This window comes from Thalassophryne amazonica, chromosome 10 (assembly GCF_902500255.1).
Source record: "Thalassophryne amazonica chromosome 10, fThaAma1.1, whole genome shotgun sequence".
In the NCBI taxonomy this organism is placed as follows: domain Eukaryota; kingdom Metazoa; phylum Chordata; class Actinopteri; order Batrachoidiformes; family Batrachoididae; genus Thalassophryne; species Thalassophryne amazonica.
Window position 1 is genome coordinate 70723967 of NC_047112.1, and position 144179 is coordinate 70868145.

General features: G+C 41.2%; 3 protein-coding genes and 1 long non-coding RNA gene across 5 annotated transcripts in view; 3 read left to right on the top strand and 1 right to left on the bottom strand.

Moving 5' to 3' along the window:
* Positions 1–45038: 45038 nt before the first annotated feature.
* On the bottom strand, positions 45039–46491 carry foxq2 (forkhead box Q2). Its single transcript, XM_034179188.1, has 2 exons — positions 46027–46491; positions 45039–45407 (listed from the first exon to the last, which is right to left on the bottom strand). The coding sequence occupies exons 1-2, from the start codon at positions 46489–46491 to the stop codon at positions 45039–45041; spliced, it is 834 nt and encodes a 277-aa protein (XP_034035079.1).
* A 7504-nt stretch (positions 46492–53995) lies between these two features.
* Positions 53996–111003, top strand: pias4a (protein inhibitor of activated STAT, 4a). Of its 2 annotated transcripts, none has more exons than XM_034180229.1 (11): positions 53996–54054; positions 61214–61598; positions 61745–61829; positions 61932–61973; positions 62188–62278; positions 74393–74521; positions 88724–88829; positions 88980–89053; positions 98968–99128; positions 109058–109209; positions 109533–111003. In XM_034180229.1, the coding sequence occupies exons 1-11, from the start codon at positions 54028–54030 to the stop codon at positions 109805–109807; spliced, it is 1527 nt and encodes a 508-aa protein (XP_034036120.1). In that variant the 5' UTR covers positions 53996–54027; the 3' UTR covers positions 109808–111003. The 2 variants fall into 2 exon arrangements, with proteins under 2 accessions (XP_034036120.1, XP_034036121.1); XM_034180230.1 differs by lacking the exon at positions 53996–54054 and adding an exon at positions 56982–57000.
* Positions 111004–124541: 13538 nt separating this feature from the next.
* Positions 124542–143133, top strand: LOC117518130 (dual specificity mitogen-activated protein kinase kinase 2-like). Its single transcript, XM_034179189.1, is given in 8 exon segments — positions 124542–124945; positions 134247–134311; positions 134314–134456; positions 134804–134950; positions 138718–138795; positions 140659–140710; positions 142159–142282; positions 142737–143133. Coding segments are annotated over 8 exon segments (1095 nt in total). The 5' UTR covers positions 124542–124856.
* Positions 143134–143930: 797 nt separating this feature from the next.
* Positions 143931–144179, top strand: part of LOC117518954 — a 3206-nt gene continuing 2957 nt past the window's right edge. The window contains exon 1 of the long non-coding RNA XR_004563124.1: positions 143931–143962. This is a non-coding gene — a long non-coding RNA (uncharacterized LOC117518954). The remainder of the gene's footprint in view (positions 143963–144179) is intronic.

Here is a 144179-nt window from a genome sequence, read left to right on the forward strand (position 1 = left end):
CTAAAAACATTCTGGACTCACACACCATTCCAACTCATTATAAAAACTTTGCAGAATTTATCACCATCCTGAGCTACCTATTTTATAAACACAACCCAATCTAGAGCCCATGGATCTCCATGGACAATACACTAGTGTATATATAATATACTAAATAACAGGTATGCAATAAATATTATAAATACTGGAATGTGCAACTGAAGGTACCAATTAGTGCAAGCACTTAAAATGTGAACATGTACACAATATGGGGGGAGGGGGTGGAGGTGTTTGTCGAGGGGAGGGGGCTACTGAGAGTTCAGGAGTTTTATTGCAGCGGGGAAGAAGCTTTTGAAGAACCTGGATGTTCTGCCATGAATGCTCTGATAACGTATGCCTGAAGGCAGAAGAGTCCGTGGTTGGGATGTGTGGAGTTTGCAATGATTTTTGTGGCTTCTGACAGGTAGCGGTTGTGGGCAGTGTCCTTGATGGGAGTGTGGGGAGTCCCAGTGACCTTCTCAGCAGCTCTCATCGCTCTCTGTAGGGTCTGACGGTCCATTTAGAGGAAAGGGCCTTAAATTAGACCTTGACTTCTGACATTGACATTTGGCCTATCCTAACCAAAATTAAATCACTTATGCCCACCTGCCGGCTTTAACAGAGAGATATTTTGCTAACATTCACTCACATACAAACATAATGACTTTACATTGTGACCAAGGCAATCACAAGAGCGTACACCTTCAGCAGTGTCACTAATGATCATATTATTCCATTAATATTACTAGAGTACTAGCCTTGTTTCGGTTTCTGAATTCTTTTTCAGATATTTTTCACAGAACGTTGGTTATCTCTGTTATGCACAATTTGTAATTGCCTTTTGGCACTTGGTTTCCACCTGATAACTGGAAGACAAACAGGCATAAAATTGGAACCTCCATCCAATTTTGGTGGTGTAGGTAAATCCACAACAGAAAAATGAGAAAAATGAGAGGCACTTTTGATTGAGATATAATGCAAAATGTACACCAAATGGGCTTTTCAATATTAAATTCAAACATCCACAAAATCTACAATCTGGATCAGATCCTGATGAATCTTTGTTAGTTGATAAAGGACCTCATCTTACATACAACTCTCAAATATGAAAGGAATTTGATCTTTTTTGAGAGTTCTGAATTGCTGAAACTTTGTTCAATGCTAAAGATAGGGATTTTTCCAATTTTGCAAGACTTTTCCTGACTTTGACCTATGACCTTGAAAATTGAATCAGTTCTTGAGCATCAGGATATGAATCTTCAGTTAAAAAATAAATAAATAAATCATAATGATATATGAAAATTTGTGGGTTACAGGCTGTGGTGAGAACATAGCCTCCTCCAACTTTGTTGGTGGAGGCAAATATTGAAAGCAATCATTAGTTACAACCTTATTAACCCATATCAGCTCTCTTTACTAGATGGTGCAAAACACATGGAATCATTCTGCAAAATGTATTTTCAGATATATTTCTGCAGACGGCATCGTCAGCTTTCAAATGGCAGCAAACAGAAATGTGTTAAAGCAAACTTCACTGATATATTTATGTCCCGTATGTAAATACAGAGGCCTGTAAATGTGGTAAAAACAATGTGGGGGCATTGTTTCTGAAGGTTGCTTAACCCAACTGCAGGTAATGGAAAGCAGTTACAGCACTAGTCTGTAAACACCCCTGAGAGGAACCTATACCTCAGTAAAAACTCAGCTGTAAATAATGTATTGAATGCAAACTTAAGGTCCACGGGGAGATCTGGATAGGCTCATTACTCTTTTAGTTTGCCGGCCTTTTAGGTAGTCCACAAAGCCCTCTGCAATCGACTCCAGATGCGTTCTCTCTGTTTTGATTTAAAGATGCTTTTACCTGCGGATACTGTTATGGATACAAGTATTGTTTTTTTTATTTTCTACACATCGCCCTGAGGTTTGAAGACTGTTAACTCGTGCACCCACCCACATGCTCCATGCCCTGTGAAGGTTGGTGTGTGTTGAGGTGAATACGTGGCCTACGTCCCCGTCTGGATCTATTGATCTCGAAGCAGGATGTCAAACATTTTAACGCTGATCTTGGCCTTGTTATTGCCTCGCACATCCGGGTTGTTAATGCATTAAAAATCATTTGTGGCTACCTTTCCAAACTTATCTCAGCCTACTGCCCTCAGCAACACAAGAATACCCCTCCATCGTAACACTCACTCCACTCACGCCCCCCCTTCCTGACCCTGTCCTCCCATCCCTCTGTCTCAATCAATCTTTACGACACCCGGTTGCATCCCTCTAATGTTTCCGGACTTGGCCGTATCCCCGTTCAAAAATTCTTAATTAAGCCCATTCTGTATGTTTACCGTTGGGTAAATTACAATCTGACAGGGCTAATAAAACATCATTGGCGAGAGGAGGCAGAGAGGAGCACATGCTATGATCCTACCTCTGTCACTCGTCTCCATTGCCACCTCAGCTTATCTCCCTCCATCCCCACCTCTTCATATCTGCAAATTTTCTACCTCACAGGGTTTGAGGTGAGTGGGGGTTGGACTTGTTTGGCACCATTTGGCCAGTGTGTTATATTCGTCACTGCCAACGTGGCGATCTGTGTTAAAGGCTCGCACATCGTTACCATGACATATCTCGGTAACACCATCTGACCCTTTGCCTCTCGTCTTTGATTATTAAAATTCATGAACCAGCCTTCCAGCATGTCCTCTCATCCAGATATGAGTCATATATCTATGTTCACATCAGCATCTTTCCTAATTTACGTATCGACTCGTGCAGTGTTCTCACACTCTGCGATCCATAGCCCATGTAGTGTTTTCATTATATCTCTATTTCTGTACAATTTGGTCTGCTCGCTTAAGGAGTTCAATTTTGTCGTGTTTTATGTTAAAGCATGATGGAGAGGGAGAATACACCACAAATATCTTTCAAAACGATGGTATTCTTCATATTAGAATACAAACATACTAGAATACACCTTGAGAAACAGAGGGCATGACACAATCATATCACGTGCCACATAATGAATCATAAAGATAAAATAAATATAATCTAACCTAAATACTTAAAGCCAACAGATATGCTTTCAAAACGAGGTAGATCTAACAAAATACAGCTTAAGATATCTCATGCTAATATGATTAATTAAAGGTAAGGCATGTCAAACTAAAATCAAACTATAGAGCTGAGCTAGTCCAGAGCATATACAGTATCAGCGTTATCCAGTAAGATCACAGACTTTGTGGTTGCTTTACAAACTATTATCTTGTAAAAATATATCACTTTTATTTGTTATACTTGTGTGATTGACCACTGTGTGTTTCTGCAGAAGCATCACCTCTGAATATTTTACTGTCAACTGTGGCACACCACATGGATCCATTCTTGGGCCTTTACTGCTTTCCCTTTACACAGCGTGTCTTGCTGTACAGCATATTGATTAATACAGCAACCCAAAAGAGATACTTACTCAAAAAGTATTCACAGGGCTTCACATTTTCCATATTTTGTTATGTTACAGTCTTATTCCAAAATGGATGAAATATTTTTTTTTCCTCAAACTTCTAAACACAATAGCTCACAATAACAATGTGAAAAATGTTCTTTTTTTATTATTTTTGGAAATTTGCTAAAAATAAAAAAAAACTAAGAAATCACATGCACGTAAGTATTCACAGCTTTTGCCATGAAGCTCATGTACTCCATCATAATGACATGATGGATGGCCGAGGCCCTGCATCCCAGGCTGCTAGATGACCCTCTGCCAATGACTGTGCAGTCATCTGAGTAATGCACTTTGTTTTGAAGCTATTCTGGTTTTTCTGTTTCTTGTTTCTGCACCTTTGTTGGGGTTCGGGCTTTGCTTTCCCCTTTCCTTGTGTGTCTTGTCATTTTCCCTCCCTTTTGTGCCATGTTTGTATCAGTCTGTCTCTGTGTTGCTGTGTGGTGACTCTGTGTTGCCTCCTCCGCCCTGCCCATCTGATCCTCTGCAGCTGCTGTGTCTGCTCACCTGCAACCAATCTGCAATCAAGCCACTGCAGGATTTAACAGAGGTTCAGACATCCAGACACTGCCAGATCTTTCAGTACCAGTACCCACTGTGGTCATGACATCTAGGCCTCATCTCAGGGCAGGTGATGGTCTAGTGGTTAAGCGTTGGGCTTGAGACCAGAGGATCCTCAGTTCAAATCCCAGCCTGACCTGAAAATTACTAAGGGCCCTTGGGCAAGGTCCTTAATCCCCTAGTTTCTCCCGGTGTGTAGTGGGCGCCTTGCATGGCAGCAGCCTGACATCAGCGTGAATGTGAGGCATTGATGTGTAAAGTGCTTTGAGCGTCTGATGCAGATGGAAAAGCGCTATATGAATGCAGTCCATTTACCATTTCACCATTCATCTCTGAAGATTTTTCATGTTTTGTATTTTTGATGTTTGTCTTCCTGAAACTTCTGTTTACCTGCTCTCTCTGTGCTCTCTGTGATCAGCCACACCCGGGCCGCCCATATTCGACTCCTCTGCTTGCCCTGCCCAGCTGTTCTTGTCCTCTGCTATCAGACCTCTCCAGCCATGCCTGCCTGTATATCACCAAAAATAAACTGTAAAATCCATTCTCTGTCTCCAGGTTGTGTCTGCACTTTGGGCCCTATCTGTCAGTTCCTGGGTCAACAACCCTGGAAAGAAACTTTGTAAAAACTTGTAACTGTTAGAATGGCATAAGCAGTGGGTCACCCCTCTGAGTCTGGTCTGCTGAAAGTTTCTTCCTCAACATTATCAGAGGCAGTTTATTTTGAATTTACTCCATTTTGAATTAAATTGAATTTACTCCATTTAGGAATAAGGCTGTAACATAACAACCCAGTCTCACAGCAAGTCGTGATTCAGCAGCACGAAATATACATTAATCTATTGGTTCATGATATTGTGACAAAAAGCGCCTCATTTTCATCACAGCAGCACGAATTCATTCTAATTCATTCCGTGATGGCTGCACGAAATTAAAAGTGAAGTGGGGGAGGGGGGATCGGGGGTGGTTATGGATAGGGTGGGGGCGAAGGAGTAGGATTAGGTTATGGTTAAGGTTAGGGTCGGGGGTAGGAGTAGGGTTAGTAATAGTGTGTTAAAAAAAAAAACCCTGTCACAAAAATTTGACATATTTTGTCACGGGAGCATGAAAAAAAAAGTGAGACTGGGCTGAACATAACAAAATGTGGAAAAAGTGAAGTGGTGTTTATACTGCTCAGATGCATTGTATGCATTTTGCTTGAAAACTAAAGAAAAAAAAGAAGAATTAGTGTTTGCTTCCTTATTCATTGTCTAGTGGTTGTTCTGTCCATACATCCACAACAACTGGTGTAAGAACACAGCGACAGCAGCCGCTGTTCCCAGACCCGGAATATCTGACTGTTATATGCCAACCGTTTTTTCTTCCTTAGGAGTTTACTGGAGTCTTGCTAACTGCTGTTTACATTCCACCGGATGCTAATGCTAGCTTGGCCCTTGGACTTTTACACAGCAGCATCATCCTGCAGCTGAACCTTGACGCAGGAAAGAGCTCCAGAGAACATCACTGGGTGCCCTCTGCCCACACTGGGGAACCTTCATGGTTCTTACTGTCTCAAGAGAGCCAACACCATCCTAAAGGACTCATCCCACCCTGGACACTCTCTGTTTGAGCTGCTGCCATCAGACAGACAGTACAGGACCATTAAAGCAAGAACAAATAGACTGAAAATCAGTTTCTACCCAACTTCTGTTGGACCTTTGAATGCCACTGGAACCAAACAGCCAGGTCACATGACACACTTAGAATGAGGGAAATATTTGTTTATGTGCAATATCCACTGCCACTGAAATATCAACAGTTTTGTACATACATACTTTTCTCTTTTTTATTTGCAACTACGTACTTATATATTTTTTTGTCTTACATAGGATGTGTGGAAATGACAACTTGACCAGCTAGGGAACATTGACTGTTTTTATGCTCCTACGCTTCTATTGGTCTATTGGTAAAAATACATTGGTGGTAGAAGGTCCAGTCTAGGTACATAAACTGCAATGCACATATACCACATTTTCCAGAGTATAGTATGTCGCACCTGCCAAAAAATGGCTCATGAAGAAGGAAAAAACATATATAGGTCACTCTGAAGTATAGGCCATACCTTTTGTCTGCATTATCAGCTCTTTCTTTCTTTCTTTATTTATTTATTTATTTGGTGTATTGTTGTTCTGTACTTTTTATTGTTGATATTTATTCTTCCATAAATGGAGTTTACTTTCTTTAGTGCACTGATTCCTGTGAAACCCCAGCTAAACAGTTGTTAATTATTATTATTAGGAATAATGAACTTGTGATTTTTTTTTCCTTTTTTAAAGTTTGTTTGTTTGTTTGTTTGTTTGTTTGCTTGCTTGCATATTTATTTATTGTAGATCAGTTGCACCAGGGTATATATCACGGGAACCTAGCAAAAAACTAGCAAAAATAAATAAAAACAAAAATGTAAATGAAATGTGACTTATACTCTGAAAAATACAATACGCTGACACCTTACGCCAACAGTACTGAGAGAATCCCCCATTCCCCATTTTATGAAGCCATAAGTCATTTAGTAGCATTGTTACAGTCTCAGCCTGCATTCACTTAATTGTGAGCAAATGTGAGAAAATGGTCCCATAAAGTTTCTGAAGCAAGACAACAGTTGGGTCATGTTGCTGTGTAGAGTGAACTGAGGGCTCGACTGGACTTGATGACTTTGTTCTTACCTCACAAAGTTAAATGTTCTAGTGAGCAGTCTTACAAGAACCTTTCACCAACTTTAGGACTTATACAAGAGTTTGAAGACACAGAAGCAGCAGTGAAAGAGGCTTAACTGAATTATAACCTTAAACTCGAACAAATATAAGACGCCTTCACAGTTACAACATGTAAGCTGTGATACTTTTATTCCTCTATGGTTCTGCTGTATGATGTGTTATGTTTGACAAATATACTTCAATATACTTTTATTTTAGCCGTTATATAAAACAAATAATGAATGTTTTTACATTCTTTCAATGGTACGAATATTTCATGAGGTGAAAGCTGAAACATACCATTGAACTTATAAACATTCATTATTTGTATAATATTTAACTATCCTGTGCACTACATTCCCATATATACATATGTTTATCTATATATTGTATTTTCTCTTCATATTAAACTTTCTTCTTATCTTATGTTGTACATAGAGATTTTCAGCTGTACCTGAAATGATCATAATACAGTTTGTCAAAAAAAGGTACTTTTGCAAATGTTGAAAGGACGGTTCAAACATATTTTTTTTTAAGTTGGAGTCACTTTTTGAGCGCGTGTGTCTTCGCTGTGAGTGAACTCTACGTTAGCGTATTGTGCTACATCACCTGAAAGGTGCAAAGCCCGGTGGGATCTTACGCTTGGGTGAACATATACAGCTCATCAGAGGTGTAACAAATCCATTCCTGACTGCCAGAACCATTCAGAGAGTTACTGTGCCTTGAACAACACGTCTTTAGGTTTCCACACCTTACAAGTGATGTGCGTCTGACACACGGGCTCCAGTCAGGCCGGATCAAATGTGGCCTGACGCAGACATGCCTGAATTTTGAGAGTTTTGAAGAGAATGTGTCTGACCGCATGTGTGTGCATGCGTCTGTTCCTGTGTGAAGTGTTTGTGTCTTGGTGGCGTCTTTAGAGTGGTTAATCAGAGGAGAGGGTGAGGAGCGTGTCAGCGTGTCAACCCGGCTCTGGTGAAGAGTCCTCAAGTCCTCTTCCTCTGTGTGTTGACACCTCTTAACCTTAGTCTATCATCTCTCACACTCACACACTCCATTTGTATTGACACTCGCTACCCTGCAGCTCTCCAAAGACCCAAGAAGAATCCACTGAACTGGATGTGCGTGTGAGGAGATCCTTACACCTGCGAAGGAGACGGGATTAAATAATGACAAGACCTGCAAAGCAGCAAGAGGAGATGGATTTGGCACTTATTTGGTGTGTTTTTTTTCTTGCACTGTAAAACTTGGTAAGTTAGACCAGCTCGATACACCATGTTGTCCACCCTGATACAAAGCAGCGCATAGAGCAGCACAAGTGTCACTGCCAGTTTCCAACAAACTCAGTTGTCATTTTCATGTCCAGCAGCTCCCACGTTTATTAAATAAGCAGTTGCACCCAATTGCATTCATTTGTGTGTCCATAGGCGTGTTGGTCTTAACATGAGGTGTGGTCAGGTGCAGTGTTGTTGCTTTGGTATGATGTGGCAGCAGTAAGCGACTGCACCACAGTCCATGAAAAACTCCTGGACTAAAGTCGAATGCACAATATTTCTACTATTTAAATGGAACAATTTCAGATACATCACATACAGGCAGATTAATGACGTTCTCAGGAGGACTATTCTCAAGAAAAAAAATGCATATTAAAATGTACACGAAAGCACAGCACAAAAATGTGTACAGTCCATCTGGAAAGTATTTACAGCACTTCAGATTATCCACATTTTGTTAGGTTACAGCTTTATTCCAAAATGAAGCAAACTCATTTTTTCTTTCAAACTTCTACTCACATCACCCCATAATTTCAATTTAATTTTTCATTCAATTTTTCAATTTATTTTCATTTATATAGAGCTAAATCACAACAGAGTTACCTCAAGGCGCTTCACACAAGTAAGGTCGAACCTTACCAACCCCCAGAGCAGCAGTGGTAAGGAAAAATTCCCTCTGAGGAAGAAACCTCAAGCAGACCAGACTCAAAGGGGTGACCCTCTGCTTGGGCCATGCTACAGACATAAATTACAGAAACAATTCACAAAACGATGCTGTTGGTGCACAGGACAGGAGGGTCTCCAGCACAAATGCCACACCCATCTCTGGATGGAGCTGCACCTTAAACAGACAGAAAAAACAGAATCAGGCATCAGAAAGACAAGAAATACTGTATAATTTGCCACATTAATCAACAAGAAAAACAGGAAATACTAAGGTGATCTCCGTCCACTAGCCCTAAACTTCACTAAAAGACCAAGAATTTAGGAAAGTTGAGGCCGCGGCCCGCTCCGTTTACTAATAAGATGAATTTAAAGAGTAAAATGCGTACAACTATACTATGCCAGTATGCTAGCCATACAAAAGGGAAAATAAATGTGTCTTAAGTCTGGACTTCAAAGTCTCCACAGAATCTGACTGTTTTATTTATGCAGGGAGATCATTCCACAGAACAGGGACACGATAAGAGAAAGCTCTATGACCCGCAGACTTTTTATTCATCCTAGGGACCCAAAGTAGTCCTGCACCCTGAGAACGCAAAGCTCAGGCCGGTACGTAAGGTTTAATTAGGTCAGCTAGGTAGGGAGGTGCCAGTCCATGAACAATTTTATAGACTAGTAGCAGAACCCTAAAATATGATCTCAAAGTCTGGCTGCAGCATTTTGAGCCAGTTGGAGAGCCCTAATGCTGGACTGCGGTAAACCAGAAAATAGAACACTGCAGTAATCCAAGCAAGAAGAGATAAATGCATGGATCAGGGTCTCTGCATCAGCCATAGACAGGATTTCACAGGTGGAAGAAAGCAGTCCTTGTAATATTTCTAATGTGGAGGTCAAAGGACAATGTAGGATCAAAAATTACCCCAAGGTTCCTCACTTTGACAGTGTGATGTATGACACACGAGCCTAAGCTAAGCATTAACTGGTCAAATTGATGCCGATGTCTCACTGGACCAAGAACCATCATTTCAGTCTTTTCAGAGTTTAAAAGTAGGAAGTTTCTAGACATCAAACTTCTCACTGATGCAAGGCAATCTTCTAAGGATTTTATGTGGATGAGATGACCAGCAGTTATCAGCATGTATAACTAAGTATCATCAACATAGCAATGAAAGGTTATCTCAAAGTGCCGCAATATGTGCCCTAGGGGTGCTATATAAAGGGAGAAAAGCAGGGGGCCTAAGACGGACCCCTGTAGAACTCCAAGTTTCATGTCACTATGGTTAGAGGTAGTGTTACTGTACAAAACAAAGTGAGAAAGACTGGTCAAGTATGACGTCAGCCATGCAAGGGCACTCCCAGTAATCCCAAAATGATTTTCCAGCCTATCAAGTAGAATATGATGATCCACGGTATCAAATGCAGCACTGAGATCAAACAGCACAAGAACCATAGTGGTGTCCGAATCCATCGCAAGCATTAGATCATTCACCACTTTAGTGAGAGCTGTCTCTGTGGAATGATATTTTCTCAAAGCAGATTGCAGTGGCTCAAAGAGATTATTCTCAGTAAGACAGTCCACAAGCTGCCGTGCCACCACTTTTTCCAGAATTTTAGAGCAAAATGATAGCAGCCAATAGTTTTTCAATATACTAGAGTCAAGATTAGGTTTCTTAAGTAAAGGTTTAATTACTGCAGATTTGAAATATTTAGGAACAGATCCAGAAGTTAAAGAAAGATTAATCATTTCCAGCACAGTTGGCCCAAGAGTGGGCCACAGGTCTTTAAACACTTTTGTTTGTTAATGACAACATGAGCAAAGTTTTTTGGAATTTTTGCAAATTTAATAAAAATAAACCACATGTCCATAAGTATTCACAGTCTTTGTTGTTGCACCTTTGGCAGCGATTACATCCTCAAGTCTTCTTGAATATGATGCCACAAGCTTGGTGCACCTATCTTTGGGCAGTTTGGCCCATTCCTCTTTGCAGCAACTATCAAGCTCCATCAGGTTGGATGGGGAGTGGCAGTGCACAGCCATTTTCAGATCTCTCCAAAGATGTTCAATCGGTTTCAGATCTGTGCTCTGGCTGGGCCACTCAAGGACATTCCCAGAGTTGTCCAGAAGCCACTCCTTTGATATCTTGGCTGTGTGCTTCGGGTCATTGTCCTGCTGAAAGATGAAACGTCGCCCCAGTCTGAGGTCAAGAGCGCTCTGGAGCAGGTTTTCATCCAGGATGTCTCTGTACATTGCTGCAGGGGCGTCGGACTGGGGGGCAAAGGGTACTATGTACCCAGGGCCCAGAGCATGGGGGGGCACAAAAAACTGTCATTAAATATATTTTTGTGTTGCATGTTATTAATGTCCATACAATTCATGTTGTAAAAGAATATAATTAGAATGAATGTATAAATGTTGCAAAACATAATTCTGCTTTAACAATAATATTGAAAGATCTCTGAGGGCCCTTCCACCCCTGCACAGTTGTACAATGGTTTAGTCCAGGCGCACAGTCGGCAAGCTGCCCCATACATACACACACACACACACACACACATCCCAAACGGGATCTCACAGAAAGACGAGGTGTTTAGTAGTGCTGAAACAACTAATCGATTTAATCTATTATTAAAATAGCTGTCAACTAATTGAGTCATCAATTAGTTGTTAAATAACTTTGTTTTACCGTAAATGTTTCGTTTCTTCCATATAAATCAACCGTTTCTGCAGCACGGCTTTGCTTTGAACCTTGAACCAATCGAAGCAGTGATTCACAGATCGAAGCAGTGATTCGCAGATCGAAGCAGTGATTCGATCTGGTGCTTTGTTGATTCAGTGTTTTATTTCGCTTAATCTTAATTTTTCCCCACTAAAACCCCAAAGAGCATATGTCTGTGAGTAATATTTACCTTTTTATGTTAATATGACCTGTTATGGTCTTCTGAAACAGTTGATAGATGTACGAGGGTTGTCCGTAAAGTATAGGTCCTTTTTATTTTTTTCAAAAACTATATGGATTTCATTCATATGTTTTTACGTCAGACATGCTTGAACCCTCGTGCGCATGCGTGAGTTTTTCCACGCCTGTCGGTGACGTCATTCGCCTGTGAGCACTCCTTGTGGGAGGAGTCGTCCAGCCCCTCGTCGGAATTCCTTTGTCTGAGAAGTTGCTGAGAGACTGGCGCTTTGTTTGATCAAAATTTTTTCTAAACCTGTGAGACACATCGAAGTGGACACGGTTCAAAAAATTAAGCTGGTTTTCAGTGAAACTTTTAACAGCTGATGAGAGATTTTGAGGTGATTCTGTCGCTTTAAGGACTTTTCACGGTGCGAGACGTCGCGCAGCGCTCTCAGGCAGCGTCATCAGCCTGTTTCAAGCTGAAAACCTCCACATTTCAGGCTGTATTGATCCAGGACGTCGTGAGAGAACAGAGATGTTTCAGAAGAAGTCGGTTTCAGCATTTTATCCGGATATTCCACTGTTAAAGGAGATTTTTTTAATGTGGGGACGAAGCCGACGCGGCGCGGCGGCACAGGAAAAACACCTCCGTGTTGATAACCATTTGTTAAAATCCAGTTGGCTTTTGATGGCTTTCAGTGGAGTGAGTATATGAGAAATTGTTTATCAGCTGGAGATGTTCCAACTTGTCCTTAAGGTTTCCAACAGAGGTGTTTTTCCTGTGACGGAGCGTCGCGGCGGCTGCGAGCCGACGCTGCAATCCGCCCGCACGTCTTTCATTAAAAACATCTCCTTTAACAGTGGAATATCCGGATAAAATGCTGAAACCGACTTCTTCTGAAACTTCTCTGTTCTCTCACGACGTCCTGGATCAATAGAGCCTGAAATGTGGAGGTTTTAAGCTTGAAACAGGCTGATGACGCTGCCTGAGAGCGCTGCGCGACGTCTCGCACCGTGAAAAGTCCTTAAAGCGACAGAATCACCTCAAAATCTCTCATCAGCTGTTAAAATTTTCACTGAAGACCAGCTTAATTTTTCGAACCATGTCCACTTCGATGTGTCTCACAGGTTTAGAAAAACTTTTGATCAAACAAAGCGCCAGTCTCTCAGCAACTTCTCAGACAAAGGAATTCCGACGAGGGGCTGGACGACTCCTCCCACAAGGAGTGCTCACAGGCGAATGACATCACTGACAGGCGTGGAAAAACTCACGCATGCGCACGAGGGTTCAAGTATGTCTGAGGTAAAAACATATGAATGAAATCCATATAGTTTTTGAAAAAAATAAAAAGGACCTATACTTTACGGACAGACCTCGTATATTATAACAAAAACTGGACCGATGCTAATGCGTTAGCATGTCTATGGCGTTTTCAATGTTAAAGTTAGCATTAAGCTGTTGCAGCTGTCAGCACATTTGTTTTCTGTATAATAATTCATGGCTCAGCATTTGTTGTCGTAAAAGAGTCAAATGTATTACAAATTGTAATATTTTATTCATTTATTTTTATTTATATATCAATAATAATAATAGAAACAACAACAATAATAGTAATAATAATAACTAATAATGCCACAATACAGTTTTAGAGAAAAAGACTGTTGTGGGCTGGGGTGTTTGGCTGGCTTGGTTTTTGTTTTCTGTTTCTCCCACCAGGTGGTATGCATTCAGGACTGAGTGGCTGAGCATCAGGACCTCACCCTGAACACCTGAGGCTTGTTATCACGTGCAGGTCATCAGGGCTCACAGCTGTGGTGTATTTTGTCTTAATCAGAGATTGCTGCATTTAAACCTTGAATGCACAGTGTGTGATTGCCAGAGACTCGACCTTGTGAGCAGACGTGTGAGATCGACGTCAGGAGAACAATCTCACCATCACGGACGCAGAGACCGCTCCAGGTTTGACGCCACAGTCTGTGAAGGAGGACTGGGTGAGGTCTCACGCTCTTCAGTACACTTCCTGAGGTAATTTGGTTTTGCTGACTTTTATGAAGTAATGACAGTGGATTTGGTGTCCCTCACACCTTGTGTTAGTGAGCTGTCACGTTATGCTAATTGTCTAATCAGCTTCTGCTGCAGTGGAGATTTGAACTGTGTTGTTCCGTGCCTGCAGGGTCAGAAGCTGATGTATAGATTTAAGCCAGGAAGTGTTTGCTGATTGCGTGCACCTTTGAGTTGTGTCTCTCTGTGTGGAGTTGGACTCACCTCATGTTTTCTTTCTTCACAGACTTGGTTTGTCGCGGCCACCTGGGGGGTGTCGGCGGGGTCCCTGGGTCCGAACTGCTGTGGCTCCGGACCGTTTGCGCTGCTGAGAGCGTGCCGTGTTTTCACCTCACCAGACCGCGGACTGTTTAGTTGTTTAGCATCACTACACTGTTATGTTTATTAAATTCTGTTATCTTTTGAATCGTGCTCTGCTTATTTTATGCTGGCTCCTTTCAAACGCTGGGTCGGTGCTCCGACCGCGTCCGAAACATAACAAAGACAAAAGGAATCTGATAAAACAAAACAGAAAAGATTAAACCAACTAATAATGAACATAAATAAATATAGAAATAATGGTTTCCTGTGAACATCTAGTGATTCTTAAACCTCCACTTCATCCCTGTTTTATTAAGTTTAATGGCAATTTGTTTCGGTCAAACCACATCTAAGCTGTGTTTTTACACAAGAAAAAAATAAAATGCAGTAAACTGCACATTTGTGTCTTTTTTCATGAAAATATCTTATTAAATATAACATATTACACTTTAGACAGGCCTTTAAAATACTTTTGTGGACTCTTGCTGTAATATGTTGTCAGTGGTTGAGATAGTTGGCATATAAAAATGCTCATAATCGGGTGAAGCCTGATAGAAATCTCTCTGTGGTGTGTCAGTGATGTATGTATGTGCAAAATAAAACAAAACACTACTCCAGGTATGTTTTTGACGAGAATATAACATAACTTTGTTACAAGCTCAAACGTTGATGTTGTGTGACAAAAGGGCTTTTAATAATAACTCAAAGAAATAATGGCAAAACTCACATGTAAGTAAAAAAAACAAACAAAATGATTAATCGAAAAAACTGATTAGTAAAATAATCGTTAGTTGCAGCCCTAGTGTTTAGGCTGAAATAAAATATGTCTTTCCTAAAAAATGAAAGTACGGATTTCAAAAAAGAAGAGAAAAAAGGACAGGGAAAGAAAACTAAATGAGGGAAAGCAGCTGCTAACCAAATTCTTTGAAAAGAGAGGTGAGCTTGAAAGCCAGCTATATTGAATTGGGGGGTCTGGGGGACCAAATTGCACCATTTTCTAGAAAAATGGTGCAATTTGGTGCATCCTGTGCATTTTAACAGATGGGAATGCACCCCAGGTCCCCCAGACCGCCCAACTCAATATTGCTCCCCCAACTTTAAAAAGGGTTCTGACTCCCAGGTGTGATCTAAGGTATACATGATTTAGACCTGGTTTGACTACGCATTAGAAATTTGGTGTTTGCGTTAATAAAAAAGAACATAACAGTGGGGGGGGTCTTCAATATGGCTAGTACCTAGGGCCCAGAATTTGGTGCTACGCCCCTGCATTGCTGCATTCATCGTTCCCTCAATCCTGACTAGTCTCCCAGTTCCTACTGCTGAAAAATATCGCCACAGCATGATGTTGCCACCACCATGCTTCACTGTAGGGATGGTGCCTGGTTTCCTGGTTTTTTGTCTCAGCCTCTCATCCACTTCAAGCTGCAGGAACCTTGGATAAGCAGTGGCCCAATGGAACTCAGGGCCCACACAGGACTTACTGCTGCTTTCTCATTTAGCGGCGATGCACTCTACCACCTGTGCCAGTCCTCACACAGAACCCCTTCTTTACACAAATGCTTATAACCCATCCTGTTTTCTTCACCCGCGTCTTCGTTAAACCAAAAAACAGTTAATCACATTTAATGACCTTCCAGAGTAAAAGCTCAGTGTGTATCAGACATTTTGACATGTAGAAAAAAAAAATATTAAGAGTTCCAATAAGGTGACTGTCCAGCTCAGTTGTTGTTCAGGTTCTCCATGATCCAAAATGTCATTGTTTCAGCCCCTGGCTGCATTTGTATGTTAAAATATTACTTCTTCAGTACTTTATTATTCCAATTCAAGTTAATTTATCACAAACTTCCAAGTTCATTTTGTTTCAAACAATTTTATTCAAAACATGTGTTGCTGGTTTAATTATTTGCATTAACTGAACTTAAATGGTTTGAGGTAATTGGACTCTTAAATATGTTTTGAATTAAATTTTCACATTTTACATTATGTGAGATGGATGGATGGATGGATGGATGGATGGATGGATGGATGGATGGATGGATGGATGGATGGATGGATGGATGGATGGCAGTCTTGACAGAAAACGCCAGCTCCTTTCCACTAATGTGTCAATTTCTAAACAAATCTCTTCTGCTTTGTGACCTCACACCAGGAAGCATATGGGCTTGTGTCCAGCACTATCACTGGCCAGCGTAAATGGGGTCAGGAGCTGCAAGGTCAAAGGTGACAGAGCAGTGGGTCTTGTTAAAATATCTTTTAGCCTCCTTGAGGGATATTATGTAATGGCTCTGGGAATAGCAGAGGTTCCGGTGTGACTGTTTGGTGCTGGAGATGAAGTGATCTATGTGTTCTGCTTCATGCCAGATGTATATTCATTACCTTAAAAAAAAAAAAAAAAAAAAATCAGAATAGGGTCAACAGAGGTCAGATTTAAGAGGACACATTTATGCGTTTTTGTAAAGTGCGTCCATTTTGATCTGGGAGGATGCAGCTGCCAGAATCTATCACCTTATACAACACCTTTGAGGATTATCTACTTTTCCTTTGTGCCGCTAATTAAAACCATCAAATCTTATTTCTAATTTTTTTAAAGTAGCACTGACCGACCTAGGGCAATTTTTGAAAAGTCTGGGTTAGGTTGATCAATATATTGGAGAGATTTGAATATCGAGTAAGTTCGTTGTCTTCAGTCTTAATTTTTAATATGGTGATAATAAGTATATTAATTTTCATAAGTTTCATTCAATAGCCTGGGAATATGAGCGATGGCGGCCCATTTTTTGCACAGCGACTATGCATCTCTCTCCTCTCTGCTTCCATTGATCTCTGGCGTGTTCTCTCTGCCTTACTCTCAATTTGTCCTCCAACCTCTCTCTCTTCGCCTTCCCTCTTTCCTTCCCCTCACAACATTACACTGTAAAATTCATCCTTGTTCCCCGCTTCAGCAAGCTAACTGTGCACACCACTTTTTATCAGTCCAGAACTGTTAAATTAATAAATTGATATTGATGAGCTATCAGCCGAGAGGATAAATTATTTGGGAGCAGAAGGCTGGGGTCACATGACTTTTAGTACCCACAATTCTGTAATTATTCCCCGTGAGAACAACAACAGTGTGGTGCATCTCTTCCCCCCCAGAAATGAACAAACAGACACAAAAGTAATCATATGAACACCTATAAATATGCCTACATACAGGATAATGCTGGAGCAATGGGCAAACTGATCATCATTCCTGCATCATAACCATCATGATGGGAGATATAAACTTCCTGAAAATTGCATTTTATCATCGTATGTTACACATAACGTAATGGTGTGCATCGCACACTGAATGCAAATTATGCATTATTGACCCTGGCATGGCCTTGAGCACAGAGCGGACTACCTGCTGAAGCACAACGTGAACCTCATGCAGCTGCTCTGCTAACAAATGCAAATAAGAGGTGCAAACTGGGAGCGAGGTGAGCGCTGCGGATCATAGCGGTAGTGAGCACGTCGACTGCCAATCATGGAAGTGCTCTTGCTGCCCTCCGGGCAACACTGACCTTTCGACCCTGGCCATGGCCTAAATGTCAGAGGTCACCAACTAGGGTCAGAAGTGATCACTAGAGACCCTGGCCAGGGATGTGTCACCATGGCAACACTCCATCTTCCTATAGGAGCAGAGATGGGGGTGCTGTACATTCTCTATGCTGTTCTGAAATTATGCTTACTATACATGCTTCACCTTTGTTTTCTTACTGGTACTCAAGCTGCACTGGCTTTGTTGTTGTTGGATCGAAGATCAGCATCAGTACCATCAGCCTCGTACCACTAAAGTCCACAGTGAGTCCACTGCTTACTGTGTAAGACCCAAAATAACTTGGGTAAACTACCTATGGGAATTTTATTAAGTAACACCAGCCAAACTGGAATGAGTTTGAGTTGCATTTCAAAATAAAAGCACAGCATATGGATTCTATTGTGGTCTTCTTATTTGGGGTATTTTTTGTGTGGATTTGAAAAGCAATAAATTTAATATAGTAAAACAGTGTATTTTAATGGATTAAATTTACTGGCAGGGGTGGTGAGTGGCCAAGTGGTTAGTTTGCTTGTTTCCAGTGCAGACATTTCCAGTTGAATGCAGAGTTGGATCAGGATCAAATCAACATGTAGATCTGCTGGGAATAAAAAAACAAAACAAAAAAACAGAGAAGCCAACGGGCCTTACTGAAACACATTCTGCAGTGACTACATTTGGTCACACTTCAAACAGTGTTAAACCAGCTCCATTATAGTGTTAAATCAACTGTAACAACTATGGTAGAGTTGATTTAACACTATTTGGAATGACACCAAATGCACTCCTGCAGAATCTATTTTACTCTGCAAAATTTAATGTGAATTGAGGAAATATTTCTCATGAACGAATGAGTTGACCTGATATCATTGACAAGTAGAGAATTTTCTGAAGGGTTATGAGAAGTTGGAACCCAGGCTGATAAAAAGTGGGGAATCACATGGGAACAATGTGAAAATATGTTGAGGACAAAAAAAAAGCAAGGGAGGGGAAATGCACACGTTTAAAAAGTGTGTGTGTGGGGGGGGGGGGGCACATTTTACCTGCTATGATGGCAGGGGTCAAAGTGTGGAACAGAAAAAGGAGCAAATTAAGAAAAAAAGACAAAGGAACAGTATTATCTTGGTACTTCTATTGGCTGATGACTGCCAATCGTGGAATACTGATCATTTCAGCAGCAGTCTAGTTCTTCGTTTACACAAAAATAAGTCACGTCCACGTGTTTTGATGCAGATTTGGAAACATTCACTTGCGCCTTCCGACATCTAGCGGTGGGATCTATCCCTGCAGGCTCTGACAGAGGGGGATAAAGAGGCGCTGCGTTCGTCTCCCGGGATGCTGCGGGTCGATTCCACGTCCCACCATATGTCTGAACACAGCTGTCAATCAACAGGTCAGCCACACCCCCCCCCCCCCCCCCCCCTCCCACACACACACACACACACACACACACACACACACACACACACACACACACACACACACACACACACACACACACAGGTGTGTGTGGGTGAGAGGGGGGTCAAACACCCAACCTCAGGGATGACAGATGCAGATATATTTTTTAAAAAAGGTAATAGAACGTTGCTTCAAAGATAGTAACGGTGGACTGGGAGGTAAATTATTGTTAACAGTAATCTGCAGAAAGGCGCCTCGCATTCCGATCGATTGACGATTATGGAGCCTTTGAAGCGGAGGTAAAACCAGACCATTGTTCCTGGTGGGACACGAGCAGAAACCAGCAGCTGCTTTAAACACCACTTTACCTCCGCGCAATCAGCCTTTAATAGAGTCGCAATTTGGGCCCCTCCAACCTTTAGGACAATTCAGTCATTCCCGCAGCACTTTCAAAAAAAAAAAAAAAAAAAAAAAAAAAGGAGAGACTTTAGAAAAGAACAAGAAGAAAAAAATTAAATCAACCAAATATTTACTGTAAAACCGGGGGAGGCAGGGGGAAAAGCACAGGATTCCAATTTAATTCTTCAAGCAACCTGTTTCATATTAAATATGTCTGTGTGTTCTACTTCCTTTATTTCCTTAATTTATATTGTTTATTCAACTCTTTAAAAATACTCATAAAATACTTTATTTATTTATTTTAGATCTAAGTCTAAGACAAAATGAATCAAATGATTTTTAGCAAATTGTAAACGAAAATCAGTATTTGATGTCAACAAATGATAGAAACCATGGAAATCTGTTCAGTGGAAGTGAGATTTTAAAAACACTGATATTAGTAACAGATCATTTGTTCCTCTGGGTTGACTTTAGAGCAGCAACATTTTTTTTCTTGGAGCTACTGAGACACCCCCTCCCCCCCTAAAAAAAACCCTATAAAAAACATTAGTGATTCATCCCAAATATTAATTAATTTATTTAGTTGTTTATTTATTTGGCATGCATTAGCTTTAAAGCGCTTTATATTGAACTCTGTTGTCATTTGCTACTACAACTTTCTTTAAAATGTGAACTTCTAATTTTGACAACCTCAGAGCAGACAAAACCTGTGATCTTCGTCATCCCCTGAATGGTATCTTGGACCCCAAGTTGAGAACCAGGTCTTTAGAGCACTTCAAGTGTGCGACAACCAGACAAGTTAACACAACTTAAACAGTTTGAGAAAACTCAAGCCAACTAAGTCAAATAATTCAAGCATCAATAATTGTATTGACTAAGTAAAATAGGTTTGCCTGATTATTACACTGTAAAAAACAAGGATTCACTGATTCCACCTGACTCAGTCAAGTCTTCTTGTTACTTTGACAAAAATGTGTAAAGCATCAAGCATCACTGTTGAAAACTTGACACAACTTAAATTAGTCGGAGGAAAAGACAAAAGAGTCAAGTGCAGTCAACAAATCTTTATTTACAATATGTTTAACTTAGATATATAAAGTGAAGAGTAATAGCTCCATTTTCTGTCTTGAGCTTAATATTTTCAAGTATGTAGATATTTTAAAAAAATCAAATTTTGGATGTAAAATTTGAAGTCCATTTGTTGACAAACCAAATGTCAGTAGATTGATCGCTGACATTTTCTCTATGTCAAAAAGCTTAAAATTACGAGGATATTATGCACATTTAAGTTGATTTAACACTAATAAAACAAGCAGCTGAAGACACTTGTATACAACCAGCTTTTAGCTGGACATTTTGTTTTTATGTTGTTTTATGCTGTTTTTTTTATTTTTGCTATGTTTCTTATAGTTTATTATTTTATTTTTACTGTTTCCTGTGAAGCACTTTGATTTTTATCTGTAATAAGTGCTATATAAATAAATCTTAGTTACTTGCTTATTAAGTTATTATTGAGTTATCATCATCATCATCATCATCATCATTTGCAAAATTTTCTCCCTCAGAATTTACAAAAGAAATTAAGCAAAATGTTTACTTTAATTACAACAGTTAGGACCAGAACTTTAATAACCACATGGCCTGTGTGTGTGTGTGTGTGTAATTTTGATTATGGAGAAACTGTGGACAGCTGACATTTGCCGTTTGGTATGTTTGTGTATTTTGGGTCAAGGATGAATGTCGCCAAAATGGAAAGTCGATAGGACTAATATTTTGGGAGAAAATAGGAATATTATCTTACAACAGTGAACAATGGACGTTGATAATTAAATTCTGAACTCACACGTCATTCCAGCAGGGAGCACTAAAGCAGATATATTAAAAGCTAAGTGGCCTCTGTGTACTTGTATGCATGTGTGCGTGATTTTATTTAGTAAGTTCAATGTAAGTACATAATATAATTGTAAATACATTAAAATAGATGGATGAGACAAGAAAGTGAAAACACTTATTTCCATTGTGGTCCATTTAAAAATCAAATGACAAAATAGAAGTAATAACAAAATAAAATAATAATAATAATGATGGTAGTAGTAGTAATAATAAAAATAATAATAATAGTGTGTATAGGATAACAAGAACCAAATAATTTATAAATATATTAAGACAGCAAATTAACATTAAAAAATACATAATTAACAGGAAATAAAAGGGTTGAGTTATTCTTCTAAAAACTGTTGAGGTCTAAGGTTCTAAAAACATTCTGGACTCACACACCATTCCAACTCATGACAGAAACTTTGCATAATTTATTACCACCCTTGAAAAATGTCAGCTACCTATTTTAGAAATGCTACCCAATCTAGAGCCCGTGGATCCCCACGGACAACGTGCTAGTGATTTATTTAATTTCATTACGTTTGTCACTCGTGTCCATGGTGCTGCAACTCCAGTCATTCAAAGTATTATAAATAACTCTAACAAATAATGACCTCAATTTATATTTATTTTTCAAATTTTTATGTAATTTTATCTTGCAGGACTTGTATATTGTCTTTTCTGAACTGTTGTATGTTAATTGTTGAGTGAAGAAAATAAGATATGTGCATGTTAAAAGGGGGCGCCAGCTTTGGAATGCTGCATTAAATGTTCTGTATAAAACACGACCATAATGTTTCTTCGCCATCTCAGCAGGGCTGATCTTCTTAGCTCACTCTCTGCTAATCAGGAACAAATCTTTGCGCCTTAATCTACGGCCCCCTGCACTCTTTCGCCCATCTCATTAGATTAACAAAATGACATGCACATATGAACACACACACACACACACACACACACACACACACACACACACACACACACACACACACACACACACACACACACACACACACACACACACACACACACACACACACACAGAGCTCATGACCTCAATCTGGTTTTCCTTTACATGTAGGCATTTGTGTTACTGCTCTTAACAAATGTAATTTAAAATTATTATATGTGCAGGATGGCACAACAGCCAAACCCAAATTTGTTATACAGTATAAACAACTGCATTGCTGTGTGTGTCTGTGCATTATGCACACTCGTGCTTGTATGCCTGCATGTGTGTACGTGTGTGTGCAGCAAACATATGCAACCAAATTAAAGCCTTAAAGCTGGTGAATTGAAGAGGATTTGATGCCGAGAACAATTCATGGGAATTAAGCAAATTAGGTCTCCAATTAGCTGTTAAAATTTAATAGGAAGATTTAGAGAGCAAACATTAATTAGATGGATTTGTCGTTGCTCTGATGAAAACAGGCAGAAAAGAAGAACTCACACTTGCTTTAGCTTCATCCTTTTGACACAATTCAGGTCAAATAATCTCTGATTCAGATAGTCAATCATTTGTAAATACAAAGCTCAAATGAGGTGAGACAAACAAACTTCAGAAAAGTCAATGTATGTTCTAATCCTGGAGCACTGTTGATGTAAATACCAACCTTTGCAAGTCAGACAGGAATTTCACTATTGATGTCTGAAGAGCACCGATAAAACCGACTGCATCCTCATATCATATATGAGCCGTCTCACAGCTGAGATGTTCTTCCTGTTCAGGACACACTTTGGAATATTAAGGTGTTCCAAAAGTTTTCTGTCACGTCCCAGTTTGGAAGCCAAATAAAATCTAATATCTAATAATATTACTTCAGCCAAGGCTGAAGTAACCATATGAAGTATCTGCTCTGCATTTTTATTTTCACTCTTGTGCTGGTGAACAAATGTAAAATTCAAGTTACAATATGTGAAAATTGACAGTTTTTTCACACACACACACACACACACACACACACACACAAATACAAGATTCTTTTCACATTGACAAAAAATTTCGGGGCAAGTCAAACTGAATCAAATATTCTACAACCCCTGGCAAAAATTATGGAATCACCGGCCTCAGAGGATGTTCATTCAGTTGTTTAATTTTGTAGAAAAAAAGCAGATCACAGACATGACACAAAACTAAAGTCATTTCAAATGGCAACTTTCTGGCTTTAAGAAATCAGGAAAAAAAATTGTGACAGTCAGTAACGGTTACTTTTTTAGACCAAGCAGAGGGAAAAAAATATGGAATCACTCAATTCTGAGGAAAAAATTATGGAATCATGAAAAACAAAAGAACGCTCCAACACATCACTAGTATTTTGTTGCACCACCTCTGGCTTTTATAACAGCTTGCAGTCTCTGAGGCATGGACTTAATGAGTGACAAACAGTACTCTTCATCAATCTGGCTCCAACTTTCTCTGATTGCTGTTGCCAGATCAGCTTTGCAGGTTGGTGCCTTGTCACGGACCATTTTCTTCAACTTCCACCAAAGATTTTCAATTGGATTAAGATCCAGACTATTTGCAGGCCATGACATTGACCCTATGTGTCTTTTTGCAAGGAATGTTTTCACAGTTTTTGCTCTATGGCAAGATGCATTATCATCTTGAAAAATGATTTCATCATCCCCAAACATCCTTTCAATTGATGGGATAAGAAAAGTGTCCAAAATATCAACATAAACTTGTGCATTTATTGATGATGTAATGACAGCCATCTCCCCAGTGCCTTTACCTGACATGCAGCCCCATATCATCAATGACTGTGGAAATTTACATGTTCTCTTCAGGCAGTCATCTTTATAAATCTCATTGGAACGGCACCAAACAAAAGTTCCAGCATCATCACCTTGCCCAATGCAGATTCGAGATTTATCACTGAATATGACTTTCATCCAGTCATCCACAGTCCACGATTGCTTTTCCTTAGCCCATTGTAACCTTGTTTTTTTCTGTTTAGGTGTTAATGATGGCTTTCGTTTAGCTTTTCTGTATGTAAATCCCATTTCCTTTAGGCGGTTTCTTACAGTTCGGTCACAGACATTGACTCCAGTTTCCACCCATTCGTTCCTCATTTGTTTTGTTGTGCATTTTCGATTTTTGAAACATATTGCTTTAAGTTTTCTGTCTTGACGCTTTGATGTCTTCCTTGGTCTACCAGTATGTTTGCCTTTAACAACCTTCCCATGTTGTTTGTATTTGGTCCAGAGTTTAGACACAGCTGACTGTGAACAACCAACATCTTTTGCAACACTGTGTGATGATTTATCCTCTTTTAAGAGTTTGATAATCCTCTCCTTTGTTTCAATTGACATCTCTCGTGTTGGAGCCATGATTCATGTCAGTCCACTTGGTGCAACAGCTCTCCAAGGTGTGATCACTCCTTTTTAGATGCAGACTAACGAGCAGATCTGATTTGATGCAGGTGTTAGTTTTGGGGATGAAAATTTACAGGGTGATTCCATAATTTATTCCTCAGAACTGAGTGAGGCCATATTTTTTTTCCCTCTGCTTGGTCTAAAAAAGTAACCGTTACTGACTGCCACAATTTTTTTTCTTGATTTCTTATAGTGTTTCTTAAAGCCAGAAAGTTGCCATTTGAAATTACTTTAGTTTTGTGTTATGTCTGTGATCTGCTTTTTTTCTACAAAATTAAACAACTGAATGAACATCCTCCGAGTGTTGTGTGGGCCGCTGAAGAGGAGGTACTGCTGGCCCACCACCACCAGAGGGCGCCCTGTCTGGAGTGCGGGCTCCAGGCACCAGAGGGCGCTGCCGCCTCACAGGAGCAGCCGGGGTGACAGCTGTCACTTATCGCCTATGACAGCTGTCATCAATCATCTGATCAGCAGTGGTATATCAGCAAGACGACATCTCCACCTCTTTGCCGAGATATCGCTCTACCTAGGAGGTAAAGTGCTCAGCCGACTGTGTTGTCTTTTTGACATTAACACTTTGTTACTTTTGTGCGTTAAATAGCAGACATTCTTCCGACGAGAGGTGGAGGTGGTTTTCCCGCCATACGGGTTGCTGGGTGCAAACGCACCCACCTTTAACTGTTTTTGTTCCTCGCCAGCAGTACCAGATCCGACACGCGGAGGCAGTGGCCACCTGGGAGTTCGGGACTTGGCGGCTCCGGTATTCCCGGGGTTCGGTGGCGGAGGAAATCGTGTGGTTCCGGTTCTGCTTTGGACAGACGTCTCTTATCTTCGAGCCTGCCCACGTGACACATTTTGTGAATTGACTTCTTTGTCTATTGTTGTAATCTGTTGTGTTTGTTGTGCTTATTCACAACAGTAAAGTGTTGTTATTTGACTTCCTCCATTGTCCGTTCATTTGCGCCCCCTGTTGTGGGTCCGTGTTCCTACACTTTCCCAACAGGATATCTCGGCCAGCGTCATGGACTCCGAGGGGCGTCACCCGGCTGTTGAACGACCAATGGGAGAGCAGGGAGCGCAGGCGTCTGCAGGAGACGTGATTGGTGAGCTGCAGCACATTCTCACCGCCTTTACGGCTCGGTTGGATCAAATGACTGAGCAAAACATCCTCCTGAACCGCAGGGTGGAGGCTGTCTCCGCACAGATGGCGGCGAGCGCTCAGGGCGCTGCTGCAGCTCGTCCTCCTGCCGACCCTGTGCAGAATATGAACGTTCCAGTGGTGGTTCAACAACCCCTCCCACCATCCCCTGAAGCATACATAAGCCCTCCTGAGCCGTACGGAGGTTGTGTGGAGACGTGCGCGGACTTTCTTATGCAGTGTTCGCTCGTCTTCGCACAACGTCCCGTCATGTACGCGTCAGATGCTAGTAAAATAGCTTATGTGATTGCTCTGCTTCGGGGTAAAGCACGCGCCTGGGCTACGGCGCTCTGGGAACAGAACTCACGGTTGTTATCAGCATACACTGGGTTTGTGGGGGAGTTCAGAACAGTGTTTGATCACCCTAACAGAGGAGAGACCGCTTCAACCGTGCTGCTGTCAATGAGACAGGGACGCGAGAGCGCAGCCGCTTATGCAGTCAACTTCCGCATCGCGGCTGCGAGGTCCGGCTGGAATAACGTTGCGCTCCGCGCCGCCTTCATAAACGGACTGTAGTTGGTTCTGAAGGAGCAGCTGGTAGCTAAGGAGGAACCGCGGGATTTAGATGGGCTTATCGATCTCGTTATACGGTTAGACAATCGGTTGGAGGAACGCCGTCGGGAGCGAGGCGAAGGACGTGACCGGATACGCGCCGCCCCTCTCCCTTCCGGGTTCGAAAAGGGGCCGCCCTCCCCACGCTCCACAGCCGCAGCGCTTTGTGGGGCAACAGCTCTCCCTGCTGACGTTGTTAGGGAAACGCACAGGGCCAAAATGGGGAGGCTGAACCGTGGAGAGTGTTTTCTCTGCAGCTCAACTGAGCACACACAGAGAAACTGCCCCAAACGGCCAAAACGACAACACTCGCCCTTAGAGACTGGGCTAAGGGGGGGTCAAAACATTCAAGTGAGACACACACAAATTGCCACACGACTCCCAGTCACAATCCTGAGCGGGGATTTAACCCTTCAAGCCCGAGCATTGGTGGACACGGGGTCAGAAGGGAATCTGCTAGACAGCAGATGGGCAAGGGAGGTAGGGCTCCCTCTGGTGGCGCTTCCTTCGCCGTTGCAGGTGCGGGCACTAGATGGCACCCTCCTCCCTTTACTCACACACAAGACACAACCAGTAACTCTGGTGGTGTCTGGAAACCACCGGGAGGAGATTGAGTTTTTTGTAACTCCTTCTACCTCCCGCGTGATTTTGGGCATCCCATGGATGTTGAAGCACAATCCCCGGATTGATTGGCCGTCTGGGGTGGTGGTTCAGTGGAGCGAAACCTGCCATCGGGGGTGTTTAGGATCCTCGGTTCCTCCCGGTTCACAGGCTAAGGAGGTGGTCAAAGTCCCTCCCAATCTGACGGCAGTGCCGGTTGAGTACCACGATCTTGCTGACGTCTTCAGTAAGGATCTGGCACTCACCCTTCCCCCGCACCGTCCGTACGATTGTGCCATTGATTTGGTTCCAGGCTCTGAGTTCCCGTCCAGCAGGCTGTACAACCTCTCACGACCTGAGCGTGAATCAATGGAGACCTACATCCGGGACTCATTAGCTGCCGGGCTGATCCGGAACTCCACCTCCCCGATGGGGGCAGGTTTCTTTTTTGTGGGCAAGAAAGATGGCGGACTTCGTCCATGTATTGATTACAGGGGGCTGAATGAGATTACGGTTCGCAACCGATACCCGTTACCATTGTTAGATTCCGTGTTCACCCCCCTGCATGGAGCCAAAATCTTTACTAAGCTGGATCTTAGAAATGCGTATCACCTGGTTCGGATCCGGAAGGGAGACGAATGGAAGACGGCATTTAACACCCCATTAGGTCACTTTGAGTACCTGGTCATGCCGTTCGGCCTCACCAATGCCCCCGCGACGTTCCAAGCCTTGGTTAACGACGTCTTGCGGGACTTCCTGCACCGATTCGTCTTCGTATATCTGGACGATATTCTCATCTTTTCTCCGGATCCTGAGACCCATGTCCAGGATGTACGTCAGGTCCTGCAGCGGTTGTTAGAGAACCGACTGTTTGTGAAGGGCGAGAAGTGCGAGTTTCACCGCACGTCTTTGTCCTTCCTGGGGTTTATCATCTCCTCTAACTCCGTTGCCCCTGATCCGGCCAAGGTTGTGGCGGTGAGAGACTGGCCCCAACCAACAAGCCGTAGGAAGCTGCAACAGTTCCTCGGCTTCGCTAATTTCTATAGGAGGTTCATTAAGGGCTACAGTCAGGTAGTTAGCCCCCTGACAGCCCTGACCTCTCCAAAAGTCACCTTCACCTGGTCAGATCGGTGCGAAGCCGCGTTCAAGGAGTTGAAACAACGGTTCTCTACTGCGCCAGTTTTGGTGCAGCCCGACCCTAGCCACCAGTTCATGGTTGAAGTGGACGCCTCTGACTCAGGGATAGGAGCCATGCTGTCCCAGAGCGGAGAGACCGATAAGGTACTTCACCCGTGTGCCTACTTTTCACGCAGGTTGACCCCGGCTGAACGGAACTATGACGTCGGCAATCGAGAACTCCTTGCGGTGAAAGAGGCTCTTGAAGAGTGGAGACATCTGTTGGAGGGAACGTCCGTGCCATTCACGGTTTTCACTCACCACCGGAACCTGGAGTATATCAGGACCGCCAAGCGGCTGAACCCCAGGCAAGCCCGCTGGTCACTGTTCTTCGGCCATTTTGACTTCCGGATCACCTACCGCCCCGGGACCAAAAACCAGAGATCGGATGCCTTGTCCCGGGTGCATGAAGACGAAGTCAAAACGGAGTTGTCGGATCCACCGGAACCTATCATCCCGGAGTCCGCTATCGTGGCCACCCTCACCTGGGACGTAGAGAAAACCGTCCGGGAGGCCCTGGCACGGAGCCCGGATCCCGGAACTGGGCCAAAGAACAAACTTTACGTCCCACCAGAGGCCAGGGCTGCAGTCCTGGACTTCTGTCACGGCTCCAAGTTCTCCTGTCATCCAGGGGTGCGTAGGACCGTGGCAGTTGTCCGGCAGCGCTTCTGGTGGGTGTCCCTGGAGGCCGACGTCCGAGATTATATCCAGGCCTGCACCACCTGCGCCAGGGGCAAGGCTGACCACCGCAGGGCATCGGGACTGCTCCAGCCGCTGCCTGTGCCTCATCGCCCCTGGTCCCACATCGGCCTGGATTTTGTCACGGGCCTCCCGCCGTCCCAGGGCAACACCACCATCCTCACGATAGTGGACGGATTCTCCAAGGCGGCCCACTTCGTGGCCCTCCCGAAGCTCCCGACTGCCCAGGAGACAGCGGACCTCCTGGTCCACCACGTCGTCCGGCTGCATGGGATTCCAACAGACATCGTCTCCGACCGCGGTCCCCAGTTCTCCTCGCAAGTCTGGAGGAGCTTCTGCCGGGAACTGGGGGCCACGGTGAGTCTCTCGTCCGGGTATCATCCTCAGACCAACGGGCAAGCAGAACGGGTCAATCAGGAGGTGGAACAGGCCCTGCGCTGCGTGACGGCCGCGCACCCGGCGGCCTGGAGTACCCATTTGGCCTGGATCGAGTATGCCCATAACAGCCAGGTGTCTTCAACCACCGGCCTCTCCCCTTTTGAGGTGTGTCTGGGGTATCAGCCCCCGTTGTTTCCGGTGGTTGAGGGAGAGGTCGGTGTGCCCTCGGTCCAGGCCCACCTGCGGAAGTGCCGTCGGGTGTGGCGCGCCGCCCGTTCTGCTTTGCTAAAGGCCCGGACGAGGGCAAAAGCCCATGCAGACCGTCGGCGGACCCCGGCCCCTGCGTATCGGCCAGGGCAGGAGGTGTGGTTGTCCACAAAGGACATTCCCCTGAAAGTAGACTCCCCTAAACTACAGGACCGTTACATCGGTCCCTTCAGAATCCTTAAGGTCATCAGTCCAGCCGCAGTGAGGCTTCAGCTTCCGGCCTCACTGCGGATCCATCCTGTTTTCCATGTGTCCCGGATAAAGCCGCATCACACCTCACCCCTCTGTGCTCCGGGTCCGGCGCCGCCTCCTGCCCGGATCATCGATGGCGAGCCGGCTTGGACTGTGCGCCGGCTCTTGGATGTCCGTAGGATGGGCCGGGGATTCCAGTATTTGGTGGACTGGGAGGGGTACGGACCCGAAGAACGCTCCTGGTTGAAGAGGAGCTTCATCCTGGACCCGGCCCTCCTGGCCGATTTCTACCGCCGACACCCGGACAAGCCTGGTCGGGCGCCAGGAGGCGCCCGTTGAGGGGGGGGTCCTGTTGTGTGGGCCGCTGAAGAGGAGGTACTGCTGGCCCACCACCACCAGAGGGCGCCCTGTCTGAAGTGCGGGCTCCAGGCACCAGAGGGCGCTGCCGCCTCACAGGAGCAGCCGGGGTAACAGCTGTCACTTATCGCCTACGACAGCTGTCACCAATCATCTGATCAGCAGTGGTATATCAGCAAGACGACATCTCCACCTCTTTGCCGAGATATCGCTCTACCTAGGAGGTAAAGTGCTCAGCCGACTGTGTTGTCTTTTTGACATTAACACTTTGTTACTTTTGTGCGTTAAATAGCAGACATTCTTCCGACAAGAGGTGGAGGTGGTTTTCCCGCCATACGGGTTGCTGGGTGCAAACGCACCCACATTTAACTGTTTTTGTTCCTCGCCAGCAGTACCAGATCCGACACGCGGAGGCAGTGGCCACCTGGGAGTTCGGGACTTGGCGGCTCCGGTATTCCCGGGGTTCGGTGGCGGAGGAAATCGTGTGGTTCCGGTTCTGCTTTGGACAGATGTCTCTTATCTTCGAGCCTGCCCACGTGACACATTTTGTGAATTGACTTCTTTGTCTATTGTTGTAATCTGTTGTGTTTGTTGTGCTTATTCACAACAGTAAAGTGTTGTTATTTGACTTCCTCCATTGTCCGTTCATTTGCGCCCCCTGTTGTGGGTCCGTGTTCCTACACTTTCCCAACACCGAGGCCGGTGATTCCATAATTTTTGCCAGGGGTTGTAATTGTTAGACAAGTATCACATGGTTAACATTTCTTCCTCAGTTAAAGAAAAACAAATAAAACAAGCAGCTCAATTTTGGTTGTTGTTCCTAAATCATTTTCATTAACTGTTACCTAAGTTTGTTCATATTCACATGGCCCACCTTCCACAACCTAAAAGACACTGAAAAAAGAAAATAGTTGAACCATCTTAACAGAATTGTTTCAATGTGTAACACCTGAATGAATCAAGTTCTTTGAAATTAAGTTAATAAGTTAGCTAACTTAATTTCAAAGAACTTAATTCATTCAGGTGTTACACATTGAAACAATTCTGTTAAGATGGTTCAACTATTTTCTTTTTTCAGTGTAATATGTATATGTCATGGACATTTCCTCTTGCTTGCCTCTACTGGTGGTTGGCTCTCACTGCGGTATTGTATCACTTCCTGTTCCGGAGCACAGCAGTGTTTTTCTGTATCTGTTAGCTGTTTAATCTGCGCAGTTAGATTGATCTAGTTATCTAGATTACGATTTGTTTCCCAGTGTAATCTTTACGTGCCTTAACTAAAGCACTCCTTCTGCTGAATCACCTCTAAATTATTTACACATTATTCACTTTGCGTGTTTTTAGGAATCCGCTAGCTTAACGTAGCTACTAGCTCTTAGCCGATTTAGCATGGCGGCTTCTCCTGTCTCTCCCGCACTTTTCTGCTCTGGGTGTGAAATGTTTAGTTATTCCTCGGCCTCCTTTAGCAATAACGGTACTTGTAATAAGTGTAGCTTATTCGTAGCTTTGGAGGCCAGGCTGGGCGAATTGGAGACTCGGCTCCGCACCGTGGAAAATTCTACAGCTAGCCAGGCCCCTGTAGTCGGTGCGGACCAAGGTAGCTTAGCCGCCGTTAGTTACCCCCTGGCAGATCCCGAGCAGCCGGGAAAGCAGGCTGACTGGGTGACTGTGAGGAAGCGTAGCCCTAAACAGAAGCCCCGTGTACACCGCCAACCCGTTCACATCTCTAACCGTTTTTCCCCACTCGACGACACACCCGCCGAGGATCAAACTCTGGTTATTGACGACTCTGTTTTGAGAAATGTGAAGTTAGCGACACCAGCAACCATAGTCAATTGTCTTCCGGGGGCCAGAGCAGGCGACATTGAAGGAAATTTGAAACTGCTGGCTAAGGCTAAGCGTAAATTTGGTAAGATTGTAATTCACGTCGGCAGTAATGACACCCGGTTACGCCAATCGGAGGTCACTAAAATTAACATTAAATCGGTGTGTAACTTTGCAAAAACAATGTCGGACTCTGTAGTTTTCTCTGGGCCCCTCCCCAATCGGACCGGGAGTGACATGTTTAGCCGCGTGTTCTCCTTGAATTGCTGGCTGTCTGAGTGGTGTCCAAAAAATGAGGTGGGCTTCATAGATAATTGGCAAAGCTTCTGGGGAAAACCTGGTCTTGTTAGGAGAGACGGCATCCATCCCACTTTGGATGGAGCAGCTCTCATTTCTAGAAATCTGGCCAATTTTCTTAAATCCTCCAAACCGTGACTATCCAGGGTTGGGACCAGGAAGCAGAGTTGTAGTCTTACACACCTCTCTGCAGCTTCTCTCCCCCTGCCATCCCCTCATTACCCCATCCCCGTAGAGACGGTGCCTGCTCCCAGACTACCAATAACCAGCAAAAATCTATTTAAGCATAAAAATTCAAAAAGAAAAAATAATATAGCACCTTCAACTGCACCACAGACTAAAACAGTTAAATGTGGTCTATTAAACATTAGGTCTCTCTCTTCTAAGTCCCTGTTGGTAAATGATATAATAATTGATCAACATATTGATTTATTCTGCCTAACAGAAACCTGGTTACAGCAGGATGAATATGTTAGTTTAAATGAGTCAACACCCCCGAGTCACACTAACTGTCAGAATGCTTGTAGCACGGGCCGGGGCGGAGGATTAGCAGCAATCTTCCATTCCAGCTTATTAATTAATCAAAAACCCAGACAGAGCTTTAATTCATTTGAAAGCTTGTCTCTTAGTCTTGTCCATCCAAATTGGAAGTCCCAAAAACCAGTTTTATTTGTTATTATCTGTCGTCCACCTGGTCGTTACTGTGAGTTTCTCTGTGAATTTTCAGACCTTTTGTCTGACTTAGTGCTTAGCTCAGATAAGATAATTATAGTGGGCGATTTTAACATCCACACAGATGCTGAGAATGACAGCCTCAACACTGCATTTAATCTATTATTAGACTCTATTGGCTTTGCTCAAAAAGTAAATGAGTCCACCCACCACTTTAATCATATCTTAGATCTTGTTCTGACTTATGGTATGGAAATAGAAGACTTAACAGTATTCCCTGAAAACTCCCTTCTGTCTGATCATTTCTTAATAACATTTACATTTACTCTGATGGACTACCCAGCAGTGGGGAATAAGTTTCATTACACTAGAAGTCTTTCAGAAAGCGCTGTAACTAGGTTTAAGGATATGATTCCTTCTTTATGTTCTCTAATGCCATATACCAACACAGTGCAGAGTAGCTACCTAAACTCTGTAAGGGAGATAGAGTATCTCGTCAATAGTTTTACATCCTCATTGAAGACAACTTTGGATGCTGTAGCTCCTCTGAAAAAGAGAGCTTTAAATCAGAAGTGTCTGACTTCGTGGTATAACTCACAAACTCGTAGCTTAAAGCAGATAACCCGTAAGTTGGAGAGGAAATGGCGTCTCACTAATTTAGAAGCTCTTCACTTAGCCTGGAAAAAGAGTCTGTTGCTCTATAAAAAAGCCCTCCGTAAAGCTAGGACATCTTTCTACTCATCACTAATTGAAGAAAATAAGAACAACCCCAGGTTTCTTTTCAGCACTGTAGCCAGGCTGACAAAGAGTCAGAGCTCTATTGAGCTGAGTATTCCATTAACTTTAACTAGTAATGACTTCATGACTTTCTTTGCTAACAAATTTTAACTATTAGAGAAAAAATTACTCATAACCATCCCAAAGACGTATCGTTATCTTTGGCTGCTTTCAGTGATGCCGGTATTTGGTTAGACTCTTTCTCTCCGATTGTTCTGTCTGAGTTATTTTCATTAGTTACTTCATCCAAACCATCAACATGTTTATTAGACCCCATTCCTACCAGGCTGCTCAAGGAAGCCCTACCATTATTTAATGCTTCGATCTTAAATATGATCAATCTATCTTTGTTAGTTGGCTATGTACCACAGGCTTTTAAGGTGGCAGTAATTAAACCATTACTTAAAAAGCCATCACTTGACCCAGCTATCTTAGCTAATTATAGGCCAATCTCCAACCTTCCTTTTCTCTCAAAAATTCTTGAAAGGGTAGTTGTAAAACAGCTAACTGATCATCTGCAGAGGAATGGTCTATTTGAAGAGTTTCAGTCAGGTTTTAGAATTCATCATAGTACAGAAACAGCATTAGTGAAGGTTACAAATGATCTTCTTATGGCCTCGGACAGTGGACTCATCTCTGTGCTTGTTCTGTTAGACCTCAGTGCTGCTTTTGATACTGTTGACCATAAAATTTTATTACAGAGATTAGAGCATGCCATAGGTATTAAAGGCACTGCGCTGCGGTGGTTTGAATCATATTTGTCTAATAGATTACAATTTGTTCATGTAAATGGGGAATCTTCTTCACAGACTAAAGTTAATTATGGAGTTCCACAAGGTTCTGTGCTAGGACCAATTTTATTCACTTTATACATGCTTCCCTTAGGCAGTATTATTAGACGGTATTGCTTAAATTTTCATTGTTATGCAGATGATACCCAGCTTTATCTATCCATGAAGCCAGAGGACACACACCAATTAGCTAAACTGCAGGATTGTCTTACAGACATAAAGACATGGATGACCTCTAATTTCCTGCTTTTAAACTCAGATAAAACTGAAGTTATTGTACTTGGCCCCACAAATCTTAGAAACATGGTGTCTAACCAGATCCTTACTCTGGATGGCATTACCCTGACCTCTAGTAATACTGTGAGAAATCGTGGAGTCATTTTTGATCAGGATATGTCATTCAAAGCGCATATTAAACAAATATGTAGGACTGCTTTTTTGCATTTACGCAATATCTCTAAAATCAGAAAGGTCTTGTCTCAGAGTGATGCTGAAAAACTAATTCATGCATTTATTTCCTCTAGGCTGGACTATTGTAATTCATTATTATCAGGTTGTCCTAAAAGTTCCCTAAAAAGCCTTCAGTTAATTCAAAATGCTGCAGCTAGAGTACTGACGGGGACTAGAAGGAGAGAGCATATCTCACCCATATTGGCCTCTCTTCATTGGCTTCCTGTTAATTCTAGAATAGAATTTAAAATTCTTCTTCTTACTTATAAGGTTTTGAATAATCAGGTCCCATCTTATCTTAGGGACCTCGTAGTACCATATCACCCCAATAGAGCGCTTCGCTCTCAGACTGCAGGCTTACTTGTAGTTCCTAGGGTTTGTAAGAGTAGAATGGGAGGCAGAGCCTTCAGCTTTCAGGCTCCTCTCCTGTGGAACCAGCTCCCAATTCAGATCAGGGAGACAGACACCCTCTCTACTTTTAAGATTAGGCTTAAAACTTTCCTTTTTGCTAAATCTTATAGTTAGGGCTGGATCAGGTGACCCTGAACCATCCCTTAGTTATGCTGCTATAGACGTAGACTGCTGGGCGGTTCCCATGATGCACTGTTTCTTTCTCTTTTTGCTCTGTATGCACCACTCTGCATTTAATCATTAGTGATCGATCTCTGCTCCCCTCCACAGCATGTCTTTTTCCTGGTTCTCTCCCTCAGCCCCAACCAGTCCCAGCAGAAGACTGCCCCTCCCTGAGCCTGGTTCTGCTGGAGGTTTCTTCCTGTTAAAAGGGAGTTTTTCCTTCCCACTGTAGCCAAGTGCTTGCTCACAGGGGGTCGTTTTGACCGTTGGGGTTTTACATAATTATTGTATGACCTTGCCTTACAATATAAAGTGCCTTGGGGCAACTGTTTGTTGTGATTTGGCGCTATATAAAAAAAATTGATTGATTGATTGATTGATTGATGAATGAGTGAAGCTCATCAGCATCTCACCATGTCATTTAGGTCCTTCAGACTTTATTTTGAGTAAATGCTTCAGGGGAGCATTAGCATGGCAAAAACCTTTCAGTTTCTGGGGGGCTCCGGCTCCCCAACCCCCCTGCCTTTTTAAGAATTTTTCTTTATTTGCCTCTTACATGCCTGGAAAAGCTCCTCGCCATCAAACCATGTCCTTTAGGTCCTTCAGACTTTTTTCAGTAAAATGGTTCTTGGGAGCATGAGCATGACTAAAACCTTTCAGCTTCTGGAGGGGCTCTGCCCCCCATACCCCCACCTTTTTAAGCATTTTTCTTTTTTTGCTTTTCAGCTAACCCCCAATTACATTAATTAATTAATTAACCCCCTGCCACTTTAAGCATTTTTTTAATGTAGATATAAATTAATATTCAAAGTTTTCATCTAGTTGACACTAGGGCTGTACAATATGTTCAAGTGATCATATCTCAATATTGTCATTTAAATATTGTCAAGACCAGGCACTTAAGTGGCTCTGATCTCTCTCTCTCTCTCTCTTTTTTTTTTTTTTAAAGATATTTATGTGTACCTTAGTAAACACTAGTAGAGTTCCACCTTAGATTTGGAATGTATAATAGAAGATATACCTTACTGAATTTTCATATCAATATGATATACGATATGCAACCCAGTCTCACGGCAAGTTGTGATTCAGCAGCATGAAATATACATTAATCTATTGGTTTGTGATATTGTGACGGAAAGCGCCTCATTTTCGTCACGGCAGCACAAATTCATTCTAATTCATTCCGTGATGACTGCACAAAATTAAAAGTGAAGCGGGGGTGGGGGGTGGGGGGGGTGGTAGGAGTAGGGTTAGTAATAGTAAAAACAAAAAAAAAAAAAAACCCAGTCATGAAAATTTGACTCATTTCGTCACGGGAGCACAAAAAAAAAAAACAACATGAGACTGGGCTGACGATATAACTATGATTTGACACAAGTGCAGCAACAGTGAAAATTAAACATTCTTAAACAAAACAGTAATAATACCACACTCATTTTGTACTCATCATAAGGTTAGGATACTGTGCCCTCCAAAAGTAGTGGAACACTTGGAATTTCACACATTTAATTTGTTTATGCCATTTTAATTACAAGAAAGACAAAAACATAAAGAATAAAAATTTCTAAAATTATCTTCCTCAAACTCAAACTGAAAGCAAATCTCTAAAACTTGATAAAACCTGCAAATAATAATCAGTTTTATTGCCAGTTTTCTTTAGACAAGTCAGGGGATGGAAACATGAACATTTCCAAGTCACTGAATATATCTTGGACTTTATTTACATCGTGTGAAGAAATACAAAAGTTTCTTTCACCAAAACATCAAATCTAGGCTTTCATCTCAAATGTACTTTCTGTCAAATTGTAGCTGAACTTTCAGGTCTTCTTTTAACCAGATCGACACATAAATTGGTTTATGTTAATATTTCAGGTAAAGTGCAGCAGCTTTTTAAAACATTTTTCAGCTTTATTTCATCACTGAAAATCTTAAAATCACTTTGCTTACAAATTAAAACATAATGTCACATTGTCAACGTCCACTTCAGTGTTTATTAGGAAGTAAGAGTGTAAAACTTCCATAATGTTAGTATAGAGTATGTGTGTGTGTGTGTGTGTGTGGGGGGGGGGGGGGGGGGGGGGGGGGTCTAAACTCTTTCTTTTCATGGTGAAGGCCCGTGCAGGCCCAGGTGGACCCCATCTCGTGCCTGCACGCTGGGCCATGGCCAGTAGAGTCTGGTTGCCAAACAGGCTAGAGGGTGTGCCGGTGCAGGGCAACACCAACAGGATGTTCTATGGGGATATGCCAGCACGGGGTAGTAAGGGGCACTCTGCGTAAGGTGGTGCTGTCCTATCACTCTACGCGCCCTCCGTCGCGCTCGTCGGCAGTGGTAGTCCCCATTGGAAAAGTCGTGAAAATTTGCTGGGTGAACAGCCCAGAAGTGGCCTTTGCCGTTGTCACTGCGGCCTGCTTTGATGAAGCAATCATTCAGGGACAAGTTGTGACGCACGCTGTTCCTCCAGTTTTTGTCCTGTTGGAATAGGAATAGGTTAGAAATCTGGTCATTAAACACATGACATTCCAAAGAGCCGAATAGGAACCTCTCCCCCAATCCTCCCCCTTCCTTGAAAATGAACACGGGTAAGCGTTAAGCAGGCTACTGCTGATCCTCCTAAGGATGTCACCTTGTCCTGTTGTTGGCAAGATGTGCAATATGATCTCTGTGAGGCACAACACCCTGAGTTACCTTTTCAGCACGTCAAACCTGCGGTCTACACTAATCCACTCGGCTGTGCACATTCTGTTGTTGCACCTGGTAGAGGTAGAGATGGTTTGCAGCCTAGCAACAGGATTACTTTATTGGGTTGGAGCCATGATTCATGTCAGTCCACTTGGTGCAACAGCTCTCCAAGGTGTGATCACTCCTTTTTAGATGCAGACTAACGAGCAGATCTGATTTGATGCAGGTGTTAGTTTTGGGGATGAAAATTTACAGGGTGATTCCATAATTTATTCCTCAGAACTGAGTGAGGCCATATTTTTTTCCCTCTGCTTGGTCTAAAAAGTAACCGTTACTGACTGCCACAATTTTTTTTCTTGATTTCTTACAGTGTTTCTTAAAGCCAGAAAGTTGCCATTTGAAATGACTTTAGTTTTGTGTCATGTCTGTGATCTGCTTTTTTTCTACAAAATTAAACAACTGAATGAACATCCTCCGAGGCCGGTGATTCCATAATTTTTGCCAGGGGTTGTAATTGTTAGACGAGTATCACATGGTTAACATTTCTTCCTCAGTTAAAGAAAAACAAATAAAACAAGCAGCTCAATTTTGGTTGTTGTTCCTAAATAATTTTCATTAACTGTTACCTAAGCTTGTTCATATTCACATGGCCCACCTTCCACAACCTAAAAGACACTGAAAAAAGAAAATAGTTGAACTGTTATATGGCTGGGGGGGCCTGGCTGCCGGTTTGTTTCTGTTTTTTGGTTTTCCTCCCAGGTGGCGTGCGTTTGGGACTGAGTGGCTGTGTTGCTGAGGCTGTCAGGACCTCACCCTGATCACCTGCGACTCGTCAGGACTCACAGCTGAGGTGCATCTGGATGGATTGGAACATGTTGGCATTTAAGACTGGAGTGCACAGTGTGTATTTGCCAGAGACTCGACCTTGTGACCAGACGGGTGAGATCGTCATCTTGGGAGCCATCTCATCAGCAGCGGATGCTGAGAACGTCCAGGTTTGATGCACAGTCTGTGAAAGAGGAGGGGGTGAGGTCTCACGCTCGTCAGCACACTTCCTGAGGTACGTTAGATTTTGTGACTAACAGTTATACAGTCAGTAAATGTGGTGTCCCTCACACCTTATTGTATTGAGCTGTATGTTAGTCATGTATCAGCTTTCACTGCAGTGGAGTTTTGTGAACTGATTGTTCCATGCCTGCAGGTTGGGAAGCTGATCAGTAATCAAGCCAGGAAGTGTTTGCTGTTTGTACACCTTTAAGTGTTCTGTGTGTAGAGTGTGGACTCACATAATGGTTCCTTCTTTCACAGACTCGGTTGTTGCGGCCACCTGGGGGGTGTCGGCGGGGTCCTTGGGTCCGAAACAACTTCTGGCTCCGGATCGTTAGCGCTGCTGGGAGCGCACCACGCCAGGCCGCACCTTTTGTTGTTATATTATCACTGTTATGTATTAAATTCAGTTAGCCTTTGTACCGTGCTCTGCTTATTTCATACTGGGTCCTTCAAACGCTGGTCGGTTCTCCGAGCTGCGTCCGACACATAACATGAACCATCTTAACAGAATTGTTTCAATGTGTAACACCTGAATGAATCAAGTTCTTTGAAATTAAGTTAATAAGTTAGCTAACTTAATTTCAAAGAACTTAATTCATTCAGGTGTTACACATTGAAACAATTCTGTTAAGATGGTTCAACTATTTTCTTTTTTCAGTGTAATATGTATATGTCATGGACATGAATGAGTGAAGCTCATCAGCATCTCACCATGTCATTGAGGTCCTTCAGACTTTATTTTGAGTAAATGCTTCAGGGGAGCATTAGCATGGCAAAAACCTTTCAGTTTCTGGGGGGCTCCGGCTCACCAACCCCCCTGCCTTTTTAAGAATTTTTCTTTATTTGCCTCTTACATGCCTGGAAAAGCTCCTCACCATCAAACCATGTCCTTTAGGTCCTTCAGACTTTTTTCAGTAAAATGGTTCTTGGGAGCATGAGCATGACTAAAACCTTTCAGCTTCTGGAGGGGCTCTGCCCCCCATACCCCCACCTTTTTAAGCATTTTTCTTTTTTTGCTTTTCAGCTAACCCCCAATTACATTAATTAATTAATTAACCCCCTGCCACTTTAAGCATTTTTTTAATGTAGATATAAATTAATATTCAAAGTTTTCATCTAGTTGACACTAGGGCTGTACAATATGTTCAAGTGATCATATCTCAATATTGTCATTTAAATATTGTCAAGACCAGGCACTTAAGTGGCTCTGATCTCTCTCTTTCTCTCTCTTTTTTTTTTTTTAAGATATTTATGTGTACCTTAGTAAACACTAGTAGAGTTCCACCTTAGATTTGGAATGTATAATAGAAGATATACCTTACTGAATTTTCATATCAATATGATATACGATATGCAACCCAGTCTCACGGCAAGTTGTGATTCAGCAGCATGAAATATACATTAATCTATTGGTTTGTGATATTGTGACGGAAAGCGCCTCATTTTCGTCACGGCAGCACAAATTCATTCTAATTCATTCCGTGATGACTGCACGAAATTAAAAGTGAAGCGGGGGGGGGGGGGGGGGGGGGAGATCGGGGGTGGTAGGAGTAGGGTTAGTAATAGTAAAAAAAAAACAAAAAAAAAACCCAGTCATGAAAATTTGACTCATTTCGTCACGGGAGCACAAAAAAAAAAACCAACATGAGACTGGGCTGACGATATAACTATGATTTGACACAAGTGCAGCAACAGTGAAAATTAAACATTCTTAAACAAAACAGTAATAATACCACACTCATTTTGTACTCATCATAAGGTTAGGATACTGTGCCCTCCAAAAGTAGTGGAACACTTGGAATTTCACACATTTAATTTGTTTATGCCATTTTAATTACAAGAAAGACAAAAACATAAAGAATAAAAATTTCTAAAATTATCTTCCTCAAACTCAAACTGAAAGCAAATCTCTAAAACTTGATAAAACCTGCAAATAATAATCAGTTTTATTGCCAGTTTTCTTTAGACAAGTCAGGGGATGGAAACATGAACATTTCCAAGTCACTGAATATATCTTGGACTTTATTTACATCAAGTGTGAAGAAATACAAAAGTTTCTTTCACCAAAACATCAAATCTAGGCTTTCATCTCAAATGTACTTTCTGTCAAATTGTAGCTGAACTTTCAGGTCTTCTTTTAAAGAAAATCCTCCTCTACACCACTTCATCAGGAAGCTGGATTTTATATTTTTAATTAATTTATATCAAGTTGTACAGATTTGCTTTCAGTGTGAGTTAAGGAAGATAATTTTAGGGAAAAAAATGTATTTGAAATGGAATAAACAAATTGAAATGTGTGAAATACCAAGTGTTCCAATACTTTTGAGGGCAATTGAGAAACACTGAGGAGCAGCATCTTACATCTCATATACCTTTTTTAGAATTTTTAGAGTGGAATCATGCAAATGGTGATACAACATCAAATTTGGCACAAATAATCCATATACATTAACGCTTTTAAAAAAACTGATTGGTTACTTGAATTTTCAATAGGCAGCCAGATAGGGGTCAACTGAAGAATTACACATAGAAAACTACACCACATTATTTGCCTGATCATAAAGATTCCAAAAAGGTTGTTATGGAGTTATGAGGTAAAAGCAGCAAGAATGGTGACAAAGGTCAGTTTCAGTTTGTACGGGGGTCAAAAGTTAAATTTAGCTCCAGCTGTATTTGTGCTGAGTTTGATGCTTGTATCACCATTTGAAGGATTGTTTCAGTTATCTGCTGCACTAATAAGCCAACATCAATAGGCCACCCGAATTAAAGGAGAAATGCTGCTTTTAACAACCTTGCAACCTCATTTCTGTCATAAAATATGGTTGTTTACTAACCAATATAAGTTTGGTGTGATTAGAAGTCCATAGTTCAAAAGATGTGTTCAGTTCAAATCTGGAGCAAACATTTTTCTTCTTCTACTAAGGTGGGTTAGAACTTTTTTGTGGTACACAGTGCCAACTACTGGACAGGAGGAACCTAGCAGTCAGTGTGACTCACTAATTTCAAAATGTAGCTCTTTCAACCAGACCTGTGATGCTGTGACTTGTTAATCATCTGCGTCCAATCAGATTTCAGGGGAGTCCAGTGAAACCCTGGCCTCCGTTCTAGCTCCACCCATGCGAGAAAGTGGAACATTTCCTGTTTTACTGTGGATTTGAAATTTGGCACTTCCTGTTTAGGATGCCCTGTACCATGAGCAAGCTTCACACTGCTGCAAGATGCTTTGCTCGTATTAAGGCAGTGCTTTTATTTGTATATTGCAATTTTTTTTCAAATTTTTATCTGTTGTTTTATTTGCAAGAGACCACAATGGAGATAAGTCTAGTTACCTCCGCCAAGGAGGTTATGTTTTCGGTCGCGTTTGTTTGTTTGTCTGTCTGTCAGCAGGATAACTCAAAACGTTTTGAACGGATTTTGATGAAATTTTGTGGAGTAATTGGAAATGACAAGAGGAACAAGTGATTACATTTTAGTGGTGATCCGGATCACGATCTGGATCCCGATGCTAACGCGTTAGCATGTCTATGGCTTTTTCAATGTTAAAAGTTAGCATTAAGCAATTGCAGCTGTCATCACTTTCAGGTGCATTTGTTTTCAAATTGTAATATTTCTTAAATTTAGTTTTGTTGAAATTTTGTGGAGTGGTTGGAAATGACAAGAGGAACAAGTGATTAAATTTTAGTGGTGATCCGGATCACGATCCGGATCCTGATGCTAACGCGTTAGCATGTCTATGGCATTTTCAATGTTAAAAGTTAGCATTAAGCAGTTGCAGCTGTCATCACGTTTGGGTGCATTTGTTTTCAAATTGTAATATTTCTTAAATTTAATTTTGTTTATATATTAATAATCTAATGATTATTATATACAATTTTAGAGAAAGAGACAAAAAGAAATAGATCACTGTGCCAAGGAGGGAATCTCTTTAGGGTCAGTGACCCTATGGCCTTGTTTAGAGAAGTGTTTCATAAATGTTAAAAAATTCATATATTTGTAGTTTAGTTGAATAATAACTTGAATTTTGTCTCTTATTTGTTTTTATCTATAAGCACATGCAATATCAATATCAGTGCTCAGATTACAGTAGCTTCTGGGAAAGGTGCAAGTTGCAATAAACTGTGATGCCAAGCGCTAAGGATACATGCTATCCAGTCACAGCAGATGAAACTTTTTTTTACTACTGAGCAAACATCATTGTTAGACTTTTTAGGTTCAATGATTCCACGGCGTGTAGATGTTATGGCGTCAGTGACCCCATGGACTTGGCGGAGGTTTGCACTCTCTGAGTGCTTCTAGTTACATATATTACACACACACGCACACTGTATTTGTGTAGAAGTTGTAAGTTCGCTCATTTTCTCCCTTTTTTTCTCCCTCAGGGTCACCACAGCAGCTCCAAGATGGATCTGCATTTTGGTTTGGCACAAATTCTACACAGGATGCTCTTCCTGACACAAATCCACATTACACATAGAATGAGGAGGGGTGGTCTTCAACTGGGAACCTTCTGATCTAGAAACAAGCGCACTAACCACCTGGTGGCCACAAATTGTATTTGTGGATTTGAAATAAGTAGATAAATCGAAATACTCTCATCACAATTACAACCTTTAAAGATCAAATCGACATGAAAAATAGATGCTTTATCGCACAAAAAAGTGTGTTTTAGTAAGTACGTTCCTTAGGCTTGCTCTCCCTTGTTTATATAAACTTGGGATCACCACAGCAGATCTGAGATGGATCTTAACGTGCAAAATTATTGGAAAGTCTGTTATGCACATACAACTGAAATTAAATGTTGAATCTGCACTTGAAGCTGAGTGAGGAACCAACATGTCTGGATTTGTAATTGTCCTGGAACCAGACTAAGATCCAGGCTTTCTTAAGTGTATCTATACATGGTGAAACTGTTGTACAGATATTCACGTATCATGGTCATGTCACTGGGTCATCGACCTTTGAGACTGAAAGACACATGGAGAGAGCTTCTGGAGTCATGAGGACAAGGGGACATACATGTTTCAGCTGGTTGCAAGAGATCGATGGTTACCTTCCAGAGGTGGAGATGGTCTCATTGTCTGCTTGGGTGGTTTGCATCCTGGACCTGCGACGGGGTAGCGGTGATGTGGATGTGTCTTGACACTAGCATATGCTCCCAGAATGAACTGGAAACTGCATTTAGATTTTGTTGTTGTCATCATCATCATCATACATTTCCTTATTTTTAACAGGGAAGTGAACTTGCACTGTGTATCTGAAGATTAATTGATCACATCCTTTCAATTGATCTCTCTCCTTCCTTTTCCTCTGCTCCTTCATCCCTGACCTCCTGCAGTCCCACTTCTTTCTGTCGGAGCAGTTATGGATTACACTGTGTGATAATCTTCCTATTTCTTGAAACTATTTGGGATTACTTGCCTTATCAGGACTCATATCCTTGGCGTCAGCTTTGGAAAGCCTGATTTTAGTATCTTAATGAACGAGATTTTGCATCCCGACAGCTTTAACTAATTAGCATCTAACAACAGGTGGTATTTTAGCAATGGGCTCACTTTTAGTGTCGTCTGCCTACACATACACACACACACCCACACACACACACACTGCTTATAAATGTGTCAAATGTATCAAGATTTAACCAGATCGACACATAAATTGGTTTATGTTAATATTTCAGGTAAAGTGCAGCAGCTTTTTAAAACATTTTTCAGCTTTATTTCATCACTGAAAATCTTAAAATCACTTTGCTTACAAATTAAAACATAATGTCACATTGTCAACGTCCACTTCAGTGTTTATTAGGAAGTAAGAGTCTAAAACTTCTATAATGTTAGTATAGAGTATGTGTGTGTGTGTGTGTGTGTGTGGGGGGGGGGGTCTAAACTCTTTCTTTTCATGGTGAAGGCCCGTGCAGGCCCAGGTGGACCCCATCTCGTGCCTGCACGCTGGGCCATGGCCAGTAGAGTCTGGTTGCCAAACAGGTTAGAGGGTGTGCCGGTGCAGGGCAACACCAACAGGATGTTCTATGGGGATATGCCAGCACGGGGTAGTAAGGGGCACTCTGCGTAAGGTGGTGCTGTCCTATCACTCTACGCGCCCTCCGTCGCGCTCGTCGGCAGTGGTAGTCCCCATTGGAAAAGTCGTGAAAATTTGCTGGGTGAACAGCCCAGAAGTGGCCTTTGCCGTTGTCACTGCGGCCTGCTTTGATGAAGCAATCATTCAGGGACAAGTTGTGACGCACGCTGTTCCTCCAGTTTTTGTCCTGTTGGAATAGGAATAGGTTAGAAATCTGGTCATTAAACACATGACATTCCAAAGAGCCGAATAGGAACCTCTCCCCCAATCCTCCCCCTTCCTTGAAAATGAACACGGGTAAGCGTTAAGCAGGCTACTGCTGATCCTCCTAAGGATGTCACCTTGTCCTGTTGTTGGCAAGATGTGCAATATGATCTCTGTGAGGCACAACACCCTGAGTTACCTTTTCAGCACGTCAAACCTGCGGTCTACACTAATCCACTCGGCTGTGCACATTCTATTGTTGCACCTGGTAGAGGTAGAGATGGTTTGCAGCCTAGCAACAGGATTACTTTATTGGGTGAATTTGGCAACAAGAAGATCATCTAGAGTTCCTGTGAGGACCTAACTGCCTAACCACTCAGACAGATTACCTGGGCCAAGTAGGTCACTTGAGAAAATAGTTGCCGCACTATGTGTCAGCAATATGATTGATTGCTAACAATCTGTAAATATCTTATTTGTAGTTCTAACAGAGTTAAAAGAGTAATGCAACCCTCTTCTTTCTGAAGTACACAGTAATCATGTGTACCGTGTTTTCTCTTCACAATATCATCTTGTTTGTACCTCAGAGATTCCGAACATACCTTACTCTTGAAGTAAGGGTAGTGGTCCATGATCCACTGGTAGATGTCACACAGCAGCAGTTTCTTCTCCTCTGACGCCAGGATTGCCTTCGAGATGAGTGCAATGTAGGACTGATTTGGTTTATCAAGAGACGTTTCTGAACTGATGCCGGTAGAATTGGTGATGGTGACCTCCTCCTCCCCCTCCTCTCTTTGCTCTTCATACCTCTCCTCTGCTTTGACTTTCTTGTCTTTGCCCTCTGCTCCTGACTGTGTCCCCTCGATCTCAGGGAGAATCCTCACCTCTTTAGGTTTAGGATTCTGATGATTCTGCATGTTGCATGCCGTCTGCATTTCGGTCCAACATCCTGCCGGCTCCTCTTTAGAACCTTTGACTCCTTTATTGAACAGGAGGTAGTCAATAGTGAAGGTCAGTCCCAGTCTTGCTCTGCCACCGTTGTGGCTGCTTCTGTCCTCCGTTGTCATTTTGGAATTGAAATATTTCAGGCTCATTGCAGAGGTTTTACAGAATCCAAAGTGAGCGAACGCTGAAGTATCAGTTGATCAGTCAAACGCGTCTTTCACAAAAGTCCTGCAAAAATTTTCTCTCTACATTTCACAGCATGGCTAAGCCTTCAAAAATTGACCATGTCAAAGCCTCTGGCTTCTTTCACCAAAGATTTACTGTTGACAAGATCACAGATAAAGATGAGACTCTCAACTGTCATTAACCTTGATGTGCTCACCAGTGACATAATCTACCGCCGTGGAGATGACGTCAATCTGTTAAACTAAAGAACTAATTAAATACCAATTTTAAATTTGTTTTCATCTCTCTTGCGAACTTGACGCTTACAATTAAAACAGGTCCTTCTGAGTGTCACGCAGCCTGTTGCCCCTGAATCGGCGTGTGGTGCTTTGCGTTTTTGGATGTCAGTATTTATATGACTGTGAATTTATCCCTCAGAAAAGAGGAGTAAAGACCGCACAGGGGAGGTCCAGGTAGGGGGTCTGAATTCAGGCGGATTATTATTTATTAACCTAAGCAAATCTTTGTAATTATGGGAGATTAAACACTCAAGACTTAGTAAGACAGTAGTTCCCAAACTAATGGGAGGCAAGCCGGTTGAGGTGTGTGTGTGTGTGGGGGGGGGGGGGGGGGGGGATGAAGGTGGAGTGAGGCGTAGCACGCACAACTGGGCTGATGAAGCAAAACTATAGTTGAGTGAATCTGTTTCATGTGAACACAGGAAATACATAAGAGTGCTGCACAAATGTCAGGTTACAGAGATTCACTGTAGACAGCAAGAGGATGCTCCCTGTTTTCAAAACAGAAGTAATGCCATGTGAGGCTGAAAACAGCAAACTAGAGGTGCTATTTTACACCTGAACAACAATGAAAGTGTGGTTCTTTAATGTGTAAGATGGACAGATGTTAGACAGCAAAGAAAAGAAGAATGAACAATGCCCACTGTGCAATCATGGCATAAAAGCAAATTTTAAAAAATGCTAAAAACAACAACAACAAAGGGGATTTGGCTTCCTGGATTACAGTCATTGCAGAGAGTGCAGTGCAGAGAGAATTCCTGAGGTTATCATACACGAAATGCCTTTTATAAACCAGTGTAATATGAAAACTGATTTGTCCATCAAACTTTATTAAATCAAATATAACAAAGGCAGGTAGTGGTGATGCTGAGGCACCTTTATTTGGAAAGCTTGTATTTTGTGCACTTAAAGACATTAATTGCACATAGTCACCTACAAACCAGTGTCAGGGGCATATGATTATTACTGCATTATTTTGTGGAGATTTTCAGTCAGCCATACGTCCGTCTGGTTGTGTTATAACCTGCAAAGTGCTCACAAAATGACCAGTAAAATACACACTTGGACATACTAAGTAATAATTACAGACTACTTTTCCTGAAGTGGCACATAGCAACCATGTAGAATATGTCATCCTGCTGTCCGGCTCTGCTCAGGCTTCACACAGCTTTGATACTTCCAAGGTCTACGAGTTCTACATGATGGTCAGTAAACATTCCACAGCCATCATCACATTTGTGTTTTTTGATTTTTTAATTTGTTTCTGATGAGATTGCAAACAGAGCCCTTCACTTCAGGAGAAGGGATATCCAGCTGCTTCGGGCTTCACATGGCTTTTTATGCTTCGTCGGATTCGATACTTCCAAGTTTTTAGAGTTCCACGTGATGGTCAGTAAACATCGGATAGCCATCAACACATTTATACTGCTCCATTCTTTCATTTGTCCAACTATAGTCTAAATTAAAAGTGATGGGGGGTGTATGGGGGGTTATGGTTATAGTTAGGGTTAGGGTTAGGGTTAGGGGGAGGGTAGGGTTAGTAATAGTAAGATAAAACCATGTCATGGCTATCCTGTTAACAGCGATCTCTATCATCACTCGCCATCACATTGTCTCCGACTTTCCATGATCACAGATGTGGCTTCCTCAGCGAGACTTACCGCTGTCCCGCACATAACAGTTTAGCTTAGCATGATGTGACACGGCAGCACAAACCACAACTCTGTTCCAAGCTTTCGGGAGATGAAACACATTTTGTTAGAGTTCTCTTGCCCTTCGGTTCAATAATGTCGCTGAAAGGGCGTTGTCTCACATGATGTCATTGAACTCTACCTTTCTGAGTGACAGGTTGACATTTCTGAGCATTTATAAGCAGCAGGTGAAATCAGGCTAAATTCCCCATGTTTATGACTTAATTTCTCAGGACGAATGGCACCAAAAATAAAACACAATACATCAATATTTTCTGAATTCTTTATTCATTTAGAATAGTCATGTCATTTGGCATTTCATTTACCAGTGATATGCACTTTAAGTGTCCCTACCTCTTAAGGTTTAATTGTGATTGGCTTTGACATGATCCTTATCACTTTTTCCTTTGATTTCAACAATGTGAAGACACCTGTGTTAGAAAAATGTCAAATACACATACAGACAGGTGACAAATTAAAGTATAAACAATATAAAATGCCTTAGTAAGGCTTTGGCCCACTGTGTGCCTTCAGAAAAGCTTTAATATGTCTTTGTATTGATTCAGAAATCTCTGGAATTCTACTGTAGTGATGGAACTTCATTCTTTCACGACATTCTCTAATGTGGTTTTTTGATGATGGAGATGAAGAGCCTGACACATCGGTCCAAAATCTCCCAGAAATGTTCCATTTGGCTGAGATCTGATGACTGCAAAGGTCTTAGCATATGACATAATTTTCTTAAATGTCAAACCATTCAGTGACCCCTTTGTGCCATCTGGATTGGGTTTCTCCACTCAGGTTTTTCTTGTAAGTTGTCCCCCATTTTCTTGATTTATTAAGTATTCGCCGTTTCGCAGTTGTGAATCTCATGCAGTCTCGTGGCCCATGACTCACGCGAAAGGGCAGTTTCAGCAGCGTTCCGGTTTAGGGCACAATGTAAATACACCTCGTGAAGTCTGGACAACAAGACAACATCGGGCATGGCAGAATTTCATCATAGGTGCTACACCTCTTCTAGATAACCCTCTCAACTTTGGAGAATGTGTCATCATCATAATCGCTTGTGAAGTCACTGAATCAACGCCATCCACATCCTCGCTAGCCATTGTTTACATGGCTTTGAAATGCCGTAACTCTGCTGGTGCCACGGTGCATTCTGGGAAGCACAGGGGAATTATGGGAAATGTTAAAGTCCCAAAGATGCTTGTTTGTGGCGGTCCGTCAGTGTTGACAATGATGTCCTCTCAGCGTTGGTGTGTCTTCTCGTGGCTGAAGAGGCCGATCGCGGGTCTGCACCTCCACTGGCAGATGAGCAAATCCTTCTTGATAGCGCTTTTTCAGCCGCTGCTGAAAGGGCTGCTGGCCGTCGTTCAGCTGGCCAAACAGCACCATCTTTGGAACATGGCTTCCTGGCTTTCAAATGACGTGCCCAAGCCACCTCATTTATTGGGTGATGATGTACACCGCTATCCTTGTCATGCTGACATACGCCAGGTTCTCGATGTGCGGCACTTGGTCCTCCCAGGCCAGTCCCATGGTGTGCTGGAGACATCTGATGTGGAACATCTCCAGATGTTTGACACAGCATTGGTACAGGGTCCACGACTCAGCACCATACAAGAGCCTGAAGATGAAGACTTCGGTCTTCATCTTCAAATGCAGGTTGCAGTTCTGGAACACCCTCAGTCACAGCCACCCAAAAATAAGGTTAGACCTTACCCATGTGAAGTGCCTTGAGGCAGCTTTATTGCGATTTGAGGCTATATAAATAAACTGAATTGAAATGAAATTAACTATACTGAAAAGTGATAGAAACAGCATTCAAGTGATGGCTGATCTCCTCGCTGATGACACCAGAGTCGGAAATAATGCCGTAGTTTTCAGGGTGATGGTTGTTCTGTTTGTGTGTATGTGTGCTAATGCGTTTCATCTTCATTTATTTCTCCAGCATCCATATTTCTCAGTGGGTTATGTGTTTTGCAATTATTAACACTGCCATTTGTTTGAAAAAGTAAAAAAAAAAAAAAAAAAAAACTACTTAGACCCTGCCATGTCCTTCAGTTTTATTTAGAAAAGTTAAAATTGAATGTAATGTATTTTACACACATTTAAACACATCACATTAGTTTTCTGTGAATGTTTTCAACATTTTCATTGGTTTCTAGTAACTAAAGTCACCATATGCAGTAATTACCTTCGCCAAGGAGGTTATGTTTTCGGTCGCGTTTGTTTGTCTGTCTGTTTGTCAGCAGGATAACTCAAAAACTTTTGATGGAATTTGACGGATTTTGATGAAATTTTGTGGAGTGGTTGGAAATGACAAGAGGAACAAGTGATTCAATTTTAGTGGTGAAATGTTTTAAAGGATTCTTCACCATTGCGGGATAGGGGGAATTTTGACATTATAGTTTCTAACTCCACAAAAACAAGGCAGAAAGGCTTGAAAAAATTAGGGTGTAACATAGTCAAATGTTCTATCAAACAACAAAGTTTGGTGATGATCGGATCCGGATTCCAGATCTGGTGATCCAGAATATGCAAAAATATAGGGAAAATAAAACATGTGTCAGTGTGAGGTGACAAATGAAACTAGAGATGCACAACTAACACCAAATTGTAGCTGAATCTGTACTGATTCAGTAAGGTGTCATCAGATTTGATGTAGCTTCAAATGTTATGGAGATAGATCCAGAAGAAAACCGCCATTACCGAAAAATTATTTTTATACAATAACTTTTGAACTAATAAATACATAAAAGTGATTCCAAGTTCTAGTGGTATGTTTTCATGGTCAAGGATGTCAAATATAAAGGAAAGAAAAGTGTATGTATCATAGTTTTGGTTGTAACACTGAATTGTTGAATAGACCACTGTGCCAAGGAGGGAATCTCTTTAGGGTCAGTGACCCTATGGCCTTGTTTAGAGAAGTGTTTCATAAATGTTAAAAAATTCATATATTTGCAGTTTAGTTGAAAAATAAATTGAATTTTGTCTCTTATGTGTTTTTGTCTATAAGCACATGCAATATCAATATCAGTGCTCAGATGACAGTAGCTTCTGGGAAAGGTGCAAGTTGCAATAAACTGTGATGCCAAGCGCTAAGGATACATGCTATCCAGTTACAGCAGATGAAACTTTTTTTTACTACTGAGCAAACATCATTGTTAGACTTTTTTAGGTTCAATGATTCCACGGCGTGTAGATGTTATGGCGTCAGTGACCCCATGGCCTTGGCGGAGGTTTGCACTCTCTGAGTGATTCTAGTTATTCTATGATGTCACTGTGGCTGCACATTACATCAAATGGAAATGTCAGTTTACATTCCAGCTGTGATTTTTTTAGTATGCTGCACCTTTGAAATTTCTGGGATTAAAATAAACATAATGTGTTTGAGACAATACCTGGATGCTGTTTGTGCTCATCTTGCCTGTTAGAGATGGAGGAATGAAAAACTCTACTCTGTAAAGTTTACATGAAAAATGGCCTCCAGCACGCAAAACATACAAACTCCACACAGAAAAGCCCAGGTGGGAAGTGATCCCACAACCTTTTGGCTGTGAGGCAGCAGTGCTAACCAGTAAGCCACAGTACTGTCCATGTCTCTATATTGTATCTACAAATGTATATTTGTCAATTGATCAGTCAGTTAATAGAATAAGAATGATCTGTCATAATCAATCAATTAATTAATCATTTAAATTATTGATTATATAAAATCATCAATCAGTTTGTTTCCAGCTTTTCAAATGAAAATTATCTGCTATGTATTTTTCAGTGCAGGTAATGGTCAAGTGGTTAAGGCGTTGGACTTGAGACCAGAGAATCCTCAGTTCAAATCCCAGCCTGACCAGAAAATCAAGGGCCCTTGGGCAAGGTCCTTAATCCCCTAGTTGCTCCTGGTGTGTAGTGGGCGCCTTGCATGGCAGCAGCCTGACATCGGGGTGAATATGAGGCATTATTGTAAAGCACTTTTGAGCGTCTGATGCAGATGGAAAAGCGCTATATAAATACAGTCCAATTACCATTTATTTTTCCTTTTCATTGCGAATTTTACATTTTGATTTTCTGGCCCCTTGAATGGGCAAAAGGAAACATTTGAACACAATGACTTGGGCTCTGAGAAATGATGAAAGATGTCTCTCATTACTTTCTAGCATGGAACTAAAACAACCAATTGTTAAAAAAAAGAATATTGAAAAATAATTGGGGCTGCATGGTGGCTTGGTGGTTAGCACTGTTGTCTCACAGCAAGAAGGTCATGGGATCGATTCCCACCTGTAGCATTTCTGTGTGGAGTTTGCATGTTCTCACCATGTTTGTGTGGGCTTCCTCCCACATCCAAAGACACACAGGTAGGTGTGAATGTGTTTGTTTGTCTGTATGAACCCCACCTCACACCCTGTGACTGCTGGGATAGGCACCAGCCCCCACCGCGACCTGATCTTGGATAAGCGGTTGAAAGTGTGTGTGTGTGTTCACAAAATGGACCACATTGCCCTCTTCTGTTGATATGTTGAAGCACAGAGCATGCTGCTTTTATACTAGTGTTTGGACTATAATAAGCTACAATAAAATTTAAATTTGAATTATGACATACAAATTAATGAAGCAGTGCTAGAGCATTTAACAGAGCATGTTTCACTGCAAAGAGCACATCAAACATCCACTGAAGCTATAACTGTGATCTGTGACTTGAAAAAAAACAGTTATTTTTTGTCATTCTACTCATTTTTTTTTTTTTTTTTTTTTTGCAATCAGGTCCAAAACTCAACACACCACAGCTGCTGTTACAAGATGCCTCTTTACAATTCCCTTAAAAGATTTGAGTTTCCATGAGGTTTTCTTTGTGCACAGAATTTTTTTGGAAAACCAGGACTGGATCCACTCAAGGACTACAAATGTGCTCTCTCCGGATTTAGTCCTGTTGTGCTAATCAGAAACAAGGTAATTATATATATGCTTTGGAGAGTACATGGCTAATTTATATTTATGTGTGTACATGTTTTAAGTCACTTTTCTTTGACTCAGTTCTCAACATACCTCTTAGACAAAGCATCAACTGCACATTTCACGGTTGGTCGCATAACATGAAGTGGAGTTTTTTGTCCGGACGGGACTTGAACGCACCATGTGACCAGCTCCATTTGTCAGCTCCTGTTTTACTTCGATGATGAACAGACACAGGTTTTCCAACATACATTTACCAAATCTCAATACTATAAAACCAAAATGGAATAAATAGCAAAATATTTTTTTAAGTTATATTGTTAATTGACAGTGAGGCCTATTTTGGATAGAAGACCTGGCTGTTAGTGTTTTTAAAAAGTTGTACTGTAATTTTAAGAGCGGTTAGTTCCGCCCACTTTGCCTGTGCCGCTTCGAGTGCTTGTTAAAGACGTTTTGTGATTGGCGAAGGGTCTTGGTGATCAAAGCGGGCTTTGCGTTTGATTGGTTGAAGACCTGCCGTCGTCTCTGACTCTCGCGGTACTGCTGCGCGAAGATGGCGGCCGAACTGGTGGAAGCGATGGCAAGTAGAGCTTGACTGGCTTTGGTTAGCTGTGAGACAGGGACCGGAGTGCGCCTGGAAACTCAGCGCGCTCTCGAAAACAACACTTTTTATGTGATTACAGTTAAGAGTGCGTACTCACAAAGAAATATAGGCTATTATATTCACGATGGGACGAACTAGCTTTTGCTGCTACCGTATTTAGCCGTGTAGCCCAACGTTAACTAAGCAAGTGCGTTGATGAAACTATCATCATGCTAGCCGGGAAGAAAAAGCGACACCGAAAATGATCAATGAAACCGTTGAAACATACGGTGACTAAGTGTACACGGTGTGCGTTTGTGTGGCGTTTGTTGCCTTGGTAAAATATGTAATGAGCCGGTCGGTTTATGGATGCCGACACCTGTCAAAATGAGCGTTTGAAATGATTAACAGTATCAGGGGAAAAACCGAAGCTAGCCAGCTAGCACAACACAACGTAAATGCTCACAATAAACACAATGTCAGCTGCAACTTTACCTTTTGTTGTGCTGCCCTTCTGTCGCACAGGCTGACAGGTAAACGTTTGTCTCAGCCACAGCAATCTGGGCTTCACAATGAAGCTGCTTCCTTTTTCTTTAAACCCGAGGCGTTTGGTAGTTTCTCCGCAGAAACGCGATTCCATTTATAAGATAATGTACGAGTTATTGTCTTGTGAATAAGATAACATTGCTTTAAAATCATACTGTAAACAGCTTTGCTCACGACGGATTGTCTGCCCAGTCTCACTGCTCATAAAATGAGTTGATCTAAAAGGAGTTAACTATGGATGCTCATCACCTTACAAAAAACAAAACTCAAAAGTTACATGAACAGTTTCTATCTGAATGGACTACATGAATTGCAATATGTTTCAGCTGAAACAGAACTAGAAATGTCAAGTGTGGGTGGAAAGACTGTTTTTGAGCTGAAAACTCAGTTTTTGTACTTTAATTTAAATTTCTGATGGCAGTCCAATACAGTAGGGATCAACTGATAGGGCTTTTTTTTTAACCAATGTAGGACAGTGATAACTGATATTTGGAATGATATTTACATGCAGTAAAAAAGTCTCAAAGTGTCAAAATTTACAATAAGGAAAATTCTTAACACAAAACTTTCTTCACATATGCTTTACAGCATGCTTAATTCACAGCACAAAAAGTGCAGGCAGCTATAAGCAGCGTTATTATGAATTGAATATATGAATAAGTACAGCTGACACAGCATCAGCCTGCACACTGTTACCTTCTTCTGTGCCACTCTGTGTTCAGCGGAAAGAAGGCTGCACATGTTGACTGTTTCACAAGCAGCCTTTGAAATGGGACAGTCTAGTTGTACCACTTATGATGTAAATGGAAGATGATTGCAGCCTTTGAAGTGTGCAGCTAGTGAATAAACCATTGTTGCAGTCTGACTGCGTGTGCGCAGCAGTGCCTAAAGGCCCCCTGGCACTTGCACACTTTGATCTGTGCACTTGCACGCACTCTGCCGTGCACGAGAGTAAACTCATCTCAAACTCATTGTAAACCATTGTAAACTGTGCACACCTTCACACAAGTGTGCAAAGAAAATTTTGAAATGTTCAAAATCTCCATCATGCATTAATTACATGAACGTGAGACCAGAGTGTCCTTGGTTCAAATCCCAGCCTGACTGGAAAATCAATAAGGGCCCTTGGGCAAGGTCCTTAATCCTCTAGTTCAGGGGTGGCCAAGTTCGGTCCTCGAGAGCCACATTCTTGACACTGTTAGTCGTCTCCCTGCTCCAACACACCTGAATCCAATGAAAGACTCTTTAGCAGACTTTTAATGAGCCTTTCATTGGATTCAGGTGTGTTGGAGCAGGGAGACAACTAAGTGTGTCAGGAATGTGGCTCTCGAGGACCGAACTTGGCCACCCCTGCTCTAGTTGTTCCCAGTGAGTACCTTGTATGGCAGCACCCTGACATCAGGGTGAGGCATTATTGTAAAGCACTTTGAGCATCTGATGGAAATGGAAAAGTGCTATTTAAATGCAATCCATTTAACTTCACGTGAACATTACGCAAACAAGTCAAAAACACTGCGTGTGAGTGATTGCGTCAGCGCACAGCACCAGAGTGCAGCTCATCTGAATGATAACAAGATGTTAAATCTATCACAAACATACTTTTACAGCTGCACACAAGAACAAATGAAAATGCAACTGTTTTACCATGCTATTACAATATAAACATGACAACTAATTACCTTTTTAGACAGCTCCAAATGCGTTCTCCACCTCAAGCACATGCACCAGAAACACTGCAGCTGGAACAGCCCACTGTGATTCCGGAAGCGATTAGAGCCGTTTTCAGCAGCCAACTCCAAGAGAAAATTATTAATTCGCTATGAAATAATTATCTTATATATGCAGCGTCCAGCGCACAATGCCTGACATCCAGCGGAACAAAGCGCAGCGTACAGCTGAGACCACAGCGGGTGGAATGCATGCATGCATGTAAGTGCATGGATCAAAGTCGTGCAAGCGTCAGGGCGCTTTAAGCGTGAATTCCCAAGTCTGTTGCCGGGGGGGGGGGTCAAGCATTAAATGCATATTTATCCAAAACATGTCCAAGGAGCAGCGCTCCATACCGGCTAAGGAGAACCTGATGGCCTCTACAGCGTTGGGTCGGGCCAGACCGGACTGGTCACGTCAACACAGTTCTCAGCCACTTAAAAATCCTATTTTTTTTTTTTTTTTTTTTTTTTTTTAAGAATGTTTGTCGGGTTTGGACAGGAATATGAGGGTCGATCTGAGCTTTTATGCCCTCCAGATCCAAGACCGATGGCCCTCTGATATGGAGACTTTGGTTTACGATAAATTCAGAAGTTGTGTGAGAGCTGCTGGGGACAAAGAAGGACAAGCCGAGTGACCCCGAAACCTCCGAGAGCAGGGGCCATGTCCGGTCAAGTTCATCTGCATACGGTGCACCTTTTACTGTTTCTAAACACCTGAAAAAATATTGAGTTGGTGGGTTTCTTGTTTTGTTTTTTTTTGTTTTTTGTAACAGCTAGATCAGTATGCTTCAATGTTTTTGATGGATGAATGGAATTTTGCGTTTTTATAGCATTCTGCAATCTGCCTGAGAACACTGAAGTCTGCTGATTTTCCAGCTTTCCTCCCAAACACAGCTGTCATTTGTGCGAAGCACGTTTTAATCGCAGCATTAAATATAGTTTCAGTCAAGCTGTTTTACTGTTGTGATATTGAATGATGTCAAAAATGTTTGAACAGGATTACAGCTGACAGCGGAAGTGTTCTCTATTAAATATTGTCTGATTGTCACAACTGGGACACATTTAAGGAACTTTGTCCAACTTTCTTTGGGCAAGTTACAGGCATTTGTCGCAGTGCTATCCACAGATTGAGTCATGTCCGTGTATTTACACGGAGCCTGCATGTCCGCATTAAAAGGCGATGCACCCCACAGCGTTCTGCATGAGCGACTTGCGGAGTACTCGGTGCCCATGTGCCAAACAATGTAACAATGGTCTATTGGAACACACATGCAGTAGCTGGTCCATCAGGTCCTCCCTAAAGGGTTTCTTGAATTATAATTATGATTATGATTATTTTATTATTATTATTGATGTGTGGAAAATATCTTCCATTCTTAACGTTAGCAGCAGTTTGTCTAGATTCCATTCAACAGTGTGCTTGGATGTTTTCTCAGAGTGTCATACAACCCCAATTCCAATAAAGTTGGGACATTGCTTGAAATGTAAATAAAAGCAGAATACAATGATTTGCAAATCCTTTTCAACCTATATTCAATTGAATACACCACAAAGACAAGATATTTAATGTTCAAACTGATAGACTTTTTTTGTTTTTGTACAAATATTTGCTCATTTTGAAATGGATGCCTGCAACACATTTCAAAATAGCTGGAACAGGGGCAACAAAAGACAGGAAAAGTTGATGAATGCTTAAAGAACACCTTTTGGAACATTCCACAGGTGAACAGGTTAATTGGAAACAGGTGAGTGCCATGATTTGGTATAAAAGGAGCATCCCCAAAAGACTCAGCTGTTCACAAGCAAAGATGGCACAAGGATCACCACTTTGTGAACAACTGCATGAAAAACTAGTCCAGTAGTTTAAGAACAATGTTTCTCAATGTTCAATTGCAAGGAATTTAGGGATTCCATCATCTACAGTCCATAATATAATCAGAAGATTCAGAAAATATGGAGAACTTTCTACACGTAAGCGGCAAGGCCGAAAGCCAACATTGAATGCCCGTGACCGTCGATTCCTCAGGCGGCACTGCATTAAAAACCGACACTATTGTGTAAAGGATCTTACCGCGTGGGCTCAGGAATACTTCAGAAAACCATTGTCAGTAAACACAGTTTGTCATTACATCTACAAGTGCAAGTTAAAGCTCTACCATGCAAAGCGAAAGCCATACATCAACAACATGCAGAAACACCGCTGCCTTCTCTGGGCCCGAGCTCATTTGAAATGGACAGAAGCAAAGTGGAAAAGTGTGCTGTGGTCTGATGAGTCCACATTTCAAATTGTTTTTGGAAATCATGGACGCCGTGTCCTCCAGACAAAAAAGGAAAAAGACCAACCAGATTGTTACCAGCTCAAAGTTCAAAAGCCAGCATCTGTGATGGTATGGGGGTGTGTTAGTGCCCATGGCATGGGCAGCTTACACATCTGTGATGGCACCATCAATGCTGAAAGGTACATCCAGGTTTTGGAGCAACACATGCCATCCAAGCAAAGTCTTTTTCGGGGACGTCCCTGCTTATTTCAGCAAGACAATGCCAAGCCACATTCTGCACGTGCTACAACAGCGTGGCTTCATAAAGAGTGCGGGTACTAGACTGGCCTGCCTGCAGTCCAGACCTGTCTCCCATTGGAAATGTGTGGCACATTATGAAGCACAAAATACGACAACAGAGACCCCGGACTGTTGAACAACTGAAGTCATACATCAAGCAAGAATGGGAAAGCATTCCACCTACAAAGCTGCAACAATTATTGTCTTCAGTTTCCAAACGCGTATTGAGTGTTGTTAGAAGGAAAGGTGATGTAACACAGTGGTAAACATACCACTGTCCCAGCTTTTTGGAACATGTTGCAGGCATCCATTTCAAAAGTTTATCAGTTTGAACATTAAATATCTTGTCTATGTGGTATATTCAATTGAATATAGGTTGAAGAGGATTTGCAAATCATTGTATTCTGTTTTTATTTACATTTTACACAATGTCCCAACTTCATTGGAATTGGGGTTGTAAAAGCTGTCGGAAAAGCGAGTACTTATCTTTCACCAGTTTAGATAGTGGTTTGTGGTTTATAATTCACGTATGCTTACAAACTACACAAATTAATACACATATATAATCACATGACCTCTAATAGCCAAAATCTGAGTTTTTATTAATTCTGTGCAACATCCTTTAAAATGTAACTACTGTTAAACAGTGAATATCATAGTCTGTTTGGCATTGTAAATTTTTCTGTAGAATCTGCCTCTCTCTGACCTCTTTCGTTCTGCATCTCACTCAGCCTCCTCCATCTCTATTTCTTTTCTAAATTCATACATAAACTACTTAGAAATGCACAGCATATCAAATTTCCTCAATATACACATTTCCATGGGTAATAGAATGTCATTTTCCCAATGACATTTGGGATTCTCCCAGCTCTTAGAATCCCATGACTGTAGCACTGCCCTTACTCACCAGCCTTGGACTGAGGGTGGCTAAGTATTAGGTATACCTCTTAGCATAACCTGTTCAACAGCACCACAAATTACATCTTCCACAATAAATAATAGTCTATCAATTCAAAATTAGCAGTCAACAACAAGGAAATTGTTTCTGAGGAAATAAACTCTTTTTGTAGAAAAATGTAATGTGACGGCGATTGCTATGGCAAGGGAGTGGCACAACCAAGTGGGTGGTCTTAAAAAAAAAAATGCCAATCAGATAAAAAAATCGCTCGCGCTCTCTCTCCCACAGAGGAGGTGCGACGGAGTTGTTTGATGTTCTGGCACACAAACGGTGAGGAAATGTGACATCATGCTCTGCTCAAATCCAGAATATATGTCTATAAACCACATAGATTGGCAAGAAATTTGCTCTTTAGATTGCTGAAACAATCCACAAGTGACATTGATGCACCCTTAGACAGCCTGGCAATTTTTTTTAGATGCATAACAGACTTTAGGAACTTTGTGATCTGATGAAGGATGTTATGAGGCCCAGTGAGATGGCAGTGCATCCCGCTGTACTTCTGGAAATGCTAGTGGCAATTGCTTTTACACATGCGCAAATGTAAAACAACAAAATAAATCAGTGGTATACATGCACTGAAGAAATCTGAGTATTAAGGAGGAATCCAGGTGTGTTTATCTGATTTCTCATAATCAGATAACTAAATATCACAGACCGCATTTTGTTTACACGACCACATGAATAATCAAATAGTAAGTCCCACCGGCTGCTCCCTTTTTTGCACTTTGGGTCGCCACAGCAAATTCGAGCTGGATCTCAATGTTGAATTGGTACAAGGTTTACGCCAGATGCCCTTCCTGACGCAACTCCACATTACATGGAGGAATGTGGCAGAGGTGGGATTTGAACTAGGAACCTTCTGCACTGAAACCAAGTGCACTAACCACTTGGTTCCAGTAATCAGATAATGATCAGGTTTTTAGTGTGCATGCAGATGGCTTCATTGGTTGACCACCCCAGTCGTGAAACACTGCAGTGTATGTCTGCCTCAGACAGCTGCATGATTGGACAGTGGACATGGGGCTTTGTAGGAAAAATTGAAAGCAGGATAATAAAAAAAATCTTCAAACAAAAGTAAGTTGAGAGATTGTTCATGAAGATGACAGCTGTTCCGATTGCATTAATTTCAGCTCCACTGTGGTGGTGTACAGAGACGAAATATTAAAAAATTTCACTGTCCAAATAGATCTGGCTATTTATATGTCTGAGAAACGTGAACAAAAGAACTAAGAGAGCAGATCTTTAAAACAAAAAAAAAAACTTTGGTCATGACTCCCTAGTGTGAGCCAGAACTTTTTTTTTTTTTCCAGCTTTGTCAAAATAGGCTAATCAAGATATAATTTGTTTGTTTTTTGTTTGTTTTTTTCCTGTCCCCATTCTAGAACATGGTCAAAAGTTTCCGGGTCTCTGACCTGCAGACGCTGCTGTCTTCAATGGGTCGCAGTAAGAGTGGGCTGAAACAGGACTTGGTGGGGCGTGCACTGAGGCTAGTACAGACTGAATACAGCCCAGAGCTGTTGAAGAATGTCAGGCAGCTGTACGAGTCTCGTTTCCCCAAATCATCTGGCTGGCTGGCAGCCCGACGTCCAGAGGGCATCCCAGTTGCGTTCTCTACCCTCAGTTCCTCTCCCAATGCCACCTCTCAGGGCCCAGACTACCTCAATGGCATATCCAAACCCCTCCCTCCTACACCTGCTGCTGAGGTCAAGCTGGTGCCACTACCCTTTTATCAAACTTTGGAAACACTGTTGCCACCAACAGAGCTAAGTGAGTGAAGACTATCATTAAAAAAAGCATTTTATATACATTTTGGTAATGATATTAGTAAATTACAGCATCCACTGTCTTTTAACTGTGTGATTTTTCAATGTTTTGGTGTCATTTCAATTGGTTTTGTGTACATGTGTTTTTAGTTGCCCAGAATAACGAAAAACTGCAGGACAGTCAATGCATATTTGAGTTAACACCAAACCAAGCAGACCAGATCAGAAATGCTGGGTAAGAAAGTTTGAACCAAAATGATCAGTATTCATGTAATACTGTTTTAATTTAGAGTAATAAGTGATGTTGACTTTGATTTTTGACTATTCAATCTTTCAGTGAACTTCGACCTGGAATCAGATCGATTCAGGTGGTTCTTAGGTAAGGTCCTATAATACTTCAAATAGTTCCTATTAAAACCCACCTTTGACCTTTCCCTTTTTTTTTTAAATAAATTAGAAATTGTCCATCAAACCAATGCCCACATTTTTTGTGCATTTGTTTCTCTATCTTGCATGCACACAAAGTAGGTGTTTCCCATACAGGTGAACCTGTGACAGTGATCCTGCTCTCTCTCGCATCTCTTCTTTTGCAGAATCTGTTACACGGACTCTATTGGTGTTCAGGAGGACCAGTATCCTCCAAACATTGCGGTCAAAGTCAACCAGTCATACTGTCATGTTCCGGTGAGTGCAGTCTTATCTGAATGGCAAGGTACAACATCAGAATAGGGGCAGGATTCTGAATTACAAAAATTGGAGGGCGATGAGATTAATTGTGAAAATGTTAATGATGATCAAAACTGTAGCCCTTTAAGTACATTTCAGAATAGGAGGAGAAACGAAACTAGTAGAGGTCAGGGCCAAAAGCGGTTGTAAATTCCATAAAGCTGTAAATGGCACCTCAGATGTGTCAAGACTTCCAGGCTATCAGAATCTTTGCCATTATACAAAAACTATAACGATATTGCCGTGCAGTGCCATTCAGTACAAAAGAGCCATCTATGTCATGGGTTAAAGTTCTCCGTTACCACGATGGATTTCCCTCATTTGGAACATTTAACCACATACGTGCACGCACGTTGTGTCATGCATGTTTTGGGACTGAAATATACTCTCACTGTCAAAGCAACATCCCATTCTGCACTAATCGAAGTAGCAGCAATGTCAGCGTGGATGGCGCCGTACCGCGGATGAAGGGACCGTGTGAATTATCCCTCCTCTCCGCTCTGTTTACTGCTTGCCATGAGCCACAGTCCTTCTCCTCCCCGTCTTCATGGGAACATTGGCAGACCTTCCCCAAGTAGAGCAGGTGACCCTTTTCACTGTTTGTGTTTTGGTGATGGTGAATCTGATTAAAACTAATCCACTAAGTCGGCGTGATGTCATTGTTTTATAATTGCCATGGCATGGACATTCGGAACTGAGCCGAAAGAGCAGCAGAAGCGAGTCCATCAGAGAGAGAGAGAGGGTTTGTATCAGTCGGACCTGCGGCCCGGAGGACCGACGCCCAGCCAGTAAAAGACGGTGGTAGCAGCAGAGAACGAGTCACTTGGAAGAAAAGCGTTCCACAAAAAACATACATGAAGGATTTTTTTTTTTTTTTTTTACGCGAGGGGCCGTAACTTCAGCTTGTCGGTGAGCCCACGTGACACTGGTAACACTGCGCGCATTTGAAGGAATGAGTCACGTTTCACATAAGGGAGGACATTTTTAACTTCAGTTGATGAACTGGCAAAGTGGCAGATATTAATGATCCAGTCCGGGTCTGAGATTTGGCTGCCCCTCGGAAAAGCCACGTTAATGAGGAACAAATAAAAACTCCGGTGGGACACTGCGGTCGAGCCTAATTTCTTGATCGCACCAAGAGTCTTGGTTAGCGACTTAAATCCACAAAAAGGTGAGTCACGATTGATATATGGCTTTGCCGAAGTTTAAGTTTGGTACGCTACATTTGTTTTACGAGTGAGAGCATTTTACCGATTAAATGTGAATAAGCCAGTTTCGAGTTTCTCTGCGCATGCAAAATTTGACTTGCTCTTTTAAAGAGCATTGCCAGACCCCCCGTAATCAATACTGTGTTTTTACTTGACAGTTTAAAGTGACTTTTATTTTTTTCAGAGGGCTTCATACCCATTTAAAATTCACCAGAATACACAAAATTTGACTTGCTCTTTTAAAAATGTTCTGGGGGAGATCCCCCAGAACCCCTAGAATCAAGACTACACCCCGCCCCCCACCACCCTTTTATGTACCTTTACATTCAGGTTTTGCATTATTTTTATGCTTTTTCTCTCTGTCCTTGGAGGCGATTTAGAATAGATTTTTATATTGCATTTATTGAGGGGGGGAAAAAGTGTGTGCCCCCACTACGCCGCATTTTAGGGAAATGCTGGCATTGATTTTTGCCAGGAAAAAAATTTCAGTCAGATGCACATTTATTGCTTTAACCCATGATCTGTGTACAACGGGCAAAAGGAAAATGTTAAATAACTACAATCAGTATGTTTTATTATTAAAAAAAATTGTTTTTCGGGTTATTTTTGATAACGTATGTCAGAATCCATTCATTCAGTTCCACGCCTAAACGATGGTGGTAATGCACTGTGTTGGTTTGCAAACTGCCAATAATCTCCAAAGAAGGTTTTTGTTTTGTTTTGAGTTTGGGAGTTTATTAAGTCATATTTTTGGGGACTCTACAGTGGTTCTCCTAATGGCTTGTTGTGGACATTAAAAGTTATGAGTTGTGTTTTTTTTTTTTTTTTTTTTTTTTTTTTTTTTTTTTCTTCCTATCAGTAACTCCTTTCGGTTGCTCCCTTGTTTGCACTCGGGGTTGCCACAGCAAATCCAAGGTGGATCTGCATGTAGGTTTTACGCCAGATGCCCTTCCTGACACAACTCCACATTACATGGAGAAATGTGGCAGGGGTGGGATTTGAACCCGGAGCCTTCTGAACTGAAACCAAGTGCATTAACCACTTGGGCAAGTGAATCTAATGGGTGAAGCTCCCAGCTGCTAAAAATGCTAACGCCATTAGCATACAGATGAAAGTTTAACTCAGTCTGTGAGTCATAATCATAAGATTGAGTTTGTCTGAGGTGAGTGAGTAATTAAAAATATTACGTGACGTTAGTGCACTGCTGAAATTTATCAGCTAACAATCACTGTCGAGCTGAGTGAATGTTTTATTTGCCCAGTTGAGGTTTCAAATACGGCAAATCTCGCAAAATTTCAGAGAGTTTGCCGCTCGAGTTTGCGAGATGTCAGTAACATTGAGAAATGCAATGAGATGTTCTGATCAGGCTGCAATTTAACTGCTGCACATGGACAACAGCATTAACATATTAAATTAAAATAATGAAATAAATGCTATTAAAAAAATACCAGCAGTATGGTAAATCTGTATGAAGTAGGCCATTTTTAAAAGCTGGTGAGGATAGCCAAGAAAGACACAGTCCGTTATGAAGGTGTTTCAGGTTTTTGTGGCTGATTAGACAGATATTTTATATATATATATAAGAAAAGTGTCTTGATGCAAAGTTTTTCCAGTCATAGCCACATAGCCTAAAATTAAAAAAAAAAATCTGATATTGACTTAAATTTCTCATGTGCTCTATTTACAAGTAGCATCTTCCATTCTTTGTATCGTAGCCTTGAGCAAAATTGGATTGCAGTAATTTTATTGGCTGTAATCAAATCAAAATCAAAATAACTTTATCCATTAGGAACTTCCTTTACAGACAGAGCGCCAGCACGAGCAGAAACACACATTTCATGCGTAATAAAATTTCATAAAAATCAACACTTCATCAACACTTAATAAATATAATTATAAAAGCCAAGCACAGCCTGCTCAAATAACTAGTCACATTAGCTGCTGTTCATCAGGCGGATCGAGGTGGGCAGAAAACTGGAGGTGGCCCTCTTAGTCCTGAAAGGCAGTGACCTGAACCTACCTATAACTCTGTATCTGTATTAAATAGAATAAAGTAATGAATTATGGATGCTGTTCAGAAAATGTCACGATAAAAGCTGTATTATATTTTTTAATTACTTTTTTGACACTGATAACAACGCATGTACATTCTTTCAAAAAGCAATGAATTTTTAGTTCTTAAGCATATTCAACATAGGAATTGAAATGTGAATAAATAATATATCCTAAATCATTGATGCATATTTCAATAGGTGGCAATGGTTAATGGCTCCTCGCTACCTGAGCTAATTGATCATTTTCTTCATATGATGGGCCCTTCTCAGACATCAGTGGGCTTAGTTTTGTTACCAGAGGCGATTTCTCTGAGACTGCAAGGGAAAACTAGACCTTACTGGTGTGAAGCGCCTTGAGGCAAATTTGTTGTGATTTGGTGCTATATAAATGAAAAGAAATTGAAATTGTAGCTCACCTTCCCCTAAAATGTCAAAAATTAAATGGTCAAATATGTACAGTTGTGTTAACGTCTCACCAGTGTCCGTTCACGTCAATGGGACTGCATGGAACAGTTTTTCTTCTCTCTCTCTCTCGCTCTCTTCTTTTCATTGCTTTGAAACTCAGTGGTTATTGGATAAATGCCACGATTTTCTTTTCACCCCCCAGACCCTCAGCATTATCTTCTGCATGATCATTGGATGATCATTCAAAAGGCTGAATCCGTTTTAATTGACAGATATTTTGACACCATCAAAGGACATGTCGCACTTTAATGTCCCGCTTAGCAACATATCAGCGTTTTCATGATTTTAAGTCTGTCTGTGCAGATGTGATAATTAGTGGTTGCTGATGTATTTTACTGCTAATTATCCCTCTTGCTCGGCGAGTTAGCAGGTTCATTTCCGGAAGAAGTCTTACTCTGCATTTCTCAGGAAAAGCAGAGACATCCCGATGGCCGACAAAGTGTACGAACACTGCTACATCCAATAATGAAGCTCACAAGCTTCATTATTGGATGTAGCTTGTGAGCTTTCATCTGGCACAGGGTGTCTTGAATCTGTGCAGGGTACAATGAAATATCAAGACATTCTAGAGCGAAATGTGCTGCCCAGTGTCGAAAAGCTTGGCCTTAATCGCAGATCATGGGTGCTCCAACAGGATAATGACCCAAAACATACAGCTAAAGCCACCCAAGAATGGCTAAGAAAAAAAAAAAAACACTGAACTATTCTGAAGTGGCCTTTAATGAGCCCTGATCTAAATCCTATTGAACATCTGTGGAAGGAGGTGAAATGTAGTCTGGAGAAGATACCCTTCAAACTTGAGACAGCTGGAGCAGTTTGCTCACAAGGAGTGGGACAAAATACTTGTCAGCAGGTGCAGAAATCTTATCGAGAGGTCCAGAAATCTCTTGACTGCAGTGATTGCCTCAAAGGATTGTGCAACAAAATATTAAGTAAATTGTATCATCATTTTTGTCCAGGTCAGTTTCATTATTTTGTTTTTTAAAATGATCCTGTCAAACAACAATTCAAAAGTAATGTCTGATTTTCATTAGTTAATTTTCAGCAATGTTTTTTCCAAATATACTCCACGGCCCAACATGGGTATACAAGGGGATATCAAAAGGTTTTGAGCCTCAAACAGAAAGTGCAAGATATTTGGATTCATAATGTTTTATTTTTCAACATAGTCCCCCTCCATCTCCATGCACTTTCCATCTAGTTTGCCAGTCATTGATGCCCGGTCGGTAGAACTCAACATCTTGGTCCCCTAACCAGCCCTCCGCTGCAGCAGTCAGCTCATCGTCATCCTCAAATCTCTGGCCCCAAAGGTATTTTTCAGCCTGAGAAAGAGGTGGAAGTCACCAGGGGTTAGGTCTGGAGAATAGGGTGGGGAAGATGTTCATAGCCACACTCGAGCACAGTGTCCATGGCAACCATGCTGGTGTGGACTGGTGCGTTGTCCTGGTGAAGCAGAATATCACAACAGATTTTTCCATTTCACTGGAGGGTGTGTCTCTTCCACACAGTGTTATGACTCAACAATTGAAGTAAACAATATGATCCAACATGAAATAAGTAGCTAAGACATTGATGTAGACCAGGTGTGATGTAATATCCGACTGGGAAAAATGTGCGAGGCTCAAAACTTTTTGATATCCCCTCGTACATACACTAGACTTCGAGAGTGTAGTGAATGAAATCGAATGTTAACATTGAAAATTTTGGGATACACTACATGTTTTCACACAACAAATAGACATACTCTATAATTGCCATTTTTCAGAAAGCAAAGCCACCTAAATTCTTCAATGAGGTATGTAAGGTTACAGGTTGTGCAAATGTTGTAGTTCAGATGCAGTCACACAACAGGAATATCTAAAGTATTCTTGGTGTAAAACAATGTTAAAATGCTGGAAGTGTTTGAATATATTACCTGTTTTATGAAACAGAGGTACTACATAATTGTCCGGTTTCGTACAGTTTCAAATATTTTTATGATGCTGAGAATCTAGTGATTTGCATTTATTTATTTATTTATTTTCAGACAGTTAAAACTGCAAATGATAGTTTAACTTGGTATGAAATAGACTGTTAACAATGTGCTGTTTTTTCCAGACTGCATATGAATAATGTCCGATACAAGACCACAGACCCCCCAAAGAGACTGTCCCTCCTTCAAAGTGCAAAAAAAAAAAAAAAACATTAAAAAAAACAATCCAGTATGCATTGTGCATATTAATTAAATTTCATACCATGAATTCTGTCACATGTTAAATTTATTAGACACCCATGCATAACAAAAATTCACTCGTATACATACAACCAAACTCATTGCAGCATAGTCAAAGGTGTAAAGAAATATAAGAAAAATAAACAAAATGCATGGTGCCTAAAGGCATAGGCAGAAGCAATGCTTATCAACGCCTACACCCCTGTATAAAGTCAAATCAAACCAGGCATGTATGTCTGTTCATAGACGTCCATATCCAAACACAATCTGAACAACAGCACATAGCTACAGATAAAAGAAGTCAAATATTTCTCCAGACAGCACCCAAAACAAACTTTCCAGAACAAAAACAGGTTTCAGTATAACAGCATCTACATATAAAACAACCACATTCATCTAATACATACCTAGAAAATACCATTTCTTTGTATAAATATTTGAACCGGTTGAATCTGGACATTGCTTGACTTTCCCTGGTAAATTATTCCATTTTTTGGGGGAGGGCACAAATGGAGACACAGAAGCACCTCCTAGTTGTCCAAGCGCCAACAATTTTAAAATAATACGAACCCCTTAAATTATGCATTCCTTCTCTCTGCGTAAAATATTCTTGAATTCTGAAAGGTAATTGTTTATTTTTCGCTTTATGCATCACCTGAACAGTCTTAAATTAAATCATATCATTAAGTTTTAATATCTTTGATTTAATAAACAATGGATTGTATGATCCCGAACCCCTGAATTGTGAATTATTCTTAATGCTCTTTTTTGAAGGATGAATAATGATTGTAATGTAGTTTTATAGTTATTACCCCAAACTTCAGCACAGTGTGTCAAGTAAGGTACAATACAGTGTGTGTAGTGATTTACCATCTAGAATGTACTTTGCCTTATTTAATACTTAATACTTTTAGAAAATTTCTTGTGTATATGTTGAATATGCGCTTTCCAGTTAATTCTGTCATTAATAATCACACCTAACAACTTATTCTTCTTGACACAATCTATATTTTCCCCAAGTATATTTAACTGTATTTGTACATCCTGTTTATAATTTCCAAATACCTTCATTTTAGTTTTAGACCAATTTATTGACAATTTGTTAATGTCAAACCAGCGCTTCAACTTTATCATATTTGCGGGAGTCAAGAGAAAAAAACTATTTTGATAAGTATGAAACCGGACAATTATGGGGTACCTCTATTTGTTTCATAAAAAAACAGGTAATATATTTAAATACTTCAGCATTTTAACATTGTTTTACACTTTAGACATTACTGTTGTGCTATTGCATCTGAACTACAACAATATTTGCATAACCTGTAACCTTACATACCATGGTGAAGAATTTTGATGGGTTTGCCTTATGAAAAAATGGCAGTTATAGGGTATGTCTATTTGTTGTGTGAAAACAGGTAGTGGAGCTCAAAATTTTCAATATGAACATTTGAGTTCATTAATGGGACACTCTTTGGCTTCAGAAAAAATTAAATTCATAGAGTTGTGGGGGGTGCACATTATTTTAGTGTCCATTGTGGATTTTTCTTTAACAGAAGGGACAAACCATTTTAGTAATAATGAAAAACGTGGGGGGGCAGGAGAGTAAGCCACATGTGCACGAGGGCAGGGTGCACCGCCTCTGGAAATCAGGCTAGCTCCAACATAGTTGTTGATATAATAAAATGTGTGTGTTGGTTATACTTTTGTTTAATCTGAATCCACAAACTAGCTTGTCAATCGTGCTGTCAGGTAAATAAAGCTCCAGTACGACAACAGACATACTTAAGTACAGTACTCTAGCATATGTGCATGTGTACTTCCACACACACATGACCTTACTGCATTATTGTTTTAATAAATAATAATAGAATAGAAAATGTATGGTTTTAAACTTTAGCTTTTCAGCTGAGTTGATGTCAAGTCAGATCTAATGAATCTCGAAAGTCACTGGTCTAGTAAAAAATATGAATTTGTTTGAATTTGGGGGATATAGCGATTAGAGCCCGACCAATATATCGGCCCGCCGATATGATCAGCCGATATAAGCCCTTTTCAGAGTACTCACTATCGGCCGAAATTTTGCCGATAGAACGCTGATAATTTTTTTTATAAACAGAACAGTTACTGAAATAATGTTTGTCGGCAATGTAAAATGTCTTTGCACCGTTTGTCCAGTAGATGGAGCTCTGACTCCATTCAACTGAGAGCTGCTTACACCTCTGCTTAAATGTGTTCATCACCGGCACCCATAGTTCACCGTCACACTTCACTGATCAACTGACAAAAGCATACAAGTAAGTTTATAAGAATGTTGTTTGTAATAACTTTGCGATTACATTCACCCCACATTTATCCCATTTCAGTTCAACTCAGTTTGATTAACTCAGTTTATGTTGTAATGTGTCAAATGTGCTTCATTGCATCGGTCACGCTTTTTATTAAGCCCACGTTGTGTAGACCTCATTTCTAGCATGAAAAACTTTCATTTATTGCTAAGAGGTTGAAACATTCAGATTCACTGATCGTCCGGAAGGGTTCTGGGAATTACTGCTGTTCGCCATTAACCCTCTGGGGCCGATGCCGTCATACACGACGGCTGGGACCAAGCTTTACTAAATTGTAATTTATTTCAGCTTTTAGCTCATACCTTTTTTGTTAAGGGTCCAAAAAAGAACATTTTATTCATTAAAAAAAATAAATAAATAATATCGGCTGATTTATCGGCTATCGGCAAATCAGCCGATTTATCAATTATCTGCATTTTTTTCATCCAAATATCGTTATCAGCTTCGGCCTCAAACAGTCCATATTGGTCGGGCTCTAATAGCGATGAGCATGTCTGTCCGTCTGTTTTGGATTGTTAGCGTGATATCTCAAGTACCAGTTGGCCAATTTCATTCATATTTAGCATAAGGGTGTACTTGGGTGACCCCTCAACACCAGTTGATTATGGTGACCTTGGGGTAAATTTAAAGGTCACAGCAAGATATTCATGATATTGTCACCCTTAGCGCAATTAGCGCGATTCAAGAACCAGTTCACCAATTTCATTCATATTTAGCATTTATTTTCAATTTATTTTTATTTATATAGCGCCAAATCACAACAGAGTTGCCTCAAGGCGCTTCACACAAGTTTAACCCCCAGAGCAGCAGTGGTAAGGAAAAACTCCCTCTGAGGAAGAAACCTCAAGCAAACCAAACTCAAAGGGGTGACCCTCTGCTTGGGCCGTGCTACAGACACAATTTACAGAAGAATTCAAACAATGAATATACAAGAAATGCTATTGGTGCACAGGACAGGAGGGTTTTCAGCACAAATACCACACCATCTCTGGATGGAGTTGCACCTTAAATGGAGAAAAAACAGAATCAGGCATCAGAAAGACAAGAAATACAGTACAATTTGTCAGCATTAAACAACAAGAAAAACAGGATACTAAGGTGATCGCCGGCCAATAGCCCTAAGCTTCACTAAAAGACCCAGAATTTAGGTAAAGTTGAGGCCGCGGCATGCTACATTTCCTAATAAAATGAATTAAGAGTAAAAAGCGCAGACTATACTATGCCAGTATGCTAGCCATACAAAAGAGAAAATAAGTGCGTCTTAAGTCTGGACTTGAAAGTCTCCACAGAATTTGACTGTTTTATTGATGCGGGGAGAATATTCCACAGAACAGGGGCACGATAAGAGAAAGCTCTATGACCAGCAGACTTTTTATTCACCCTAGGGACACAAAGTAGTCCTGCATGCTGAGAACGCAAAGCCCGGGCCGGTACATAAGGTTTAATTAGGTCAGCTAGGTAGGGAGGTGCCAGTCCATGAACAATTTATATACTAGTAGCAGAACTTTAAAATCTGATCTCACTGGGACAGGAAGCCAGTGAAGGGATGCCAAAATGGGTGTAATGTTGTCGAACTTTCTGCTTCGTGTCAAAAGTCTGGCTGCAGTATTTTGAACCAATTGGAAACCCCCAATGATAGACTGCGGTAAACAAGAAAATGGAACATTTCAGTAGTTCAATCTAGAAGAGATAAATGCATGGATCAGGGTCTCGGCATCAGCCATAGACAGGATTTCGCAGGTGGAAGAAAGCAGTCCTTGTAATATTTCTAATGTGAAGGTCAAAGGACAGTGTAGGATCAAAAATTACCCCATGGTTCTTCACTTTGTCAGTGTGATGTGTGACACACGAGCCTAAGCTAAGCGTTAACTGGTCAAATTGATGCCGATGTCTCACTGGACCAAGAACCATCATTTCAGTCTTTTCAGAGTTTAAAAGTAGGAAGTTTCTAGACATCCAGCTTCTCACTGATACAAGGCAATCTCCTGAGGATGTTATGTGAATGAGATTACCAGCAGTTATCGGCATGTTAACTGAGTATCATCAGCATAGCAGTGAAAGATAATGTCACAATATCTGCCCAAGGGGTGTTATATAAAGGGAGAAAATCAGGGGGCCTAAGACGGATCCCTGTGGAACCCCAAATTTCATGTCACTATGGTTAGAGGTAGTGTTACTGTACAAAACACAGTGTTAACGACTGGTCAAGTATGACGTCAACCATGCAAGGGCACTCCCAGTAATCCCAATGTGATTTTCCAGCGTATCAAGTAGAATATGATGATCCATGGTATCAAATGCAACACTGAGATCTAACAGTACCAGAACCGTAGTGGTGTCCGAATCCATTGCAAGCAGAAGATCATTCACCACTTTAGTGAGAGCCGTCTCTGTAGAATTATATTTTCTAAAAGCAGACTGCAGTGGCTCAAAGAGATGATGCTCAGTAAAATAGTCCACGAGCTGCCGTGACACCACTTTATCCAGAATTTTAGAGCAAAATGATAGATTTGATATCGGCCGATAGTTTTTCAATACACTAGGGTCAAGATTAGGTTTCTTAAGTAATGGTTTAATCAGTGCAGATTTGAAACATTAGGAACAGATCCAGAAGTTAAAGAAACATTAATAATTTCTAGCACAGTCGACCCAAGAATGGGCCACAGGTCCTTAAACAGTTTTGTTGGTATAGGATCAAATAAACAGGTTGTGCTTTTTGTTGACATTACGAGTTTCATCAGCATGCCTAGAGAGATACTCTCAAATTCTGTAAATCTCGGTAATACCTCAGCAATAACGCCCACCTTAGTAGCAGGGTCTAATGGCTGGGTTGAGGCATGCTGGGATATGTTTAACCTAATGTCTTCTGTTTTCTTGCTGTAAAAGGAGAGCGAACTACAGGTGGTTGTCCATGAATAAGTGTTGCCACCGTGTCAAACAAGAACTTTGAGTTATGCTTGTTTTTGTTGATCAAATCAGAGTAATAGGTCCGCTTTGTAGCCAGTAATGCATGCTTGTAGTCTAAGATAGCATCACGCCACGCAAGGTGGAATACTTCTAGTTTTGAACTACGCCAGTTCCGTTCTAGACCTCTTGCCTTATGCTTGAGGTCACGCAGGTAATCATTGAACCAAGGTGACTGATTTGGGGGAGCGCAGTTTTAACACAGGTTGTGCAATCATGTTGAGTGCAGTTTTGAGCACCGAGTTTAAACTATCCACAAGACTGTCTACTGATTGGGTATTTGCCAAATGTGAAGCTAAGACATCAGGCAGTCTAGCTTTGAGTTCAATCTTAGTTGAGGAGTTGATGCATCACCGTAGTGATGTATATGGTTGTTGTTCCACTAAACACGGCAGCGAAACTGTAAACTTAATAAGTGAGTGATCAGAGACCACTGATGTAAGAGGCATGTTGTCAATATTTGTGACAGCAACACCACGTGCGAGAACCATATCTAGGGTATTTCCAGCATAAGGGTGTACTTGGGTGATCCCCTGACATCAGTTGATTATGGTAACCTTTGAGTCAATTTCAAGGTCACAACGAGATATTCAAGATATTGCTGTTTCCACCCTTGTTAACGCAATATCTTAACAACCAGTTGACCGGTTAAATTCATATTTAACACAAGGGTGTACTTGATTAATCCCCTGACACTTTGTATTACTGATTTGTAGGGACCGGGGGATGTGCCATCTCCTGATGACTCTTGTATTATCTAGTGACAGAAAATCTGTAATGGTCTTAATATAGTAATTTGGTCATGTGTGTGTGTGTTTTTAAAGGGCTATTACCCTTCCAATAAGCCTGGAGTTGAACCTCGTCGTCCTTGTCGTCCTGTAAACATCACTCCTTGGTTGCATCTCTCCAGTGTCGCCAACAGAGTCACCATCACCTGGGGAAACTTTGGCAAGGTCAGAATCTAATGTCGATTTAAGACACTTTCACACATGCTTGTTATATTCATGAAACTCAGTCCCATCTCCACAAATCTGACTTTCATGCTCAAGTTTTTAAGTGGAGGTTCTACAGTGATCTCCGTAGCCTTCGCCACAGTGTATATGAAGAATGAATGTACGAGGTAGCGGGCTTAGTTTGCTTGTGAATTGCCATGGTGGTAACTATGAAAAGAACCCTAAAAATTCTAGTGGTACTACTGGTACAAACTGATTTGTCTTTTTTTTTTTTTTTTTTTTTTTGAGCATTGACGGTCTGTCTGGGCTGCACTCTGAATTCCATTATTTTCCAATGCTTTATTTGCATTGCACTGCAGCCTTCTTTATCAGCGATGAGAATCACCCGCCGATCGACTGTTTCCCAACTTTTGGATTCATTTAGTCACCTGTCTATCATTTCAAATCTGGTGAGAAAAAATTGAGGTGTGACAGTTCTCGCATTAGCCACCAGGTGTGGCTGTTACTGAACAGTGTGATGTGCATGAGGCTTGTCAGTAGTAGAAGTGCTGCTATGCTAAATAACTAAGCACCTTGTTCCGTAGTTCGCTTGTTTGTAAACCTTAATAAAGCCAGTTAACGAAACAAAGGCTGGGTAGTTCATGACAGGGCAGGGGTACCCTCAGCAGTAAAGACTTTACTTTTCTTGAAAAACATCTCTTGTGTGACGGTGCGAGATCCCGCATGCAAGAATTACGCATTATGGGATGCATAATGGCGGCAAGCGAAAACAGTTTGAAGGTTTGGACAGTATTTTTTGAGGAAAATATGCTGGAAAGGATAAAAGATGAACATGGTAAGTGTGTCTGAGAAATTAGTAAAGATTACAAAGAAAAGTTTGTATGGACATGACTGAACAAAGTAATACAGCTGACAACCTGCAGCCTTGATGTCGGACCGAACATCTACTCCTGATGTAAGTTAGTACTTATTAAAAAACTAAGAGGGTAAGAAAAATACAAATAAACTAAGAAGATGGAAATAAAAGGGTTGAACACATCAACAAGGGACATGGGTGAGTTCATGTTTCACCAGGATTCGACATAAATTACTAAGTAAGACCCCCATCACACATAGTAAGAATGTGCAGGAACCAGGCCGACACGGCAAAAAAGGCCATAATCCAAGAATTATAATGTGAAAAACACTCATGAAGCTTTATATGAAATGAAAGTGTTATAGTCTGAGATCAAGTGTTAAGAAATGAAAAAAGGCATTTGATTCTAAGAGGCAGTAAACTCGAGGAGTGGTAGGTGTGGAATATGAACATAGCTACACACTGGACATGGAGCTAATGCTGTGTCAACATTTGGATTTCACTGCAAAGCTAATGGGAACTTGAATACATGATCAAATCAGGCATTCATTTGACTATTTATTAGCTATGGTTTTTGACAGGCTAGTGAGTCATGATGATGATTTGTTCTTATTTAGTTTTCACAGGCTTTGCAAAGAGGGCAAGTGGTTAGCACTGTTGCCTCACAGCGAGAGGGTCATGGGTTCAATTCCCGCCTGTGGCCTTTCTGTGTGGAGTTTGCATGTTCTCCCTGTGTTTGCATGGGTTTCCTCCGGGTGCTCAGGTTTCCTCCCACATCCAAAGATATGTGGGTTAGGTGGATTGGAATCTTTAAAATTGTCCATAGGTGTGCGAGTGGGTGTGAAAGTGTTTGTTTGTCTGTATGTAGCCCTGCGACAGACTGGCTACAGGAGCACTTAAGGAGTACTGAGAGGTAGAATCCTGTCACGCTCTGTGACTGCTGGGATAGGCTCCAGTCCCCCCGCGACCCTTGATTGGACTAAGTGGTTGAAGGTGTGTGTGTGTGTGTGTGTGGGCTGTGTGTGTGTATGTATGTATATATATATATATATATATATACCGTATTTTCCGGACTATAAGTCGCACTTTTTTTACATGTTTTGGCCGGGGGTGCGACCTATACTCCGGTGCGACTTATAAATGAAAAATATACCGGTAGGATCTCAATTAATTTACTGTAACAAAACAATTTTACGTGACAGAGTCGATCTATGTTTTAAAATGGCCACCAGAAAAGGAAATGCAATGCATCATGGACACTGTAGTATGGCGGCCGTCCTATAAGTCACGCTGGTCGCGATAACCAATCAGAGAACAGAACGTTGGACGCGTATTCCTCACCTCACCCACAGCGTGTGAAGCTGACGAATACGGTGCTTGCTGTTATTCCGGCATGGCGAACAAAACAGCTTCAACCCTTGGATATCAGTGTGAGCAGAGTGTTTAAGTTGACGCTGAGAGCTGCGTGGGAAAACCGGGTGAGCGACGGCGGAGGATTAGTGTGTGCACTTGAAAGGAGCTGGCGTCGAAGATTGTGAAAAGCGTTTGAAGCAGACGAACATGGTGTTTATTCCGGGACGGCTAACAAGACAGCTTCAACCCTTGGATATCAGTGTGAGCAGAGTTGACGCTGAGAGCTGCATGGGAGCACTGAGCGACGGCGGAGGATTAGCGTCTCCACTTGGAAGGAGCTGGATCGACACCGCTGGGAGGTCATGAGCTGTGCAGGTAGGCGCTGCATGGTTCGGCTCGCAATGTGGTCCGCAAAATACAAACATATCCGTAGGTAAAATGTAGCTCACGAGAGGGCACTCGAGGCTTGTGTGACTGTTCCTGCGACTTCTGACTACCATCGAAAAATAAAAATTTTAACGTTACTGATAACATAACAAGACAACGGAGAAGGCCCGAAAAAATGCCACCAAAAAGAAAATCATACTCTGCAGATTACAAGTTGCGACTGGTGAAATATGCATCTGAAAATGGTAGCCGTCACAATATTATCATCTGAACTTTTCATGTTAACATACCTGTATGTCCATGGGACTTATAGTCCAGTGGACCTTATTTATGGTTTATTTTTCTTTATAATGGATAAAGTGGCTGGTGCGACTTATACTCCGGTGCGACTTATTTATGGTTTGTTTTTCTTTATAATGGATAAAGTGGCTGGTGCGACTTATACTCTGGTGCGACTTATAGTCCGGAAAATACGGTATATATATATATATATATATATATATATATATATACACACACACTGGACAAGACCTGTGTAACGTCGCCATAGGTTTTCTATAGAGACCCGGAACACATATCTGGGCATCAACATGTTGACATGCTAACCACGGTTTGGATGTTTATTAAATAAATTGTTTATTTGGGGACTGCGTGGTGGCTCTTGTAACGGTTTGGTGTGGACATAAAAAGTTACAAGCTGCTTGCTTTCTCAGTAATCTTGCATTAAAAGGATCGAAATGATTAGGCTACCGATAGTGGCTAAAAGGGATAACACTGTTAGCATACAACAATAAATATGACGGAAATTTCACAGTGTGAATATTACAGCAGGTACGTCTTAGACCAGGGGTACCCCATACGTCAATCACAAAGATAGTGTGGCTCGAACGTATGACATTAAAACTGGCCCTTAGCCAGTGGGTGGTCAGGGTTTTGGCCGAACTCCCCACTTTGCCCACTTTTAGTATTTGATGCTGCGGGCTGTTCATCCGCTGTCTTATGCAGCAGCTCTGAGTTGGAAAAAACATTCTTTGTCTCTGTGCCTCAAAGCACAGTGATGACAAAGACATTTTTACGTGTTTCTTTTCTCTCAAAAGGGGCTTTCACAGTGGCGTATTCGTAGAGCTGCTCATTGCAGCATTGTTTCATTTAAATACGCCCGAAATACACGTGTACTCGACCTTTAACAGTGTTCGTTCATACTTGCAGCTGCGTGTGTTCGCGTTTTAATATGTGCACACAGTCGCGTGTGCCATGCTGCACCAGTTTCAGTGCTATTTTCTGCCTCTGTGGAAGTGCGCTCTGTTCTCTACTGCAGGGTGTGGTGCGGCTCAAAAAGTCATTTAACATTATTATTTATTTATTTATTTATTTATTTTTTATGCAGCGAGTTTATTTTAGAGTCACAGCTCTTTTCAGCTTTGATCAGACTGATCGATCAGGGCGTTTGATGAGCGCATCGACATGCAGTGAGTGCGCATTTATTTTAAAGAGTCACACCTCTGATTAGACAGAGAGAGAGAGAGTGAGGGAGGGAGACCGCGCACGCGAGACAGCAGTTTTATTGTAAGGAGTCTGACGAGAGAGAGCGGTTTTATTTTTTTTTTTTTAGGAGATTCAAACTCCTCAAAATAAAACTGCTCTCTCCTCAATCTCATCTCTCATCAGATGTCTCTCTCTCTGTGTGTGTGGCTTTACAAAGCAAGGAAATGTTACCGTATGAATATGCTAACGAGGCTGAAGAGGATTTTATTACTATCCATATCTACTGCATGATGAGTTAATTTAAGTACCCCAAAATTACATTTCCTCTGAAATAGCTCTTGCAGTATATCCACAGTCCACAGAGAGACGATGCAGTCCTCATATAATGAGTCCAGTATGATAAAGTGAAGCAACGATCTTGCAGTATTTATAGCTCCAGAAGAACAACAGGGAGATGTGAAGTGGCGTACAATACCGTGTTGAAGCATGGGCGGGTTCACAATAGAGGACAGTAGCACGGCGCTGCGTGTACTCGCGTGAAGGCTCCATGCTGTGCTGTACGCCAAAGAAAATTAAACAGGTTTAATTTCTTCCATCCTATGCACGTAGCCCTCAACATACTGCTGCATATTGAGAAAAAACTCCTCGTGAAGTGGGCGGAGAGCTGCTCATTACAGCGTACATGATACGCTGTAATGAGCAGCTCTACGAGTACGCCACTGTGACAGGCCCTAAACTCTGCTGCTCTGTGACTGTCTCCGCTGTGGTTAAACTAAAAACAGCTATATAAAGACCGGTGATGCTCTTACAACAAATGCTAATGCTTTCTTCCCCCCAAATGCCCCTCAAGTCTCTATCTGAGGACAGCATGACATAAAGCGGGGAAGAAACCTTCTTACCTGTCAATCAAGTTGTTCTGTTAGCATAAATACACACGTTATCCATTCATCCTGCTCAGACTGCAAACCAGAGGTGAACCCAGACGGAAAGGGTGTTTGGGGGGCGTGGCACAACACCCCGAGAGTAAAGGTCTACTTTTGAAAACATTTTTTTCATACTACTAATTATAATAATAATGATAACTAGGACTGCAAGCAGTCATATACGGGCCCTCGTTCCACGCGACCGCCTACCCAGGCCTGCACGTCCCTTTGTGACCAGATGTGGGCATGTGCGTACAGGGGCAACCACTCATCACACATTTAAATTTCAAGCAAATCACACAATGCATGAAGGAGTTATGACATGTTGATGGTTCATCCACTAGGGGGCGCTCGGTGTACAAACAGAGGGGCCAGGTGTGTTAAGGGGCTAACTGTCATCACACATGTGAAGTTTCAAGTCAATCAGGCAAAGCATGAAGGAGTTATCATGAATTGATGTTCCATGGTGAAGGCTCAAAATGGCGGCGCCATAGCGGCCACACCCATAGCGGCCACACCCTTTAACATAGAGAAAAGCTTTCGATAACTTTTGGTCAGTATTGGTCAGGATTGTCGTGCTTGACGTGTGTATCAATGTTCACGATAATATGACAAAATTAAAGCCGTCAAAAGGAAGAACGTAATTCCAATGTTCAATGGCAAAGGGTCAAAATGGCAGCGCCATAGCGGCCACACCCTTCAACATAGAGAAAAGCTTTCGATAACTTTTGGTCAGTATCATCTCTGGATGCTGTGAAAGAAATTTGAAGTGCATTGGACAAAATCCCTAGGAGGAGTTCATTCAACTACAACGTGGAAATCACGCCAAAATGACAAGAAAATTCAAAATGGCCGACTTCCTGGTTGGAGTAGACCAATGGTGCAAGAGACTTTTTTGTGCGGCATTGCAAGTCACACGTGTACCTACAGTCCTCGTAGGACGTTGTCCTACTCGGGCCCTAATAATAATAATAATAACTAGGACTGCAAGCAGTCATATACGGGCCCTCGTTCCGCGCAACCGCCTACCCAGGCCAGTGGGTGCCCTTGTGACCACATGTGGGCATGTGCATGCAGGAGCAACCACTCATCACACAGTTAAAATTTTAAACAAATCACACAATGCATCAAGGAGTTATGACATGTTGATTGTTCATCCACTAGGGGGCACTCAGTGTACAAACATAGGGGCTGGGTGTGTTCAGGGGCCAACCGTCATCATACATGTGAAGTTTCAAGTCAGTCAGGCAAAGCATGAAGGAGTTATCATGACTTGATGTTCCATGGCAAAGGGTCAAAATAGCGGCACCATAGCGGCCACACCCTTCAACATAGAGAAAAGCTTTCGATAACTTTTGGTCAGTATCATCTTTGGATGTTGTCAAAGAAATTTGAAGTGCATTGGACAAAATCCCTAGGAGGAGTTCGTTCAAATACAACATGTGGAAATCATTTCAAAATGAGAAGAAAATTCAAAATGGCCAACTTCCTGTTTGGAGTAGACTCATGGTGCAAGAGACTTTTTTGTACGTCTATGCAAGTCACACTTGTGTACCAATTTTCATCTCCTTACTCCAAAAAAACCCCTATGTGGAGGGTTTTTTGAAATTTTCAAGGGGGCGCTATTGAGGCACTTTGCCCCGCCCATGGCGAGGCCCCTATGAATTGTATGAGGTTGTCATGCTTGACCTGTGTGTCAATTTTCATGATGATATGACAAAATTAAAGCCGTCAAAAGGAAGAACGTAATTTCATGGCGAAGGGGCGATATTCTGTACGCCACCACACAGAAGCCGTTACTCGTAAGTTCACGGCGATCATCGCCTATGTCCACCAACTTGTTCTGCATGTTTTAGAAGTGGAAGGAAGTTGATGGTGTTAAGTATGTGACATCAGTACCTGTTTAAGTATAATGTTCCATGGCGGAGGGTCAAAATGGCGGCGCCATAGCGGCCACATCCTTCGACATAAAGAAAAGCTTTCAATAACTTTTGGTCAGTATCGTCTGTGGGTGATGTGGAAGAAATTTGAAGTGCATTGGACAAAATCTCTAGGAGGAGTTCGTTCAAATACAACATGTGGAAATCACGCCAAAATGAGAAGAAAATTCAAAATGGCCGACTTCCTGTTTGGAGTAGACCCATGGTGCAAGAGACTTTTTTGTACGTCTATGCAAGGCACACGTGTACCAATTTTTATCTCCCTACTCCAAAAAAACCCCTATGTGGAGGGGTTTTTGAAAGTTTCAAGGGGGCGCTATTGAGGCATTTTGCCCCGCCCATGGGCGACCCCCCTATGAATTGTAAGAGGTTGTCGGGCTTGACCTGTGTATCAATTTTCATGATGTTGTGACAAAATTAAAGCCGTCAAAAGGAAGAACGTAATTTCATGGCGAATGGTCAATATTCGGCACGGCTCCACACGGACGCCGTTACTCGTAACTTCACGGCGTTCATCGCCTACGTTCACCAATTTGTTCTGCATGTTTTAGACGTGGAATGAAGTTGATTGGGTTAAGTATGTGACATCAGACCTCTTAAAGTAAAAATAGGACATTTCCCGCCCCAACCGGGGGGCGCTATGGCGCACGTGGGAACGTAAGATATGTAGACATTCAGGGCGGAGCCCTCATCATGTCCAGCAAGTTTGAAGGATCTACGATGAATTATGTGGGCGTGACAGCCGTTCGAAGTGAAATGGCGTGCTCCGAAAACCTCGCCAAAGTTTGACGACCCCTAGCAGCTACGCCTTTTGACTTAATTAGAATCTTTTGATAAGTTTTGATCACCATTGTGTTGTGATGATTTTGACCAAATTTGAAGACGATTGGATGAAATCCCTAGGACGAGTTCGTTCAAATGTAAGTAGTGGAAATGGCCAAAAATGGCAAAAATTTGCTCAAAATCGAAACTTAAAATCAAAATGGCCGACTTCCTGTCGATATTTCACCATGACAGTAAGAGACTTTTTCGTGCGTCCTGTCATGGTAAATATGTGTACCGAATTTCGTGAGGCTACGACGAAAAAAGCCCAATGCGGAGTGGTTTGTGAAAATGTCTAGGGGGCGCTATTTCACTATTTTTGTGCGACCATGTGCAACGCCCCCAAAATATCGAATTTCGGATCCGGCCGGACGACTTTGGAAAGTTTGGTGAGTTTTTGAGCATGGGAAGAGGCCGAAATTTCGATTTCAAAATTGATAATGATAATAATAATAATAATAATATTAATAAACAGCGCAATTACAATAGGGTCCTCGTAGGACGTTGCCTACTCAGGCCCTAATAATAATAATAAACAGCGCAATTACAATAGGGTGCTCGTAGGACGTTGCCTACTTGGGCCCTAATAATAATAATAAACAGCACAATTACAATAGGGTCCTCGTAGGACGTTGTCTACTCGGGCCCTAATAATAATAAACAGCGCAATTACAATAGGGTCCTCGTAGGACGTTGCCTACTCGGGCCCTAATAATAATAATAAACAGCGCAATTACAATAGGGTCCTCGTAGGACGTTGCCTACTCGGGCCCTAATAATAAATAATAATAATAAACAGCGCAATTACAATAGGGTCCTCGTAGGACGTTGCCTACTCGGGCCCTAATAATAATAACAGCGCAATTACAGTAGGGTCCTCGTAGGACGTTGCCTACTCGGGCCCTAATAATAATAATAAATAGCGCAATTACAATAGGGTCCTCGTAGGACGTTGCCTACTCGGGCCCTAATAATAATAATAAACAGCGCAATTACAATAGGGTCCTCGTAGCACGTTGCCTACTCGGGCCCTAATAATAATAATAAACAGCGCAATTACAATAGGGTCCTCGTAGCACGTTGCCTACTCGGGCCCTAATAATAATAATAAACAGCGCAATTACAATAGGGTCCTCGTAGGACGTTGCCTACTCGGGCCCTAATAATAATAATAAACAGCACAATTACAATAGGGTCCTCGTAGGACGTTGCCTACTCGGGCCCTAATAATAAATAATAATAATAATAATAAACAGCGCAATTACAATAGGGTCCTTGTAGGACGTTGCCTACTCGGGCCCTAATAATAATAATAAACAGCGCAATTACAGTAGGGTCCTCGTAGGACGTTGCCTACTCGGGCCCTAATAATAATAATAATAAACAGCGCAATTACAATAGGCTCCTCGTAGGACGTTGCCTACTCGGGCCCTAATAATAATAATAATAATAAACAGCGCAATTACAATAGGGTCCTCGTAGGACGTTGCCTACTCGGGCCCTAATAATAATAATAATAATAAACAGCGCAATTACAATAGGGTCCTCGTAGGACGTTGCCTACTCGGGCCCTAATAATAATAATAATCAGCGCAATTACAATAGGGTCCTCGTAGGACGTTGCCTACTCGGGCCCTAGTTAAACACTCTTAAAGAAAACAGTAATAATACCACACTCATTTTGCACTCATCATAAGGTTAGGATACTGTGCCCTCCAAAAGTATTGGAACACTTGGAATTTCACACATTTTAATTTGTTTGTCATTTTAAATACAAGAAATACAAATAAATAAACAATTAAAATTTCTAAAATTATCTTCCAAGCTCAAACTGAAAGCAAATCTCTAAAACTTGATAAAACCTGTACATAATAATCACTTTTATTGCCAGTTTTCTTTAGACAAGTCAGGGGATGGAAACATGAACATTTCCAAGTCACTGAATATATCTTTTACTTTATTTACATCAATTATGATGAAATACAAAAGTTTCTTTCACCAAAACATCAAATCTAGGCTTTCATCTCAAATGTACTTTCTGTCAAATTGTAGTTGAACTTTCAGGTCTTCTTTTTAAGAAAATCCTCCTCTACACCACTTCATCAGGAAGCTGGATTTTATATTTTTAATTAATTTATATCAAGTTGGAGAGATTTGCTTTCAGTTTGAGTTAAGGAAGATAATTTTAGAAAAAAAAATGTATTTGAAATGGAATAAACAAATTGAAATGTGTGAAATACCAAGTGTTCCAATACTTTTGAGGGCAATTGAGAAACACTGAGGAGCAGCATCTTACATCTCATATATAGTGCAGCATGTAAGAGAATATTTAGAGTGGAATCCTGCAAATGGTGATACAAGCATCAAATTTGGCACAAATAATCCATAGACATTATCTCTTTAAAAAAAAAACTGACTGGTCACTTGAATTTTCAATAGGCAGCCAGGTAGGGGTCAGTTGAATAATTACACAGGTGTCAAAATCAGGGGTGGGCAACTTGTTCCAGAAAGGGCCAAGAGGGTGCAGGTTTTCTTTGCAGCCACTGACTCCACCAGGTGATTTCACTGATTAACTGATTCTATCTGCTCAAAGTGATATTAATGAGTGAAATCACCTGGTGGAGTCAGTGGCTGCAAAGAAAACCTGCACCCTCTTGGCCCTTTCTGGAGCAACTTGCCCACCCCTGGCCTAAATTAAACAATGCTCCAATCATATAGAAAACTACACATTATTTGCCTAAAGATTCCAAAAAAGGTATAGTTTGGACTATCTGTGACTGAATGTTATGGAGTTATGAGGTAAAAGCAGCAACAATGGTGACAAAGGTCAGTTTCAGTTTGTATAGGGGTCAAAAGTTAAAGTTGCTCCATTAATTTTGCTCCAGCTGTATTTGTGCTGAGTTTGATGCTTGTATCACCATTTGAAGGATTGTTTCAGTTATCTGCTGCACTAATAAGCCAACAACAATAAACCAACCAAATTAAGGGAGAAATGCTGCTTTTAACAACCTGGACCTCATTTCTGTCATAAAATACGGTCGTTTACTCACCAATATAAGTTTGGTGTGATTAGAAGTCCATAGTTCAAATGACGTGTTCAGTTCAAATCTGGAGCAAACATTTTTATTCTTCTACTAAGGTGGATTAGAACTTTTTGTGGTACACGGCACAAACCACTGGACAGGAGGAACCTAGCAGTCAGTGTGACTCACTAATTTGAAAATGCAGGTCTTTCATCCAGACTTGTAGTGCTGTGACATGTCAATCATCTGTGTCCAATCAGATTTCAGGAGAGTCCAGTGAAACCCCGGCCTCTGCTCTAGCTCCACCCATGCCAGGAAATGTTTGACGTTTGAACATTTTTTTGAACACATAAATTGGCACTTCCTGTTTGAGTGTGAGCTTGCTTGAGTGAGTTCCTGCGACATTCCATGGAATCTCCTCTGTCAATCCAGGAAGTGTTTGACATTTGAACATTTCCTGTTTTACTGTGGATTTGAAAATTGGCACTTCCTGTTTAGGATGCCCTGTACCATGAGTGAGCTTTGCACCGCTGCACGACACTTCGCTCATAATATTTTTCTATCTTGGTGTTCATGTTGAACTGAGGATTCTCTCCACTCAAATTGGTGGTGGAAGTCTTGGTGTCCCTCTGGGTCTACCTGTTTAAACCTGTCTTTTCATGTCATATGTTGTTTAGGTCAGATTGCTTCTTTGAATAATCATAATCTGAACATGATCATTTGGTGGACAACATGAACGCTTTCCACTCTATTTGAAGAGACTGAGAATGGAAATCTTTTGAACAGTGCCTGTTTTTTTTATTTATTTTTTTTATCTTAAACTGTTTTTTAACTTATGCATTGTTACAATGACCAAAATGATTGTGTTTTATTTAAAGTAGACCTGCATTGAAATAAATGTGATCAGATCTCAGAAAGAAATAGCTGATATGTATTTATAAGACCCTTATGAATGCAGTAAAGTAAATCTGCAAGCCCAAATTTGTAATTCAGCGGAGAAATCTTCGTTTAAAAATGACAAATTTGCAGCTAAAATTTGGCCCTCCGCGAAAACTATTTGTACATCCAGGACATTGCAGTGACGTGAGGGAGAAGACAGAGCGCTAGCGCCTTCAGTCCAATCCCACATTGAAATTGATTTTATCTGTTAGTAATGCTACTGTTATACACATCCTGGTTTCAACATCCAAAAGTAAGCTGCAATGAATGCGAGATACAGCTCTGCATGCTCATATCAGCGGTGACATCAACAGTGGTGACATCGACAGCGGGCGACGTTCTTCCCCGACGCCTTGCTCTCACTGCCTCCGATGCGCTTACTGAGTCTGTGGGCTTGGTGAACGCTGCAGCGGGCTACTCACACCGCCTCCGTGTCTGCTGTGCAGCCGGCACCACCTCCCTGTCTACTGAATGGAGGTGCGGCCAACTTGGCAACAAGTGCAGAGACTACGCTCGCTGTTTTGATGCGGAGCGCTCCACCCGCCCGCAAGGACAGACTTGGGGAAAAATCTGCAGCGCGGCACGGTCTCGGTAATCACAACTGCAGAGCTCCGTGGCCACTGAGAGAGGTTTATATCTTTTTAATGACTTGGATTCTTTGTGGGTCCTGCATCCGTACCCCGCGATGGTAACACCGGAGGCTAAAGACAGTAGATTTTCAATGCAACACCACTCAGTCAAATGGGCGTATGGAAAAAGTCCCCAAAAATAATTTTCAAGCAAAAATAAAAGAAATGTATACTCACCAAATGTACCGCAAGACAATATGAAGTTTTAAAAAAATGTCGATCCTTCCGTATAAGACAATAAAAAGGTGCTTTTGTAAGAGATGCAAACTGACGTAAATCCACGAAATACAGTTGGCGCGCGCAATGCATGCTGGGATAGGGTCTTCTCTCTGATGTCTCGGCAGCGTCCCGGATATGATGACAGTTTTGCGGAGGGCTAAATTTTAGCTGTAAATTTGTCATTTTTAAACGAAGATTTCTCCGTTGAATGACAGATCTGGGCTTGCAGATTTACTTTACTACATTCAGAAGGATCTTATGTGTAAATGTCATTTTTTGGTCCAAAGATCTGACTGCATTTATTTCAGTGCAGGTCTACATTAAATCTTAAACTGTTTTTTAACTTATGCATTGTTACTATGACCAAAATGATTGTGTTTTATTTGTAAATTGCTTGTATTTTATCTATTTTATTGGTTATCTTGATGTTGTTAACTTGTTTATTATAATGTGTGCTTCTGCCTTTCTTGGCCAGGTCACCCTTTCAAAAGAGACTTTGATCTCAATGGGTTTTTTATCTGGTTAAATAAAGGTTAATAACATAATATAACCTCAGTAGCTCTGTAACTAAGGATGTGATGAGAAGTATCTCGCATTAAGTTTCAACTAGTACATGAGAACCCCTTTGAAAAATTTAAGCCTTCTATGTTTCTGTGTAGGCTCTCAGTTGTCCAGGTGGTTTCCATAGTAGGGAAGCTTGAATCTTCGACTGGACTGGGTTGCTTGACGCGAGGTCGTTTCACTTCAAATCGCAGAAGCTTCCTCAGCTAAAATTCTTGCTCTGGTGGTCTGACTTCTGTCTTGACTCTTGTAGAGAAGAATAATCAAGAAGTCACAAAAGCTGGAGTTTTAAACCTAACCAGACCCCTCCTACCGAGAGGCAGACTGCTATAGGCTGGTGACTAAACAATAAGGTTTGCTTAGTCTAAGCAACCTTTACACAAAAGGCTATACCAGCACCGCAGAGAGGGCGCCAGTGGACCTCAGTCTGCAGTTCATCTCCACCTTAAAGACACTAACCACACGTTTGAGGACAAGGAAGTTAAAATATTAGCCAGAGAGAAGAAATGGTTTGAGAGATGGGTCAAGGAGGCATTCTTTGTGAAACGTTTGAAACCTAGCCTTAACCGGGGAGGGGGTCTGAGACACGCTTTATCCCCTGTTTACAATGGGGTACTCAGGTCAAAGCAGTTTCAGTCTTTTGTTCATTCACGTCATCAGCAGAGTCGTCAAGGGAGCCATCAGGAGAGGGACAGCTGCCCTGTCATTAGGAGGGTGTTAACTAGAGCACAATAGGTGCTAATTAGAGCTATTGTTTAGTCACCAGCCTATAGCAGTCTGCCTCTCGGTAGGAGGGTCTGGTTAGGTTTAAAACTCCAGCTTTTGTGACTTCTTGATTATTCTTCTCTACAAGAGTCAAGATGGAAGTCAGACCACCAGAGCAAGAATTTTAGCTGAGGAAGCTTCTGCGATTTGAAGCTAAACATCCTCGCGTCAAGCAACCCAGTCCAGTCGAAGATTCAAGCTTCCCTACTAAGCCTTCTATCTTAGAAATTATTGCAAGTATTAAAATACCCACTCTGATATACTTTTTTCCTTAATATTTACATTTAATCTTTTTTCCAGCGATACTCTGTAGCAGTGTATTTAGTGAGAGTCTTCACTGCAGCAGACCTCTTCAGCCAACTCAAACTTTGCTCTGTTGAGAGTGCAGAACGTTGTCGTGAACGCAGTGAGTGCAGCTTTTATTTTCTGCAAATATATCTTATTCTGAGAGGGGAAAATGAGACTCAATTAAAATTAAGCACGAGCTCCAATGTTACAAAGATGGTCAGCAAATGGAAATGTGATAATCATGTTGTATTAATCCTAACCCCAACAGTCCAAGACAAGCTACGATTTGACCCAGAAAGTGAAATTGCCACTACAGGGCTCCGGGTTTCTCTGATTTGTCCGGTGAGTACAATATATTTTTATAAACGCATATGATATTTTGCAAAGGATTTCAGTTTTCACTGTCCCTTGAAATGTTGTGTCTGTGGAGCTTTTGTTTGCTTGTTTGTTTTAATTTATCTTCATAGATTGGCAAGGGCATTGTCACATTAAATTGTAAAATGTCCCATGTTTCAGTGAAAGACTGGATAAAAATTAGGGGTTGACTGATACAACATTTTTGTAGTTATCGTTATCAGGCATTTAGTAAGGCAATCTGCAGATAGTCAGTTTCATTTTGTTGTAGTCAATGGAGCAACTCACTGGTCCCCTTCACACATACATTTTTAAAATGGACTTGGGCCCAATCTTAATTCTCTTTGTACTACTTCCCCTTCCCCTTCGCCTTCACCCTACCCCTATGCCATGAGTTAAAGTTCTCCGTCACCGCGACAGATTTCTGTCATTTGGAAGATTTAACCACACATACGCGTGCGCACGTGGTGTCATGCGTGTTTTGGGGCCGAAATATGATAGTCTCACTGTCAAAGCAACATCCCATTCTGCACTAATCAAAACAGCAATGTCAGCGTGGACTGCGGAGGAAGGGACTGTGTGAATTTTCACTCCTCTCCGCTCTGTTTACTGCTTGCTATGAGCCACGGTCCTTCTCCTCTCTGTCTTCATGGGAACATTGGCAGATACTCCCCAAGTAGAGCAGGGCATGGCTTTGCTTTGAACCAATGAAGCAATGATCCGACACTGCTTCGATGATTTGTCGCTTTATCTTAATTTTCCCCCGCTAAAACCCTAAAGAGCATATGTCTGAGTAATATTTACCTTTTTTATATTAAACCGACCTGTTATGGTCTTCTAAAACAGTTGATAGATGTATTTTATAACTTAAAAACGGGACCGATGCTAACGCGTTAGCATGTCTATGGCGTTTACAATGATAAAGTTAGCATTAAGCTGTTCGCATCTCAGCACAGTTTTCTCTATAATAAATAATGGCTTAGTGTTTGTTGTAAAAGAGTCAAATGTATTATGAATTATAATTTATTTATTTTTTATTTATATATTATTAATAATAATAATCAAAAGAATCAGAATTAGATTTGCCTTTATTGTCATTGTAATTTCCATTACAACGAGATTTGAGTGCAACTACAAAAAGGTGCTTTCCGTGGTGCGAGTAATTTTTTAGCCAAATGAAAGATCGTGAAATTTAAGGGTAAATTATTCAGAGTATATGCACAACCAATATAAACACAAGGTAAAATGAAATGTGGACTAAGTAATGTAAAACGAGAATTATATACAACTGGTTACGTTTAATGACAATTTGTTTCGGTCAAACCACATCTCAGCTGTGTTCTTACACAAAAAAATAAAATGCAGTAAATTGCACATTTGTGTCTTTTTCATGAAAATAATTTATTAAAGAGCACATATTACACTTTAGTCAGGCCTTTAAAATACTTTTGTGGGCTCTTGCTGTAATATGTTGTCAGTGGTTGAGATAGTTTCTGTAGGTATCTAAAAATGCTCATAATCGGATGAAACCTGTTGGAAATCTCAAAATAAAACAAAACATTATTCGAGGTATGTTTTTGACGAGAATATAACATCATAACTTTATTACAAGGTCAAACGTTGATGTTGCGTGATAAAGGCCTTTTAATAATAACTCCAAGAAATAATGGAAAACTCACGTAAAAATAATGGCAAAACTAAGTTAAAAAAAAAAAAAAAACGACAAAAAAAATGATTAATCGATTACTAAAATAATCGTTAGTTGCAGCCCCAGTTTGTTTTAGGAGTGAGAGCATTTTTTACAGATTAAATGTGAATAAGCCAGTTTTGAGTTTCTCAGTGCGCATGCGTTTTCAAAACTGGTGACAGTGTTACGTTGTGCACAGCAGAACAACGTTGTCAGTTGCTTTAGGCCCTAAAAATGTATTTTATTGACTGTACAGCGACACAGCACCCATTTGGTGCATTCACCGGATTAGAACAAATCAAAATACTACAGAAGACAAAGAATTTTTACTTGACAGTTTGAAGTGCATTTTCTTTGTTTCAGAAGACTTCATACCCATTAAAATTCACCAGAATATAAAAAATTTTGACTTGCTCTTTTAAAAAATTTCTGCGGGAGGACCCCCAGACCCCCCATAATCAATAGTGTGTTTTTACTTCACAGATTGAAGTGACTTTTCTTTGTTTCAGTGGGCTTCATACTCATTAAAATTCACCAGAATATACAAAATTTGACTTGCTCTTTTAAAAAAAATTCTGTGGGAGATCCCCCAGACCCCCATAGTTTGAAGTGAGTTTTCTTTGTTTCAGAGGGCTTCATACCCATTAAAATTCAGTAGAATATACAAAATATGACTTGCTTTTTTAAAAAGAAATTCTGGCGGAGAACCCCCAGCCCCCCATAATCAATACTGTGTTTTTACTTAACAGTTTGAAGTGAGTTTTCTTTGTTTCAGAGGGCTTCATACCCATTAAAATTCACCAGAATGTACAAAATTTGACTTGCTTTTTTTAATTGCTTTTTTTAAATTCTGGGGGAGATCCCCCAGACATCCCATAATCAATACTGTGTTTTTACTTAACAGTTTGAAGTGAGTTTTCTTTGTTTCAGTGGGCTTCATACCCATTAAAATTCACCAGAATATACAAAATTTAACTTGCTCTTTTTAAAAAAAATTGTGGGGGAGAACCCCCAGACCCCCCATAATCAATACTGTGTTTTTACTTCACAGATTGAAGTGAGTTTTATTTGATTCAGAGGGCTTCATACCCATTAAAATTCACCAGAATACACAAAATTTGAATTGGTCTTTAAAAAATGTTCTGGGGGAGCACCCCCAGAATCAAGACTACACCCCACCCCCACCACCCTTTTATGTACCTTTATGTTCAGGTTTTGCATTCTTTTTATGCTTTGTCTGTCTCTCCTTAGAGGCTGTTTAGAATTGATTTGTATGCTGTATAATGTGTTTATTGTATTTATTGAGGAAAAAACAGTGTGTGCCCCCACTACGCCACATTTTAGGGAATTTCTGGCATTGATTTTTGCCAGGAAAAAATTTCAGTCAGATGAAAATTTATTGCTTTAACCCATGCCCTATGCCTACCCCTTTAAAACAAAGGGTAAGGTGAAGGGGTATGCCTCTAGCCCTATGAATTGAGACACCCCTCTGTCTTACGGGGGAAAAAAAAATGCCCATACTGCCGTGTTCACCGTTTGTCAACATGGCAACCGAAGTGCAACTTGTTGCAGTGGCCTGTTTGCTCTTTTTATTGTCTTACCTTTCTGCATCAATGCAAAGAAATAGAAGAAGTCGCAGATTTCTTTGACGCATTGCAATCATGTCGGAGAATTTTGTAGTATTACTAATCAAATTAATTATTAATTTATAATAATTATTGTTAGTAATAATTAATTTTAGTAATACTAATAATTAGTAATTATTAATAATAGCAATAATTAATTGTGCTAATTGATTAATCATTAACTGATTAGTAATTCATTAATTAATTAGTAATTAAACACTTGAAATATATTAGTCTGTGTGGAATGAATGTATACATTATTGAAGTTTCACTTTTTGAATGGAATTCCTGAAATAAATCAACTTTTTCATGATATTATAATTATATGACCAGCACCTGTATGTATGTTATGGGCTGCATCTAGTTCTGTTAACCTTATATTTATTTTTCAAATTCTCCCATTTTTTGCATCCAGCCCTATTTCCTTTAGAAATTTCCTTGACAAAAATAGTCTATTAGGACATCAGGTTATGTGTTACACATATACCTGTGTGTGTATATAGTTTCCAACTTACTCCCATTGGTGAAACTTCTCATTTTCTGCCCAAAAGCTTATTAGGAGATGTGTGCTCAGGGCTCCCTGCTTGTTTACAAAATACACGTGTTACAGACCTTGAAATCCAACAGCAGGAATCGCTATTATCCAAAGATTTATGAACATACAAATTAACGTGCTTATCCTTTATCATGATTTTCTCCATTGTGAGATATAAAAGTGTCTTATCGTAGCTTTCGTGTGTATATGCATTGTAACGCCTCAGCACACGAGCGAAATTACGATATTCTTCAGAATGACAATACAGTGGTCCCTTGTTTATCGCTGGAGTTATGTTCTAAAAAATAGCCTGCAATAGGCGAAATCCGCGAGGTAGTCAGCGTTATTTTTTACAATTATAGACGTTTTAAGCCTGTAAAACACCTCACTACACTCTTTATACACTTTTCTCAAACAGGCATTAACATTTTCTCACTTTTCTCTCGTGTGTAAACACTCAAAGTTCAAACCTTAGTAGAACAATAAGACCAACCTGTTTTCAGGCCCAAACATTTGTTTGAGAAATAAAAATAGAATGTTTTCCTATAAATAATTATGATGGCTTTTGAACTAATGAATTTAATTTTAACAATTAACCTACGAGGTTGGACACATAAATTATTAATAGTGACTGACCAGTATTTCACAGTTCCTCTGATCACGCCTCTTCGTCCTGGCGCTGCTCCGCTGTCGCATCTTTTTCCACTGAATGACACCTCGGTGCAGGTGTCTTTTTCTGAGTGAAGAACGCAGTTATGGGTAGGTGTTGGCACTCTTTTTTTCTTCTGGGCGAGAAGATTCTTATAAACAGACACGCAGAACACAATGCGCGTACTCTTCCTTCACGGTGCCGCGACCGGCCTGCTTGATGAGGACGCAGAACACAATGCGCTGTAAAAAAAAATAAAATAAAAAAATGTATGCAAAATTGGACTAAAAAAATCTGCGAAACTGCGAGGCCGAGAAAGGTGAACCGCGTTATAGCGAGGGGTTTGTAGCCCTCCGCCTACCCCTCCGCCTCGCTCCAAAAAGAGAAGAAAACGGAGGGGAAGGGCCGAGGAGTAGAATTGAGATACAGCCTTGAATTTTCTGCATGGCCAGAGTGCTCCGCTTTTTGCTTGTGTACGGCAGTGCATGGTGTATGCTGTCTGGAGCAGCACACTGCTGAAAAGCTCAGTCTCTCTCTGTCTGAGTGAAAGGGAGCTGTGCCACAGGACTCTGTCAAATTTCAGTCCAGAGTTGCAGAAAGAAAAAAAAACACAAAAAACTCATGAAGCAGACCAGTGATTTAAAGAATTAAATCCTCCAGAAGTGGCTGTGTTTGTAACTGCTGTTGCATCCACAAATTAACAGTTTATTTTACAAATTTCAAGGCTTCTTCCTCCTCTGTGTTGCAGGCTTTGAAGTTGGAGGGGGAGCCTTCAGTTTTAAATTGCAGATTGCTATTTTCTATTTGCTCTGTGTAGGTTCTCAGTCAGTCAGGATAAATTCTTTCTGCTCGAGTCGTCCAGTGTCCACATCACAGCTCCTGGAAGAGCTTGTGAAAGAGAGACATTTCTATGACAGCGGCAAAAAGAAACCCCACATTGCGTTCCATGCTTTATTGGAGAGGCAGCACACTTACAACCCCTGGCAAAAATTATGGAATCACCGGCCTCGGAGGTTGTTCATTCAGTTGTTTAATTTTGTAGAAAAAAAGCAGATCACAGACATGACACAAAACTAAAGTCATTTCAAATGGCAACTTTCTGGCTTTAAGAAACACTATAAGAAATCAGGAAAAAAAATTGTGGCAGTCAGTAACGGTTACTTTTTTAGACCAAGCAGAGGGGAAAAAAAAAATATGGAATCACTCAATTCTGAGGAAAAAATTATGGAATCATGAAAAACAAAAGAATGCTCCAACACATCACTAGTATTTTGTTGCACCACCTCTGGTTTTTATAACAGCTTACAGTCTCTGAGGCATGGACTTAATGAGTGACAAACAGTACTCTTCATCAATCTGGCTCCAACTTTCTCTGATTGCTGTTGCCAGATCAGCTTTGCAGGTTGGAGCATGGACCATTTTCTTCAACTTCCACCAAAGATTTTCAATTGGATTAAGATCTGGACTATTTGCAGGCCATGACATTGACCCTATGTGTCTTTTTGCAAGGAATGTTTTCACAGTTTTTGCTCTATGGCAAGATGCATTATCATCTTGAAAAATGAATTCATCATCCCCAAGCATCCTTTCAATTGATGGGATAAGAACAGTGTCCAAAATATCAACGAAAACTTGTGCATTTATTGATGATGTAATGACAGCCATCTCCCCAGTGCCTTTACCTGACATGTAGCCCCATATCATCAATGACTGTGGAAATTTACATGTTCTCTTCAGGCAGTCATCTTTATAAATCTCATTGGAACGGCACCAAACAAAAGTTCCAGCATCATCACCTTGCCCAATGCAGATTCGAGATTCATAACTTATTTTCATTAGTTACTTCATCCAAACCATCAACATGCTTATTAGACCCCATTCCTGCCAGGCTGCTCAAGGAAGTCCTACCATTATTTAATGCTTCAATCTTAAATATGATCAATCTATCTTTGTTAGTTGGTTATGTACCACAGGCCTTTAAGGTGGCAGTAATTAAACCATTACTTAAAAAGCCATCACTTGACCCAGCTATCTTAGCTAATTATAGGCCAATCTCCAACCTTCCTTTTCTCTCAAAGATTCTTGAGAGGGTAGTTGTAAAACAGCTAACTGATCACCTGCAGAGGAATGGTCTATTTGAAGAGTTTCAGTCAGGTTTTAGAATTCATCATAGTACAGAAACAGCATTAGTGAAGGTTACAAATGATCTTCTTATGGCTTCGGACAGTGGACTTATCTCTGTGCTTGTTCTGTTGGACCTCAGTGCTGCTTTTGATACTGTTGACCATAAAATTTTATTACAGAGATTAGAGCATGTCATAGGTATTAAAGGCATTGCGCTGCGGTGGTTTGAATCATATTTGTCTAATAGATTACAGTTTGTTCATGTAAATGGGGAATCTTCTTCACAGACTAAAGTTAATTATGGAGTTCCACAAGGTTCTGTGCTAGGACCAATTTTATTCACTTTATACATGCTTCCCTTGGGCAGTATTATTAGACGGTATTGCTTAAATTTTCATTGTTACGCAGATGATACCCAGCTTTATCTATCCATGAAGCCAGAGGATACGCACCAATTAGCTAAACTGCAGGATTGTCTTACAGACATAAAGACATGGATGACCTCTAATTTCCTGCTTTTAAACTCAGATAAAACTGAAGTTATTGTACTTGGCCCCACAAATCTTAGAAGCATGGTGTCTAACCAGATCGTTACTCTGGATGGCATTTCCCTGATCTCTAGTAATACTGTGTGAAATCTTGGAGTTATTTTTGATCAGGATATGTCATTCAAAGCGCATATTAAACAAATATGTAGGACTGCCTTTTTGCATTTACGCAATATCTCTAAAATCAGAAAGGTCTTGTCTCAGAGTGATGCTGAAAAACTAATTCATGCATTTGTTTCCTCTAGGCTGGACTATTGTAATTCATTATTATCAGATTGTCCTAAAAGTTCCCTAAAAAGCCTTCAGTTGGTTCAGAATGCTGTAGCTAGAGTACTGACGGGGGCTAGCAGGAGAGAGCATATCTCACCCGTGTTGGCCTCCCTTCATTGGCTTCCTGTTAATGCTAGAATAGAATTTAAAATTCTTCTTCTTACTTATAAGGTTTTGAATAATCAGGTCCCATCTTATCTTAGGGACCTCATAGTACCATATTACCCCATTAGAGCGCTTCGCTCTCAGACTGCGGGCTTACTTGTAGTTCCTAGGGTTTGTAAGAGTAGAATGGGAGGCAGAGCCTTCAGCTTTCAGGCTCCTCTCCTGTGGAACCAGCTCCCAATTCAGATCAGGGAGACAGATACCCTCTCTACTTTTAAGATTAGGCTTAAAACTTTCCTTTTCGCTAAGGCTTATAGTTAGGGCTGGATCGGGTGACCCTGGACCATCCCTTGGTTATGTTGCTTTAGACGTAGACTGTGTTTCATAATTATTGTATGGCCTTGCCTTGCAATGTGGAGCGCCTTGGGGCAACTGTTTGTTGTGATTTGGCGCTATACAAGAAAAAAGTTGATTGATTGATTGATTGATAACTGAATATGACTTTCATCCACAGTCCACGATTGCTTTTCCTTAGCCCGTTGTAACCTTATTTTTTTCTGTTTAGGTGTTAATGATGGCTTTCGTTTAGCTTTTCTGTATGTAAATCCTATTTCCTTTAGGTGGTTTCTTACAGTTCGGTCACAGACGTTGACTCCAGTTTCCTCCCATTTGTTCCTCATTTGTTTTGTTGTGCATTTTCGATTTTTGAGACACATTGCTTTAAGTTTTCTGTCTTGACGCTTTGATGTCTTCCTTGGTCTACCAGTATGTTTGTCTTTAACAACCTTCCCATGTTGTTTGTATTTGGTCCAGAGTTTAGACACAGCTGACTGTGAACAACCAACATCTTTTGCAACATTGCGTGATGATTTACCCTCTTTTAAGAGTTTGATAATCCTCTCCTTAGTTTCAATTGACATCTCTCGTGTTGGAGCCATGATTCATGTCAGTCTACTTGGTGCAACAGCTCTCCAAGGTGTGATCACTCCTTTTTAGATGCAGACTAACGAGCAGATCTGATTTGATGCAGGTGTTAATTTTGGGGATGAAAATTTACAGGGTGATTCCATAATTTATTCCTCAGAATTGAGTGAGTCCATATTTTTTTCCCTCTGCTTGGTCTAAAAAAGTAACCGTTACTGACTGCCGCAATTTTTTTCCCTGATTTCTTATAGTGTTTCTTAAAGCCAGAAAGTTGCCATTTGAAATGACTTTAGTTTTGTGTCATGTCTGTGATCTGCTTTTTTTCTACAAAATTAAACAACTGAATGAACATCCTCCGAGGCCGGTGATTCCATAATTTTTGCCAGGGGTTGTAGAAGGAATATATCCAAGTAGTTCTTGAAGCCTATTTTTCATGCTGTGCTTGGCTGCAAGTTCTCCATTCTTTCTGGGAGGTGTGTGCAAAACAATTCAACCTCAAAAATCTTATTTGTGGGAACACTGATCAACTAATTAAAATCACAGCTGGTATTGCTGGACTTTACAAAAACACACCTGTTCAACATTTTTGACGTATTCACTGTCAAAGTCCACAAAAAAATGCCCATTTTGAGCTGCAACAATTGTGGGTTTCCATTCCTTTCAATGAAAATGGCAAATGGGTCTGAGGGGGCAGTTCAAAGATGATGTCACCAGACTCTACATTTCTTGCATTCTCACACTTATGAGAGTTTATCAGTAACAGTTGAAATCACTATAATTTCACCATGTTTGTGACTTAATTTTTCAGAGCATATGGCATGAAAAATAAAACACAATATATCAGTATTTTCATAATTCTTCATTTATTTAGAATTGTCAGTTAATTTACCCTGCCTTCACTGCACATGCGTTATTTTGGACCTCAGCAGTGATTCACTGATTATCACCGCATTTCTGCTCAAAACTGCACTCCAGTCATCTGGAAACAGGAGCACCTGAGCTCAATTTTGAGCTTCATGGCAAAGACTGTGAATACTTGTCTACATGTGGTTTCTTAATTTTGCTATTATTAATAAATTTACAGAAATCTTAACAAAAAAAATCACATTTTCATTATGGGGTTTTGTGTGTAGAATTTTAAGTGGGGGAAAAAAAATCCATTTTGGAATAAGGCTGTAACATAACAAAATGTGGAAAAAGTGCAGCGCTGTGAATAGTTTCCAGAGACACTGCCTGTTGTTGTTGTTTATTTTTGTTTGTTGATTGCATTTTATTTTTGCTTTTTTTTTTTTTTTTTTTTTAGCACCAGTTTTACTTGTTTATTGGTTTCTAGCTCCATTGTTTGCGTTATATAAATAAAATGTAAATAAATGTTTTTCCTCCTGTGATTCCTCATAATTTCAAACTCTCTTTAATTCCCCGTCTCTTCTTTTAGTTGGTGAAGATGCGACTTGGAGTCCCATGTCGAGTTTTAACTTGTGCACATCTTCAGTGTTTCGACGCGGTGTTTTTCCTGCAGATGAATGAAAAGAAGCCCACATGGACTTGCCCTGTATGTGACAAGCCTGCTCCCTTTGAGCTGCTCACTATTGATGGGTAAGCAGACAGATTAACACAACAGCAAGATGTTCTTTGAATTCAAGTTTTGATTCTTAGTTGTGCCATTTCTAGAGTAGATCAACTCTCGGAGTCCAGTGGATTAAAATTAAATGACAGCCTTGTAAAAGAAACTCAACTGTCACAATTTAAATAACTGAATGTTTACTATAGAACACACATGTAATTATTCACTGTATTGGTTAATCTCCCAGCAAGTTTGACACTTTAACCACACGGTTACACTTGTGATCTGAGTACAGCAAGTCACTGAAAGTTTGTCTCAGTCTTGATCCAAGAAAATCACAAACCCAGATGCACAGTCCTCACTCAGCTTCTCAAGTGCTGCAGTCAGGGTACATATATTGAGCCTACAGTGATCACAGCATTGTCCACATAGTCAGGGAAACTGAAGAAAAATGCAAGGAGCACAGAAATGCAAAAGCTAATGTAAAGCAATGTCCTCATTGCTAATGCAATCCTACATAGTCCTGCTCAGCTTAATCATTGGTTTAAAAAATGTGCATTTCTTCTTCTTGCTTTAGCAAATGAGTGGGTGTATCACATACAAAAACCACATGAGCATATTAAACATTGCCTAAAGACTAAGATCACCCAGTTTCAGCAGCAAAAAATTCCCTGCCACCAACTGCATTGGTACAAAAAATATTTTGGGTACAAGCAAAATATAATCTTGATACTTAATGGCAGAGTTTGTCCAGTCACCACTGACGGATCTCAGAATGCATGTGCACATTAGGATGGTCTTTATTTTTGCAAAGTTGTGAAATTTAGTACTCTGACCCACAGAATAGGTTCCAGTTGATGAGAAAACATGCTGTGTAAAATTTTGCTCACTTGGCAGTTCAACATGGCCTCCACAGGTGATTTTCAAGCTTTAGCTAGTTAGTTAGATTAGATAGAATTTTATTGATTCTTTGGGAAGACTCTGTGGGAAATTGAGGTTCCAGCAGCATTGTATAGCAGCACACAGGGTATCAGAATTGAAAGTAAAAAGAAAAAGAGTTTGCATATATAAACACAAATAGACAATATAAATACCAGACATACTGATCACTACTGGTTTACTGGCTACTAGTGCAGTGTTATATAGCAGAAAATAGCAAAATTTCAATGCTTAACAAAATTTTACAGAGCGTATTTTCTCATCAACTGGAACCTATTCAGGGGGTCAGAGTATTAAATTTCAAAGCTTTGCAAAATAAGGACCACCCTAATCTGCTCCCATGAGGTTTTCTCCCCCCTTAAAAATGTTAACTCCAGGCATCCTGCTGAAGCAGGGCAAAAGGGAGGGCGGGCCAAATGTGTTCCACAGACTGCAAGCTGCTGTCTAATAACAGCATCATGTGGACCACATTAAATAAATACATGAAAAATGCAGCATTTTGTCTTTTTTTTTTTTTTTTGTCATCTCTCTATAAAAAAGCCCTCTGTAAAGCTAGGACATCTTACTACTCATCACTAATTGAAGAAAATAAGAACAACCCCAGGTTTCTTTTCAGCACTGTAGCCAGGCTGACAGAGTCAGAGCTCTATTGAGCCGAGTATTCCTTTAACTTTAACTAGTAATGACTTCATGACTTTCTTTGCTAATAAAATTTTAACTATCAGAGAAAAAATTACTCATAACCATCCCAAAGACGTATCGTTATCTTTGGCTGCTTTCAGTGATGCCGGTATTTGGTTAGACTCTTTCTCTCAGATTGTTCTGTCTGAGTTATTTTCATTAGTTACTTCATCCAAACCATCAACATGTCTATTAGACCCCATTCCTACCAGGCTGCTCAAGGAAGCCCTACCATTATTTAATGCTTCGATCTTAAATATGATCAATCTATCTTTATTAGTTGGCTATGTACCACAGGCTTTTAAGGTGGCAGTAATTAAACCATTACTTAAAAAGCCATCACTTGACCCAGCTATCTTAGCTAATTATAGGCCAATCTCCAACCTTCCTTTTCTCTCAAAAATTCTTGAAAGGGTAGTTGTTAAACAGCTAACTGATCATCTGCAGAGGAATGGTCTATTTGAAGAGTTTCAGTCAGGTTTCAGAATTCATCATAGCACAGAAACAGCATTAGTGAAGGTTACAAATCATCTTCTTATGGCCTCAGACAGTGGACTCATCTCTGTGCTTGTTCTGTTAGACCTCAGTGCTGCTTTTGATACTGTTGACCATAAAATTTTATTACAGAGATTAGAGCATGCCATAGGTATTAAAGGCACTGCGCTGCGGTGGTTTGAATCATATTTATCTAATAGATTACAATTTGTTCATGTAAATGGGGAATCTTCTTCACAGACTAAGGTTAATTATGGAGTTCCACAAGGTTCTGTGCTAGGACCAATTTTATTCACTTTATACATGCTTCCCTTAGGCAGTATTATTAGACGGCATTGCTTAAATTTTCATTGTTATGCAGATGATACCCAGCTTTATCTATCCATGAAGCCAGAGGACACACACCAATTAGCTAAACTGCAGGATTGTCTTACAGACATAAGGACATGGATGACCTCTAATTTCCTGCTTTTAAACTCAGATGAATGAATGAATGAAAATGAATGAATGAAAACTGTTTATTTCGAACATTTGATACAACAACAATTACAAGATAGATCAGTGAAGACAACAACAAAAAAGTTCCTCCTGTGTACCCAACATGTCCGAAAAGGGGTAGGGTGAAGCATCAGCTTATTTTTCCCTACCCCTTCTTCCCCACAAGCAGTGATACCCTTTGCCACATATACACATAGATTCCTACACACCTAAACCGATATATATATATATATATATATATATATATATATATATATATATATATATATATATATATATATATATATATATATATATATATTTACAAGCCGAAGCAAAAAACAAAAACACCCTAACCCTCATTACCCTTCCTCCTCCCTATACCTAGAAAAAACCATATTTTTGTACTGCTGTTTGAACTGGTTCATGCTTGGACATTGCTTGAGCCCCACTCCCAATCTGTTCCACATCCTCACCCCACAGACAGAAATACAGAAACCTTTTAATGTTGTTCGTGCCCACTGATGCTTTAAATTAAATTTCCCCCTCAGACTGCAATCCCCTGATCTGTTAAAAAAAAACATATTTTTAATATTTACTGTAAGTAAATTGTTTATTGCTTTATACACGATTTGTACTGTTTGGAAATGAACCAAGTCTGTGAATTTTAAGAATTTGGATTGTAAAAATAGTGGATTTGTATGATCTCTATAGCCAGTATTATGAATAATTCTTATAGCTCTTTTCTGCATTACTGATAGTGATTGTGTTGTATCTTTATAAGTATTACCCCATACCTCTGCACAGTACTGTAAATATGGTAAAACTCTGTTTTTTATTACCATTTTTGATAATGCTATTTAATATATCCCATATTCCTTTAATATTGTTTTTGTTATATAATATGTTACTATAATATTCCTTCCTACATACCCGTATAATATTAGTTAATCTATTTTTGTATTTCTTATATCTATTTTCTGCCTCTTTAGTCTTTAGTTTTATGAATTCTCTATACAGTGTATTTTTCTTATTACATGCATTTCGTAACCCTTTCGTTATCCATGGTCAAGCTTGGATTTTTTTGGTTTCTGTAGTCTTGTTTAATTGGACAATTTTTATCATATAATGATGTAAATATTTGTAAAAAAGTTTCATATGCACTATCAACATCACTTTCACTGTATACCTTTTCCCAGTTTTGCTCCTGTAAATCCTTCTTTAGTGTGTTCATGTTTTCCTCTGTCCGCACTCGCCTGTATTTTATTTTCTCCTCTGGCTGATTCCGCCGATGGTTTCTATTATAAACGATGAAAACTGGTAGATGATCACTAATGTCATTGATTAATAATCCACTCAGTGTTATTCTTAATATCATTGCTGAATATATTATCAATTAAGGTAGCACTATGGGATGTAATTCTGCTTGGCCTGGTGATTTTTGGATATAAACTCATACTGTACATTATATTGATAAATTCATCTGTTTTATGCTTATTTGGATTGAGCAGATCAATATTTAAGTCACCACAAATGAACACAGTTTTTTGATTAGTTTTTGAGAACATTTTTCCCATACAGTCAGTGAATGTTTCAATACTAGATCCTGGTGCTCTATATATACAGCTGACTAATACATTTTTGCTTTTTTCTTCACATATTTCAATAGTTATACATTCTAATAAGTTATCGATCACAGTTGTCATATTGTCTACTATTTTATAATCCATGTTCTTATCCACATACACAGCCACTCCTCCTCCACTCTTATTCTTTCTGTTTACACAATTACCGTATTTTCCGGACTATAAGTCGCACTTTTTTACATGTTTTGGCCGGGGGTGCGACCTATACTCCGGTGCGACTTATAAATGAAAAATATACCGGTAGGATCTCAATTAATTTACTGTAACAAAACAATTTTACGTGACAGAGTCGATCTATGTTTTAAAATGGCCACCAGAAAAGGAAATGCAATGCATCATGGACACTGTAGTATGGCGGCCGTCCTATAAGTCACGCTGGTCGCGATAACCAATCAGAGAACAGAACGTTGGACGCGTATTCCTCACCTCACCCACAGCGTGTGAAGCTGACGAATACGGTGCTTACTGTTATTCCGGCATGGCGAACAAAACAGCTTCAACCCTTGGATATCAGTGTGAGCAGAGTGTTTAAGTTGACGCTGAGAGCTGCGTGGGAGCACCGGGTGAGCGACGGCGGAGGATTAGTGTGTGCACTTGGAAGGAGCTGGCGTCGAAGATTGTGAATAGCGTTTGAAGCAGACAAACATGGTGTTTATTCCGGGACGGCTAACAAAACAGCTTCAACCCTTGGATATCAGTGTGAGCAGAGTTGACGCTGAGAGCTGCATGGGAGAACTGAGCGACGGCGGAGGATTAGCGTCTGCACTTGGAAGGAGCTGGATCGACAACGCTGGGTGGTCATGAGCTGCGCAGGTAGGTGCTGCATGGTTCGGCTTGCAATGTGGTCCGCAAAATACAAACATATCTGTAGGTAAAATGCAGCTCACGAGAGGGCACTCAAGGCTTGTGTGACTGTTCCTGCGACTTCTGACTACCATAGAAAAATAAAAATTTCAACGTTACTGATAACTTAACAAGACAACGGAGAAGGCCCGAAAAAATGCCACCAAAAAGAAAATCATACTCTGCAGATTGTAAGTTACGACTGGTGAAATATGCATCTGAAAACGGTAGCCGTCACAATATTATCATCTGAACTTTTCATGTTAAGTTAACATACCTGTATGTCCATGGGACTTATAGTCCAGTGCAACTTATTTATGGTTTATTTTTCTTTATAATGATAAAGTGGCTGGTGCGACTTATACTCCGGTGTGACTTATTTATGGTTTATTTTTCTTTATAATGATAAAGTGGCTGGTGCGACTTATACTCCGGTGCGACTTATAGTCCGGAAAATACGGTAAATTCATATCCATCCAGTTCAAAATCCATTCCTTTATCTTCATTGATCCATGTTTCTGATATAGTAATTATGTTAAATATTTTTTTAAATTGACTTAAATATTCTTTAATGTTGTTAAAGTTTGCATATAGACTTCTGCTGTTGAAATGGATTATTGATAATTTGTTATCCGTTTTAATGATCCGATTAAACTGTTCATCTGTATAATAGCAACAACTGTCACTGATATTTGAGAAGAAATTATTGTCCGGGTCTATATCGTGCTCCAAGTCCAGTACATTGTGGTCTGTGTATTTAAATGTTCTCAGTTCTACTTCTCCATGATCAGCAATCCTTTGAGTTATATCCTTCTTGTCTCCAGATGTAGATGATGTAGTAGATGAATAGGTTCCTCTGGTCTGTGTCATGGCGTTGTGATGTGTTTGTGTCCTCATACCTTATTGGTCGTATTTGTCCAGTTCCTCGATGTTCCTGATTACCATAACCTTCGCTTGTTCTGGTGTTCCATTCAATTTGATAAATGTTTTGCAGTTGGATGTCCATGTCTGTTGAATTTTTCCCTGCTTTTTTAAGAAACGAGCTTTCCTGGCGATGTCTGTGTTTCTTTTGGTCAGATGTTCATTGATGAATACGTTTGTTCCTTTGAGTTTCCGTCCCTGTTTTAACAATGCCATTTTATGTTTTCTGTTGACAAACCTCATTATAACTGCTCGCTTGTCTCCATCCTCTCTCCTGGGCAGGGGGTGGCATGCTTCAATGTTATTACAGTCCATTTGAATACCTTTAGATTGCAGGAAGTCAGCCACCTGTTGTTCCACTGAGCTGGCCTCCTGCTCACTGGCCTCCCCTCCGCTGTCTTCTGACACCGCCCGTGCGTAGGATCGAGGTTTAATATGAATTCCTGTAATAATAACGTCGTTCATCCTTGTGTACTGTTCCAACTCCGCAACACGGTTCTCCAGGTACACCAGACGCGGGTCTTTCTCGGCATTCTGGATCCGGAGAGCTTTCACTTCTTCCACCAGCTCCATAATGGATTTCTGCTGCATTTTAACAACAGAGATTTCCTCAGACAAAAAGTCCAGGGACTTCTTGATATCGTCTCCCTCCTCCGCCGTCAGTGCCTTCTTCGGACCCATGGTCAGATAACTCCGCGCTGGCGCCTCGGGAAAGCCGCGCCGGTGGATGTGCGCTGACGCCTCGGGCTTCAGGTGGAGCCGCGCCGGTGGATGTGCGCTGGCGCCTCGGGCCTCGGTGGAGCCGTGCCGGTGGAAAACAATCCTTGTAGTCAGTAGAAGAGCGGAGAGAAAGAAGTCCCAGATAGTCTTCAGATAAAACTGAAGTTATTGTACTTGGCCCCACAAATCTTAGAAACATGGTGTCTAACCAGATCCTTACTCTGGATGGCATTACCCTGACCTCTAGTAATACTGTGAGAAATCTTGGAGTCATTTTTGATCAGGATATGTCATTCAAAGCGCATATTAAACAAATATGTAGGACTGCTTTTTTGCATTTACGCAATATCTCTAAAATCAGAAAGGTCTTGTCTCAGAGTGATGCTGAAAAACTAATTCATGCATTTATTTCCTCTAGGCTGGACTATTGTAATTCATTATTATCAGGTTGTCCTAAAAGTTCCCTGAAAAGCCTTCAGTTAATTCAAAATGCTGCAGCTAGAGTACTGACGGGGACTAGAAGAAGAGAGCATATCTCACCCATATTGGCCTCTCTTCATTGGCTTCCTGTTAATTCTAGAATAGAATTTGAAATTCTTCTACTTATAAGGTTTTGAATAATCAGGTCCCATCTTATCTTAGGGACCTCATAGTACCATATCACCCCAATAGAGCGCTTCGCTCTCAGACTGCAGGCTTACTTGTAGTTCCTAGGGTTTGTAAGAGTAGAATGGGAGGCAGAGCCTTCAGGTTTCAGGCTCCTCTCCTGTGGAACCAGCTCCCAATTCGGATCAGGGAGACAGACACCCTCTCTACTTTTAAGATTAGGCTTAAAACTTTCCTTTTTGCTAAAGCTTATAGTTAGGGCTGGATCAGGTGACCCTGAACCATCCCTTAGTTATGCTGCTATAGACGTAGACTGCTGGGGGGTTCCCATGATGCACTGAGTGTTTCTTTCTCTTTTTGCTCTGTATGCACCACTCTGCATTTAATCATTAGTGATTGATCTCTGCTCCCCTCCACAGCATGTCTTTTTCCTGGTTCTCTCCCTCAGCCCCAACCAGTCCCAGCAGAAGACTGCCCCTCCCTGAGCCTGGTTCTGCTGGAGGTTTCTTCCTGTTAAAAGGGAGTTTTTCCTTCCCACTGTCGCCAAGTGCTTGCTCACAGGGGGTCGTTTTGACCATTGGGGTTTTTACGTAATTATTGTATGGCCTTGCCTTACAATATAAAGCGCCTTGGGTCAACTGTTTGTTGTGATTTGGCGCTATATAAATAAAATTGATTGATTGATTGTCATCCTAAAGCTGGGCAGATACTGTACGATATTTTCAGTCGTTGTATTTGGCTCCAGCTTGAACTGTGCGTCAAAACTGTAGGGTGTAAAAGTTCAGAGCGCACGATTTATGTTCTCACACTATACGGCCCGATGCAATCTGACTGCTCACATTGTACGTTCAAAAACCACACATTGGACTCGTGTTTCCAGAAGCAAAACGTAAACAGAAGCTTTTCTTCTTCTTTTTTTCAAATTTTATTTACATTTCTTATTTTTACAAAAACTCTCGATGGGAGACATCAAAGTTTTAACAACAAAAAAAAATACAAGACTTTAAATGAGTTGAAGAATAATGGGGAAAAAAGAAACAGAAGCTGCTCTCCCAAAGAGATGATCACTGTTTATGCTCTCTCCGGTGTTTGCACTTGTACAGTGCGAGAGGTTGGATGCGTGTAACGCAGCTTAAGCAGCGCGGAACCCTCACAACGGCCGACCAGAATATCAAACAGGTTTGATTTTCATCCGACCATACGATTGCCGATCGGGAGGTGGTTGTGAGAGGTTAAACACAGCTCGTTACTCCATGTATACTACACGATGCAGGACGCATGATTAATGAATGAATGAATGAAAACTGTTTATTTCGAACATTTGATACAACAACAATTACAAGATAGATCAGTAAAGACAACAACAAAAAAAGTTCCTACTGTGTACCCAACATGTCCGAAAAGGGGTAGGGTGAAGCATCAGCTTATTTATCCCTACCCCTTCTTCCCCACAACCAGTAATACCCTTTGCCACATATACACATAGATTCCTACACACCTAAACCGATATCAATATATATATATATACATATATATACACATCAACATACATACACATATACATACACATATATACACATATATATACACAAACATAAATATACACCTACACATACCTACTTACATACAAAATACTATATATTTACAAGCCGAAGCAAAAAACAAAAACACCCTAACCCTCATTACCCTTCCTCCTCCCTATACCCAGAAAAAAACATATTTTTGTACCGCTGTTTGAACTGGTTCATGCTTGGACATTGCTTGAGCCCCACTCCCAATCTGTTCCACATCCTCACCCCACAGACAGAAATACAGAAACCTTTTAATGTTGTTCGTGCCCACTGATGCTTTAAATTAAATTTCCCCCTCAGACTGTAATCCCCTGATCTGTTAAAAAACATATTTTTAATATTTGCTGGAAGTAAATTAAGCTGAAACATGAGTGAAAAATCGGCTGAAAAAGGGCCAAAACTCGCACAGTGTAAGTCCAGCTTTAGCCTTCAGCAGCACAGCTGTGTGGTGTGAAACGGCCATTATTGAGGCATTTCAATGGCACATAAGACGTGTGCATGAGAGAGGAGGTGGGGGCGGTAATGTCCACCATTACTTATGTAAGTGGGAGTCAAACGTTTTCAAGTAAATGTCAGATTCTGATGTCTGAGGCCTTTTGTTGCACTGCTGATGTGAGCGCTTAGGATGTGCCAAAATGAAGGATTTCCAGATTAATGGATATTTCTCATTTCTTTTGCCTTATTGTTGATTGGCATTCTGACCTTGGAGGGGGGTGCGGGTGTTCTCATTGGCCTCATGCCCCACCAGGCCTGTACTAATAGGAGTCTGTGTCCCACACAGAAGAGTAATAAAGTTGCTTTATTAACAAGTATTAAAAAAAATCTCATGCACTTTTTAATGCTTTTGCTCATAAGTATTTGATCTTCTTTGTCTTTTGGCTGTTCCCCTCATAAGTATTTGATAACTTTAAACAAAAATGGAATTACAAGACCCTACAATTACCATATCACAGTTGCAGTATTTCCAACAATAATTGCAGCGTAACTTTTTCATTGCATGGTAGAGTTCTAATTTTAAATCTCTAATGACATTGTGACTCTAACTAGCAGTTTGTATTTCAGGCTATTATCTGAGATTCTCAAAGAGACAAGTGAGGACATTGAGGAGATCGAGTACTTAACTGATGGCTCCTGGCGACCGATTAGAGACGAGAAGGAGAGGGAGCGAGAACAAGAACGCAGCAACACCCCAGAGTACCCTGTTGTTGACATATGTAAGTTGGGGGAAACCCTGCCATTTTCACTTCAAATACCAGGGTTGATTTCTTTTAAAGGAGGTCGTAGTTACTGTTCCTGCTTCTGGAAAACACAGTCCTAGCATATTTTCCATCTCTTCTTGTTTCCTTGATCCTCACCTAATTAACAAGGTGTGGTATCATCAAGCTCTTATTGGCTGAGCACACCTGGATCAGTTGGTGGGGGTCAGAGAATGCCATATGCAGGACAGGTGATGTCCAGCAGCAGGGTCACTGACCCTTGAATTAAGATTTTTTTGTCTGTACATTTATTTGCTCAAATAAAGCATGTCTGTCTGCAGGCATTCCTGAGGCGAACGGCCATTCACCAGCCCACAGCAGCACCAGTCTGACAGGCAAATCTGGAAGCAGTTCTGTCGGAGTGCCAGGAGTCACAGGAGGAGCTGCCACCACATCAGGAGGGGGTGCAGTGGTAGATCTGACTCTGGACTCTGACTCTGAGGAGGAAGGGGGAGGGGCCGGCGGAGACAGTGACGACACAGAGGACAGCGCTGACAGTCCTGCCCCCAAGAGGGGCCGATACAACTATGACAAGGACCTGGTCACTGCTTACTGACCCTGCAGCGCCGTCCCCGCATTGACTGACACGCGTACAGAGACACAGAGGCAGGGGGCTGAAAACCTGAGGACGTAAACCCACTAGATGCAATGACCCTCCCTCACGCCCCAAACCTCAGAGCCTTTTAGCAGCTCTGGTTCATGTCTAAACAGGCGCACTCATTCATGCACTGTTAACGAGTCTTCAATCTAAAGCGATTAGGATTCCACTCTTTGTACTCTACTCTACTGGAAGCGGCCCCAACTCTTTTTGGCCAAGCATCATTCTGCATTTAATGTCTTGTCCTGCCTCTACAAAAGACACTAAATGAATCGAACGCCCCTTCCCCTTTCTTTCTCTCCCTCTTCAGACTCTCTCCCTCTACTGCACCATCTCTCTGTACTTTGTATTGATTTGGATTGACTGGCTCTTTGGGCCACGGGGGTTCAGTGTTTGTTGCAGCTGTTATGAAAGGGGAGAGTTGAAAATGAAGGCGCTCCAGTTCTTGCAAATAATAAAACAAACAAAAAAAAAAAAACTTTAGCAACTAATATCAAAGGATTAAATAATTTGGAGAGGAAAAGCTGGAGACTTCTTCAGTGTGATGCAAATTTTGGTGTCCTCTCCATTGTGTGATTTCAGAGGGATATTTTCTCTTTTAAGATGTATTCAAAGCTTGAAAGGGTTTTTCAGGAATTTATTATTTTAATTATAAAAGGACAGTACATAAATCTGTCCTCGGTGTGTGATGTTTTCCATTTTATTTTGTCCTTAAATAAAGTGAACCTACCTCAGTCATTAAAACTTGGCAGACTGACCAGAGAGGAGCTTGGGAAGAATACAAGGACAGAAGAACTAAGGGTTCTTTCTGAAGCCAATTTTACACTGGAGATTTTGTTTTCCTGCATTTTCTATTTAAAACCCATCATTACATGCAGCTCTGGTCCCTTTGGAGAGACACTTTTTGGTGAGTGCGAGTTAGCCCGTTGGTGGAACTGTTAAACATTAATCTGGTTGTCATTGTAACAGGGTTTCTGAAAGTTGGCATCTCACTGTTGCATATGGTTACAACTCAACAGTTACTCCACAAAAAGCAGGTGGATTTTGTATTATTCTTTTTTTGGGGGGGGGGTAAGGCTAGTTGAGCTGGCCAGTAGGTATAAATCCAGTGTGTGAGAGAAGGCATTTTATTTTGTTGAAGTACATAATCTACCATTTAAATAAAAAATATCCCTGTAGCAGCAATGGACAGAAATGTTCCAAAAGACCAACCATGTTTTTTTGTTTTGTTTTGTTTTTTTACATTTGTCTTTAGAGGTTGTGGTTTTGTCCCCCACCCCTGCAGTATTTATTTAATTTCTGAACTGTTTACTCTAAATCTACATTGTATTTGTGAAGGTCAGTTGTTCAGTACAGATTGAAGCAGCGAGCTGGACATCTTGGCTGCTGCTGTGTTATCATTGGTCCGAGTTGGTGGAGGTGCAGCTCCTGAACTGAACCTCATTTCTTTTTTTCCCCCTCAATATCAATGTGACCTGGGTCAAGGCAGCCTTCAGTGTCTTTTGCTGCAATGCAGATAATATGTTTGGAGTGTCAGTAAGTGCAACGGTATCAAGATTAGAAGTTAGTAATTGGACTCCATTTTTTTATTTTTATATATATATATATATATATATGACTTCAACCAATCTCCCTTAAGCCTCATACAATATAGATTTGGTGGTGTGTGTGTGTTGTTTTTTTTTTTTATAGACTAGTTCTTTAATTACTAAATACTGTAAGCTTACATTTAAGGTGGGGTTGCTTGAGTTAGACGTTTTGGTTGGATGAGTGTTTTGTGTTTGACTAAACTGATGGGAGTTAAAGTCACTCCATTAGACCCATTTCTGTTATTTATTTTAAAGTCTTCATATAGTATGACTTGAGGATTCCTGACATGACATCTCTTCAACCATCTCGTGCAAAATTCAGAAAATGTGAAACTATAAAAAACTGGTCCTATCCCTCTCTGTTGTTGGGAGTTAAAAGCACAGAGTAAGAAGTGTTCCCCTCTTCATCCCAATTTAATCAGCACAGACTTTTTTCTTTTCTTTACTTCAAATGCTCATAGAAATGATATTTACACATTGATCCTAAGCCTCTCTTACAACTGCATCCCCTCTTGGAAAGAAAATGCTGGTTGTCTCTTTAAATCTGTTCTGCTGTTTTTCCTTCAGTAAACATCTTGCCATAGCTTACAAAATCAATTTATTGTGGAACAGTTGGTTATCCACCTGAGACTGACTGATAGATGGCACTTTATAGCAGAATACTGTCTCTGAGTATGATGTCCATGGCATTAGGCTGCACGATGCAGAGAACACTGATACACGTCTTAAACTAATCATTTTGTGTTTGTTACACGATGTGAATTTCTTTTCAGCTATAGAAGTTTTTTTTTTTTTTTTTTTCCTCACGGATTTTCAAATTTTCTTTGCCTTAAGGTTAAAGGTGAGGTGGTGCAGGTTGGTTCTTACTGAGCCAGTGAGTTGATCGGGGGAGTTGGAGGCAGTTGAGGGGGATCTTGTCTTTTTGTAGTGGCGTCTTATTGTAATAATATGTATGGTAGCATGGACAGAGGCTTACAATCCATGATGTAAATGTTTTGTTTGTGGGTTTCTTTTATATGTTCATACAAAGACAATAAAACTTAAATAATATTTTATGAAGCTTTGATTCGCCTCCAGTTCCTGTCGGCAAACGGACAATAAGAAGCTGTGGCGAGCCGCCCTGCTGATGCTGGTCTCACTGCGAGCACAGGACATGTTGAAGTGTAGACTACTTGTACCAAATGTTCAGATCTTGGCCCCATTTGATGCCTGTTGGTGGGGGACTGTAAACTTTTGAAATTATCATATTCTGACAGCTGTTATTGATGTGTGGAATTAATTAAAACTCGGTTCTTAAAAAAATAAACAATGTTTTATGTGTTTTAATGTGGCCGGTGTTCAACTGAAGAATGATTTGATAATTGTGTTTATGGAGCTAATATTACAGTTGCTCGTTTTAAATGTCAGGGTTGGCCTGATTCGGTGGCAAGGCTCCTGGGGTGGATGAAATCCGTCCTGAGTACCTTAAGTCTCTGGATGTTGTGGGGCTGTCTTGGCTGACACGCCTCTGCAACATCGCGTGGTGATCGGGGACAGCGCCTCTGGATTGGCAGACCGGGGTGGTGGGGGTGTGCTCCGGGATTCCGGGGTCCAGGATCCTTTGTTAAGGGCTATCCGGTCCCTGTACGACCGCAGCAGGAGCTTGGTTCGCATTGCCGGTAGTAAGTCAAACCTGTTTCCAGTGCACGTTGGCCTCCACCAGGGCTGCCCTTTGTCACCGGTTCTGTTAATTATTTTTATGGACAGAATTTCTAGGTGCAGCCAGGGTGTAGAGGGGGTCTGGTTTGGGAACCACAGAATCTCGTCTCTGCTGTTTGCGGACGATGGGGTTCTGTTGGCTTCGTCAAATCAGGACCTTCAGCATGCACTGGGACGGTTTGCAGCCGAGTGTGAAGCGTCCGGGATGAAATCGGCACCTCCAAATCCGAGGCCATGGTTCTCGACCGGAAAAAGGTGCTTTGCCCTCTTCAGGTCGTTGGAGTGTCCTTGCCTCAAGTGGAGGAATTTAAATATCTCGGGGTCTTGTTCACGAGTGAGGGACAGATGGAGCATGAGATCGATAGACGGATCGGTGCAGCATCTGCAGTGATGCGGTCGCTGTATCGGACCGTCGTGGTGAAGAGAGAGCTGAGTAGGGGGGCAAAGCTCTCGATTTACAGATCGATCTACGTTCCGATCCTCACCTATGGTCATGAGATTTGGCTCATGACCGAAAGAACGAGATCGCGAGTACAAGCGGCCGAGATGAGTTTCCTCCGCAGGGTGGCTGGGCGCTCCCTTAGAGATAGGGTGAGGAGCTCGGTCACTTGGGAGGAGCTCGGAGTCCAGCCGCTGCTCCTCCACGTCAAAAGGAGTCAGTTGAGGTGGCTCGGGCGTCTTTTCCGGATGGCCCCTGGACGCCTCGCTGGAGAGGTGTTCCGGGCACGTCCCACTGGGAGGAGGCCCCGGGGAAGACCCAGGACACGCTGGAGGGACTACATCTCTCGGCTGGCTTGGGAACGCCTTGGGGTTCCCCCGGAGGAGCTGGGGGAGGTGTGTGTGGATCGGGAGGTCTGGGCGGCTTTGCTTGAGCTGCTGCCCCTGCAACCCGACTCCGGATAAAGCGGAAGAAGATGAATGGATGGGTTGGCCTGATTTCTCTGAAATTCATAGAGTAGTACTCTGGGTGTGCCAAACTGATATTTTGGATTTGTACTGATCCAATATTGGCCACAATTACTGTATTGTCTGTTGGAGGTGTGGGGTTAAATCTACATCCAAGTCATGTTTTTCTTTAGAATATTTGTTTCACAGTTTGAAATGTTTTGTTCTATTGCAAATGACAAATGTATCCGTTTATTAACAGATTAGCTGTTTTTAAAAAAGGGAAAACCACACGAGTAATGGCAAATACTGAAGCTTCTATTGTTTTAGGCATGAGAGCAGTATTGTCCCATCCTTGCGGTGTGCATGGATTTTATTACTGCCACCATGGAAGTAATAAAATCAGTCATTTATTTATTTGTCTGTCAGGATTACAAAACTACTGCACGATCCTTTGACAAAATTTTCACCACAGATACTGTATTAGACCATGGAAGACTCCAGAGTTTTGTAGGTGATCTGGATCCAGATTGGCGGACGTCAGAAATTTGATTGCTCTCGTTTTCTTTTGCCATTGTGTATTAGTACAAGACGGTTTTGATTATGCTTGACATCACTAAAATGACATGAACACAAAAGTTAATGAAAGCATGAGACTCTTTAAACAACTGCAGTCATTTTATAGTGTAGCGCTCTCATCCTGTGTGATATCTCAGAACATACATGGTGTATAAAACTCTCAAGTTGTGGCTGTACTATAGTTTACATTGGACAGTATCTTTTTCCTAAATAGTAAATCAGCTATATGCTGTATGTTATGTACCGTATATAAGTGAGTGTGTTGCTGTGTAACGGTAGGCGCTGCACAGTGACTAAACCTCACAACCACGACACCAAATGATGGTTGAGCAACACAAGATTGGACCTCAGATTTTGTTCACCAATGCCAGTGGTTGAGTTTTCGTTCAGTACAGGACAGACACAACGAGGTACCAGGACCCAGACGGGAGTGAGGGGCTCACTCCCAACACCAAAAGCTTTGACATTTTGCGCAAACAAAAGGTCTGTTTCACATGTGCCTGCCTGAACAGACTCAGACATGTCCCGTGGTACGAACATCCCACAGTTAACATAAGCACCCTCCTACTTGGTAGATCTTGTGAAACCTGATGTATGGACTCGTCCCCTGTTCTCAGAATGCAGGATTACAGTGTGATCCTGAAGTAAAGGTGGCTCAACCACAGGGCTTTCTCTTAATCTGCATCTTTTCTCTGGAATAGTTTGGGATAAGACGGTCTGACACATCTGGCCCTTCTGACTTATCATTTTTGATTTGGATATTATTACCTTGGATGTAAATGTCTTATCCACCGAGGAGGATTTAGCCTCATCAAACTTTGTTTACTTCATGTCCTATATTTCAAAATACACATTTGAAGTTTTATGTCTTTTCACTTTGTGTTTATTAGTTTGTATTGTTTTCAGTTACGGTATGTGTAATTGTTAAAAACTGAATTGTGCAGTTTTGCACAAGAAGTGCTGTACAAAAAAGTTACTCTGGAATATAAACCTCACCAGAGTCGAAGTCACACCTGTTTCTAAAAAAAAAAAAAAATGCCTCTTGAATAGGAAAAGTCAGAGATGTCCATATGTGAATGGAGGGGTGATTTTTATCTGGTTTGTTAGGACGTCTGGCATCTTTTGCTGTTCTTGGTTTCTTCTAAACTTCCTGCATGTTGACGTTGTGCACTTGTATATATGGGATGATACTGCTTTGTTGCAGCCTAGGATTCCTATGTCATTGGGCCATAATGCATTCATGGTCATTCCTCGTTCCTGATGGAACACTATCCCGTGATGATGTTTGACAAGCAATGCTGACACATGATTATCTCTTGGACCACTGGGTGGATGTAGGGCAGCATGGGTTCAGCAGCCTCCCACTCTGAGGATACCTTGGTCATCGAGGAATGGATATAATCGGTGCAGCTTGTTGGCTTTGTCCTCGACTTGTGTCTCTCAGTGACTCCGGAAGCATTCTGTTTCTTTTGAGAAGGCTGCTTCTTGAACCATCGCGATTATACTCAGCTCTGCTTCTTCTTTTCTCTAAACTGATGGCTTCACTGGACCTTGGCTTGAGACCCTTGCATGGTTTCCTTTACATGGTGCTTGAGTCTGCCAATAGCTTTCACCATTCAAGACCAGTCGGAGAACTTGTGCATGCGATCTAATAGCGACTTTGTCTCCTTTGTTTGGATGTCGTGAACCTGGACTTTCTTGAGTTCTGGGTCACTACTTGAGATTTCTCCCACCATGACTTCTCCACTTGGTAGCTCCTTCTGCCACAGAAACACTGGCCTGTGAACCAGCTGGAGGATGCCAGCTGCTCTGCAGTGAGACCTCTTCAAGTGTGATCTGCAGGATTTTCTTCGGAAGCTACATACTTCTATTGTGTGGATTCTGTACTCTGCTTGATAAGTTCCATGCAGTTTGCTACGAACACGTGAAATTTACCGGCTTCATTATAAATGTACCCAAGGACAACCATTGAATCTGTCCTGAAGTATTCTTGAAGACACTCTACTTCCAATTCTTTCTTAGGGCTCCTTCACACATAGTGCAAAGTTAAGTCGATGTCTGGTCGATTACAGTGAAACAGCGCAAAACAGTTTGATATTAGCGCACCTCGCAACAGTCAGGCATGCATGAACCCAGTGCGAGAGTTCATGCACGCGCCAATGTCTTTTGAGCAGGAACAGTTCCAGGTGCAGCACATGGCGACACTTTTGTGGAAGAAGTAAAAAATAAAACCAGCTGGTACGTGTGGAACCACATTGTGCCGCTTATGTGGAATAAATGAAAAAATAAAAACCAGCCAGTACCTGTGGGACCACATCGTGCTGCTTATGTGGAATAATTAAAAAAAAAAAAAAAAACACCCACGGTACGCAAACTTGCACCTTTCAAAAGCTCTGATTACCAGTCAGCAACTTTACCACTAAGCTACAGAGCTGTTCTTTGAAAGCTGTGGGAATCTGTCTCATATAAGGAAGGACTTGGAAGTATTACAAAAAAAAATTAAAACACCACACCATATAAAACACCGCATTTAACAAGCAAGCAATACAAATATGATCCGTTCAGTTCCTCTGTGCATGACCCATGGTCACAGACATGAAATGACATGAATGAGAAGCAGTGTGCTCTGATGTCCACAACTACTGGTCAGGTGCGTCCAGTCGGCTGCGCGAGTGTTCTGTCCGACGCGTTTTGTGGATGGTGTGCTGCAGCACAGACACCGCGTCATGTGGAACAGAGCTCACATGGGTGACGTAACAGTCAGATCACCTGCTGCGTGTTCTAATCTGATGGTCTGTTTCAACCTGGCAGGCTGTCGTTGTCCGCTCCTTGCGCACGCTCGCTGGCTGCAGCTTGTCGCCACCGCGATATATGAAAATTTAATAAGATATCTTCTATTATACATTCCAAATCTAAGGTGGACCTCTATTAGTGTATATTAAGGTACATCTTATATCTTATTTAAAAAAATTTCTTATTAAAAAAAGAAAAAAAAAGAGTAGTGCCACTTAGGTGCCTGGACTTGAGAACCAGAGATGGTAGATTGAAAAGTTTTTTTTATCCCATGGGAACTCTCCCTACCCACCTAAGCGGCTCACAGTGGACAGTTGGTAGTCCATGTCTGTCCAAACACAGTAGCTCTTGTCCAGCTGGAATGTCCAGAATGACAGATCACCACAGCTGCTTCTGTCATAGCCACACCTCCTGTCAGTTCTCAGCACACACAGCAAAGCCACACTTGTGTGGTACTTAGACAAATTTCTCCGCCAGTATGAAAGTGGTCATCTGCAGTCCATTATTGTGCCATGAGTGCGACTGGCCACACATTTTCTAAGTGCTATGCGAGCAGTGTTAGATGTTCATGCGTGTCACCTGGAATTTATCTGGCACCTGCCATGAGAGGGTTCGCACAGCACACACTTTGTCTTTCAGCCGCTGGTGTGCGCAAATAGTTGTAGCAACAGGTGTACGAGGCGTTAGAGGCAAGGATGATTTCATGTGGTTTGCACATGGTTCCTGCGTTGTGCGTACTTGGTCCAAACTTTGCACTATATGTGAAGGGGCCCTTAAGCATGTCACTGATGAGAATGGCTACCACAGCTGCTGACAGCTCAAGTCTTGGTATGGTTGTGACTTTAATAAGAGCAACTCTTGTCTTCCCCTGATTCCCTGAGGTACGAGCATGCACCATAGCCCAACACACTGGCGTCAGAGAAATGGTGAGGCTCATAGTGCTGGACCTTGAAGTTTAGTGGAATGTACAATCTTGGGAGCTTCACACTAGCCAGATTTTGTAGTTCTTGGAGCCAGCATTCCCACTGAGGTTACAGGTCATCGAGTAATGTATCATCCCAGTTGAGCTTGTCATGACCCATCTGCTGTAGGATCTGCTTTCCAACTAGATAGATAGATAGATTTATTGTCATTACAACAAGTGCACCGAAATTTCTTCCCACACAATCGCCTCAGACAAAAAGCAGATAGAATAAAGGATGCCACGAGCCCAAGGGGATCAAATACTGAAGCAACTGTGGACAAGATCCCTCTTCAGGTAAGAGGATTCCCCTTGATGACCACTCTGAACTGGAACGCATCAGAAGCCGCGCGTCACTACACACCAAGTGTTCTTTCCATGTACAGTAGTGTTCAGAATAATAGTAGTGCTATGTGACTAAAAAGATTAATCCAGGTTTTGAGTGTATTTCTTATTGTTACATGGGAAACAAGGTACCAGTAGATTCAGTAGATTCTCACAATTCCAACAAGACCAAGCATTCATGATATGCACACTCTTAAGCCTATGAAATTGGGTTATTAGTAAAAAAAGGTAGAAAAGGGGGGTGTTCACAATAATAGTAGCATCTGCTGTTGACGCTACAAACTCAAAATTATGTTCAAACTGCTTTTTTAGCAATCCTGTGAATCACTAAACTAGTATTTAGTTGTATAACCACAGTTTTTCATGATTTCTTCACATCTGCGAGGCATTAATTTTGTTGGTTTGGAACCAAGATTTTGCTCATTTACTAGTGCGCTTGGGGTCACTGTCTTGTTGAAACACCCATTTCAAGGGCATGTCCTCTTCAGCATAAGGCAACATGACCTCTTCAAGTATTTTGACATATCCAAACTCATCCATGATACCTGGTATGCGATATAGGCCCAACACCATAGTAGGAGAAACATGCCCGTATCATGATGCTTGCACCACCATGCTTCACTGTCTTCACTGTGAACTGTGGCTTGAATTCAGAGTTTGGGGGTCGTCTCACAAACTGTCTGCGGCCCTTGGACCCAAAAAGAACAATTTTACTCTCATCAGTCCACAAAATATTCCTTCATTTCTCTTTAGACCAGTTGATGTGTTCTTTGGCAAATTGTAACCTCTTCTGCACATATCTTTTATTTAACAGAGGGACTTTGCGGGGGATTCTTGCAAATAAATTAGCTTCACACAGGCATCTTCTAACTGTCATAGCACTTACAGGTAACTCCAGACTGTCTTTGATCATCCTGGAGCTGATCAGTGGGTGAGCCTTTGCCATTCTGGTTATTCTTCTATCCATTTTCATGGTTGTTTTCCGTTTTCTTCCACGCATCTCTGTTTTTTTTTTGTCCATTTCAAAGAGAAAAGCATGTTCAACAGGTGCTGGCTTCATCCTTAAATAGGGGACACCTGATTCACACCTGTTTGTTCTTCAAAATTGACAAACTCACTGACTGAATGCCACACTATTATTGTGAACACCCCCTTTTCTACTGTTTTTTTTTTTATTTTTTTTTTACTAATAGCCCAATTTCATAGCCTTAAGAGTGTGCATATCATAAATGCTTGATCTTGTTGGATTTGTGAGAATCTACTGAATCTACTGGTACCTTGTTTCCCATGTAACAATAAATATACTCAAAACCTGGATTAATTTTTTTAGTCACATAGCACTACTATTATTCTGAACACTACTGTATAGTTCAGCCAGTGCCATGTTTTTGTCTTTAGGGCCCTGTCCCACTGGCGTATAGGAGGATTTGCGCATGAAATGAGGAGACAAAAGCTGAGCGTCCGCAACAAAGGTGGGCGGAAATGACAAATGTCCCGGGGTGGATCAGCGAATACATGAGGAAGAAAAGCGGATATAACAGGGAACAGAAGCGAAGGCGACCGCGGAGGCGCCCCCATGAGGGGCACAGTGGCCGTGATGCACTCGCTCCATCCGTGCCCACTCTGTCTGCATGCGCGACATACCATTTGCGACCGTGATGTGGCCGTGCTGGGCATGCATCGTATCTGTTTTGCACGCTGTCCCGGTCTGCCGCCAAGCCGCGCCAACCCGTCGGTTGCGGATATCAGCAGATGACAGGGGATATGCGGCACGCATGGTTGTGTATGTCTTCAGTATGTGTTCAGGCAGTGATGCGGATCTCATCCACAGCAGGATTTTTGAGCCGCTCAAAAATCCTGGCTGCGGACATGCGTGCCTCTGCAGATTATCACAGACGTGTTCGGATGGCGGCCGACTCATACAGGAATGTTACACGGTTATTGCGGTTGTTTGGCGGATGTGGGCCACTTTTGTGCACATTCCATCCGCAAATCCTCCTAAACGCCAGTGGGACAGGGCCCTTAGCAGCTTCAGCATTTTCTTCCTTGGGAATGGTGGCTAGGACTTCCATGCTGCTGAGATAAACTTGTGCAGCCTGTGCTGCAAAGCTTTTTCACCTCTTTCACCAGCTGGATTGCTTGACTTATGGATTCTACGCTTGACAGGCCATCATCAACATAGAAGTTCAATCGAATGAACATGATGGCATGTTCACCGGAGCGTCCATGTCCTTCAGCTGCGATATACTTGAGTTAGACCTTACTTGTGTGAAGCACCTTGAGGCAAATTTGTTATGATTTGGCGCTATATAAATGAAAACGAATTAAAATTGAAATTGAGTCCATAGTTGGCACAGCCAGGTGATGAAACTGCACCAAACAAATGGGCCTTCATTTGATAGCTGAAAGGTTCAACTTCAACATTTCCATTTTCACACTAAGGCAATCTTGGTCTTCTGCCTTGACATGGAACTGGTGGAACATGTGCTCTATGTCACACGATTGCTACTGGGCCTCTTTTGGAAGCGATGGAGAACTCTCACCAAGGTGTTTGTCAGCTTTGGGCCGGTTAGGAGATTGTCATTCAAAGACATCACTTGGAGTCTGATGTTGTCAAGGCAACTCCAGACATTATGCACACACTGACAGAAACTGATACAAACTCATCTGACTGATATGAACTCATCTCATCTGCACACATGACGCACACCCCTCTTTCCACCCCCCCCAGCCCTGCCGCTCCCCCAAGCTTGTGGCTGCGTGGGACACTGCTGCAGCCCACACTCACATTTCCTCAATTCGGATGACGGACTGTCTTAAGGTTTAGAGTACATAAACAATCAAATGTATATGTATGGTTGTTTTAATTCTGATGTGTGCCATTATTATGCTCAACTCGTAATAATTGTGGATTAATTGTATTTTTGTCTGAGGTGACTGGGTGTGAAGAAATTTCGTTGCACTTGTAATGACTATCTATCTATCTATCTATCTATCTATCCATCTATCCATCCATCCATCCATAGCAAGCAAAGACAATGGATATCTTCTCAGGCGTTTGAGGATGATAGACCACCCCATGATGTGGGATGTACCACGCTGGAGCGTTGTGGATGCCGTCTTCCGGTACCCATTCTGTATCTCCAAGAGGTTACGGTGCTATCCATGGAGGTCTTGTAGTTTTAGCGCTATTGTTCCTGTCTTCTCAACGTTCTTTCCAGGCACTTGAGTTGGTGGATGGCGCACACCTTATCGGTTAAGTTGGGTCTGTCCATCTTAAACAGCAATGGCATTTCATAATGACCGTCATGCTTAAGTCTGATGCTTCTTTTCCATTTTTGACAAGAATCTTAGATCCTCTTGACAGACATAGCTGGTCTCTGTAGCTCTTTCAGCGAAGTCGGATTCCAGCACCTTGATGATGTCTGCAGGTTCGACCACCTCCTTGATCTGTGTTCTACAGATATAATGAACTTCACTTGTAAGGTTTGAAGAAGACAACAGACCTGGCACCACTGACTTCACTATGACTTGGTGGCTTACTTCAATTGCATGTCCATAATTGAGACATAGGTTACCATAGCTGTCCACACTCCAACCCAAGTCTGTTCTCTGTGTGAAGGGCTGATTTCCTTCACCCGGTACCACTTGTCTTGGTACCAGGGCTTGAGGAGAATTTAGCTGTTTAGTAAGCCGATGCCACAGCTTTGATTAGGAGCAATCCAATCTGCAAGACGTTCCAGATGAGGCGATGCCTTCACAGTCTCTGGTGTGGGACTATGGTCTATGGTGTGGGAATATGTTTACGGGGATGAACACTCTGGAGTAGGTCACTGACAGTGAGCTTATCTTGTCTGAGTAGAATCCTCTTACTTTCAAACTAGTAAGTCTCCGGCAGGACACAACTGTGTTTCTGGAAGCGAGCATGGAGAGCTTTAGTTGAACTGGTTCACTCTTCACCCTTGCTGTCTCCTTGAGGATAAATGTTGCAGAGGTGGGACGAAGTCACCATCAGGTCATTCTCAAGTCATGAATCAGCAAGTCCCAAGTCAAGTCTCAAGTCAGCTTGCAAACAATTGGTGGTCATTATGACTTGAGACTTGACTTGGGACTTGTTGATTCATGACATGAGAGCAGACGCGGTTTTTGGCATGGGCGAGGCGGGCAATTGCCCGGGGCGCATTTTTTCGTGACACATATAGGGGCGGCACAAGTACTTAAAAAAAAAAAATCCTTCTGCATCGCAAAGCAGTTATGATATCACTGTGTAAGGAGGAAGTGGCAAATTGACATCTCACAGCTGCAAGCAGGCACCCCAGCATGCTGGCGTGCACAGAACAGAACTTGTGAAAGCGGTTCGGCGGTTGTCTCCTGCGTAACCGGAGACAGACGCACTCCTCCTCGGCCCATGCACTCTGCTCCACGGCTCTGGACGGACCATCGTGCTCACTGCTCCTTGCTGCTCTGCCTCCACATTGTCTCCGCTCTGGCAGAGCGAAGTCCATGAGGATGCAACAGAGCAGAACCAGAACTCGAGCAAACGATGCAGACAGCTAGTTTATGAAATAAAAGGCATTTGAAAGCAGACAGACAGGGTGGAAGACGGGTTTAAACTCACTGGAGAGGACAGGTGCTCCGTTCACATTACTGGCTGAGGTGAATTGAATCTGACCTTTTTGTGTGCCAGCAAGAATGTGTGTTATACAATTTTTACAATAGGCTTCCAGTAGCTGGAAACTCTTTTTATTGTCATGTACACTGACAAAATAATAATAATAATAATAATAAAATTTAAAATGAGTCTTATCTTCATAACTAACTGGTTTATTTGATGGAGAAAAAGAATCTCATTTGATTTCAGTGGCATGGGAACATTTCAGTTTAGATTTTCTTTTGACCCACAAATGAAGACCAAAAAATTAGGGAGAAAAAAACGCAAATACTACATGATCAAATTTCTGTCAAACCTAAAACTATTGCAGATTAATTAATGTTTTATATTTACATATTTAGCCTATTATTTACACACATCAAGCCAGCTATTTAGCTAAATGTTGAGACAAATATGCACCTTAATAAAAGAGTTAATTGTTCCTCCCTGAAAGACATTTAGACATTTAGCATGTAAGAGCATGTTATTCAAATTTGCAATTGATGGATATTATATTTATATTGGACCCTGTGGTCTTTTGATGTCAATTTCAATTGCAAATTCAGGAGCACTTGTAAAATATATTTAAAAATAATAGAATAATAATAATAAAATAAATTTAAAAATGGCTGTTTGTGCAAAACACAAATTAAAAAAAAAAAAAATAAATAAAAAAAAAATGGAAGGGAGGGGGGAGCACAGAGAGTGTCTCGCCCGGGGAGCAATTCAGTGTAGAACTGCCACTGCTTGAGCGTGGCTTGATGGTGACTTACTCCCACCTCTGAAAGGTTGTGTCACTTTGTGAATCAAGAAGTGCATACACAAGAACTTCATGATTTAGTTTAGTAGTAGAATTATTGTGGATGTATGAGTGGGGGACATCCACGGGTCTCGTTTTAAAGTCGCAGTCTCGCGATGTTTGCGCAGGGCTTTCCCTGTGGGCGTCAGACGCGGCTGTGACGCTGCAGCCACTGCTTCCTGTATTGAAGCACCAGCAGCGGCCGGAGCCCGGTGTCAGCCCCACACCCTGACTGGAGCCGCTGCTCGCACCCTGCTCTCCACCGGAAAGAAGCCAGCCACTCGGTGTCCTGGTGTAAACACAGAGGCAGCCGGTTGTGTTTTTTTTTTTTTTTTTTTGCTGCTCGGACGCCCCCCCTCCCTCCCCTACAGGAGCTGATGCTAGCTGTAGCCAGCTAAGTATCCTCAGTATATCAACTAGACAGCTGAGAATAAAGAGCTAAAACGGCAATGTATTTGCTCCGAATGTCTTAAATACATAGTACTTCCAAACGCCACGTCGACATGATAAGATTTTTTTGTCAAACAGCTGAGTGACATGTTCTACTCACTTTGCTAACGTTAGCTGCTAACAGGCGTTCGGAGCGGTTCCTCTTGCTTTTTCCGACCAACTTTGGAACAAGGTTAAAGATAAATTGTCGGCTCGCCGCAGGTCGGGACATCGTTACTTTAAAGCGTTTAGGTTTAGATCGGCCAGCTGCCGGTGAAATGGCTCCAAAGAAAAAGCCCGTTCCGCTGAACATAACGCCGATCGGAGAAGGACAGGCCACCGCCAACAGCCTGGACGCTGCGTCCGAGTGAGTAACTGTTTTATACAAGTCTTATTTCTGGTTCTATGTCTGCAAATTACAATCGTGCAAGTTTTACTTATTGTTTGATTTGATTCATTAAAAAAATGTAAAAACTAAATTCAGTTATCCAATATCTCATAAATAAAACCACAACCATTTAAATCATATAAAAGCAACACACCACTTATTAGTATTAGAGTATTTACACATTAAAACTATACAGTATATTTTTTAAATAGGAACTGATTCCTATATATATATATATATTATACACGCACACATCTCGCAGTGAAAACCACCTCTCTAAGATTTTGCAGGATTGCATTTATTGCCGGCTACAGAGAGTGTATCTTTGGCTACAGAGTCTCAGCCTTTTAAATAGATGTCTAAAAATAAAGTTATCAATAAACTGTTGACCATCAGGGAAAAATATGTTTTTACCCTATTTTTAAAATCCATTTTATTTCTGCAGGATTTTGTTTGCAGATCAAGACCGTTCCATACCTTACCTCCAGTATCAGAGAAAGATGTAGCCCCAAAGGACCTGACTAAGGGAATATAACCAAGGACAAGACACTAGATCTAGTGTTAATGCTGTGAATTTCTGAATTGAACTTGCATGAAGAAATTAGGTAGTTTGAGCCATGTTTCTGTACCAATCAATCAATCAATCAATTTTTTTTTATATAGCGCCAAATCACAACAAACAGCCGCCCCAAGGCGCTCCACACTGCAAGGCAAGGCCATACAATAATGATGTAAAACCCCAACGGTCAAAACGACCCCCTGTGAGCAAGCACTTGGCTACAGTGGGAAGGAAAAACTCCCTTTTAACAGGAAGAAACCTCCAGCAGAACCAGGCTCAGGGAGGGGCAGTCTTCTGCTGGGACTGGTTGGGGCTGAGGGAGAGAACCAGGAAAAAGATATGCTGTGGAGGGGAGCAGAGATCGATCCCTAATGATTAAATGCAGAGTGGTGCATACAGAGCAAAAAGAGAAAGAAACAGTGCATCATGGGAACCCCCCAGCAGTCTACGTCTATAGCAGCATAACTAAGGGATGGTTCAGGGTCACCTGATCCAGCCCTAACTATAAGCTTTAGCAAAAAGGAAAGTTTTAAGCCTAATCTTAAAAGTAGAGAGGGTGTCTGTCTCCCTGATCTGAATTGGGAGCTGGTTCCACAGGAGAGGAGCCTGAAAGCTGAAGGCTCTGCCTCCCATTCTACTCTTACAAACCCTAGGAACTACAAGTAAGCCTGCAGTCTGAGAGCGAAGCGCTCTATTGGGGTGATATGGTACTACGAGGTCCCTAAGATAAGATGGGACCTGATTATTCAAAACCTTATAAGTAAGAAGAAGAATTTTAAATTCTATTCTAGAATTAACAGGAAGCCAATGAAGAGAGGCCAATATGGGTGAGATATGCTCTCTCCTTCTAGTCCCCGTCAGCACTCTAGCTGCAGCATTTTGAATTAACTGAAGGCTTTTTAGGGAACTTTTAGGACAACCTGATAATAATGAATTACAATAGTCCAGCCTAGAGGAAATAAATGCATGAATTAGTTTTTCAGCATCACTCTGAGACAAGACCTTTCTGATTTTAGAGATATTGCGTAAATGCAAAAAAGCAGTCCTACATATTTGTTTAATATGCGCTTTGAATGACATATCCTGATCAAAAATGACTCCAAGATTTCTCACAGTATTACTAGAGGTCAGGGTAATGCCATCCAGAGTAAGGATCTGGTTAGACACCATGTTTCTAAGATTTGTGGGGCCAAGTACAATAACTTCAGTTTTATCTGAGTTTAAAAGCAGGAAATTAGAGGTCATCCATGTCTTTATGTCTGTAAGACAATCCTGCAGTTTAGCTAATTGGTGTGTGTCCTCTGGCTTCATGGATAGATAAAGCTGGGTATCATCTGCGTAACAATGAAAATTTAAGCAATACCGTCTAATAATACTGCCTAAGGGAAGCATATATAAAGTGAATAAAATTGGTCCTAGCACAGAACCTTGTGGAACTCCATAATTAACTTTAGTCTGTGAAGAAGATTCCCCATTTACATGAACAAATTGTAATCTATTAGACAAATATGATTCAAACCACCGCAGCGCAGTGCCTTTAATACCTATGGCATGCTCTAATCTCTGTAATAAAATTTTATGGTCAACAGTATCAAAAGCAGCACTGAGGTCTAACAGAACAAGCACAGAGATGAGTCCACTGTCCGAGGCCATAAGAAGATCATTTGTAACCTTCACTAATGCTGTTTCTGTACTATGATGAATTCTAAAACCTGACTGAAACTCTTCAAATAGACCATTCCTCTGCAGATGATCAGTTAGCTGTTTTACAACTACCCTTTCAAGAATTTTTGAGAGAAAAGGAAGGTTGGAGATTGGCCTATAATTAGCTAAGATAGCTGGGTCAAGTGATGGCTTTTTAAGTAATGGTTTAATTACTGCCACCTTAAAAGCCTGTGGTACATAGCCAACTAACAAAGATAGATTGATCATATTTAAGATCGAAGCATTAAATAATGGTAGGGCTTCCTTGAGCAGCCTGGTAGGAATGGGGTCTAATAAACATGTTGATGGTTTGGATGAAGTAACTAATGAAAATAACTCAGACAGAACAATCGGAGAGAAAGAGTCTAACCAAATACCGGCATCACTGAAAGCAGCCAAAGATAACGATACGTCTTTGGGATGGTTATGAGTAATTTTTTCTCTAATAGTTAAAATTTTGTTAGCAAAGAAAGTCATGAACTCATTACTAGTTAAAGATAATGGAATACTCAGCTCAATAGAGCTCTGACTCTTTGTCAGCCTGGCTACAGTGCTGAAAAGAAACCTGGGGTTGTTCTTATTTTCTTCAATTAGTGATGAGTAGAAAGATGTCCTAGCTTTACGGAGGGCTTTTTTATAGAGCAACAGACTCTTTTTCCAGGCTAAGTGAAGATCTTCTAAATTAGTGAGACGCCATTTCCTCTCCAACTTACGGGTTATCTGCTTTAAGCTACGAGTTTGAGAGTTATACCATGGAGTCAGACACTTCTGATTTAAAGCTCTCTTTTTCAGAGGAGCTACAGCATCCAAAGTTGTCTTCAATGAGGATGTAAAACTATTGACGAGATACTCTATCTCCCTTACAGAGTTTAGGTAGCTACTCTGCACTGTGTTGTTATATGGCATTAGAGAACATAAAGAAGGAATCATATCCTTAAACCTAGTTACAGCGCTTTCTGAAAGACTTCTAGTGTAATGAAACTTATTCCCTACTGCTGGGTAGTCCATCAGAGTAAATGTAAATGTTATTAAAAAATGATCAGACAGAAGGGAGTTTTCAGGGAATACTGTTAAGTCTTCTATTTCCATACCATAAGTCAGAACAAGATCTAAGATATGATTAAAGTGGTGGGTGGACTCATTTACTTTTTGAGCAAAGCCAATAGAGTCTAATAATAGATTAAATGCAGTGTTGAGGCTGTCATTCTCAGCATCTGTGTGGATGTTAAAATCGCCCACTATAATTATCTTATCTGAGCTAAGCACTAAGTCAGACAAAAGGTCTGAAAATTCACAGAGAAACTCACAGTAACGACCAGGTGGACGATAGATAATAACAAATAAAACTGGTTTTTGGGACTTCCAATTTGGATGGACAAGACTAAGAGACAAGCTTTCAAATGAATTAAAGCTCTGTCTGGGTTTTTGATTAATTAATAAGCTGGAATGGAAGATTGCTGCTAATCCACCGCCCCGGCCCGTGCTACGAGCATTCTGACAGTTAGTGTGACTCGGGGGTGTTGACTCATTTAAACTAACATATTCATCCTGCTGTAACCAGGTTTCTGTTAGGCAGAATAAATCAATATGTTGATCAATTATTATATAATTTACCAACAGGGACTTAGAAGAGAGAGACCTAATGTTTAATAGACCACATTTAACTGTTTTAGTCTGTGGTGCAGTTGAAGGTGCTATATTATTTTTTCTTTTTGAATTTTTATGCTTAAATAGATTTTTGCTGGTTATTGGTAGTCTGGGAGCAGGCACCGTCTCTACGGGGATGGGGTAATGAGGGGATGGCAGGGGGAGAGAAGCTGCAGAGAGGTGTGTAAGACTACAACTCTGCTTCCTGGTCCCAACCCTGGATAGTCACGGTTTGGAGGATTTAAGAAAATTAGCCAGATTTCTAGAAATGAGAGCTGCTCCATCCAAAGTGGGATGGATGCCGTCTCTCCTAACAAGACCAGGTTTTCCCCAGAAGCTTTGCCAATTATCTATGAAGCCCACCTCATTTTTTGGACACCACTCAGACAGCCAGCAATTCAAGGAGAACATGCGGCTAAACATGTCACTCCCGGTCTGATTGGGGAGGGGCCCAGAGAAAACTACAGAGTCCGACATTGTTTTTGCAAAGTTACACACCGATTTAATGTTAATTTTAGTGACCTCCGATTGGCGTAACCGGGTGTCATTACTGCCGACGTGAATTACAATCTTACCAAATTTACGCTTAGCCTTAACCAGCAGTTTCAAATTTCCTTCAATGTCGCCTGCTCTGGCCCCCGGAAGACAATTGACTATGGTTGCTGGTGTCGCTAACTTCACATTTCTCAAAACAGAGTCGCCAATAACCAGAGTTTGATCCTCGGCGGGTGTGTCGTCGAGTGGGGAAAAACGGTTAGAAATGTGAACGGGTTGGCGGTGTACACGGGGCTTCTGTTTAGGGCTACGCTTCCTCCTCACAGTCACCCAGTCAGCCTGCTTTCCCGGCTGCTCGGGATCTGCCAGGGGGGGAACTAACGGCGGCTAAGCTACCTTGGTCCGCACCGACTACAGGGGCCTGGCTAGCTGTAGAATTTTCCACGGTGCGGAGCCGAGTCTCCAATTCGCCCAGCCTGGCCTCCAAAGCTACGAATAAGCTACACTTATTACAAGTACCATTACTGCTAAAGGAGGCCGAGGAATAACTAAACATTTCACACCCAGAGCAGAAAAGTGCGGGAGAGACAGGAGAAGCCGCCATGCTAAATCGGCTAAGAGCTAGTAGCTACGCTAAGCTAGCGGATTCCTAAAAACACGCAACGTGAATAATGTGTAAATAATTTAGAGGTGATTCAGCAGAATGAGTGCTTTAGTTAAGGCACGTAAAGATTACACTGGGAAACAAATCGTAATCTAGATAACTAGATCAATCTAACTGCGCAGATTAAACAGCTAACAGATACAGAAAAACACCGCTGTGCTCCGGAACAGGAAGTGATACAATACCGCAGTGAGAGCCAACCACCAGTAGAGAGTACCACAGCGAACGTGATTTTAATTTAAGTTGGTCCACTCTAAAATCATCTGGTAACATACAAACCATATTGAATTGGTCAAGGCCTATATGCAGTGGTGGGCACAGCTAACCAAAAAGTTAGCTTTGATAACTGGTAATCGGCTAACTGAAAAGTTGTTTTTTTTTTTTTTTTTTATGCTAAACCGATAAACTGTCTAAAAACTTATCGGAAGCTACAGATAACCAATAACTTTCAATTTTGCCTCAAATACGCTCTTAGCTACTAAGAAGCTGATTTTGAGTTTAAACCTCGCCAAAGCCAATGGCGATCACAAACCCAAACAGCTAATGAGCCAGTGCTTCTGTCTTTGTGCGCTCTGCCCCCTGCTATAGGAATGCGTCATTTACCCTGACAGGATACAGTGGTCCAGCGACAAGGCAGTGGTCTTGAAATAGAAAGCAGGTTTGAATTATGGTTTTGCTTTATAAATAAAATGATTCCAGATAGAATAGCTACATAAATGTACAAAGTGATATATAACACATCTGTTAATTTTAAAATAATGCACTAATTCTGAAGATTTGAACATTAACACCCAGATGCCCACAAGGGATTATGGGTAAACTAAGCCTCCGCTCATGCTGATTTGTTGATTCATTCATTCTATGTAAAAACCAACACAAGTGAAGCAATGTAACGTGTTGGTGTTTACTAATAAATGTGCTTTTATAGAATGTCATTTTTTTCGTTTGTATAAAAAAAGAAATAAAGAGAAAAAATAAATAAAGAAAGAAAAAAATAAATTTTCAAGATCCCCCTAGACAGCACCTAAGTGCACGTGTGATGACATCACAACTCTATCCAGTTAGGGAGACAAGGTTTCTTTCAATAACAACTGTCAAAAAACTTTCTCATGTGTGGTTGGAATTGTGTGGCGATAGGAATTGTATTTTGAATGCTTGAATAACAATGTCAGTCGCACAAAGAAATCAAATAATAGTGAAAACATTCGGTGTGGTGTCATAACGAATCAATCAGTCGCTCCATGAGGTGTCATAACATGCGATGAGTTAGTGGCTTGGTGCGGTGTTATAACAGATCAATCAGTCGCTCCGTGCGGTGTCATAACAGATCAGTCAGTCGCTCCATGAGGCGTTATAACATCAAGCCTGGTTCACATGGAAAGATAATTAGGCCGATATCGGACCCGATCTTCCCCTTCCGACAATCTTAAGGACGCCCCGACAATTGTGATGACGCTAAATATAATCTTATCAGATATTCCTGCCGTTTGTGGTGTGTTAAGAAGGATGTGAGGAGCTAAATGTGACATGATGCAGCCAATCAAAAAGTGAGGTGTCTGACCTGGGAATGTTCATGTGTGAAATCTGTTTGTGTGTGTTGTTTTTACCGCGTGGCTGACACCACACACTGTACAACTAAACCTGTCAGATCTATGATTTTTTTTTTTTTTTTTTTATCTCCACGTGTGTGGTATCTCAGGTTTTGGAAACCTACAGATAATCTTAAAATCCTGCGATCCACAACACTGTGATATAACCGGTTGCCGGTAGATGGCAGTGTTCTATGCATTTTGACGCCGGTTATGTCATACGGCCTGAATCACAATTTAACAGACTTTTTGGCTTTTGGAGGAAGCAACCTGGGCTTCTTCTGGCATTTTTACATAAAACAAACACAATAACAACGTCTGTAAACCCAGAGAATATATTCACAAGAGTTTTAGGAACAATATACAAAGAGTTTAATACTGTTGTCCGTGTGGAGCCCGATCAGAGCGTCTCAAATGCATTTCTTCTGTCGTGAACTTTTACCCCGAATGCATTGCGCACACACCATGTCCACACTAAAACCTTTAAAATTAGTCTAATACTTTAAAACCAAAACATATATCTGATATTTTCACTTTATAAAACTTCAGACGTGACTTTAATTTAAATAACTTGTCCGCAATTAGTTTGGTTAAAATTTTAACCATAAGTTAAAACTGTATACCTCTGGATGACTTAGGTGATATTGCCAGCGTATCACTATGGGGTCAAAAGAAATGAGCTTTTTCTTTTCTATGACCAGTTCTCCTTTGCCTGCAGAGGATAAATCAGTTTATTCTAGAACTTGCTATTCTGTGTTTCTAGAGGATAGAACTGTGCATCTACTACAAAAAGCTATGTCTGCAAAAATGTTAGCGACTAAAAATTATCGGACCAAAACCTATTGGAAGATAATTGGTCCGATGATGGTTTTCAAAGTTATCTGAAAAGCTAATCCGATAATGAAAACATTATCTTCGATAATTAGCGGTTAGAGGATTAGTGGAACTGTGCCCACCACTGCCTATATTTAACCAGGGATGAGTGTTGAGGAGTCTTTTTCCTTGTATTTTTAACTGCCTATGACTTGTACAGCAAAAATGTGGGTTGATGGGTGAGCCTGTTAGTCCATCCCAGACAACTTGCAAAAGCAATAACTTTAATACAATAAATGCCATCATTATGTATGTTCCTTGACTGGCTGCTTAAGACTGACTCCAAAACAGAGCACATTTCCATAGGAGCCTGTGTTAAAAATGCCCAACTTAGGGCAGAAATAAACATGTTTATAGCCTGGTACACAAACAGTTTTGGTCTTTATAGATAGTTTTCTTCTCCATAACAACTGTAGCGTGGTGAATTTTTCTCTAACTTCTTAGTTTAAGATATTTATGCATTTGGGGGCATGATTGCTATGTGTGACAGTGACAGCCAAGCATCTCCGCCTCTGTAACTGTAACTCAGAGTCCACTCGATGTGGATGGTAGCTGTTGAGCAGTGCTGTCTGTTTTGTTTGGAGTATTTTATCACAAACACCTAGAATATTATGGCTTGTGTAATGAAACATTGTAACTGATCTTCTAAGATCTCTCTGTTACAGTACTCGTGTTGAGTGAATTTCTCAACGGATTTAGCACTGTTAGCAGTTGTCGGTAGCTTCATACGTTAGGTCCACATAATGTGCGATTACTTAGAACTTAAGTGGCTAATAATTTTTAATGTCCACACCAAAGGAAATTGTGAGGAGAACCACCTCTGATTGAATAAAAACCCAAACCGAGGTTAGCCTGTTAGCTTCAAACAGGCTTCGTCTGACTTGAAGAGAGGGGTGTGTTCAGTCTTCTTTCATCACCCAAACTAAGCCACCCACGCTTGCCCCTTTATGCATTAATGAGTTCATGATGAATCTGCGGAGTGGGGGCTGCTAACATGGTGACGCCCAGACACGAGCTTCATATCAGCTCTTCCGGGTTTCTGTAGAAAACTTACGGGTGACGTCAATGCGGGGCCAGTCCAGTCTGAGTAGGACACGAGACTGTGACTTTTTGATTGTTGGATTAGAAAACACTAGAAGCATTCAAGTTTCTAATTTAAAATCATGTATTGGTGAAGTCTTGCTTTTTTGACATCCAAAATAATTTTCTTAATTTCACCACGTTTGTGTCACTGTGAGGCCACATTGCGTCTGAGTTCTTGGCCAGTCAGTGCCCAGTGTTCAGGTTGGATGAAAAATTTGTCTTTGTCTGGTTGGGGTTTGTGAATGATGGAGCAAGCCACGACCCAATGATTGTTTCCTTTTGTTCTCCAAGTAAGGCGCTGTTGTTTTGTTTTTATGAACAATTATTGATGAAGCGCCGTCAGTCTCTACTACCAAGTTGTCATCCTTTATTGGCTGATTATGAATTGTTCGTAACACTTGTGTGGGTCAAGACAATTGGATGCCAGTGAACTTATTTACAGACAAACAAAACTCGATTGGTTGCTAGTGTTCGCTTGAGCCTTCTGAGAGGTTAAATGGCGTAATGCAGGCTAAATGTAATAGTAATGTTGTGAAGTGTAAACTAATGGCTCACAGGCCATGTCCAGCCCTCGATCAAACAGTTTGAGACCGGTGGTTTAACAGCTTAGCATAGATGCATGTTGCATACTTTTCCTGTCTTATTCTTCCTCTCGCTACCTGACAGAGCCAACCTCGAGGCCTTACAGAAGAAACTGGGTGAGCTTGACTTGGATGAACAGCAGAGGAAACGCTGGAAGCCTTCCTCACACAGAAAGCTCAGGTCGGGGAGTTGAAGGATGAGGATTTTGAACTCATTTGTGAGCTGGGTGCTGGTAACGGAGGAGTAGTTGGCAAGGTCCGCCACAAACCGTCAGGATTGGTCATGGCTCGGAAGGTAAAAAACATTAACATTTGTTGGAGGTGAAGTGTGACTGCGTTTGAGGCAGTTGCATTCCAGTTCTCATTCCAGATATGTTTTCACTTGCTCTGGAAGATGTCAGGTGTTATCTTTGCGTCAGAGCACAATCTGTGCTCCTAACCTAGAAATGTGGAATGTCATTCTCTAGAGTATAAATGAAGATTTGCAGTGTGTCTTGCGGATGTTACCATAATGCACAATCAAAGAATTGTTAACAGCCAACTCTAAAATGTGCTGCATGATGTTTAAAGGAAGCATTTCTCTGCTTCTCTCTCCCCTGTTTTTATCAGAATAGTTTAAAGTTTAATCCTTTGCCTCCCCAGTTGATTCACCTGGAAATCAAGCCTGCCATCAGGAACCAGATTATCAGAGAGCTGCAGGTGCTCCATGAATGCAACTCCCCCTACATTGTGGGATTTTATGGGGCCTTTTACAGCGACGGAGAAATCAGCATCTGTATGGAGCACATGGTGAGAGAAATGTGCAGATTGTTACAAAGGTTATCAGTTAACAGAAAACTGAGTCAATGCAGTGCTTTCTTCAAGGACTGAAAGAATTGCCTAAGAAGTTGTGTAAAATAATAAATTTACAAGCTAGCGCATTTTTAATTTCCATTCATTAAAGCTGATAACATCTACTTAAAATATATAAGTGCACAAAGAATTACATTGATTGATTTTGATTTTTTTATATATATATATATATATATATATATATATATATAGCGATTTTCCATCTGCATCAGACACTCAAAGCGCTTTAGTGATGTTTCACATTCACCCTGATGTGAGGGTGCTGCTACTCACTACACACTGGGAGTAACTAGGGTATTGAAGACCTTGCCCAGGGCCCTTAATGATTTTCCAGTCAGGCTGGGATTTGAATGGAGGATAAGTCATACTCCTGGTTTTGATATATTTTTTTTTTTTTTTCCAGAGGTTACAGAACGGTCTCTCTGTTTTAGCGTCTTTGGATAGATTAGGGTGCTATTGTATTTTGAAGTACCAGAAATCTCCATTTTGCTTGAAGACTGTTCTATATAAAGCCAGAATAGTCTGTGTATTTTTGCCAACTGCTGCGTGATGTGAAGGCAGAGATAGCCCATTATCGATTGCTTTCATTTGCAATGGCGGAGGATTCAACAGCGATTTGGTTTGATATTTCTCTAAATGGTGAAAGTGAAATAGAGAAAATTGAGGAGATTTGACGGCAGGTAATCCAGGTGGTGTGTGCAGCCTGACAAGGTTTGAGGCAGACTGTTAGAAGGAGAAGATGAAGAATCAGACCGTGACAATGAACGTGGTGGGGAAACCAGGGCGCTTGGATGTTTGTATTTGTCAGTAATTTGGTTGTGTAAATCCTTAATGTTATTTTCCTAACCAATATTTTAAATGGGTAACACCTTGGACCCTGGGCCTTTGAAGTTTCATGTTGAAATAGCTGTATGATCAAATGAAGCCTCTGACAGACTGCAGCTACATTATGTGTCCTAAAATTTATTACTGTAACGTGTGTGTAAACAACACACATCCTTGAACTAAAATACCCTTTCCTGATTATTCTGGGGCACCATGACAGAGAGCCAGACTGACTAATTTTCTTAAACATGTTATCAGAATAGAAACCATTTCCTGCTATACAGCTATTCCCATCAATATCACTGTAAACAACGGAGACATGGAGACAGACAGACGACACAGACAAGACTTGCAGACCCCAGAGGCTGTTTACAGTGTATCTCGAAAGTATTCACAGCGCTTCGTGTTTTCCACATTTTATGTTACAGCCTTATTCCAAAATGGAGCAAATAATTTTTTCCCCTCAAAATTCTACTAACAAACTCCATAATGATGACATAAAAAGTTTTTTTTTTTTTTTTTTTTTGCAACGTATTAAAAAAAAAACCCTAAGAAGTCATATATACATAAGTATTGACACCAATAGGCATTAAACTGATTCCAGGAAGTACCAAGAAGGTGCAGGTTTTCTTTGTAATCACCAACTCCACCAGGTAATTTCACTTCTTCGTAGAAGTTTCTGTACCCTTACCTAGATTTGTGCCGCGAGACAAACCTGAATTTGCCTCAGATGGACTCCAGTTAAGCTGTAGAAACATCTCACGGGTGATCTGTGGAAACAGGAGGCACTGAGCTCAATTTTGACCTTCATGGCAAAGGCTTGCGAATATTTAGGTACATGTGATTTCTTTTTTTTCTTTTTTATTAAGAAGTTTGCAACAAAAAACCCCACCTTTTTCCATGTGTTATTATGGGGTGTTGTGAGTAGAATCTTGAGTGAAAACAATTTTCTCCATTTTGGAATAAGGTTGTAACATCACAAAATGTGTAAAAGTCAAGTGCTATGATACTTTCTGGATGTATCGTACCTCTGCCATACAGTTAGATATAGGGTTTGTATTCTTGTACGAGGGTAGGCTGAAAAGTTCTAAAGCTCCCCATGAAGGAGTAATGCATTAACTGCATTATAGTGAGCCTTAGAACTTTTCAGCCTACCCTCGTAGTCATCACTGAAGGTATCTCCATTATGTTGGTCACAGATATTGGAAACAAATATCAGTCATTGTTTCATCTGTTCATGAGTTAGGCCATTGCAGCAAGACTCTGTACCTTCACACGGACACAACTCTGTACATGCCATATTTTGATTCTTGCATACAACATTATGAGAGCACTTAGACTTTCCACTGCAGTTGCAAATGAGATCATCAATGACCTCTGAAGGTGACCAGTGAATAATATGGGCTGGAATATTCCTCCTCCTTCCATCCATAATCAAGAGGTGATCCCAGATTAAGCTTGGCTACGTGTGCATTTATCCAAAGTTTCACTTGTTGCATGTATCTCAAAACATGCTGCTTGAAGCTGTCTGTGCAGGGAGCCAACTTGGCAAGATCAGCACACTTCTGAGCTAATTTAGATCTAAACAAATTGAGATCACTGTGGAATTATAATATACTCTCCTTCTTGTCATACAGCAGAGCAATGAATTTACATGATGCCTCTGTTGCAAGTTCAAGATCATTTCCTTGGAGTGTCACAAGCCTGGAAATATATTTGATATATTCATCATTTTGCATGTATTTGAACACTGTTGGTTACCAGTTCCAAAAAAATGCAGAAGCGGTATCGCAACCTGTTTAGACAGTTCAAGGAAAGTAATGATTTACATGAACTTTCCTTTTGCATGTAGTGCTATTAATTGTGAGAATAGGTCTATGACAGACTCCTTGCTCATGATGGCAAATTGATGAACATGGTCACTATCTTTAAAGTTGTATGGGGAATAAAAAACTGCTGCGTGTATTTTTCCACAACAGGGACCATCTGAAAGCCAAGAGAAAGGCCTTTTAAGTAATGTATTTTGTGTCCATTTAGCTCTCAGGTTACTTTAAAGTCAAATTTTAGAGGCCTTTGAGCAATCTCACACTTCATCTATAACTGGCAGGTAGCATCTGACATTAGATGCTTACCACCTCCTTCTGTACAGAGTGTGCAGAAGGACTCAGCAGAGTACAAGTCTTACCTTTAAAAACAAGTAAAATAGTTCGCTGTTTGTCACTGTTTCCAGCCACATCAGTCTATGTTCAGAGTTCATTTGGAATGCTTTGAAAGGTGTGTTTTGAGCATTGTTCAGGAGTCTGCAAGAAAAGGTGCACATCCTGATATGCTGCTGCATGGTGAATACTGCCACCTTCTGGTGGTTCATGAATGCCCATACCATATTGTTTTAAGTTTTGCACAGGGTCTGTACACACACTGACATATATATTGTGTGTATGTCTTAGGTTCTCTTTGTTTTCCTTCTTCGTAACATCTTGGTACCACTAACTTACAAATATGACCCACATATCTATGTAGTCCGTTACTTGGGTTTTAATTGTGACAAACCACCAAAAAGAACTTTCCTAAGTCTGAGGGGTATTGGATACTCTGCACTTTAGGATTCAAGGTTTTATTGTCATATGTGCAGTAAGGAAACCTGTTTCCCTGTACAATACCATATTTCTTTGCTGTCCTCTGTGCATACCACTAAAGAGAATCAAAGAGAAATAAAAATATAAGCAATTATAAAAGCAGCATAATATACAAAATAAAAGCAATTATAGATGACAGCATATGGAGAAAAAAAAAAACAATATAAATATAAACAGTGCTTTATGTACTTTTAGTGTGGTGTTTTGTATTCTAAGATGTGCTGTATAACTTTATCACAACAGGATGGTGGATCCTTGGATCAAGTCCTGAAGGAAGCCAGAAGAATCCCAGAGGAAATCTTGGGAAAAGTTAGCATAGCTGTATGTACATTACCACTTCCTACTTATACAATGCAGTTCTTTTTGTGCGTGTTTTACATATTCATTTGGCCTAGCTGCTGCTGTTGTATCATGGTGTGGATGGGAGGAGAAATGGTGTTGGAGGTCATTCTAAAGAGAGTATATTGTCTGACAGTGTGAAGTTAGAAATTGAAAGTCATGATGAATGTCATCTGTGCATATGCCTCACAGGTTGGTTGTGAGATGAAGCAGAAAGAAGATGTCTGTGTAAGTTAGCCAATGGGTTAGATAATATACCCAAGGATGAAAGCATGGTTATTAAAGTGGACCTTCAGTGGGCATGTTGTTGGAAGAGATGACAATGTAGACAGGAGTATAAGGGGTTGCAGCATAAAGTGAATAGAGATGTGGGTCAAAGAAAAGGACATACAGGGAGCTTTTATGATGTTGAACAGTAATGAAGGAGAAAAAGGACTTATACTAATTGGCCAGTCAGGGACTGAACAGGAAAGGATTTGCAGCAGGTTAGGGTGATGTAGATGGAAATGTGACGAAAAGAGAGAAGTGTGTTCAGAAGGTGGAGGAAGTGTTTTGAGGAGCTGATGATGAAGGAAAATGAGAGGGAGAGAAGGTTGGGTGATGTAGGTTAGAGAGTAAATTGGGGAAGTGCGATGGATCGGTAAGGATGACGTGAGGGACAGTTGTGGAAAGGCAATTGGTGAAGATAACACATTGGTAGAGGCATGGAACTGTTTAGGGAGATATGAAAGTGGAGTTTTTAAGCAGATTGTTTAATACATCTTGGAAATTAAGAGGAGTGTGCCTGAGGAGTGGACAAAAGTGTGCTGGTTCTGATTAAGGATAAGGGCGATATGCAGAGCTTGATAATTATGGGGCATAAAGTTGATCAGCCACAGCAAGAAGTTTTGGGAAAGAGTAAAACAGAGGTGAAGATTTGTGAATAGAAACAAGTTTCATGTCAAGAAATCATGACAGATGCATTGATTTCTAGAGAAGGGCCAGAAGGAGTTGCATTGTGGTTTGTGGATTTAGAGGATGCGTATGACAGGGTGCCAAGAGCAGAGTTGTGGTATTGTATGAGGAAATCTGGAGTGGCAGAGAAGTATGTGAGGGTAGTGCAGGACATGTACAGGACAGTGTGACAGCAGTGAGATGTGCAGTAGGAATGACAGACTCATTCAGGTGGAGGTGGTGAAACAGGATGCAGAGAGTAAAAGGTAGTGAAGGTGGATGAGTTTAAATACTTGGGTTCAACTTTCCAAGGTAAAGGAGAGGTTAATAAGAGTGCAGACAGGGTGGAGTGGGTAGGAGTGATTTGTGACATGATATCTGCAGGAGTGAAGGAGTTTACAAGACTGTAGTGAGATAAGCTATGTTGGATGGCTTAGAGATGGTGGTGCAAACAAAAAAAGGCAGCAGGCAGAGCTGAAGAAGCTGCACTTTTTGTTTGGGAGTGATGAGGATCTACTGCATAAGGAATGAACCTGTCAGGGGCAGCACAAGTAGGATGGTTTGGACACAGTGAGAAGAGGGACCCAGGTATATAGGGAGACATATGCTGAGGATGAAGTCACTAGGCGGGAGGACATGCAGGTGGCTGGTGAGACAGGAAAGGAGGACAGGGTGAGATGGAGACGGATGATCTGCTGTGGTGACCCTTAACGAGAGCAGTTGAATGATAAGATTTAGCCTGGTAACAGCTCTAGGCTAAATCTTTACAAATGAGTATCTGCTTGTTTCTATATGTGGGTATATGTAGCTCATTTTGTACATGGTTTGAAGGTCGCTTGTGGTATTATCAGTCATATGTGGGTCAAACAGGTTCTTGCGAGTTTTTCTTTACCATAATCTGTTTGTCTCCAGGTATTGAGGGGGTTAGCCTACCTGAGGGAGAAGCACCAGATCATGCACAGAGGTAATGATGTTTTCTTGTTCAGAGTCCCTTTCCCTTTGAAAGGTACTCTGTCAGGTTTGTGAATGTGCCCTGGTGCCATGTTTGGGATCAGTAAAGTTGTCTGAATCTGAATACACACTTGACTTCATTAATGAACTTGAAGAAATGCAAACTTGTGCTCCAGATGCTTTGGTTTATTTCTTTAGCTTGTTGAAGGCACTGGTTCAGCAGGTAAGTTGCTATATTCAGCCAAAGGTTCTCCAGTTACCTCCAGATTATGCCAGTTGGTCATTCTCAGCTTTTAAAAGTAATTCTGTCAGTCTCTGCAGTCCATTAAACTTTGCAGTGCTTTTAAAAGAAACATTCATCTTGGTGTATGCAAACCATTGACCTACTGAAAATTTGACATGGTGAATAAAAAAAAAGTCTAAATCTGTTTTCTAACATTTTTAATAACTTCATACGGAAGTAAATTGGCATTGTGACTTAACACATGGTTTGATAAAATGGAATGAGTGCAGTTGAAGATAATTGATTCTGACACTTGGTGTGGCCTCTTCTGTGCATGTAGACGGATGTCAGATGTTTTTTGAGAAAGTGAATGTAAGACACTGAATAGATGACCTGCTAAAGGGGTTGTAATTGTGTTTGATGTCTTAATGTCACAATCAGTAGAGCAGAATAAGAGTTTCCATCTGGTCAGGTTACAATCTGTAGTTTAATGTGTGATAAATATAATGCTTTTTATCATGTTGACTTTCTTCTCTTGAAAATACCTATAGAATCTTCCATCCATCCATTTTTCCATACCTGCCTTAGTCTACTTAAGGGGTCCAGAGGGTGCTGGAGCCTATCCCAGCAGTCATACAATGTGATGCAAGGTTGAGCCTGGGACACAGGACTCCAGTCTGTCCCAGGGCCCTACAGAATCTTGAATTTGAATAATGTACAGTACATTCTCCTGTCTGTCAGATTTCATGCATTGCTTGTGTGTGTGTGGGTGGGGGGGGGGGGGGGTTGTTTGTTTTGTTTTGTTTTGGTTGTTTGGTTTTGACACACTCAGTTCAGTGGTATGATCAGATCAGTAGCGTGGCACTGTGGAGAGTTGGCTTGTTTGTAAGGGCATAGCTGTTTTGACTTGTGCTTGATGAGTGCCGTCAGCTGAGGTTCTCCAGTCATACAGCATTTGAAACCATGCCAGTCAGAATACCTGTTTCTACGCAGTCATAAGTTTTTATTTTTAATTAATTTTACTGTTCATTAATTGGTGAGTAATCTGTTGTTCTAGACTTGATTTGAATCATTAGTTGATGTAAGGTGTCCATTTATAGTCTGTCGACACGTGATTACATATTTCTTCGACAGTGAAGCCTCATTTACAGCAGCTGTGGGGATGCTGTTTTATGGTGCGGAACATGGCTGGAAATTAAGTGAATATTGTTTGTGTCCATGTCTTCTCTGGCACATAGATGTCAAGCCCTCCAACATCCTGGTCAACTCTCGTGGGGAGATCAAGCTGTGTGACTTTGGTGTGAGCGGCCAACTCATAGATTCCATGGCCAACTCCTTGTGGAACGCGCTCGTACATGTCGGGTGAGTCAGCTCCGTTCTTCTGTGCCCCCACCCCTTTTCTCTGGCACTAGCCCCACTTTCCCTTTCTTTTTCTCACATTGCTCTTGTTCATTGGCTCTGCCTGCCTCTGCCCCTCTGCTGGCCTTCCTGCACTCCATTGCCAAGAACTAAAGGTTGTAGCCAGGAAAGGGCTCTTTGGCAGTGGTAGACACTGTGCTATACCATATTTCTCTGTCCTCTCCACTATGCTCAGACACCTGCTGGTTACTGTATCGAATGCTGCTCCTGTCTCCCGTCTTTTTCTGTTTGCTGACCCACAAGACACCAGTGGTACAGATGTGTAATTAACAAGACACACCTGTCCTTGCTAACCCTTCTTGGCCTATATTGCACTTCCTGCCAAACTCTCCAATTCTGTCCTGTTGCTTTTGCCACACCCAAAGTCTCCTTGCCGTAACACTCCCTCCCTGACCAGCCATGGCTCCTGCCCGACATTTTGGCTCTACCTGCTCTCCTCTGACGTAGTTTCTGTGTTTGTCAACAGCCGGAGAGACCTGCAGGGCACTCACTACCTCTGTTCAGTCAGACCGTGTGGAGCATGGGTCTGTCTCTGGTGGAGCTGGCAATTGGCCGCTACCCCATTCCCCCACCAGACGCAAAAGGAACTGGAGGCCATCTTTGGAAGGGCAGTTCTAGATGGAGCTGAGGGAAGCCTTACATCAACATGCAGAGACCCAGACCACTGGCAGGCCCGAAGCGGTATGAAACGTGACACAAATGCAAAAACATGGGTGACCTTCAAGAAAAAAAAGGGCAGATCTGGAGCTAATAAGTTTGTTACAGAGAAACAGGTGTCTGCTTCATCACTCTGATCCTTTTTTTTTTTTTTTTTTTTTTTTTTATATACTTTGTTCACTGCAACACACAGCACAAGGACTCCAGTTACATTTCCTGTCACAGTGCTAACATGCTCCTGTGGTTTAACATCATTTAACTCCAGTATTCATTCCTGGTTAAATCAAAGTATTATAACGATCCCACCAAAGGTGCAGAACATGGACATCCAAGACCCAAATTGCTAACCACAATGCAGGTTGAATATTCAGTGGATTGGGTTATTTTAACCTATTCTATCCTATTACTGCAACTGTTGCAGTAATAGGTTTAGAAATTCTACATCACATTCAGTTTAGGAGTAAAAGAATTCAGCGCTTGAGAAGTGGCAGTTTTTATTATAGCTATGGAGTTTTCTGCACAATACCTCATGAAAGATACTAAATATTTGTTCCACAAACATACATGTAGACCTATACAACTTTAGTTTTTCTCAAACTAGTTTAGTACTTTTAATTCAAAGAATTGATGATGTAACTTTAAACATGGGAAGTGTTCTCGAAAAAGGGTAACTATCTAATTATCTCCATGACGTACAAATCCTCACAGGACATGGAGTGACAACGAGACCTGCCATGGCCATCTTTGAACTGTTGGACTACATTGTGAATGAGGTCAGAAAACTTACTAATTACATACATTCTTTACGACTCTTTAACTTGGAGAATTCTTTTTTTTTTCTTTGTGTGTAGTACTTGAATGCATGAACTGTTCTTCAAATAGTCTTTGACTCTTGCTTCCTCGCCTCCACCTAAGCTGCCAAATAGTGTCTTCACTGGCCGATTTCCAGGACTTTGTGACAAAATGGTGAGCCTGAGAGCTTAAACTTCTACAGTTTCCTTTTGTTTAATAAATGCTCCAGTGCTGCAAGTTGTTGCAACTAAACTGCATGAATTTAAGTTTACTGAAGCCTGTGTTGTCAATCAGTGCCCAAACCCCTCACTCCCAGGCATTAAAAAGTTAAGAAATCATACAAAGATAGAGACTTGCACAAAAAGACATGGGTTTTTAATATCCAAAATAT

Bases quoted from the DNA above. Each gene is read 5' to 3' on its own strand.
- pias4a (XM_034180229.1), top strand. From the start codon at position 54,028: ATGGCGGCCGAACTGGTGGAAGCGATG. The intron at 74,522-88,723 runs GTCAGAATCTAA...TCTTTTTTCCAG, and splicing joins CCTGGGGAAACTTTGGCAAG to CGATACTCTGTAGCAGTGTA. The intron at 109,210-109,532 runs GTAAGTTGGGGG...GTCTGTCTGCAG, and splicing joins GTACCCTGTTGTTGACATAT to GCATTCCTGAGGCGAACGGC.
- foxq2 (XM_034179188.1), bottom strand. From the start codon at position 46,491: ATGACAACGGAGGACAGAAGCAGCCACAACGGTGGCAGAGCAAGACTG. The intron at 45,408-46,026 runs GTATGTTCGGAA...CTATTCCAACAG, and splicing joins ACCCTTACTTCAAGAGTAAG to GACAAAAACTGGAGGAACAG.